The sequence below is a fragment of the Salvia splendens genome, chromosome 21, assembly GCF_004379255.2.
Source record: "Salvia splendens isolate huo1 chromosome 21, SspV2, whole genome shotgun sequence".
NCBI classification, from domain to species: Eukaryota; Viridiplantae; Streptophyta; class Magnoliopsida; order Lamiales; family Lamiaceae; genus Salvia; species Salvia splendens.
The window spans coordinates 16,601,654-16,745,832 of record NC_056052.1 but is presented as its reverse complement, the minus strand read 5'-3'; the positions used below and the strand labels follow the sequence as shown (position 1 = coordinate 16,745,832).

The following is a 144,179-nucleotide window of genomic DNA, read 5'->3' as shown; positions in this document are numbered from 1 at the left end:
ACAAAAATGTCCATCTAGGTATTATCTCAACTTTATTCTGTAAATAGTGAGGTTTAAAGTTCAAATCTGACTACTATTCCTCCCCAAACTTATAAAATAAATAATCATAATAATATATGCCTTTCATTCTATAAAAGACTAATTTAGAAAATATATGAATTTTAATATGTAATTGATAGAGTAAACTAGATTTTTTTCCTTAAAATAAAAATACAGTAATTTATTTTTATAGGATAAACCAAAATAACAAAACTAATTTATTTTTATTGGATGAAGAGATATGCTCAAAATAAATTTCGTACCGTCCTCTTTACATTATGAAAGAAGGAAATAAAAAATTTGAATATTTCATTAACATGTTCATGAGTATGAACAAATTCATTCAATATTTCAAGTTTATGACTGACACTGGTATATTTATTAGAGATTTACCAATTAGAGCAAACTCATTTATCAAATACTACGGAAAAAGCTGCTTCATGATACTAAATGACTAGAGTGATGCTAAATGGCCATAATGTGATCAGCCATAAAATTAAAATATTAATAAAAATTTGTACTTTAATGTTAATTTACTTGAAATCAGTTCACCTTAAAAGTACCAATTTTTTAAGACTAGTATACCCTTCTGCATAAATAGGGACTAGAGTATAATCAATACTAGTACTAAATAATCTTGAAAATATTGCATCGTGTATGTGTACGTTTCTTTTGTGTAATACGTATTTCTTTCCGGTTTTTCTTTTTTCTTTTTACTTTTGTTTATGTTTTATATATTATTATTATTTAATTTTCAGAACTACTTTTAAATTAGAATATATAAATATCTTCATGATATTAAAATTCATTATGTATTTAGATTCACCTACAAATGAAATAATTTAGGCTATATTTTATTTAACATTATATTTAAATAACTTATAGATAAAATAAATATAAACATTATACTATAAAATTATTTTATATAAAGTTAATTCAAGGTTTTTAAGAAAAGATTGTTCCAATATTAAGTATATATTGAAAATATATTATTATTAAATAATATACTAGTATACAATTGATGGTTGGAGATTAAATGAAATCTTTAAAATAAATTGGTGTAATTAAATTCGTATTTTAAGTGTAATAAGGGGACACTTAATAAAGAAATACTTAATTAATTTTTATTAAAATAAAAATAATGCAAGTAGTTCGGGACAAACCGAAAAAAAATGCTAGTAGCATTAGACGGATGTAGTAGTAATTAGTAAATTGTCATTTAAAGGTTTAAATGATACAATAAGCTCCTACAAAGCAACGAATCTTAATTGTTATAAACAAACTCATTAATATAATACTGAATCTATAATATAATACTAAATATTCACAATTACAAAAATTGAATGAAAGTTAAATGATATTTCCACATGAAAATTAATTCTCCCTCCGTCCCAACTCATGAGATTGATTTTTTTAGTCTTTATTTTAGAAAAATGATACTGACAAATAGTTAAAGTGAAAATAAGTCAATTACTTAAGCTGGGACTGAGGAAATATAATAATCAGCTGTCGAATATCATTAAATACCTAATTAAAGCTTATCACCGAACAAATCTACACCAACTAACTAACCGACTAATATCATTAAATTGGCATCATCTGCAATTTAATTCTAATTTATTTAGTAACCTTATGTAGTGCGTGAATTACACGCCCTTACTTTCGGCAATTTGGTCATTTGTATGATTGAACAAAAACTTATAATTAAAAAAGGTACTGATAAACGTATATAATTGTACGTGCATAACCGAACTTTTTTCAACATTTTACATTGAATATCGTTTTATAAATATTAATTGATTTAAAATAAATTTCATACTAATCATTTTGCAACACTTCAAAAAAAAGTAAATTTTTACTTAAATATTTGTATATTTAAGTAAAAATATATTTCTTACTAAATATTATATAATTAATTCAAATCAAGCTCAAAATTATGTTACGATTCGACATAAAATTTCTACATCATTTCTTTCTTATTGCTACATATAATACAATAAATAATAAAACTATTTTTAATTAAATTAACTTAAATTTATAATTTTAAGGATATTATGCACATGTACAATTTATGTACATTTATCTTTTCTCTTAATTTATGGTTGTTCCTAAACTAAGACTAATTCTTACTTATTAGATTAGGAGATTTAGGGGTTGTAATATTGACACGTGGATATTATTTTATATTTAAAAAATTATTAAATAAATTACAAAGGTGATAATGTCATTTCTTAGTAGTTAACTAATATCATTTTCTCTCAACGAAATCATTTCAAAACTTTAAATTAATATAACTCTCTTAATTTAAATTATTTTTCACAAAAAATATATCAAATTAAAGATAATTTTATAGGATTCTAACGAGATCTCAATTACATATGTTCATACGATGTTCTAATGAGGAAATTTGATCATTTTTATTTCAATTTTTCGTAAATGTTGATAAGAAGTTTTATATCAACACATGCATCAATTTTTTTCAATATAATGCATGTACAATATCAATAAAACTATGTTGATATTTTCGTGTATATGTGTTGAAATACTCATGTCATTGTGTTGATATTTGTAATACACTATGTTGATATAAAATAACCACAAAAATTATCATATGATAACACAATGGCGATCTTACCCCTTTGTTGATATTTTGTCTACTATTTATTTAAATTCGTGAACTTTAATCTCATTGATAAGGCTCGTTTCATGCATTGGTTTTAGATCAAAATTCTGTGTTTTCGGTGCACTAATGTATGTTTATAAGTTCAGGTGCGTGTAAAATCTGCCGGACCTAGGAAACGCATATAATTTACCAGGGACAGAGGAAAATGAGGGAAATGAAGTGAAAATGCCAACAATTTACTAGACCGAGGAGATGAAAATGAATGCTGGCAGAATACAAAAATGGACCGAGGAGCAAATATAAAGATGAAGGGCAAAAAAAGACAAATTATGAAGAGAGAGTGCCCTAGGGATTTCTGCCTATATAAAGGGACGACCCCCCTTTTAGAAAGGGAACTCTTCCTTCCTTTTTAGCATATTTTGATCTTTTACATTTAGTCTCCTTAGCTTCACTCTCCAATCATAATTCACTTCACTTCACACGCACTTGGCACTTATGAGGTGACTTCTGGCTACTGTGGTGGTTCTTAGCTAGTTTCTGTGGTGTAACATCGTCCTTACGAAGGCGAAGATACAATTTTCTTTTAATTTCCGTTGTTTATTCTCTCCGAGAACTTCCTTGCCGGAAGCTCGGTGACTATTTGTGATTTGGATATTATTCTCGTGGCTATGGCAGTTTCTACTTTCTATTTTATTATGGTTTCTGATGTTTGAAGTTGTTTTACTGATTTTGGATGTTTTTCGCATTTGATTGTTGAATCGGAGTTGAGGTTGGTTGAATCTAAGGTGGTTTGTTGAATGCTTGGAGTTGAGATCTGTTGGTTTGTTGTTGGAATTGTTGGATCTGATTGTGGAGACGTTGGATTTTGTGAATCGTAGTGGATCTGAAGTTGCTGTTTACATTCTGCATGATTATGGTTGTTTACTGTTTGTTCTCACATCAACTAAGTGCAGTAGCGTAGATCTGATAGTTTTCTGTTTAATCGTAATGTCTGAAATTTGATCTATGTTTACTCTGTTTCTGATGCTTTGTTTCGTTCATATTCCTGTTTATTTGCTGAAGAAGATGAAGATCGTTGGTAGTTAGACTCAGATCCGTTGTTTGTTTGCTTTTTGAAGCTTTTTCTGTCGCTAGCTAATTCGAGAAACCTGTTGTGTTGCTTTTCTTTGTGCTTTTTGTCTCACCGTTTTGGGAAACTTTTTACTTGATCCAGTAGTTTGATAAAGCCTCTGCAGTTAATTTCAAGTTTCGAATTATGAATGTGTTTATGTTTCTCTGTTCTTAGGTCTAGTACTTGATGCTTTTAATTCTCGTGACCCAGTAGATAGAATAGTTAGCTTTCATTTCCTAAGTCTAGTAGTTTAAAATTATCGACCCACTTGTTGCGTGGCAGCAGCCAAACCCTCCCCAAAACCCTCCAAATGCTTGCTAACTCATCCATCCTAGTGGGATCGATCCTTTACTTCCCTATACTAACCAATAGTGTAGTGTGTTGAGGTTTTTGAAGTGGAAAAGTGAGTGTCCAACGACCGAATTCTGAAGGTTCCACGATCTCCTAGACCCTGTGATCTAGCGAATCCTCTGGACCTAGGGGTTTGATATATATCAATAGCACACAGCACATCATTTTATCCTCTCATCACTCATCCATTCATCTCAAAATCTAAAAGTGTAGATTCAGGCTTAGTTTTGGATTATGATGCTATAAGCATGATAAGAGGACTCGTATATTGTATATATACTACCTGCGTTCCCTGAGTCATTTCTTTTTTACACTTGTTTTAAAAAAACATACTCCCTCCGTCTCACTCAAGATGGCACATTCTTGAGTGACACCAGATTTTAGGAAGTATTGTTAGGTGGAATAAAGTAGAAAGCAAAAAGGTAGTATAAGGATAGAGGAGAGATGATGTTATTTCCAAAATTGGAAAGTGACCATATTGATTGGGACAATGAAAAAAATGAAAGGTGGTCATCTTGAATGGCTTCGTCCCACTTAAGAAGACCACATTCTTGAGTGGCACAGAGTTTTAGGTGGAATAGTTATTTGTGATAAAGTAGAATAGAAAAAGTGATTGAATATTTTAATGAGGAGAGAAGAGAGATGGATTTAATTCCAAATATAGAAAGTGAACATCTTGAATGGAACAAACTAAAAAGGAAAGGTAGACATCTTGAATGGGACAGATGGAGTAATATATAAATTTAATTAAAAAGAAGAATTTAAATTAAAAAATATTTATACAAAATCCAGTTTAATTGTCCGAATTAAAAACTATAACTTTTAAAACATAAATATAATGATATAACCATAACACCCAATTTAGAACTATATATTTTTATAAATTTTCCAAATCATAAAATACAATACAAATAAAGCCCAAATAATACACTTCATAAACTAAAGAGTAAAGGTCAAAATTGGTCCTGAACGTATACCCATTATACGATTTTGGCCTACATATTATCTTTTGAATTTTTGCATCCCAAACATTTCAATTCGGATCACAGTTGGTCCTAAACTAACAATTCGTAGAATTTGTATAACTCAAGCACACCAAAACATCATTGATATTTTGTTCAGATTAATATTAGTGGATTATAAGAGCCACAAATCAGCATATATATTTTCCACCTTTAATTTCCCACGACACAATTATAAAACATACTCTTTAAGCAATACATATAACCAGGTGCAATAAATATCGTAAACAAATTAATATTCATATGCATATGTCTCTATGTTCAATTTATTATTTTGTGACAAATCAAGCCCGGTATCTTCCCGGGGTTTCCAATATGTCAATATGATTTGACTCGTAGGTCCCACTATGATTTGACCCGTAGGTCCCAATATGATTGACTCGAAGGTCCCAATATGATTGACCTAAAGGTCCCAATATGATTTCAGATCCAGAGCGAGACCGTCATAGATCCTCTTTAATTTAGTGATTCAAATAGTCCAAATGTCATATAAAAACATATCCATTATTGTCATACTCCAACCCCTTCGACGTATATATTGATAATAAACAAATACTCCCTTTAATTCCACACTACACAAATATCAAACATATTCTTTAACCAACACATATAATCAGAAATAATATCATAACAATTTCATATCTATATGCATATGCCTCTCTGTTTAGTTTATCATTCTGTGGTAGATCAAGTCTGGTATCTACCTGGGATTACTCTATGACCCGAAGGCCCCTCGTATTTGACCCGAAGGTCTCTCTATATTTGACCTGAAAGTCTCTCTGTAATTGGACTCATAGGTCCCTCTGTATTTGACCCGTAGGTCCCTCGGTAATTCGACCCGAATGTCCCTCTATAATTTCAGATCCAGGGAAAGATCGTCACAGATCCTCTTTAATCATATAATTCATGTACTTCAATGTCAAGTGCATCCATTGCATCAATCAATATTTACATTATATTCTATGAATAATTTCAACACTATATAAATATATCTCTTGCACCAATCATACATTCATATCATATTCCACCATATAGTCCAAATACTTACTCCAATTTAATATATAATAATCAACCAGGTTATATGTAAAATTAAAAGCATGATTTATACCCACATCTCGTATAAAGATAATCAATTTGAATCTTTTACTTCTTTCTTCTGTCTACGACCCTCAACCCTTCTTTCTTCTTCCTTCTCTCAACCTCTCTCTCCTAATGCATTATTCATGTTTTTCTTCGAACCTCTCCCTTTTCTTTCCTTAAAATGAAAAACTCTCCTCCATAACAAATGTGTGTCTGTATATTAGTAGGTAAATCGGTATATTTTTTCTCCTCCCCCATTGATAAAATGAACTCCTTACTTATATTTAGTTTTACCTTTATTTTTGCACAAAAGTTGTTTTATTGCCACGTATAAGTCATCACATCAAAACTTATCAAAATTATATAATATAATATTATAAAATGCATGACTCATATTTATTTTGTGCATGTAATTCTACACTTTCCACGTATCATATTACCTAATAACTCTATTTACACAACCTTATCCTTCCTCTTTTATTTTTCTATAGTAATAAGCTACAAATATGTATATTAGTAGCTTATATATATCTCATGCATAACTATAAAAATTGTCATGCATACACAACATTAGGCACACTTTAGTAAATTAGTTAATCTACTAACTAGCGCATACATTTTACATATAATAATTAAGCTATTAGCTAACTAATTATATATTTATGATTCCTTTTTTTTTCTTTTTTTATTAATTGAGTTGGGGAAGTCACATTCCGTTTTGTTGAAAGATGAGAGCGGAGCCGACGGTGCTAGGAGAGGATGGCGGCGTGAGCAACCGGAGACTCCGAAAGGCGCCGCTGCCTTCCCATTTTCGAACGAGGACGTGTAGAGATCTTGGAGATGAAGGGAGGAGTGATGAGGAAGAGAAATGAAGGAGATTTTAGAGGAGCAGTGAGCAAGCTCCGGCGACTCCGGGGAATGGCGAATTCGCCGGAGAAAAGTGACAAGGGTGAAAGGGGAACCGCTGCTGCTTGATCCTCCTTTAAATTAGGGATTTTGCAAGGTTTGAGTGGAAGAGGAGAAAGACCAATGGGTTGAGTATATTGGGGTTGAAAATAATTTGGGCTTAATAGCTTTAATTGGTTAAAATCGGGTTAAAAACGTTGATTGATGTTCGGGATGCAAAAATTCAAAAGATAATGCCTAGGACGAAAATCATATGTGCAGGATCATTTTAGCCTTTAATCTGAACTAAAATTCTGACACAAATAAAATCTAAACTAAAATTCTGACACAAATAAAATCCAAATAATACACTCCATGAACTAAAATTCCAACACAAATAAATCCAAATTATAGTACTCCACAAATTCGAATTCCCAACAAACCCTACATGAAAAAGCGGCGCCTCCCTCTCTTCCTCTCCCCCAAATCGGCGCTGCACTCTCCCTCTCCCAATCGGCGGAATTGACTCGTGCATCGCTGCCACGCCTTCCTCTCTGCCTCAGCGCTCCTCCATCTCCCTTTCTCTGCCAGACTCCTTGTCCGTGTAGTGCAGAATTGGGGTCACCGGGGATAGGAACGGCAACCGGAATCTCACCTATACACAATGAGCTATTGAGACAAGACGAGAGAGATAAGGAAGAAGGGAATTCCATTAATTCATCATTCATAGCCTAATACAATAGAATGACACATCTTATATAGTTGTACATATGAGCTAACAACACAGTGTAACCGTCTAACTAACTCCACTCCACGTTTACATTTATTGAGTTCCTTTTCATGCACCAAATCTCCCCTCCTTCAAATAACCTTGTCCTCAAGATTTGGTATTTGAATATTTCCTACAATAAAAAGTTGAAACATTCCTTTGAAAACCCGAAAGACGCGCTATGCAGAGCTTGTTCGACTCCCCCATTCATACGATTCCCGAATTCGAGCACGACCTCTGAGAGTTTGAAGAATGGTCTTCTGTGGAGCAGCTGTGAACAATCTGCCACCAATACCTCAAATGAATCTTGTAGCATTGGCGTCTCTTCATGAAGCTTGCCAACATAGAGTCTCGACTCTTCATCAAATGAACCATCAAACACATTATTCTCTTCCCAAGGCATGAAACATACTCAGGATCAGTACCTCCCCTTCCTTTAGCTCTTTTACCACCTTTTTTCGTGCATCACGTTTTGATTTGAACCGCCCATCCGTCCTAGCAAGATCCATGAGCTCTGGGGATACATTTTGATCAGCAGCAATCAAACTGTTAACTAGTTCACCAGCAAATCTTGCCTCCTTTTGCGTTATCAGGGTGTACGCAGTTCTATCTTTATCCCCTGCACGACCTGTCCTTCCGATGCGATGTACATGCATGTCCATGTCTTTAGCTATGTCAAAGTTGACTACAGAAGTAATGGATTTGATATCAAGACCTCGAGCAGCAACATTAGTTGCAACTAGGGGTGTGCATTCGGGTTTCGGTTCGGTTTTTTGCCAAAACCGAACCAAAACCAAAAAACCGAATTTAGTTCAAAATCCAAACCGAACCGAACCAGAAAAACCGTAACCGAAAAACCGAAAACCGAACTTAAAAAATAGAAAAACCCGAACAAAACCGAAAAACCCAAAAAAAAAAACCGAAAAACCTGAAAAAAATAAATATAATATAAATATATATTTATATATGTGTATTTTATTTTATATATACTAATAGAAAATTTATATATAATATAAAATTAATAATACATATAATATATATTATATAGTAGAATATATTAAAAGAATATATATATTATATATAATATAATATATTAAATTAATAGAATATATATACAATTCGGTTTTTCGGGTTTTCGGTTTTTTTCTTCGCCCGAACCGAACTGAACCGAAAAAGCTGAAATTTTTTTATTTTTAAAACTGAACCGAATCGAAAAATCAAAAAAACCGAATCGAATTTCAAAATTTCGGTTTGGTTCGGTTCGGATATTCGGTTTCCGGTTTTTTTGCTCACCTCTAGTTGCAACAAGTACATGGTATATTCCAGACTTGGATTTTTGTAATATCTCCATACGAGAAGACTGATCCTTATCACCATGAAATGCTGCTACCTTAAGACCTCTTTGAAGCAGTTGTGCTTCTACTTCATCATCTGCCGCCTTCTTTAAGGCAAAGACCAGAACACGACCTTCATCTATCATTACAGCAAGCTTCTCGAGAAGCCAGTGCAACTTTTCTGCATCTGATGGCATCACGTAGAAAATTTGGGTAATATCCTCATTGGCCATACCCACCTCTCCTACAGTTACTCTTACAGGATCAGGTAGAATCTCCCTAACAAGCTTTTCAACTTTTCGAGGCCTAGTTGCTGAAAAAAGTAATGTTTGACGGTCTGGTCTTATTTGACCCACTATTGACCTTATTTGAGGCTCAAAACCAAGATCAAACATTCTATCAGCTTCATCAAGTACTAAGTAGGTTGCCCTCAGCATAGTCAACGCCTTCATTTTAATCATGTCCATCAATCTCCCTGGAGTAGCTACAACTATCTCACACCCTGCCTTCAATTCCTTGAATTGATCAAGCTTCGACATCCCACCATAAACTGCAGCCACACGGATACCACAAGATTTGGAAAACTTCTTAGCTTCCAAATATATTTGATGAGCCACTTCCCTGGTAGGTGCACAAATCACTCCAATGAGGCCTTCTTCTTTAGCTAGCTCGGGTTGATCCATAGTATGGACTATCATAGGAAGCACAAATGAGGTAGTCTTTCCTGAGCCCGTTTTTTGCTATTCCAATTATGTCTCTTCCCGAAAGCACAATAGGTAAAGCTTGGCACTGTATTGGTGTAGGCTTTTCATATGCTTGTTTTGCTATTGCTTTCATTAGTTCCACAGAGAATCCACAATCTTCAAAAGTCTTAACAGGTCGTGGTACATCGAAACCCGAAACACAGATATCCAAGGTCTTCCTGTATTTCGCAGTAGTGAATGATGTGGCAGTACACATGGCATCACACATTTCAGCCACATCCACCATTACTGAATTTACCTTAGTAGTCAAGCCACTAATAACATTGATTGAGGTCAGAGGGTTATCATCATCCATAGCTTCATCCCCAATGTTTCCCTCTTCAGTAGCCTCCCCACACTCAGAATGTTTTCCTTCAGCAGCCTCCCCACACTCAGAACCTTCCCCTTCAGTAGCCTCCCCACACTCAGAGATTTTCCCTATCTCCCCTTCAACTACATCCTCCTCCGACTCCATCCGATACAGTTGCTTCAATTTCTCATCACGACCCATTCCCTCTGATGTGAAGAGTCTACGACTTTTAATAGTAGGCATAATATGTGTAGGAAGAGGGGTGAGTTGTTCACAATAGAACCACCTAGGTTCCCAACATCCTCATTCTCACAATAAATTCCTCTAAAATTCAAAAAGCTGACTCTTGTAGTCTAGCCAAAGCAAATGCGTGAACAAGTGATTTAGGCTTGAACATTTTAACTGATTTTTGTACATGATAATTCAATCCACTCACAAAAAGATGCACAACATACGATTCAGTTAACTCAACCTTTGCTAGCAATGTTTTGAATTGATTGAGATAGTCAGAGACCATACCTAATTGTTTTAGGCTTCTTAATTCAACCATAGGATTGGAGAAGTTACTTCCGATGAAGTTACTGATTTCTGCCGGAAAACGTGGGATACATTCCTCCACCGATTTATCCCTCGGTTGCAGATTTTTAGGGGTCGTTGATGCTGGAGATTGCAGCAATTTTGGAGCAGTAATACCAGTACCAGAACCGTTCAAATCATTGACAAAGACTATCGGAGAATCAACCTTAGATTGGCGTGTCGAGAAGCATTGAGCACGCGTGTTTGATCCGGTCAAAGCTGCCGAAGAATTGCCTCCATTATCGGCCATAAGCTTCACCATCCGCTCAGAGTTTTGGACTTTAAGAGCAACGAAACCATCCCGCAGCTCCTTCAAGGTTTGATCGTAAGTGTGATCAGCTTGATCACGCCTCTGATTGGACTCGTCGAGCCTCGAGAACAAATCGCCCATGACCTTGCGAATTGTCTCCTCCATCCGCAGCAGATCTCCCGATCGAGATTGGATCGACATCTTCATAGTCAGATCGCGAGCGCCATCAGATGTATCCCTCAATTTATCGATCTCCTCCTACCGAAGATCAGAATCGGCGATATTGGCGGAGAACTCAGCTATGGCAGTCGTGAAAAGCTCCACCAGTCGGCGCAGATCGCCGGAGCGAGTTTCCACCATCGCAGGACCCGGATCAGGTAGTCTGATACCACTTGGTGCAGAATTGGGGTCACCGGGGATAGGAAGGGCGACCGGAATCTCACCTATACACAATGAGCCATTGAGAGAAGACGAGAGAGATAAGAAAGAAGGGAATTCCATTAATTCATCATTCATAGCCTAATACAATAGAATGACACAGCTTATATAGCTGTACATATGAGCTAACAACACGGTGTAACCGTCTAACTAACTCCACTCCACGTGTACATTTATTGAGTTCCTTTTCATGCACCACCGTGTTGTCTCGGAGTTTGGTCCCCGCCGCGGCTGCTACTCGCCATCAGCAGACGATTCGTAGGCAGCGGCTGTATATATAGTTGGTATATATAGACATTTTGTGTATGTGTTGGTAGATTGAGTCTATGACTATAGCAAGACTGCAGTTATTTGTCTTGAAGATTGTAGTACACCTATTATTCAACTCAATTCCTCCATTCTCTCCTTTATAGTAAATTTTGGCATTAGATATGTATAGATTATATTGAGAAATGTGGGATGGAAGTCATGTTACTGCTACCAGGTTTTGATTGTTAATCCTTTATAATAACTGGGATGGGCTTGACACATTGTATGAAGCGTCCAGTTGAAATTCTATACAAAAGGCTGGTTAGGCCGGTCAGCCATGGCCATGCTTAGGAGTCTTATTTACAAGAAATGCAAATTATTCCAAATGTATCAATAGCTTTGGAATACTCTTCACTCGGAATTACTCATCCTCGTCTGAACAAGTTAACTGAGGGAAAGAACAAGTGCTCCGATGAAGGAAGTCAAATCTGCTCTTGTAGCTTCCGACTGGGACATTGGTGAGCCACAAATGTACTTCTCTCTCTTGTTTTCAATTAGTACTTATGTATGCATTATTTATGGTGGGTTACTCCAGAGGCTGCACAGAATGAGTTAAGGAAAAGAGGGGTTGCTCTTGCATCAAAGAAATCTTCTCGAACTGCTGCCGAGGGTTTTCTTGCTTTGGCTCAGGATGAAAAGAAGACGATTCTTGTTGAACTCAACTGTGAAACAGACTTTGTTGCCTGGAATCAAATATTTCAGCATTTGGTAAGTATGGGATTTCAACTACTCTATTTTATCATTAGCTTCATGACTTCATTATTAACCCATCACTACTATAATTTGGATAGTACTTTTTGATTAAGTAAAATACTGCTAAGCATAAAAAAAATCATACTCTTTGAGGATCTATTTTTCCAAGATTAAGTTTCATTTATAATTAGAGTTGTGTTCCGTTCGTTTTGCTAGATCTGTACACTAATATGTCTTTCATGCAAACTATGATTTTTTAAAGCCTTATGCTTGGCAAAATCTGCTTTAGTGATCGAAGGTTCTTCACAAGCATCTGCAGCTATTCCTATTCCAGTCAGTCCCGAGTCTCTGGAGGTGAGTTACTTTCTTAGGAATTAATAGAGAAGACCACACATTTTTTTACTAGTAATGATGCTACAATTTGTTTCCCCATTGTGCTTCGTTCTAATGTCAATATTTTTCTAAAATTCTTGCGGAGATCTCACAAAATGTCTTATTGTACTGATTTATTACACAGGCTTGATTAAAGTCCATGATTCATATTATATTTCTTTTACAGGATTTAAAGATAAACTTTGACCATCCTAAGCTAACCGGAGAGAAAACAGTACAAAATGCAATTAGAGCATCTCTAATGGCGGCGTCAGCGTAGGCACGCCGATTTTTCGCGGACGCCGGTGCTGACGCCTAACCATTGCAGCCGGCGTCAGCGAAACCGGCGTCAAAATCGGCGCGCCTACGCCGATTCTTGGACTCACGCCGATTCTGACGCCGACTCTCACGGCGCCATTGTAGGCCTCGAATCGGCGTCAGACCGGCGTCATAATTTTATTTTTTTTTTAAATTTTTCGAAACACTATATATACTCGCTTTGGACGTCATTTTCGTTTGCACCACTTGTATTAACGAGTACTCTCTCTATCTTAATTTCTGTACAAGATCAACAACGAGAATGGAGAACAACTACGAAGGTACTCCAGTGACAACCGGGTCTCAGACTCCCCCGGCTCTCGTGGGAGGTGGTTGGCCTCCGATGACCGGGTATTACAACATGTACCCGTGGCAGCAGATGATGCCACCGATGGTCGCCGGGGGAAGTTTGCCGGCTTGGCAGGGGTACCGCCGATGCAACCCCCTATGCAGATGATACCGGGGTGGGCACTCGGGATGCAGCCACCGGCGCAGCAGATGATGCCACCGCCGCAGGGGACGCCCGGGGGGAAAACGTCTATTGGCCGGCTTTTGATTTTTCCACCGGTTCTTTGCACACATCGACCCCAACGGATGTACAGTACACGCCGTTTGAGAGCTTTTCCTTAGAGGAGTTGGGCTTTGATATTAACGAGGTTCCGAAAACCCCCATTCCAAGCCGGGGAGTAGGGCGGGGTCCGAGCGCTCCTAAGAAGAAGGGCAAGGCCAAGAAGGTCGGCGAGTCGTCGCAGCCGGTTGAGGATAGCGGGGTCCGGAGGAAGTGGACGGACGCGGAGAACGTTGCGTTGGCCAAGGCGTGGGTGAGTGTCTGCGACGATGATCCTCTCGTTTCTAACAACCAGAGGATCGTCTACTTGTGGGCCAAGGTAGCCGCAGCCTACAGGGCATTTTGCCCTAAAGGGAGACTGCGCACAGGGGGAGGAGGGCCGGAAATGCTGGGACCGAATGAGGTCTGCCGTCTCTCGATTTTCGGGTTTGTACGCCAACGCCCTCCGCATGCGGACCAGTGGCCAAACAGAGGAGGACTGCAGGAGGATTGGGAGAGAGCCTACCCGGTTCCCGGGAAGTACTACGACTTCACCTACTGGACCTCCTACCTTGTGCTCCACGAGTCGGAGAAATTCCGGGCAGGTGTCGAGGTTGGCTGGCCGAAGAAGCAGAAACTAAACTATACCGGTGAGTATAGCGGCAGCAGCAGTGGTTCCCACGACCTCCCCGAGACGGCCCAGGAGCTCCCGACCCCTCGTTCGTTCGGTCGCTGACCTCGCCCGGTTGGCCAAAGGCGGGCGCAACGGGAAGCGAGGGGGGCACCCCGAGTTCCCAGGAGGTCCAGTCGGCATCCCCCCTCGGCAGGTCCATCGATGAGCTCAAATTCTTCGCGCGTCAACAAACGCGCGCTCAAATGGTGAAGACCTTAGCCGACTTCCGGACGGCAGTGGACCCCGAGGAGAAGACTTATCTTCGCGTATTGCTCCGGAGCATGCGTGAAGAATTGGAGGGGTTTCAGAGGGATACCGGCGGGAGTAGCGGCGGCGTTGGGGGCGACGGAGGCGGCGACGAAGGGTTGGGCGACGACGGCGGCGAGGAGTGATTTTTTATGTATTTTTTTTATACTTTTTAATTTTTGTATTTTTTTAAATTAATGTACTTTTTTATAAATTATTGTACTTTTTTATAAATTTTAATATTATTATTCAATTTTCCTATATTTGTCTCGTAAATTAAATTCCGTATGTTGCTACGATTGTAAATTAAATTATATAATTGTTATTAGTGATGTGGATAGGCTATGGGAGGGCTATTGCATGGCCAGTTGCATGTCCAGATGATGTGGCAGTGGGAAGGCTATGGGAGGGCTATTGCATGGCCAGAACCATTGGAGATGCTCTTACGGAGGTGGCTGTCATGACGGGTCAAACTTGGAGGAGGTTTTGCAATATCTGCACCTTCATATGGTGTCCTGTCTACATATCTTCATACAAGTCCCATGACAGGTAACTAGCTTTCTATTTTGTTATAAAGGTCTAATGGAGTTTCTATGTCAGTAGACTCACTACTAATATTACTTCAAAAGTTCAGGTATAGGACACATTGCTGGACTTTTATCTCTTGAGGTAGAGGATAAGGATGCTCCTTTGGATGTTGTCCAGCGTGTTGGATCACAAATAGCAATTGCTGCAAAACCATTGTTCCTGTCAAAAGAAGATGTTACTTCTGATGCACTTGGCAATGAGCGTGATACTCTTAGGTCTCAGGTACCTTTTTGGATATTTTCTTACCTTTTACCTTCTATATATGGTTAACGGCAAGTATTCATGATGTCCATAAGGATCTGAGTGTGTGTGTGGACTGGATGGTCTAGATTTGTCCATATTTCAGTATTGGAAGTAAATATATATCTCTATCTTGTGCAGGCAGAGAAAACCGGGAAGTCTCAGATGGCTATAGATAAAATGGTTGAAGGTCGCCTAAGAAAGTATTATGAGGAAGTAGTTCTCTTGGAGCATAAGTTTATCGTTGACGATTGAGTAAACATAACGGTGAGTTAGCATCTTTATATGCTAATTTTCTTTGGCTTGTAATATAGCCTCAATTCCCACATGCTTTAAGTAATTCAAAGTGATTCTTCTAAATCTAATGGAAGATGGAAGGGTTGCAAATAAGTAGTTTTGCCTTCATCTGTTTGAACCTAAACCTTCAAAATTAAGAAGCATTGATTTGCAAGTCAGATCAGCAACAACTTCTTGCAGAATCTCTCTTCGAATAACAAGAGTTGGCTTGGAAGCAATTATAATTACAACTTCTCACATAACACTTCTTTTAAGTTACATTACCAGTGGTTGTGTGGGGCGCAGATTGATTTTATGGGACTATGTTTGAAATGCTACGGATCATTGATATATGTGAAGAACGAACCTACGGTTGTGATGATCGAAATGCAAATTAATGAAATGACAACATGCAAGGAAGAACACAAGCGAATTACGTGGTTCGGCGTAAGCCTACATCCACGGGCAGAATCTGGTGTGTTTCTTTATTGATCACTCGAGAAATTACAAACATAAGAGCACTCAAAACTCTCAAGAATTTACAAGATGGAAAACCCTCAACTCGCCCGAAAACTTCTTGCTTCGAGAGCTAAAAACGCACAGCTGAAAGATAACACTTCCTCTCTTGAATTCTCTCTCTATCACTTTTGATTTCTGTTGTTGTTTTTTCTGGAATGAATCGCAACTCCCTTAAGAAGTATCGATCAAGAAAACCGCCGAACAGCTTCCTTTGCCGAACAGCTTCCTTTGCCGAACAGCTTCCTTTTGCCGAACAGCTTCCTTTTGCCGAACAGCTTCCTTTGCCGAAAAACGGTTATAACCGTTTCCAACGGCTAGTTCCTGTTTTGGTTCCCAACGGCTATTTCCTGACTTGATTCTTCCACCAGCTCAATCCGATCTTGATGAGCTCAAACACTAACAAATCCTCCACCTTTGAGCAATCTAAGATCCATCACTACCAGTTCCACCTTCCTTCCCATACTTACAAATTTCGGACCACCCCAACCAAATCCAAGCAATGTCGGAACTTGGATCTTGGTAGGGCTTTAGTAAGTGCATCAGCCGCATTGTGCTCGGTGCTGACCTTCTCAATCTTCACCGCACCCTTCTCAACCTCATCTCGAATGAAATGCAGCCTCACGTCTATATGTTTGCTGCGTTCATGATATGTCTGATGTTTCGAGAGACAAATCGCGCTATTGTTGTCGCACTTGATCACAACATTCTCTTGCTTCACCCCAAAATCACCAACTATACCCCTAAGCCAGAAGCTTTCCTTTACTGCCTCAGCAAGAGCTATATACTCTGCCTCCGTCGTCGATAGAGCCACCACGGATTGGAGATTAGACTTCCAGCTCACCGCGGAGCCGAACAAGGTAAATATGTACCCAGATTGTGAGCGCCTATTATCAAGGTTAGCTGCATAATCTGAATCGCAAAACCCAATAATGCTATCCTTATCTCCTTCATTCTCTGATTTGAACATTATTCCCAGATCACTACTTCCTTTGAGATACTTGAGAATCCCTTTCAAAGCCAACCAGTGCTCTCTTCCCGGACAGGACATGTATCTGCTCACCACGCTTACCGCATGAGAAATATCAGGCCTTGTGCATATCATCATATACATCACACTCCCAACTATGTTGGAATAAGGTATCTGGCTCATCTCTCTTTCTTCTTGCTGATTTCTGGGACATTGTGATTTGGACAGCTTAGTCTGTTGTGATAGTGGAACTGAGGTTGCTCTACTCTTGTCAATCTGATATTTGTGCAGTACTTTCTGAATGTAGCCTTCTTGGGACAACCACAACACCCTCTTATCTGCATTTCTGAATATATCCATTCCCAAAATCTTGCTAGCACTCCCCAGATCCTTGATTTCAAATCCCTTTTTCAATAAGGCTTTCACCCTATCTAGCTCCTGTCTATCTGGTCCAGCAAGCAAGATGTCGTCTACATATAATAGCAAATACACAGCAGGTCCCTCAGACTTTGATTTGAAGTAGACACAACTATCATATCTGGAATTTGTAAATCCCATACTCTGCATATGTTCATCAAACTTGATATGCCATTGTCTACTTGCTTGCTTCAAACCGTATAGACTTTTCTTTAGTAGACAAACCTTATCTTCACTCCCATGTATCACAAATCCCTCTGGCTGATTCATGTATATAGTTTCCTCAAGCTCTCCATGAAGAAAGGCTGTCTTCACATCAAGTTGGTCCAAAAACCAACTTCTTTGAGCAACTATAGCTAGCAAAATTCTGATTGAGGCATGCTTTACCACTGGAGAAAATACTTCATTATAGTCTATTCCCTCCTCTTGTGTGAACCCCCGAGCTACAAGCCTAGCCTTGAACCTAATCTTGTTCCCAACCTCCAACTTTTTCTTGTATATCCACTTACAACTCACTGGTTTTTGTGTGGAAGGTCTCTTCACAAGCACCCATGTCTTGTTCTTGATCAGGGACTGTATTTCATCTATCATAGCCTCCATCCACTGCTTGCTCTCCTTAGAACTCATAGCTTCCTTGAAGCTTGAAGGCTCTGCATACTCTATGTTTTCTGCAACACATAGTGCATATAGCAAGTATTCTTCTTCACTGTATCTTGTAGATGGTTTAGGGATTCTTCTGACCCTATCTCTGGCTAGAACATAGTCACCCAAATCCTGCTGCTCTTCTTCAGGGTTCAAGACATCAGCATCTGCTTCTTCTTGTTCACTATGATTTCCCATCTGCTGTTCAGGCTCAGCAATTCTATCTGCTCCAGAAACCTCCACCTGAACTGATTCCTCAGCCTCCTCAGGTTCTGGAACACCCATCTCCACCATCCTCTCAGGCTCTGGTTCTTTCTCAGAATGAGATGGCCTCTGGCTCTCTTGAGCCCTTTCCAGAAATGGCATCCTACTTTCTTCAAATTGCACATCTCTAGAGATAATAACTTTCTGATTTCCTGGCTCTATGCACCACAGTCTGTAGCCCTTCACTCCCTTTTGGTATCCAATCATCACACATCTCAAGGCCCTTGGCTCCAACTTACTTTGCCTGATGTGTGCATAAGCCATACAACCAAAAATCTTCATATTCGAATAATCCATGGCCTTTCCATACCATCTCTGATCAGGAGTGTCAAAAGCTATAGCTGAAGAAGGACTTCTATTGATGAGAACTGCTGCCATACTCACAGCCTCACCCCAGAATCTCTTAGCCATTCCAGAGCCAAAGAGCATACATCTAACTCGCTCTAGGATGGTTCTATTCATGCGCTCAGCAACTCCATTCTGTTGGGGATTAGATGGAGATGTCCTATGCCTCTTCATACCTTTCTGCTTGCAGAAAGAATCAAACTCCCCACTCAGAAATTCCAGCCCATTATCAGTTCTTAAACACTTCAAAGAACACCCTTTCTCCACCTCCACTTCCCTACACCACTCCTTGAATTTCATGAATGTCTCTGACTTTTCCTTCAAGATAAACACCCATAATTTTCTAGAAAAATCATCAATAATGGATAGAAAGTATCTACCTCCACCCAATGAAGCTGGTGTAGCTGGGCCCCACAAGTCACTGTGGGCATAGTCTAGTGGTGACTTTGAGCTGTGAATTCCTCTTCCATAGGGCAGTTTCTTACTCTTTCCGAGCACACATTGCTCACACAAACCCAACTGCTCATTGGGATTTTCCAGCTTAATCAGCTTCTTCTTGGCCAATTCTTTAATTCCAGTTTCTCCCAAGTGTCCGAGTCTGAGATGCCACATTCTTAAGTCTAATACCTGCACCAGATTCACAGATCCAGTAACCACACTTGCCTTTAGATAGTATAGGCTTCTCTTTCTCTCAGCCATCATAACAACATCACCATTCTTGACGATGTTCATAATCCCATCAGATAATATGCAATTATATCCTGCTGCATCCAACACTCCAATAGAGATCAAATTCCTCTTAATCTCTGGAATAAACCTCACACCAGTGAGTAACCTGATGGAGCCATCATGAAGTCTAAGCCTGATGGACCCAACTCCTCTGATTCTGCATATCTGGTCATTTCCTAACAAAACTGATCCAGCTGCATTCTTGATTTCCTCAAAATGACTTCTAGTTGGACACATGTGGAAGCTACATCCAGAATCCATGATCCATGGAAGTTCTTCCATGTCCTCAGTCACACACAGAGCCTCCGGGACCACCAACTCTTCTGCAATATCAGCATTGTTCTTGCCATTCTCTTCCTCGGCCTGCTTCTTCTTCCAAACCCAACAATTCTTCTTTATGTGGCCTGGTTTCTTGCAGTGATGGCATGATCTGGTCTCTTTCCAGTCAGCTGTCTTGTTTTTCCATGGCTTCTTCTGTGACTTTCTTTTCACATTCTTCTTGTGATCAGCAACACTCAGACTCTCAGACACCATTTCAGTGGACTTTGGATTAGATTTCTGGATTTCCTTGAGCTTTAGAGCAGAGTACACCTCTTCATATCCAATCTTGGACTCTCTACCAAGAAGTATAGCATCCTTGAAATGCTCATAACTTGGTGGCAAGGAATTCAACAACATCAGAGCCTTGTCCTCATCTTTAATCTCTTCATCAATGTTCTCAAGATCATCGATGCATTTCCCAAATTCTTCGAGCTGTTCCAACACACCTTTTCCATCAACAATCTTGAAAGTGAGAAGTTTCTGCTTCAGGTGCAGCCGATTTGCCAAGGATTTGGCCATGTATAATGACTCCAACTTGGACCAAACTCCAGCCGCTGTCTCCTCCTTTGAAACTTCTCTGAGGACTCTGTCATTGATGTTGAGTATCAAGGTACTATATGCCTTGTACTCTCTGTCTTGAGCCTTTGCCTTCTCCTTTTCATCAGGCTCGGGCTTCTCCTCCTCATTACTGCCTCCACCATTTAGGGTTTCCCATAAACCCTGTTGCATCAAGATTGCTTTCATCTTCAGCCTCCATAGGCCAAAATCATTTCGGCCTGTGAACTTTTCAACATCAAACCTTGCTGCAGCCATTATTCAAACAGGTTGAGCGCCTTCTTGAGGAAAAAAAAAACAAAGAAAGAACTCCCAAAACTTTATGCCTTCTCGATCAATTCAGTGGACGAATTTCCCACAGACGGCGCCACGTTGTGAAGAACGAACCTACGGTTGTGATGATCGAAATGCAAATTAATGAAATGACAACATGCAAGGAAGAACACAAGCGAATTACGTGGTTCGGCGTAAGCCTACATCCACGGGCAGAATCTGGTGTGTTTCTTTATTGATCACTCGAGAAATTACAAACATAAGAGCACTCAAAACTCTCAAGAATTTACAAGATGGAAAACCCTCAACTCGCCCGAAAACTTCTTGCTTCGAGAGCTAAAAACGCACAGCTGAAAGATAACACTTCCTCTCTTGAATTCTCTCTCTATCACTTTTGATTTCTGTTGTTGTTTTTTCTGGAATGAATCGCAACTCCCTTAAGAAGTATCGATCAAGAAAACCGCCGAACAGCTTCCTTTGCCGAACAGCTTCCTTTGCCGAACAGCTTCCTTTTGCCGAACAGCTTCCTTTTGCCGAACAGCTTCCTTTGCCGAAAAACGGTTATAACCGTTTCCAACGGCTAGTTCCTGTTTTGGTTCCCAACGGCTATTTCCTGACTTGATTCTTCCACCAGCTCAATCCGATCTTGATGAGCTCAAACACTAACAATATATATAAACTACCCTACTTTGCAGAAAGTGTTGGCAAATATGTCCCAGGAAGTAGGAACCACGATGAAAATCAGGAACTTTCTCAGAGTTGAAGTTGGTGAAGTGGCTAAAAGGTAACTTCTATCTACATTTATATTTTTTATTTTCTTATTAAATGAACATAAATTTCATGGCCACGTCACGGTGTACTCGAATTCAAGCCTTTTGGCTTCGAGTGTTAACCACTGTCTCTTACTTCATAAACATGGATAAAGTAGTAAATAAGCGTTTGATTCTTGGTCTGCTGTAAGGCATTGCATGTATTATCACAATCTTCATAAGCTAATTATTGATGCACTCCATTCTTTTATCATGTATCCTTCTAGTTCCCTTTGTTCATTGTCCTCTTAGTCTCCTTTCCTCACCACCTCTAAATGCAAGCACACTTCCTCCTCCATCATCTTCGTACTTGCAGCGAGAGTTGCCTGTAGCGTAGAGCAGCAAGGATCCGAGGGTGTCATATAAATGAAAGGCGTATTTGCACTGTTACACAATTCTTGTATCAGTATCCTATCCAAACAGAGGATTAACCGTTCACGCTTCTCCAACTTATATTTCAATGCATCTATAAAAGACAGGAAACATAGTCGAACTTCTTGGCTGCTTTTTTATTCCTGCAATTTTGATTGGCTTTCTTCGTGCAGGCTCGAAGCTGCCAGCGGAATAGAGCCTGTGTCTCAGACTGCTTAGAGACTAAGCAAACCCCTCCTCGATAACTTCACGTTTATCAGTGTGAAGAGGTTTCTATGCTGAGTCTTTGACATTGAGAATACAAGGACTTTTTTTTATGTATGAATTAATGCCTATGGGTTTCTAGGTGAGTCGTCTTTGACACTGAGATAGTTAGAAGTAGAATAATCACTGTTTTTCTATTTGCATTTTCATCTGGCAATATGATACGATCCCCGATCAACCACAACACAACGCGCCAGCTATGGCACGACCGGAGGCAGCGGAGGCAGCGATGACTAGGACAGAACGGCCTGAAGTTCCGGAGCAGGGATCGATCGCAACGACCAGGCCGAAGAGGACAGTGAAGCCGCCGGAGAGGCTCGGCGACTTCGTGAAGAAGTGATCGTGTGGGAGCAGAGTCGTCTACTATTTGCTGTTTTATTTCTTTTATTTCCTTTATTATTTCTTTAAGAATATTCGCATTTATTTATTATTTTATTTCCGTTGAGTCGAGCGTAATTATAAGCTCCGTTTCAGGTTTTCTTTGTTGATTCTTTCCCGAGATGGGTCTTCAACTACAGGGCAGTTCGGTACAGCAGCGGGTCGCTCCGGTCCGCGTTTCACTTGGGGAGAAGGCGGAGCGTTCACGCCTTGGGTTATGTTGGCATTGCCCGGAGAAGTGGGTGATGGGGCATGTGTGTAAGCAGCGGCTCTTGTGTTACGCAGATGAGGAGGATGTGTTGGAGGAGCCGGAGGTGGAAAACGGTGAGCCCGAGGAGATTGAGACACTTGATGTTGCGCATATTCACTCCTTGAGGGAGGGCCGCCGGTCCAGACCTTTGCGGGTGTGTGGCCTAATCCAGGGGCGCGAGGTCAGCATTCTCATCGACACGGGAAGTGATCGGAATTTGCTCCACCCTCGAGTCGCGGAGAAGTTACATCTACCGTTGTCCCCAATTCGGCCATTTAAGGTGTTTGTGGGAAATGGTGAGGCTCTCCACTGTACACATGTTGCGAAGCGTACGGAGTTAGCAATTCAGGGCTCGGTTTTTTGGGTGTATCTTCATATCCTACCCGTCCACGGTCCCGATGTGGTGCTTGGGATGGATTGGTTGGAGTCCTTGGGAAAGGTCACCACGGATTTCGCAGGCAAAACCTTGGAGTTTCGTCACGAGGGGAAGGTTGTATCGTTGCAAGGCATTCTACCTCCACCCCGCCAGATTAATCTCCATTCGTTGGCCTCGTGGCTGCCTTCACAGGACACATTGGAATTTTATGAGGTGCTGATAATGCAGCCGGAACAGGACCCCTCGGCTACCACCGTCTCGGATGAGTTTCCGGCAGACTTGCCGCCGGCTATTTCGAGTGTTTTGGAGAGATTCAGACCGGTTTTCGACACACCGGTGGGCATGCCCCCTACGCGGCCGTTTGATCATCGTATCCACTTGCTTCCGGATACGCGTTCGGTGAACGTGAGACCATACCGCTATCCATATTTTTAGAAAAACGAAATTGAGCGGCAGGTCAGCGACATGCTTGCGCAGGGCATCATTCAACGAAGCAGCAGTCCTTTTTCGTCCCCAGTGTTGCTTATTCGCAAAAAAGACAGCACGTTTCGCTTTTGCATCGACTACCGTGCTCTGAACAATGCAACGGTCCCCGACCATTTCCCAATTCCGACAGCGGATGAATTATTTGACGAGTTGGGAAAAGCGCGTTTTTTCACGAAGCTGGACTTGCGCTCGGGTTATCACCAGATTCGCATGCATGAAGGGGATGTTTTCAAAACGGCGTTCAGGACTCACGACGGACATTTCGAGTTTCTGGTCATGCCGTTCGGCCTGACGAATGCCCCATCTACGTTCCAGGCCGCAATGAACGCGATTTTTCAGCCTATGCTAAGGAAATTTGTCATCGTGTTCTTCGATGATATTCTGGTGTACAGTCCGACTGTCGAGGACAACATTTGTCTGACGTGCTGGCTGTATTGCAGCAGCACAGTTTCTTTGTGAAGCTGTCCAAGTGTTCGTTTTGTAACACATCGGTGGAGTATCTGGGTCATTTGATTAGTGAGGGCTTATTGAAGGCGGACCCTAATAAAATCGAGGCCATGACAGCTTGGCCCCAGCCAAAGAACATCAAACAGCTCAGGGGATTTTTGGGTCTAACGGGCTACTACCGTCGCTTCATTGTGGGGTACGCGATGATCGCGGCACCACTAACCGAGCGGCTTAAGAAGGACGCCTTTGTAAGGTCCGCAGAAGCAACCTCAAGTTTTGAGGATTTAAAAGCAGCCATGACGAAGGCCCCGGTTCTTCGACTCCCAGATTTTGACAGGCCGTTTTGCCTGAAACTGACGCGTCGGACTTGGGCATTGGGGCGGTTTTGCTTCAGGACAACCATCCGATAGCCTACTTTAGCAAGAAGCTCGGGCCACGTCGACGCGCCTCTACTTATCACAAGGAATTGTATGCGATAGTCGAAGCTATGCAAAAGTGGCGGCAATATTTGTTGGGGAGGGAGTTCACGATTAGAAGCGACCAGAAGAGCTTGAAGGAGCTGTTACAACAGGTAGTGCAGACGTCGGATCAGCAGTTGTACGTGAGGAAACTAATGGGGTATAAGTTCTCCATCGAATACAAAAAAGGAAGCTCGAACAAAGCGGTCGACGCTCTTTCGCGTCGCGAGGAGTCGACCCCTGCCCAGCAAGCCGACGATGACGCGGTGCAGCCAGTGAGCGCCGAGGCCCAGTGCGCCCTCCTGGTGGCGGGCTCTAGACCCGTCCCGCTCCTGATGGACCTTCTGCGGCGGGAGACGGCGTCTTTGCCAGAATTGAGAGAATTAACAGCGGATATACAGCAAGGGCGCGCGAAACCACATCTCACGTGGGTGGATGGGCTGATATATCACAAGCGCAGGATTTTTGTAGGCTCCCGGTCATCCGCGCGGACTCCTATTTTGTCCGAATACCATAGCTCGCAAGCGGCTGGGCATCTGGGTTTCGAGCGATCAAGTATTCCACGCAGAAGCCCGCAGGGCTATTGCAACCCCTACCCGTTCCATCTCAGGTGTGGGAGGACGTGTCGATAGATTTTATCGTGGGTCTCCCATCTTCGCGGGGGTACACGGCTATAATGGTCGTGGTGGATAGGTTGTCGAAGTACGCCCATTTCGCCCCGTTGCCTACGCGCTTTGATGCCTTGCGAGTGGCACACTTGTTCGTGAATATTGTGGTTCGCCACCATGGCTTTCCCAAAACCTTGGTGTCGGATCGTGATCCGGTTTTTCTAAATAAAATATGGGAGGATATCATGCACCTCAGCGGGACGAAGTTGAACTTCTCTACTGCTTATCATCCCCAATCAGATGGTCAGACGGAGGTGCGGAACAGAGGCCTCGAGCAGTACTTGAGAGCGTTTGCGGCGGATAGGCCATCCAAGTGGGCGAACTTCTTGCCTTGGGCTGAGCTCGCCCTCAATTGCTTCCACCACGCGGGTCTCGGGATGTCGCCATACAAGGCACTTTATGGGCGGGAACCGCCGAATTTGGTATTCGCGCCGCCGTCGGCATCAACGGCCCCTTCTGCGGCGGAGTTGATAACACAGCGAGGGAAGTTGTTGGTGGAGCTGCGTCATAATTTGGAACGCGCGCAGCAAAGAATGCGGGAGTCGGCGAATAGGCACCGACGCGACGAGGAGTTTGTGGTGGGCGACAAGGTTCTTTTGAAGTTACAACCCTACAGGCAACACTCGGTGGCACGGCCGTTATCGACTAAGCTAGCTCGTCGGTATTACGGTCCTTTCGAGATAGTGGAACGCATTGGGCAGGTGGCTTACAGGTTGCGCTTGCCCGTGGGGAGCAGAATTCATAACGTCTTTCATGTGGGGTTGTTGCGGCGGTTTGTGGAGGGAGGCGAGCCAGTGGTGGAAGTGGGGCTGCCGTCGGAGTTCTTGGGGGATAGGCCAATTGTGTACCCGGTTCGGATCTTGGAGAGGCGTACATTATGGCATGATGTGCAGCCACGGGATCATGTGCTCGTCCGCTGGTCAGATGGGTCGGACTCACCAACGTGGGAGCCGCTGAGTGTGATTCAGCACCCTTTTCCAAATATACTCCTTGAGGACAAGGATGTTGCTATGGAGGGGGGAGTTGACACGATCCCCGATCAACCACAACACAACGCGCCAGCTATGGCACGACCGGAGGCAGCGGAGGCAGCGGTGACTAGGACAGAACGGCCTGAAGTTCCGGAGCAGGGATCGATCGCAACGACCAGGCCGAAGAGGACAGTGAAGCCGCCGGAGAGGCTCGGCGACTTCGTGAAGAAGTGATCGTGTGGGAGCAGAGTCGTCTACTATTTGCTGTTTTATTTTATTTATTTCCTTTATTATTTCTTTAAGAATATTCACATTTATTTATTGTTTTATTTCCGTTGAGTCGAGCGTAATTATAAGCTCCGTTTCGGGTTTTCTTTGTTGATTCTTTCCCGAGATGATTAGGAGGTCGAATCAACCCTAGGGTCCTTAGATTATAAATAGGGTTTTCTTTCACTCAAATAATAACAATAAGATTATTGCTTTGCCCTAAATTGCGTTACTTTCTACTCAAGAAAACAAACTTCCGCGCTGCTCGACGAGAGACTCGCGCACAGCCGGAATTTGATTGCCGACGACCCTGTGTACGGGCGCCGGAGTGTGTTCGGAACGTGGTTAGGGGAGAAGGGCTCTAACACAATAGGTGAACGAGATGATTTGTGATCCAATAAACATTGTCTTTTGTCCAAAATATGTGGAAAAGAAAGAGATTCGGTTTCTCAGAGTTCTAGTGCATTTTCAAATAGTATTGTGACTTTTTTTCACCTAAAAAAAGGAGGGAAAGGAAAATAAATGGTTAAAAATTGGTTGTCGAACCTATATGAAATTCAGATTCTGGCCTATGAAATAATGATGCGTTGGTATGGAAATGATATTATGTAAAATATTCATAGTGTTTATATATACGTTATAGTACTCCTTTTATTAGTAGATTCATTTTCTTTTTATAGCAAAAGTCAATATATTTCTTCTCTTTCAGTATTTTACTCTATTCTTTCTTTATTATGCTACCTATTTTATTTTTTACTTTATTTTTCTTTTATTTAACTCAATTTACACAATTTTTCTTAAATAGTGTGTCGAAAAGAAATGTCTCCACTACTATGTAGTTGAGAGAGTAGTTTTTATAGAAAAATGATGAGCATTAAATCTAAATATACGTAGCCTCACAAAGAATCTAGATATATATAATTGGAAGAAACATTTAAAGTCAAGAGCACCGTTGCGGATGCTCTAAGGTTTCATTGATGGGTTAGTAAAAAAATGCTCTTTTAAAGATACATAGACTTATGTGAATTCCTTTTTTAAATAGAACATCTGATAATGCATTTATATGATCGACGGTGTTGTGTCGCTCGGATATTGCATACTCCAAATCTCTCTCTTTATATGTGCTCTATCTTTATTGTAGGGTTGCCGTGCTGCCGCACCACTGTCATGCTTTGTCTCCTCTCTCTAAGGTCAACACATCTTCTAATTAATTCTTGTTTATGTATCTTTTCTATTGTATACAAATTTCTATGATAATTAATTTTTATTTCTATAACTTTTTATTGGATAAGAGTTTCTCAATCACAATCAATCGATTACCTTATAATTAAATAATGATAATGTGTCGAATGGTTGATCTAGGTACAGTAAAGCATGATTTTTATGTTGACAATTTTGATTAGTTCTTTTTACATAAATGGACTCCTGGCTACTTTACTAATGAATACGTTAAATGCTTGTAGATTAGAGCACAACTAATATTGCATAAAAATGTTAATATATGTTTAGTACTTTATCTTATTATTCATTGTCTAATTTTCTTAGTTGTCTATATTTAATTTAATATCGATATAGATTGATAGGAATGTTAAGCTTTATGGTTGATCTAATTTTCGGTCTCTCTTCGGGTGCATGCTCTATCGACTAAAGGGTTGTGCAGCCATTATTGGTCTCTGTCTCATCTTTCTCAGGTAAGTATCTCATCCATATTTCTCTTGTAACTACTACTTTAATTGAATTTCTTAAGTGCTGGTTGATTTGAGCATGACTAATCTTAGAAAATAAAAATATTTACATATTTTTGTTTGAAAATTTTATTTAGAACCAATTTCTAATTTACTAAGTTGTCAATATTTAATTTATTAACTATATAGCTTTGATAGGAATGTTGAGGTTGATGCGTGTGCATATCCTTAATAAAAAAGTATCACTCTTAGTTTAGTCTTAGGTATTCTTGGAAGCTGCTATTTTTCACACCTCTCCATTTGAGTCCGTTGGATATCCAATCTCTTTCTGTGTGCAGGATCTCTTGACTGAAGGTTTGTGCAGCCATTAACATTCTTTGTCTCCTCTTTCTAAGGTCAGGTCAGTATCTCATCCATTTTTCTCTTGTAACTACTTTGCTATTGGGTTTCTTAAGTGCTTGTTGATTTGAGCAAGACTAATCTTTGAAAATAAAATAATTTACATATATATTTTTGTTGATATTTTATTACAATCCATCCATTTTATGATTTACTAAGTCATTATTTAATTTTATTATTTATGTAGCCTTAGTGGAATTTATTAAAACAATATGGACAGAAGTTGGATGACAAAGTCAAGAGTAACAACGGAATACCAAAACGGACTTCAATACTTTTTGGACTATGTTTTCGCAACGCAAGCATGTATAATAAGATATTATGTCCATGGAAACGTTGTGGCTTTGGTATATTGGAGAATAGAGATAATGCATTTGAACATTTGACGGTAGATGGATTTATTCGTGGGTACAACCAATGGATAGCTCATGGAGAACTTCCTAGTCGTCTTTCATCTAGGGGTGAAAATCAAAATAATAGTTTGGGCGATGATGATATAAAAGGTTTAGTTCATGATGCATTTGGAGTTCCAAATGAAGATGGATCTATAGAAGAAAATATAGGATAACCGATGGATGCAGAAATTGCTACTGGGCAAGCAAAAGAATTTTATAAGTTGATAGATAGTTCACAACAACCATTGTATGAAGTATGTGCTAAATTCTCAAAACTGTCATTAATAATCCGTTTGTTGCACTTAAAGTGTATTGGGAGCTTGAATACTAAAGTTTTTGATATGCTGTTAGACTTATTAAGAGAAGCTCCTCCAGATGCCATGGTTGGTTTACCAAAGTCATACTATGAAGCTGAGAAATTGATGAAAGAACTGAGACTTAGCTATGAAAAAATTGATGCTTGTCTAAATGATTGCACTTTGTATTGGGGGGAAAATGAAACACGAACTTCTTGTGGCACATGCCATCAACTAAGATGGCGTACTTCAAGTTGCAGCGCTTGTTCATGTCTACAAAGACATCATCCCACATGCGATGGCTTGCTGAAAATCGTACGAAGGATGGGTACATCAGACACCTTGTTGATTCCCCAGCATGGAACGCATTTGATAGCTTGCATCCTACCTTTGCTCAGGAATCTCGCAATGTTCGATTGGGATTGGCATCAGATGGAATCAATCCCTTCAAAAATATGAGTGTGTCACACAGCACATGGCATGTCATATTATTTCCCTATAATCTCTATTGATTCCTGGTCCATCAGCCCCTGAGAATAATATTGATATTTATTTACAACCCCTAATTGTCGATTTAAAGGATTTGTAGGAAGTAGGAATTGAAACGTATGATGCATCAAAAAAAGCAAAACTTCCAGTTACGTGCTTCATTATTATGGGCAATCAGTGATTTTCCAGGATATGCATATTTGTCTAGATGGAGTACTCAAGGTGAATTTGCATTGCCAGCTTGTAACAAAGAAACACTCTCTCTTAGATTGAAACACGAGAAGTATTGCTACATGGGCCATGGCAGATTTCTACCCTAAGAGCATGAGTTTCGGAAGAATAGAAGACACTTTGATGGCACGGTTAAGTATGGAGAAGCACCACAACAACTATCTGGTAATATGGTGATGGATGAGCTGAAAGACTTCACAATTAAATTTGGTAAGCAAGTTAAAGGTAATCCAAAGCTTTCCGGTAGGAAAAAAAGTGTATATTTTTTTAGTTGCCATACTTGAAAGATAATCTTGTCCGCCACAATCTTGATGTCATGCATACAGAGAAAAATGTTTGTGAGAGTATTTGCGGCACATTATTGGATTTAGACGGTAAGTCTAAAGATAATAAATCACGCCAAGACTTAGAACAAATGGGAATTAGGCCTGAACTTCATCCAATACAAAAAGGTTCTGCAAAATTTTATTTACCAGCGGTAGCTATTACAATGAGCAGGAAGGAGAAAACTACATTTTGTCAGGTTTTGAAAAATTTAAAAATCCCAGATGGTTATGCATCAAACATCTTAAGATGTGTTCAGCTAAAACCACCAAAATTGTTAGGTTTAAAAATTCATGACTATCATGTTATGCAACAATTGTTACCTATAGCCTTGCGAAACACACTCTCCAAGACAGTACGCACACCTTTAAATAAGCTCAGTAAGTACTTTAGAGAACTTTGTTCTAAAGTAATTTATCTCGCTGATGTCATTAGTTTAGAGAAAGATATTATTGTGATACTTTGTCAATTGGAGAAGTTGTTTCCACCATCATTCTTCGATGTAATGGTGCACTTGACTGTACATTTGGCTACAGAAGTGAGGTTACGTGGGCCCGTTCACTATCGTTGGATGTATCCTACAGAGAGGTATTTATGAAATTTTATAAACCAAGTTGACCCATTCTACTTTATTTCAATTACATTTTCAAGTCATCCGCCTATTTCCTTGCTAGTTGATCTCTAGCAGAAGTCGCATCAGACGAAGAGGAGCATCGACGATTGCTTGAAGACTCAAAGCATGCAATCGTCTATCGGTCTGTACACTTTCCGAGGAGAATTATAATATAATATAAATGTGTCGTCTTACTTAAAAGAGACTGTTAAAGAGTCTTTGAAAATTGTGCCATTTTGCATTGATGCCGCAAACACTGGCAGTCTCGTCAGGTTCATCAACCATAGCTGTCAGCCTCCAACTTTCAATAAATTTTCTTCACTGAAAACCTAAAATCTCAAATTTCACTATATCATAATAAAAACTAAGAAAAATTCGAAACACTCGAGAGGTACGTGACATTGTTTGACATCCTCACAATCGAGCAGATCATCAAGGATATGTTTCCCAAGGCGTCAAAGTGTTGTCCCTCTTCTCCGAGATTGATGGAGCAGGGGTGGTGCTCCACCGGCTTGACTCGAGATAGTTTGTCCTAAACCAAGTTGACCCGAATAGTTTGACCCATTCTACAGTTTGGCTCGAATAGTTTGACCTAAACCAAGTTGACCCATTCTACTTTATTTCGAGTACTTTTTCAAGTTGATCCGCCTATTTCCTTGCTAGTTGATTTCTAGGCAGAAGTCGTATCAGACGAAGAGGAGCATCGATGAACGCTTGAAGACTCGGAGCCTACAATCGTCTATCGGTCTGTACACTTTCTGAGGAGAGTTATAATACTATATAAGTGTGTCGTCTTACTTAAAAGAGATTTTTAAAGAGTCTTCGGAAATTATGCCATTTTGCATTGATGTCGCAAACACTGGCAACCTCGCTAGGTTCATCAACCATAGCTTTCAGCCTCCAACTTTCAATAAATTTTCTTCATATAAAACCTAAAATCTCAGATTTCACTATATCATAATAAACACTAAGAAAACTTCGAAACACACAAGAGGGACGTGACATTGTTTGACATCCTCACAATTGAGCAGATCATCAAGGATATCTTTCCCCAAGGCATCAAAGTGTTGTCCTTCTTCTCCGGGATAGATGGAGCATAGGTGGTGCTCCACCAGCTTGGCTCGGGATAGTTTGTCCTAAACCAAGTTGACCCGGATAGTTTGACCCATTCTACGGTTTGGCTCGGATAGATTGTCCTAAACCAAGTTGACCCATTCTACTTGATTTCAAATACTTTTTCAAGTTGGTACGGTTGAAGACATGTGGAAAAATGATAAGTCGTATTCTAGGCCTTGGTTACTGGTCAGTATAATGTGCATAATTGCAATATATCTGCAAAACAGTTGCTAAAGTGTGCAGGGAAAGTGTTCTAGCCAGTATGGGAATGTTCGGATAATTCAGGTGAAAAGGGCGTCAGTAGGGTGCAATACTGACCAGGATGCATGCCAAAAAGGCTCGAGATGGAGAAGAAGGATAGCTGGGAAGATCAGCCGCAAGCAAGGGGCAAAAGAGTCATTTCATGAAGAGAGTCTACCCTAAAAATCAAGGGAGGCCTCCCTATAAAAGGAAGCTACTTGGAGAGAGAATGATCATCAATTAGTTCAAAACCTTCACACTTAGTTAGAATTCTCTCTCGGTAGATCAGTTCCTACAGCCTCGTCCTTCATATTCCCGTTCCTCGCCACAGCCATGGTCACCTGAAGCTCATCAGTTCGCCGGAGTTCCACATCCTCTCGTTCCAGTTAGCGTGTTTCGTAGTGTTAACAGTTTCATCGCCCGGAGTGGCAAAACAATCTTTAATTGCTTTCTTAATTAATCGCACTTTGTTTTCTTACGTTGGATATGTAGCATTTTCAATATTTGCGTATTTTGAAGTCTTGGTTGTGATCCAAACGTTTATGATATGAAGTTGTTTTTATGCATCGGTTCCTGTTTGATTCTGTTTCTTTCTGCCTAGATAGCTTAGATCTAGTTGTTACGGTAATTTCCAAGTATTGCGAGCATGTTTTCATTTCCGAATTGATAGATCTGAGTTCATGAGTTTAGATAGCTGTTAGATTTTAGATCTGAAATGGTTAAGTGTGAAAACCTAGTTTACGTGATTTCTGCCACCTTGCATGTCACCTAGTAAGCGTAATTTCAGTTTCGTTAGTTTAATCTTTTGATTTGGAGTTTAGATTGTAGATCTGTTCTTGTGGAGTTTGTTAACCTGAAATTCTCGTTCATGGAATCTGAGTTGTTTGATTTGTGTTCATACTTGTTGGAGAAGACAATGTCCACATCCAAATTTGGGACCACTTTTACTTTTTAGTTACTTTTTGCTTTTGTCCTTTACTTTTCTCTACTTTTTCTGCTGGTACCCTACAGATCTGTCAGTCTAGTCACCTAACTACCACTTATTCTCTGATATGTCGTTTCGCCTTTTATAGTAACCCCGTACCTCCCACATAATTTCTGAAACATAATGTCCCCCACTCTCACGTACACAGCCGATTATCAATCATCATTAACCCCCCCTAGTCAGTAGAGTACCATCTTAAATTCTTGCCTAGTTAGAATCTCAACCCAAAGCGTGGTAGCTAACCAACCTTTCCAGAATATCACCACAATTACCAAAGAGCATTCATCTCTGTGGGATTCGACCCTTACATCCACTATACTAGTCAGTAGAAGTGGGTTGAGGAATTATTGATAGCCAGGTTCAGGATTAGCTGGGATTTTCTATCATGATCAGTAGGATACATCCCTTGCTTGACGCGACACCTGCACAAACCTGCTCTTTCAAATGGCGCCGTTGAGGGTGAGATTTCTCGCTGGATGGGTGGCAATTAGATGGCATTGGTAAGCAGTCCAAAAATCCAGATGTAACTTCCTTCCGCGCTTGGCGCACCAAAGAAGGTATAACTCTGTCATTGACGTTCGTACATCGGAGTTCGACTGCCCCAGCAAATTGAAGTCCAAGTGGAGTTGTACCAGGCATAGGATTGGGTTATTGAAATGGATGGAGCGAGAGAGAGTGGATGCAAACTTCCCAGCGGCAGGGTGAGTTAATTCCTCCCATGCCTCCTGGGGCTCGAAGTCTACGTGTCTACGGAGAATTCCCCGTTCCCTGCTCTGCCACTCCGATCATATCGCCTCCTCCAGACAACACATCCCCAAACGTACTGTCCATTCAATCAGATTCATGCTTATCTCCCCTCCAAACAACCGAAAGCTAATAGAAACCTCGTCCAAATCTGTGGTGACCCTAAATCTGAATGTAGTAAAGAATTCCTTTGCTAGCCTAACACTGATATTCGGGTTCCCATTCTCCAATAACTATTCGAATCCTAATGCATGCAAATAAGAGAGAAACTGCTCGCGGGCACCCAACTCATCTAAAGAAGGAATATGAAGTACCTTTCCGCTCTTCACTTGCTTACTCCCTTCATCTTTGCTATCGAAAACCTTTTGTAGCTTCTTAGAGTCGAATAACTTCATCTCCTCCACCAGATCATCAGTAAGGTCCACTGTCCAGCGCCGGAACCTCAGTCTCTCTACCGGGGGATGTACTAGCTCCCGATGATCGTGCGGGAGCTGTTGCTCACTGTACTCCTCATTCTCCAAGGAAATGTCGCTCTCCGATTCTGACTCTTCACTGACAGCATATTCGCTATCACTCTGTTCCCTCCGATGTTCCTGGGCTCTCTGAACTGACTCAGTAATGACTATGCCAGTGTTCACTGTACGTGGCTTCTTGTTGCTGGGCTTCTTCTTCATAGGGGCCTTCCCCTTCCTTTTTCTCTCTGCACGGTGTCTGTCCTCATCACTATCTCGCTCGTCTTCCGGTTCCTTCTCAGCGTGTGTTGAAGGCTGGTCTGGGGCAGAGGATCGGGTCTCAGTACTGATACGAGTACCTTCAGTTCTCGGCTCGACGTGACCGGCTGGTGCAGATGCGAGGTCCGGCCCCTCAGCCATCTGCGTCGTCTCTTCGCCGTGGTCACTCGGCGTTTGGGAGACCGCTTCGGTTGCCACCGCAGTATCCTTCAAATCAGTAGTGGGTAAGGATCCCTCCCCAGGTTGTTTGATACCCAATTTTTCGTCCGAACGAATGCTGTTTACATAAGGCAAGGAGTACTGCGTTTTTAAGCGATGGGTGAGGAAGCTATACCGACTGGGAGAACTACAGCAAGCCAGGGAACACAAGATCAAGAACAGAGGCAGGAGAGATTAGAGAAGGCAGTGGAAGAGTTGGCGGAAGAGAATCGGCAAGCTAGGACGGAGTTAGCTCGCCTGACAAATGTGATGGAAGGGATTCTAAAGGAATTAGCGGAAGGAAAGTTAGTACGAGGAGTTGGACCAAGTGGCCATGGAGGCCAGGATGAAGAACCCAGGGTGCCGGAGACAGAGGTAGCAGAACGAGAGGAAGAAGGTAAATGGGAACAAGCAGAATCTGAGGAACAACCATCCGGGAACGAGGAAGAGGATCTGGCAGAGCCACCTGCACCAAGCCCTGCTCCGCGGAGGAGTAGGAGGAACATGTGACCACCACCCCTTTGACAAGTTAGTTTTTCTTTTCCTTTTTAAGTTTTAGTTTTTCATATTTCATATTTTATGTGTTTTTTTAGGTAGTATAATCTGTGTAGTATGTGAGCAAACCCCTTTCATAACACTTAGCCTATACAATAGTCAAAGTGTGAGAAGTAAAGGGTTTGCTATTTTTGGCGCATGTGTTTCTGTTTATGTGTTTTTATTTTTGGGTGCATGTTAGCTCACACTTAGTCCACTGCGTAGCCTAAGTGTGATGAGTTTTTGTATATATGTGCGTGTGTTTGTTGGGTTCTGTTTAGGATTTAAATTCTCCCACTTAGCCTATTATATAGTCTAAGTGTGAGAAGTTTTTAGTAGAAGCATGTGTTGCTTGTTTGGTATGCCTGTGTGTCAGCCATACTGGCCATTACCTTTTTCCACTTCACAGCCTTATCTGAGGGCAGACACTTGTGAAGCGGGAGGGGGGATGCAATGTTTAGTATGACATGTATATATGTGTGGTCTGTGTTATTGTTTGTCTAGGTCTAGTTTTTTTTTTATATACGTGTTGATTGGGCTTAAAACTCAACTGCCTCGAACTGATGGTGAGGGGAATTGAGGGAGATAAGACATGCTGGACATGGAAACCACCCCCTTAGTATCTCCTAGTCACTGTAGATGATGCAAGTATGAGAGAAAAACCCATCCTTAGAGCCGAACACAAAAGCCCTCTTAAATGTGAGTTAAAAGCCTAAAGTGGAACCACTTTCCACTCATCCAGAAAAGAAAAGAGTGGCTGCCACAAGATGCCTGGGGTAAAGTGACCGCGTGTATCATACACTGAAGGCAGTAGGAAACCCCATCCCCAAAAAAAACCCTTAGAACCCCACTTTCGAGCCATATATACCCAGATATAACCTATCAGCCACTGGGACTGTGTGTGTGCAAGGCATAAGGCAAGGAGGCAACTGGTCAGAAGGACATGCAAGAAAGAAACCAACTGGAGTGAGAAATGGAGAAGCAAGGAGAAAATCGACCAGGAAGTCATTCCAGGTCCCCCAAAAAAAGAAAGAATAAGGGTGGACAAATCCACAAAAAGGAAAGAAGAAGAATGTGAAGAAAATGGTCGAAAATACTTGACCACAAAAAAATTGAGAAGGAACAAGGGTGGCGAAGCCACAAGACGCTACTGACCAGTTGGGAAGCAACATCAGAAAAGGTCCAGCCAAGCAGAGGTGACAGCCAAGAGCCTGAGCGCACACAGTTTCCCCACATCGAAATAAATTAGAGATTTTTAAGCCTAGAGCCTCAGGAACAACCAACCCAAACACTACAAGCCAATAGCCCCGTTACCAGCTTTAAAGACCTTCGGTAGCCGCACGTGAGATCTAAGTCCAAAACATCTGTGGTTCAGCGCTATGAGAGAATACAGTCCTAATATCCCCGTTGAGGAATGAGTAACTGAGCGAATCTGGTGTTTGGCCGAGAGTTTAGGTGATCTTGACGAGCGGATATACTGACTGGAAGGAAAAGGAGGGCGGCGGAAGTTCAAGGCTGTCTAAAGCTGGACTGCACCTGACCCAAAGGGGAATATTGGTTGAAAATATAGCCCGATTGACGTGTTTAAGTGTTTCTTTTGTCTTTTATGTGTGTTTGTCTTGTTTATGTGTTTTTCTTTGCGTCAAAGTTTAGAGTCTAGGTTAGGATAGAGTCGGTCAGGGGTGTAACCAGGCTAGAATTCGACTTATTGCTTTTTGTTTATTCTTCACGCTTAAGGACAAGCATGTGGTAAGTGTGAGCAGTTTGATAAGTCGAATTCTATGCCTTGGTTATAAAAGGAAGCTACTTGGAGAGAGAATGATCATCAATTAGTTCAAAACCTTCACACTTAGTTATAATTCTCTCTCGGTAGATCAGTTCCTACAGCCTCGTCCTTCATATTCCCGTTCCTCGCCACAGCCATGGTCACCTGAAGCTCATCAGTTCGCCGGAGTTCCACATCCTCTCGTTCCAGTTAGCGTGTTTCGTAGTGTTAACAGTTTCATCGCCCGGAGTGGCAAAACAATCTTTAATTGCTTTCTTAATTAATCGCACTTTGTTTTCTTACGTTGGATATGTAGCATTTTCAATATTTGCGTATTTTGAAGTCTTGGTTGTGATCCAAACGTTTATGATATGAAGTTGTTTTTATGCATCGGTTCCTGTTTGATTCTGTTTCTTTCTGCCTAGATAGCTTAGATCTAGTTGTTACGGTAATTTCCAAGTATTGCGAGCATGTTTTCATTTCCGAATTGATAGATCTGAGTTCATAGTTTAGATAGCTGTTAGATTTTAGATCTGAAATGGTTAAGTGTGAAAACCTAGTTTACGTGATTTCTGCCACCTTGCATGTCACCTAGTAAGCGTAATTTCAGTTTCGTTAGTTTAATCTTTTGATTTGGAGTTTAGATTGTAGATCTGTTCTTGTGGAGTTTGTTAACCTGAAATTCTCGTTCATGGAATCTGAGTTGTTTGATTTGTGTTCATACTTGTTGGAGAAGACAATGTCCACATCCAAATTTGGGACCACTTTTACTTTTTAGTTACTTTTTGCTTTTGTCATTTACTTTTCTCTACTTTTTCTGCTGGTACCCTACAGATCTGTCAGTCTAGTCACCTAACTACCACTTATTCTCTGATATGTCGTTTCGCCTTTTATAGTAACCCCGTACCTCCCACATAATTTCTGAAACATAATGTCCCTCACTCTCACGTACACAGTCGATTATCAATCATCATTAACCCCTCCTAGTCAGTAGAGTACCATCTTAAATTCTTGCCTAGTTAGAATCTCAACCCAAAGCGTGGTAGCTAACCAACCTTTCCAGAATATCACCACAATTACCAAAGCGCATTCATCTCTGTGGGATTCGACCCTTACATCCACTATACTAGTCAGTAGAAGTGGGTTGAGGAATTATTGATAGCCAGGTTCAGGATTAGCTGGGATTTTCTGTACTGATCGGTAGGATACATCCCTTGCTTGACGCGACACCAGCACAAACCTGCTCTTTAAAATAACATAGACGCATGCGGAAAATCATAGAGGTCAGAAAGACAAGTACTTTTTCCGCGTCCCGTTACACGCATGCGGAAAATCATACAGACATGCAGAAAAACATAAAGGTAAGAAAGACAAGTAAGACGCGTTATCCTAATCGCATATTATGTTAAAAGGAAGTCATGAATCGCGTGCAAACCATATTCCCATCTCCGTTCCGTTAGTGAGGATGTCAAAATTTCGTACTAAATCTTGAATATATGTTCTTCTAGGTAATCAGAAGAATGAAAAAAATGGATGGTTTGGATCCCTACATGTAAAAAGAAGTAAGACGCGTTATTTAAAACAAAGTCATGAATCGCTTGCAAATCATATTCCCATCTCCCTTCCGTTAGTGGGATGAGAGAATCTCGTACTAAATCTTGAATCTAAGTTCTTCTAGGATATCGGAAGAATGAAAAAAAATGAATCCAAAGTGGTGTCCAAGGCCGAACGTGAGAACGGATGAGGTTGATGTGTTTAAGTGTTAACACCATTGTCTCGGTGCACGCCATGGAGCAATGGTTCAAAATCATCGCGCTAGTAGTCCGTCTGTGTATCCAATGGTGTTGACTATGGATGGTTCAAAGCCAACAACTACCTACCCTTATGCTTACGTACCTCTTGAGGGTTGAGCTTGTGTCTGCATGCATATTGCATTTGGCTATTTCCACTCATGTGGGGGATTGTTGGAATCATAGTACGGTCAACGCAATTGGACCGGGTCGTACAAGTGAAGGATTATTTAATTTTGAAATAATTACATAATTTATAATCGATCTACGCCCCGAGTAGATGATTGTGGTATATTCACTTCCTCTAAACCGATTCTCGATGAGTGAGAAATAATATATTAAAGTATGTCATGATATATGGAGATATGAAATTAATTAATTAATCTCATTTTGGACACGTAGATAAAATAATATGTCAAATGAGCGTATGGAGAGAGCTTCGTAGAATGCATGCACATTGATCGGATCATCCAGATACATTTCTGGAATGAACAACTACGTGAGAGGTGTCAAGGTACATCCGTCTAGGTTTTTTTTTTTAAATTAACTCCTATATAAGGGAGGAAATTACAAATAAACTCCTATACTATAGATAGGAGGAAATTACAACTGATGTCAAGAGGGCTCGAACTCGGCACCTCATGCAATAATGTCTAAGCTCCTTGCCGCTAGGACAAAGGCTCTGGACAAAGTACATCCGTCTAGGTTCATGCTCTATGATTGACATTTGTAACGTCTATAACGTTTTTAACCACCGACCGTTACGTTTGTAATGTTTGTAACCGCCGACCGTTACAAATTAGCCTTAATGGCAGATTTGACTCCATATCCTCCACATGACCTATAAATAGTGATGCATAATACTCATGCATTCTACACACCAAGACATTTCAAAGATATACTTGAAATCTCTATACTCAAAGCATTATCTGCATTCATAAGCTACCTCTCCCTTTTTGTGCATTGTTCTTCTGTCGAAGCTCTACCCTCTCCTCCATCCAGTTCGATGGAGCTCTGCTGATAGCGGTGCTGCTTCATCAGAGACGCAGTCGTTTTATATTTAGGGACGACACGACAATCCGAGAGAACTACCGGGGCATATCTAATTTTGCGGAAAGAGGACTCCTCTACTTGACTAAACTATTGTTTATGGTTTATTGTTTCAGATTTTTCATTATAATTTCATTTCAGTTTATTTTTCTTTATTCCTTCTTTTGGATTGTATTACGTATAGCTAATGTTTATCTCTTGTAATCTAGAAACCAACAAATTCATACTTGTGCTCTTTGTAAATTCATCTCAAAATGTGAAACTTGATAGAAATATCTATGACGCAAATCAACCTATCATAAATTTCATTGGTTTACATCCTTTCAATCAAAAGTTTGTACATGTATTCTACCTGGAAGTAATTAAGTAGGTTGGAAATATCTATGCTCATGACTTAATTCTAACACCGCTATCCTTTTAAATTTGGCGTGTTAGTTGTGACTTATATATAAGTTGCGTCTTCTTCTTCGATTCAGAATAAAAGAACAGTCTGGCATAATTATCAATTATGTGCATATGCGATAATTAAATATAGCGTATTCATTATAAGATGTGCGCTAGATTTTAGTCATAAGAATATATTTCATCAGTCACAGCTAAGATGATACACTTTCCATTTTAATTTGTCACAACTAAAATAACATATTTCTATTTTTTTTTAATTTTCTCTTTTCAATTAATACACTCAATCATAGACGGACACACGTGGAAAAAGGATAGGGCTTAAGCCCTTAGCCAATTTTTTTCCTTTTACTCTATTGCAATTTTTTTAAACTTTTCAAAAATCAATATTGAGCCCTTAACATGAATGAAAGAAAAGGTATATATATACATATGCTTCAGCCCCAATCGCAATTTTTTTTGCGTCCGTCCGTGCACTCAACTATTTTTCTCTCCAATATAAATACTATTCAACTCTCTTTCACTCTTCATTTAATGCTTGTACGTACCCACTCTCTCTCCAATCAATCATATTAACTAATCACTTCTAAAATCCAATCAATCATATTAACTAATCACTTCTAAATCGTATACTAGCGATTAAGAAATATGTTATTTTAGTCGGGAGGAAAGGTGTAGAATTTTGTGGAGAGGAGAGCTAATGTATTAGTGATGAAATATGAAAAGTGCAAAGTAAAGCCGACACGGCTTGTAGCATCCACAGCCACAACACAAGAAAGAAGCCACGCCACGTCTTGCTTCAATATGGATCAGCAATTATTTTCTGAATTTTACAATCCTGCCAAATGTCATAAGCGTCAATCCCTTTTTTCCTTCTCTTTTTTTCTTGAAAGTTCATTTTGAACATAATTTCAGCTACACAGTGTCGATTGATTGATATTTGTTTTGTGATTGTTGTTTATCCGAAGACTACAATTTCAAAAATACTTTCTGGGTTGAACCGTAGTTAATGTGGACGAGAGAAAACTTGGTCCATGTTTATACTCCCTCCTTCCTTAATAATTTGTCACGACCGATTCAAATTTAAGAAATGTAAAAAAAGTGTGTTGAAAAAATTAGTGGCATATGAGTCCTTCTTTAATAGTATATTAATTTAATAAAATGTGAGTGAGAAATAGTTAGTGGAAAGTGTGGTCCATTACCAAAAATGATAAAAGTGAAAGATGACAAATACGAAAATAGAAATAAGTGACAAATTTTCACGGATAGAAAAAGTAATATACTACCTCTGTCCCATTAGAAATGACACATTTCTTTTTATTATATATTCTTGAAGCTAGTCATCGAGAGCTATGGAGTTTGTGGAGTAATTCATAGTATAGGAGAAGATAAGCTATAGGAGAAGAAGATTGCTTTTTTTTCTGTGTATGTATGTCACGGTTTTTACCTCCTTATGTAGGAGAGTATTACAAAGTATTTTAGGTAAACTATCAACATATTCTAGGACAATGTAATGAATATTAATTCTCAATCAATTACAAATCTTTCTCCTCTAATTGTGTATTTCAATTAAGGAATGTTTGACACTCCCCCTCAAGTTGAGCAATGGTATCTCCAATGCTTAACTTGGCCAATGTTTCCTTGAAGACCTTGGGCAGAACTGCTTTGGTGAGTATGTCCGCGAGTTGTTCTTCAGAACGGACAAATGGAAACTCAATGATACCGCCGTCTAGCTTTTCTTTGATGAAGTGCCGATCTACTTCCACGTGCTTTGTTCGGTCGTGTTGCACTGGGTTTTCTGATATGCTTATGGCAGCCTTGTTGTCACAAAACAACTGACTCTTTCGGGTAGGTGTGAACCCAATTTCTGTGAGCAGTCTTCTTAGCCAGAGAATTTCCATGAGTCCACTCTTCATTCCACGGAACTCAGCTTCGGCACTAGATAGTGCCACAACCTTTTGTTTCTTACTTCTCCATGTCACCAAGTTCCCCCCTATGAAGGTAAAGTAGCCTCCCGTAGATTTTCTGTCCACTGGGTTGCTTGCCCAGTCGGCATCGGTGTATCCATCAATCTCCAAGTCTTCTCTCTTTGCTAGGAACACCCCATATCCTATAGTTCATTTTAAATAACGTACAATCCTCAATGCAGCTTCCATGTGATTAGCTTGGGGTAGGTGCATGAACTGACTTACAATACCCACGGCGTAGGCAATGTCGGGTCTGGTGTGTGAGAGATAGATGAGTTTTCCGACAAGCCGTTGGTATCTTTCTCTGTCTGCAAGCTCCGCTCCTTCTTCTATCTTCAAACCTTGGTTAGGAACCATTGGAGTGTCAGTGGGTTTACAGTCTAGGAGACCTGTTTCAGCCAACAGATCTAGAACATACTTTTTTTGCCTTAGGAATATTCCGTGTTTGGACCGCAACACTTCTATCCCCAAGAAGTATTTCAGTGCTCCTAGATCTTTCATCGCGAATTCTTTGAACAAATTTTCCTTCAACCTCTGGATTTCCTCTACGTCATCTCCTGTGATAATCATATCGTCAACGTAGATAAGCAGACAAGTTACCTGGTTGCCTCTTCTTTTTGTGAAGAGAGTATGATCGGACTGGCTTTGTTGAAATCCGTGTTTGAGCATGGCTTGGCAGAACCTTCCAAACCAGACTCGTGGGGACTGCTTCAACCCATACAAAGTTTTCCGCAGTCGACATACTTCTCCATCTCCAAATTCTTCAGAATGAACTGGTGGGACCTCCATGTATAGTTCTTTGTTTTCTTCTAGCTCTCCATGGAGGAAGGCGTTAGTCACGTCGAACTGGTGTAGATTCCAGTCTTTGCATGCTGCAACAGATAGCAGTGTTCGCACAGTCTCCATTTTAGCCACAAGAGAGAATGTCTCTTCATAGTCTACCCCATAAACTTGGGTGTAACCTTTCGCCACGAGTCTTGCTTTATATCTCTCTATTGATCCATCAGCTCTTCGTTTTATGGTATAGATCCACCGACATCCAATTGGTTTTTTTCCTTTTGGCAACGAACATTTCTCCCATGTGCCATTCTTGACTAGGGCATCTATCTCTTTCTTCATGGCTTCTCTCCAGGGTTTATGTTTACTTGCCTCCTGAAATGTCTGTGGGATGTCTTCTTCCTCATACAGAGCAGCCTCGAAGGCCCGGGCCATTTTTGATAGGTGGCTTTGCGCAATATTGGATACCGCGTACTTTACCTTTCTACCCTTCCAGTCTGGAGAGTATCGTCGAGGGGGTACTCCTCTTGTCCTCCTCGGGGGCAACTCGTATGAGTCATCATTTCTTCCAGTCGGTTCACTTTCCCCATTGTTGTCCCTATCAATGTTAGTATCATCCAATTGTACGTTATTACTTGGAACTGAATTAGTTACCTCAGGGATCGAAGACGGGTCTGACGGTTGGTTCGTTTCACCTTGCTCGACATTCTGTATTACCGGATCTGATGGCCCGGCGGTGGTGCTAGCTTCCTCGGGTGGACCAACGTCTGTGACAAGGCTTGGCTGTGACTCTCCCCCTGTCTGTGGTTCCCCTTATGCTTCTCCCCCTAGGTGATGGTTTTGAATATCTGGTAGCCAATCTAGAAGGTCATATTGTGTACTACTGTCTGAAGGTTGTGTCTCCCCCTGACCGCTAGATTGGGCGTAGAAGTATTCTCCTTCCACAAAATCACAGTTCATGGTGGTGTGTATCCTTCGGGTCTTTGGATCATAACATCGGTAACCTTTTTGATTCTTTCCATAGCCCAGGAAAACACACTTGAGGGCGCATGGGTCAAATTTTGTACGTTCGTGTTTGGGAATGTGGACGAAGACTGAGCATCCAAAGATTCTAGGTTCAAGGGATAGAGAGGATGGGATTTCGAAATGCTGGGAGAAAGCATCTAAGGGTGTCTTGAAGTTAAGTATGCCGGTGGGTAGGCGATTTAGGAGATAGACAGCGGTGGCTATGGCTTCTGGCCAAAAAGATTTTGGTACTTTGGATTCAATCAAGAGGGCTCGAGTAACTTTGAGGATGTATCGGTTTTTTCGTTCGGCTACCCCATTTTGTTCTGGATTATAAGCACACGAGGTTTGGTGGACTAGGCCTTTAGTCCTAAAAAACTCTTGCATTCTATTATTGACAAACTCTCCTCCGTTGTCGGATCTAAGGGTCTGGATGGTGGTTTTGTATTGGGTTTGAATAAGGTTGTAAAAATCTACGAACTTATCAAGCACATCATTTTTATTTTTCAGAAAATAGATCCAAGTCATGCGGGAATAGTCACCAATAAAAAGTACAAAATAACGAAAACCCTGACCCCCAGTGATAGGAGCAGGACCCCAAACATCAGAGTGTACTAAAGCAAAAGGAGATTTTACTCTTGTATTGTTCAACTTAAAAGAATATCTATGGTTTTTAGCTAACGCACATGTATCACAATGGAAAGAGTTCAACGATCTAGCTAGGTTTGGAAAAATAAGACGAAAATATCCCAAGGATGGATGCCCTAACCGACGATGCCAAAGCCAAGCCTGTCTGTCTGTCGGTCTGGGAGTCAGCATCATCGCATCACTCTGTTGGGCAATCTCGTCCACATAATACAGTCCGCCTCGCTCAGTGCCACGCCCAACTATCGTCCCCGTCTTGATATCCTGTAACATGCAAAATCGGGGTTGCATTAGTAATTTGCAGTGCAGTTCCTTGGTCACATGACTAATGGATAACAACTTATGAGATAAAGATGGGACAAAAAGACAATTAGAGAGCCAGAGAGTTGGCGAAATATTGATTGTGCCTGCCCCCATTACTCTGGCTAGGTCCCCACTGGCGGTTTGGACATAGGATTTCGTTGGTGGGTTAATGGATACAAAGTCTGAAGCTTCGAAGGAAATAGTATCGGTAGCCCCACAGTCAAAAATCCAGTGAGGATCTTTTGGTCCGGAGGTGGATATAGAGGAACAGGCGGAGGCTAAGGCATCGAAGGAGTTTTGACAGGGTATTATGGGCTGATATGTGATGTTTTCGGAAGGTGTGGGTGTAATCTGAAAAGTTTTTGCAAGTTGGGGGTCATTTTTGTGAAGTGTAGGAGTTTGGGGTGGTGTTTTAGAATAGTTGGATCGGTGGGGGTCGAATTTCGGTTTTACAGAAGTTTGGGGGGTCAATGGGAGGAAATCTTTTGGGGCGGGGGTCAATCTGGGATTTTGGAAAGTTTGGGGGCTGAAAAAGGGTTTTTCGGTTGTGTGGGGGGTGTTCGAATTTAGGGACTTTTGGCTCATTTAGGGGTTTTCGAATGAACCCTAGCCACCTCCCCCTTCATCTGTGGGAACCCTAGCCGCCTCTTCTACCCTTGTTCCGCCACTTCCGCCGGCGAGGTCTCCATTTGGTGACTTATTACCTTCTGACCACGATCTTGCTATGGAGACGGAGGTGATTGGGGGCTTGTCCTCATTTTTTATTTCTCCGTCGCTTCCCGCGATACCGCTACCGCCGCTGCCACCCGTCGCGTTGTCGGCGTAGGAGGCGCGGTCGAGAGCGACAGCGGCTGAGGCTCTACCGCATCCCCTTCCGCCGCCGGTTCGTCCTGCGTTTCTGGCCTGCCTCGCCTTCTTCATCTCCTCCCACCATTCCGGGAACCCATGGATGTGGAAACACGTCTCTCTGGTGTGTTTCTTTCCTCCACAGTGATTGCAAATTAACTTGCTCTTATCTTCGTCTTTCTGATAATTAGGGTTTCTGGATGGGGGTGGTGTTGCGGCGTGGGTGCTCGGTTTCGATCATGTACTGCGAGACCCATTCCGATTCCAGGTTCCTTCATTGCTGGGTTGAGTAATTTTTCATTTACGGACTCTCTTCTGACTAAACCGTACGTCTTCCTTGCGGTTGGAATAGGATCCATGTTTAGGATCTCCCTCTTGATCTTGCTGTATTGGTTGTCGTCGAGTGCCCACATGAATTGATATAATCGGTGTCTTTGTATATGTTGATTATACTTGTCTATGCTTGACGGGGTATCCATCGGATTCGGGTCCCTGGTATCGATAGAAATCCAGAGATCTTGTAGTTTCTGCCATAGTTGTTCCAATGATAGATTTCCTTGCTTGATATTGTATGCTTGCCTGTGCAGGTCTGAAATCTGAAATTGATCGGCTCCACTTCCATACGTTGTAGCCAGACTGTCCCATAAGTCGTAGGCTGTTTCGTATTGAGAAACCTCATTAACGAGGCTGTTCTCAATGTTGTTTATGATCCAATTAAAGCAACAGTCGTCCCTTTGCTGCCATCGACTGTAGCTCGGATCTGTCGGAGGGGGAGGGTCTGGAACTCCAGTAATGTGAGATGCCAGGCCTTTCCCTCGTATCCCCCGACTCATCAGTTTCGCCCATAGTGGGTAGTTTTCCCCGTTGAGCTTTTCGGCCAGGCGGACTTCGCCTAGTGATTCAGTGGATGAAGGCTGTTGGTTTTGGCTTTTCTGAGACAAACTTAGTCTCATGAACTCAGCGAATTGTTCGGCTGAGAGTGTAATTGGTGGGTTGTTTTTTGGAGAATCTGACATGGTTGTTGGTTGTATGTTTCAGGGTCTGCCGGTTTTGGCTTCTTGGTTCGAGATTGGTCCGAGACAGTGATGAGACTACTCTGAGTCTCACCCCTGCTCTGATACCATCTTGAAGCTAGTCATCGAGAGCTATGGAGTTTGTGGAGTAATTCATAGTATAGGAGAAGATAAGCTATAGGAGAAGAAGATTGTTTTTTTTCTGTGTATGTATGTCACGGTTTTTACCTCCTTATGTAGGAGAGTATTACAAAGTATTTTAGGTAAACTATCAACCTATTCTAGGACAATGTAATGAATATTAATTCTCAATCAATTACAAATCTTTCTCCTCTAATTGTGTATTTCAATTAAGGAATGTTTGACATATATTCCCTCCGTCCCATTATAAAGATACATTTCTTTTTCGCACGTGTTTTGGAAAAATGATACCCCCGTCCCACAATAAGAGTCACATTTTGTAATTCCGGTCCGTCTCACAGTAAGTCCCACATTCCACTTTCTTCGTAAATGGTAAGTAGTCCCACATTCCACTAAATCAGTTCACTCACATTTTATTATAAATCCAATATAAAAAAAAGTGAACGTCATATTCCACTCACTTTTCCGACGTATTATTCTTTACATTTCTTATAACATGTGCTCACATTAAATGTGACTCCTATTTTAAGATGAATGTAGTAGTAATAAATAGTTAAGATAGAGAGAAAATAAAATAAGAGAGAGTCCCCTCTATATTATTAAATTTCTCTCTTAATTTATGTTTTCTCCGTTTAAATCTTCATTCTTTCGTCAATTAAATGCATAAAATATTTCAAAAGGTGCATAGAACCTTGGGAAATAATAATGCAACTGTGATTTACATCGATCACGAACGTACCATGGAAAACTTCATTAATTAGAGTTAAAATGTTGTTTTCAGTAAATTGCTACTCCCTCATTCCAGAATTAAATAACTCATTTTAATTCTTTGCATATTATTAAAAAATGTAAAAAAATGGTGGATAAATTTAATGGATCGCGAGTCACATTTTAATAATTTAATTTTATATTAAAACGTGCGTAAAATAAATTAATACTAATTACTAAAAATATTAAAGTAAGAGAAATGTTCAACTAAGCGACACTACATGGCACAAGGTGAGCGACTGGTGATGGGTTGAATGAATTTTCCTTAATATTCTCGCTATTTAATTGTGGCGGACCCAAGAGAATCTTACGAGTGAGTGATTTATCACCATGGGATCAATTGCTTCCCCAGGATTTAATGAATATTGGAAAATCCAATACTCCCTTCGTCCTACTTTAGAGTCTCATTTGAGTTGGGCATGAGTTTTAAGAAATATAAAAGTAAATGGGTGAAAAGAGATAGTGAAACGTGGATCATACTTTTATATATTAGTTTTATAATAAGATGTGAGTGGAAAAAGATTAGTGGAATGTGACGTTCATTACTCCCTCCGTCTCATAGTAGATGTCACACTTTCCTTTTTAGTTTGTCTCATTTCCTCTTTTGGAAAAAGTTCTTTCTCACATCAATTATAAAATTATATTTTCTCTCACCACGTAACACACAAAATAACATCTCCTAAAATCCCGTGCCATCTCCCAAGTGTGACATCTACTATGGGACGGAGAGAGTACCATTTCTGAAATATTCCAACCGAAACTCCTAAAGTGGGATACAAAAAATGATCAACCGGGACTCCTAAAATGGGACGGAGGGAGTAGTTTTTACATTAAAGGTTTCTACAAATTCTTCTTTAACTTTCTTGAAAACCAAATAGCTTTAGGAGTTTTTTTTTTTTTTTAATGGAGCTTTGTAGAGAAATATTCATGGTCATCACATTTAATCTCATCTCTTTCCCTTCGACAACTCGAATTATTTTTTTGCAATCTGTTAAGGACTCACTCCTCAACGATGATCGGCGGCTCGATGGCTCGGCGATCCCAGATTTTCCCGGCGTCCCGTGAAGAGGGATCGGCGAGGATGCTAGCGGCGGCTGTGCGCGGAGGCTCTCCGTCGGGCAGCGGCAAGCTAGGATTATAGGAAGAACTCGTTCTTTGTGGGCAAAATTATATGTAAATTTTTATTGATGATTGAATTAATGAACATAGCCCTATTTATAGACTAAGGACCCTAGGGTGGTTCGACTTCTAATCCTAACGCATCTCGGGAAAGAACCACAAAGAAAACCCGAAATAAATATTTAACAAAAATAACTAATTACCAAAAATAAAAGATAAAAAAAAGAAATTAATACTCCTAATTACTTCGGGACGTAATCCCCGAACAAATCGGGCGGACGTCGGTTCCTCTTCGCCTTGGTCGTCGCGATCGACGTGTGCATGTCTTTCTCCCCCGACGGCGCGGCGCTTGGCGTTGGTTCCACTGCTGTCGCCGGCGTCGCCGTCGGTGTTTGCCGTCCCGCGGCTGCCTCTGACGTGGGGTTCGTATCAACTCCCCCCTCCATAGCGACCTCCTTGTCCTCAAGGAGCACATTTGGAAATTTCCGCTGCACCAGTTCAAGAGGCTCCCACGTAGGCGAATCGGTGCCATCGGACCAGCGAACCAACACATGCTCCACGGGTCTATCGTCGTGCCATAAAACCTGTTTATCCAATACCCGAACCGGATAAACCACCGGCATGTCCCCACAGAACTCCGTCGGCAGTACTAACCCGGCGGTGCCGTCTGCCACGAATTCGCGAAGGAGGCTTACGTGGAAGACGTTGTGAATCCTACTCCCTTCCGGTAGCCGCAAGCGATACGCGACCGGTCCAACACGTTCCAAGACCTCAAATGGCCCGTAGTAACGTCGTGCTAGTTTGGCTGACTGAGGACGAGCCACCGAATGCTGCCTATAAGGTTGGAGTTTCAAAAGAACCAAGTCACCCACTTCGAATTCCACATGGCGACGGTGTTTGTTGGCTGACTCGCGCATACGCTGCTGGGCGCGCTCTAAATTCCGCCGTAACTCCACCAACAGCTCCCCTCGATGGCGGATCAACTCCGCCGCTTCTGGAGGCGTTGCCCGTGAAGGGGCCGCATAAACCAAGTTTGGCGGCTCCCGTCCATAGAGCGCTTTATAGGGAGACATCCCCAAGCCCGCATGATGAAAACAATTGAGAGCAAGCTCCGCCCACGGAAGGAAATTCGCCCATTTGGATGGTCGATCGGCCGTGAACGCGCGCAAGTACTGTTCCAATCCCCTATTTCGCACTTCCGTCTGACCGTCCGACTGGGGGTGGTAAGCCGTTGAGAAATTCAATTTCGTGCCACTAAGCCGCATTAATTCCTTCCAACACAGGTTTAAGAAAACTGAATCCCTGTCGGAGACCAAGGTCTTTGGAAAACCGTGGTGGCGCACGACTGTATTGATGAACAGTTGAGCCACGCGTAAAGCATCAAACCTCGTTGGCAACGGAGCAAAATGTGCGTATTTTGACAAGCGGTCTACAACCACCATTATTACCGTGTAGCCCCGCGAATGAGGTAAGCCTGTAATAAAGTCCATGGACACGTCTTCCCATACTTGGGACGGAATTGGCAGGGGCTGTAGCAACCCGGCCGGCTTTTGGGTCGAGTATTTCGTCGTCTGGCACACGATGCATGCTTCCACAAACCTCTTAACTTCTCTCTTCATGTTGGGCCAGTAAAATTCGGCAGTCACGCGGCGCAACGTACGCTCGAACCCTGGGTGACCCGCCGATTGCGAGCAATGATATTCCGTCAGAATCGGCATCCTTGCTGACGACCGTGAGCTCACAAATAAGCGCCGGTTGTAGTATACCAGGCCGTCTACTAAGGTCAAATGAGGTGGGGCCCGACCTTCCTTGATGTCGCCCACGATCTCTCGCATTTCTGGGGACGTCGCGGTTTCCCGCCGAAGTAACTCTAGCAGCTGCGGAATAGGGTGTGCCGCGGCTGCAAGGAGTTCGCCGTTGCGCGCTGCTCCTGGCTCGTTGTCGGCGTCCGGGGGCGCTACTGCGTGCGTGCCGTCGGAAGGCTCGTCTTCCTCGCGCCGTGACAGTGCGTCGGCTGCGCGGTTCGTGATTCCCTTCTTATACTCGATAACGAACTTATACCCCATGAGCTTACGCACATATAGTTGTTGCTCCGGCGTCTGCACTATCTGCTGGAGCAGTTCTTTTAAACTCTTTTGATCACTCCTAATAATGAACTCTCTTCCCAGGAGATACTGACGCCATTTATGTACCGCCTCGACAATCGCGTACAATTCTTTGTGATAAGTAGACGCGACTCGGCGGCGAGGCCCAAGTTTCTTGCTAAAGAAGGCAATCGGGTGAGTTTCCTGTAGTAATACTGCGCCAATGCCCGTATCCGAGGCGTCCGTCTCGATGCAGAAGGTCTTCTCAAAATCAGGCAGACGAAGTACCGGGGCTGTTGTCATGGCTCCCTTCAGATCCAAGAAACTAGAGTCCGCCTCCGGGGTCCATACAAATGCGTCTTTCTTCAACATATCGGTCAATGGTGACGCAATCAGTGCGTATCCTGCCACGAAACGGCGGTAATACCCGGTGAGCCCCAAGAACCCCCGGAGTTGCTTAACATTCTTTGGCTTCGGCCAGGCTGTCATCGCACTAATTTTATTGGGGTCGGCCATAAGAGAACCGTTACTGATCAAGTGTCCTAGATATTCAACGGTGGAACTGCAGAAGGAGCACTTGGGCAATTTGACGAAGAAACTATTTTGTTGTAAAACTCTCAATACGGCGGCCAAATGTTCCTCATGATCTTTCAGCGTCGGACTATAGACCAGTATGTCATCGAAGAAAACAATGACGAACCTTCTTAACATCGGCTGGAAAATTGCGTTCATTGCTGCCTGAAAGGTCGACGGGGCATTTGTTAATCCAAAAGGCATTACCAAGAACTCGAAATGGCCGTCATGTGTGCGAAAAGCCGTTTTGAATACATCGTCCTCTTGCATCCTGATCTGATGGTATCCTGACCGCAAATCTAGTTTCGTAAACACCCTGGCCTTTCCCAATTCATCAAACAGCTCATCCGCCGTGGGTATTGGAAAATGGTCCGGTACAGTGGCCGTGTTCAGCGCACGATAATCAATGCAGAAGCGAAAAGATCCATCTTTCTTACGGATCAGTAGCACTGGTGAAGAGAATGGACTGTTGCTTCTCTGAATAATCCCCTGATCCAACATATCCTTGACCTGGCGCTCTATCTCATTTTTTTGAAAATAGGGGTAGCGGTAAGGCCTGACATTGATCGGTTTTGTGCCCGGCAGCAGATGTATGCGGTGATCATAAGGGCGCGATGGTGGCATCCCGGCCGGCATGCTAAAAACCGGCCTGTAAGACTCTAGAACCGCAGCTATGGGTGGCGCCAGATCCGCCGGGAATTCCTCTCGGTTCTCGGACGGGGTAGTGGTTGGTTCTGGATCCAAGAGCATGATCTCATATACCTCCAAACCTCCTGAAGGGGACATCATAGCTGCCAGTGAGGCGCCATCTATCTTGCGGGCGGGTGGCGTAACCCCCGTCAACTTAATACGGCTCTCCCCGTGCATGAATTCCAATGTCTTTCCTGCAAAATCTGCGGTCACTTTCCCCAACGATTCCAGCCAGTCCATTCCTAGGATCACATCTGGCCCGTGAATAGGCAGAATATGGAGATCCACCATAAAAACCGTGCCCTGCACCTCCAATTTAGTCTGTCTGGAGACGTGTGTGCAAAGAAGGGCCGCCCCGTTACCCACAATCACCTTGAATGGTCGAATAGGCGACAGCGGCAAGTGCAATGATTCTGCAATCTTCGGGTGGAGAAAATCCCGGTCGCTCCCTGTGTCAATTAATACACACACCTCACGATCGTGTATAACCCCCACGACCTTAATCGGTCGAGATCGACGACCCCCATCCATTGCGTGAACATGTGACACGTCTGTTGGTACCGTCTCCTCTCCCGATAAGCCATCCGCCTCCTCATCCTCCTCTGCTTCGTCCTCGGCGTAGCATAGTAGTCTTTGTTTGCACACATGTCCGACGATCCACTTTTCGGGGCAATAGTAACACAAACCCAAACGGGCGCGCTCCGTCTTTTCGGCTTGGGATACCCGAATGGCGCCGGGTCGCAGCCTTTCCCCACCGCGGCTGACTGGGCCCGCCGTCTGGCCTGCCGTGGCCGAGCCCGCTCCTGACGTTGGGCCTACCGAGGTAATAGGTTGGCCTCGGCCCTCACGGTTCTGCCAAGGCCGACGTTGTGGCGCTGAAAGGGCCGGCTGAGGCCCGCGCTCATACGGAACATCTGTCCACTCCAAAACCAAGGCCATTGCGGCTGATAGGGACCCTGGTCTGTGCAGCCTCACGCGTTCCTGGACGTCTGGCTTGAGGCCCGCCACAAACAAAGTGAACAATTCTGATTCCGGGACCCCTTGGACCCGATTCAAGTATTTTTCGAACGTATTGTGATATTCCAACAGTGGTCCTGTTTGCGTGAGTTTTGCCAATAGACCAAAATAATTCTGAGAGCTTCTTCTATCGAAGCGATGGCGAACATCCTCCAGAAAGTCGTCCCACGTGACGAACTCATTGTTTGTACAATAATTAAATACCCATTCTGCCGCCGGCTGGTCAAATAACATCACGGCATAATGTAATCGTTGGGCTTCGGGCATCATAAGGTGATTGAAGTAATATTGGACTCTAGAAATCCAGTTTGTCGCATCCGACCCGTCGAATCGCGGGGGATCCATCCTTACCCCTTGCTGCCTGTCGAAACCTTGGCCACCCCCCTGATATCTCTGTGGAGGGTCCCAACATGTTGGCGGTCGATTAAAAGAATGATCGAACCCCCCAGATGATTGCCTCGGATTGCGGTTGCCTTGTGTTGTCCATTCGGGCCCATTACGACCGATTGCATCGCGTCGTGCCCTAGCGTCCTGCGGACCCTCGTAAAAACCCCAATTAGGGTTTCGTCCTCCAGCGGCCCGATCGCCCGATCTTATGCGACGCGTCTCGTCGTACCCCCAGTCACCTCCGACTCCAAAACCTGAAGGTTGGTCCGTCTCCCGTGACCAAGAATGGTCAAGATTGTCGACACGACGGGCTGGATCCTCTCTCTCCGTCTCGAATTTACCCAATCTCTCCAATCTCTCCAATCTTTCCAATACAAGATCTAGGGTTGCGGGGTTGGTTTCCTCCATTCTCGGCTCCTCTGGTTGGCGACCCTCGCCGTCACCGTCGTCCCCATGTGGACCCCGAAACCCGCCATTCTCGCGGCGGTTTGCTCGCGGCTGTCTCCCCCCGAATCGCGTCGCCGGATAGGTGTCGGGGCGGCCGGAGTTCCAAACGGCTTTGCCGTTGTTGTGATTATAGTTGTTGTTCTCAAAACGTGGCATGAGTACTGGATGAAAGCACCAGATGTTAAGGACTCACTCCTCAACGATGATCGGCGGCTCGATGGCTCGGCGATCCCAGATTTTCCCGGCGTCCCGTGAAGAGGGATCGGCGAGGATGCTAGCGGCGGCTGTGCGCGGAGGCTCTCCGTCGGGCAGCGGCAAGCTAGGATTATAGGAAGAACTCGTTCTTTGTGGGCAAAATTATATGTAAATTTTTATTGATGATTGAATTAATGAACATAGCCCTATTTATAGACTAAGGACCCTAGGGTGGTTCGACTTCTAATCCTAACGCATCTCGGGAAAGAACCACAAAGAAAACCCGAAATAAATATTTAACAAAAATAACTAATTACCAAAAATAAAAGATAAAAAAAAGAAATTAATACTCCTAATTACTTCGGGACGTAATCCCCGAACAAATCGGGCGGACGTCGGTTCCTCTTCGCCTTGGTCGTCGCGATCGACGTGTGCATGTCTTTCTCCCCCGACGGCGCGGCGCTTGGCGTTGGTTCCACTGCTGTCGCCGGCGTCGCCGTCGGTGTTTGCCGTCCCGCGGCTGCCTCTGACGTGGGGTTCGTATCACAATCATATCCATAATAATAACAGTCAATCATTTAATCTAAATAATTAGAGACAGATTAATCGTTTTCAATAAATTCTAAAAAGGGGGGGGGGTCATATGCAAGTGGGAAATGAGATATTTAATATAAGATGTTTAATGGGACGAAAGGAGTAGTAAATATATGAACCCTTAAATTTGAACTTTTGTCATGACAAAGAAGTGCCCAACCCATTTAAACATGAGTTTATCAATTTTATAGTTAATAGATCACTAAATTTATATTGGTGTCACTTTTTATATGGTTTCTATTGCATTCTAAGCGGATAGAATATAGAATAAGAATATGTGACGTGCCACAATATTGGACACCACATAAAGGAATCCTCATTTTAGGTATTTCAATCCACTCCTCGTATAAATAGGTGCTAGGAATATAGATCACCCAAACAAATAGGAAGAAGAAGATAATTTGTAGGTCAATCACTTCTTATCTTCAAAAAAAATGTTGGAAGGGAAAGCAATTGTAGGTGAGACCGATATGCTTGAAGCCATGCAGCATGATGCTCTTCAATTAGCAGCTAAGGCACTCGACTTCTTTGATGTCATTGACGCCACTGAAATTGCTCGATTCATTAAGAAGGTATATTCATTCATTTTTGCACCAAGCTTAGCTTATATGATGAGCATGCACTTGTTAAATTAATTATCTTATTCACCTATTTATTTAATTTAAATGAGACAAAACTCAGATCGCTTGAGTTTGTTCAAGTTAGCTCAAGATCTGGTGCACACGTGTGACATGGCGAAAATTAAGCTAGAATGGATTAAAAAGTATATCCACTATTGAAGTAATATCTATTTGTAGGGCTGCATATTCGATGTCATGTTTTGGGTATATCTGATACTCCATGGATACCCGAAATCACATGTTCGGATAATTGGTGTCAGGGATTTTAAGATTTCGGGTATCAAACTAGTGTGTCTTAAGTAGAGAGAATAAAGTAAGATAGATGAAATAAAGTGGAGATAAATGAGTTTTCATTTTTAGTAATGATTCATCTTCAGTGGAACGGAGGGAGTACAATCATACTAATGAAAAAAAAAATAAACCACTAAAATTGAAGCTTGAACCATAAATATTTTATTAATTTTTACAATTCCTATACTCATCACAATATAATTTATATAAACAGAAAAGAATAAAAACCATTTGGGTTTCCAGGTACCCGATTAATCGGATTCGGTAAGTATTAGGGTACCGGAATTCACATGAGGCGGGTCGAGTACCAGATTGGATATTTTAGTATGATGAATAATTCATTTAAACATTTGTAGGAGTTCGACCGAATATATGGAAATGGCTGGCAATGTATTGTGGGGACCGACTTTGGTTCTTTTGTGACGCATTGCTCAGGGTGTTTCATCCATTTCTGCGTAGGCAGCCTTGCAATTTTACTCTTCAAAGGCTCAACCGAATCCGAATCCGAACCTGAACCTGATGCTGATCACCAATTCTCAGCTTCGATCATTGTCTGATAATATATAACTATGTTGTGACCAATATGTCAAATTGAACCTATAGAGTTCAATTTTTTTGGTTCTTTTTGGAGATCCAAAATGTTAATACTATCAATTAGATTTTCTAATTTCAGCAGCGTTATTATGTACTTGTTGTATATGTGGGTTTTGTTAGTTCAATACAATATTGTACTTGTCTCTACATAAAGTTTTTAGTATATGTTCAAGTAATGAATTAGTTATCAGAGGCTTAGCTGAAATTTTTCAGTTCGTTTTGCATCTTTATATATAGCCAAACCCAATTTATAGCAACTGAAATTGTTGTGCATATGAACATCTTGTGACGTTGTATTCAAAATAGGGATATTAGTCCCTAATATTATGGAATTTTCAAAAAATTTATTTTTTTCCCACGAACTTTCAATTTGGCAAATATCACGAACTTTTACCCGAGTTTATTATTTTCCGCCGGCGAAAAAATTCTGACAAATAATATCATGATACGGATTTTTTTTTCGTAATTTCTCGACAACAATTTCGAGAGATTCAAGTTCTTTAATTTTTGGGGATAGTTTTTCTTGAAACACACCCTCCAAAATTGTTCTTCAATTCATGAATATAGTCGGAATTTTTTAGCTAGTGGGGAATAACATACTAGGATAAAAGTTCGTAATATTATTTGCAAAATTAAAAGTTCATGGGAAAAACCAACTTTTTGAAAGTTCTATCATATTAGGGGCCAATATTCCTTAAAAAGATTACATTAACACTATCGATCATAGACACGTATTAACTCTGTTGGATAACACACTTTTAAATCTCTAGTCTTCTACTTCGATTGTGAGATATGGGACCTTTTTGTAGATATTTTGAGAATTTGAAAGTTATAGGTACTTTTACCAATGAGCAAGAAAATAATGGACAAAATATAAACGAGAATATTGAAAATATCTCTTGTCAATAACAACCATTATTTCGTTTTCTACGCCAAAAGTTAAATAAAATGTATTCACGCGCTATCGGCACGGATTTTAAGAAGTGTTAAGAAAAAAAGTTAAAGAAAGTTAATAAAATATGTATCTCATTTGTATGTATTTAATTTTAAAAGATATGTGAGTGGAATGTGAAGTTTCTTTACTATTTATGAACTAATAATGAACCGGGACTAGTTACCAAAAATAATAATGAACCGAGACTCCTATTTGCAGACGGATCAAAATGAAAAAACCATGACTTTTATTGTTTTATTCACATATGGATTGAGTACACATCTTATTAATAAATTCCTGAATTAATGATGGACGGTCGAATATATGTCCGTATCTATATATATTCGAATATAATATTAATACGAACTCTTATCCAATACAAAATTATTAGACCATAAAAAGAGCGACACAATTCTTTAGATATTTAATGAATTATTTTATCAAAACGTATTGCAGGAATAGCTCAGTTGGGAGAGCGTCCACGTTTACCGCAATTGTTTTGTTTTATAGCCCATTTCATTTCTTTTCTCCTTTACCTGTATTGGGCTCATTTAGTAAACTTTTAGCCCATTTCAGATTTTTGGAATTTCAAGTGTTTGGCCCATTTCACTTTTTAATCAAACGCCCATTTGACTCTTGTTTATTTTCTCATTTGCTGAAATTTAAAAAAAAAGGTTATTAATTCTAATTATAATTCGTTCATTTTAAGTATGATATAATTAGAACGGATGCATCAGTCAATTTTCATATAAAACATGTTAACCATTCTTTTCTTTTTCTTTTGATAATTGCAGCACGGCATACACATACATGTTAATGAATAATTTTTTCGATAATTGAATCGGAATTGTGCACAATTATGAATTACTAAATTGTTTGACATGGCAATTCCATAATTATTTAAATATCGGATAGAGAGGATATGATATGGAGATACTCCAATCCTTATAACGCTTCTGATTGGCTGAGGTTTGCAAATTGCCAATTGCCTTCATCAGCAGCCACAATTTCCACACATGCAATCTTCTCCACTCATCTCTCCACTCTCCCCTCTTCAAATAAGTTACAACCTCAAGCTTAAAGTTGAGCTCCAAACACAGCCTTAACTAAAAAAAATCTCAAAGAAATGGCATCAATGGCTAGCTCCACAGCCCTTGTGAAAGCAACCCCATTCTTGGGCCAAAACAAGAATGCCAACCCTCTCAGAGAAGTTGTCTCAATGGGCAATGCCAAATACACCATGGTAATAATCCATTCACTACCACACACATTGTAATAACATGATCTATTTAGTTTCTCATGGTGATGATTTTGTGACTAGAGTAATGACTTGTGGTACGGACCCGACCGTGTTAAGTACTTGGGACCATTCTCGGCTCAGACTCCTTCCTACCTTAACGGAGAATTCCCCGGTGACTACGGCTGGGACACGGCCGGTTTGTCCGCGGATCCCGAGGCCTTTGCCAAGAACAGGGCTCTCGAGGTACATATTTTTGTTTTATTACTATTATTATAAATGTTCGTTCAGTTGTCATGCTTACTTGTTATTAAAGGTCACGTGTACTCTTATCTCTTGTTCAGTTGCCTTGTTTTTTTATCAATAATTCATCTGTGCCAATGTGTCTCGGCTCGTCTCCACAATGTCTATGACTAATATAATCCTAGACTAACAATCCCTATTTTGACTCATTTCACTGTTATCTTGTCTAAAGAACTGAACGCCACCTAATTTTTTGCTCAAATCTTTGTAGGTTATTCATGGAAGATGGGCCATGCTTGGTGCTCTAGGATGCATCACACCAGAGGTTCTTCAAAAATGGGTCAGTGTGAGCTTCAAGGAGCCCGTATGGTTCAAGGCCGGTGCACAGATCTTCTCCGAGGGCGGTCTAGACTATCTGGGTAACCCCAATCTGGTCCATGCTCAGAGCATTCTAGCAGTTCTTGGATTCCAAGTTGTGCTCATGGGACTCGTGGAGGGATTCAGAATCAACGGCCTTGATGGAGTCGGAGAGGGCAACGACCTCTACCCGGGCGGTCAGTACTTCGACCCACTTGGCCTGGCCGACGACCCCGTCACATTTGCTGAACTCAAGGTCAAGGAGATCAAGAACGGAAGACTTGCCATGTTCTCCATGTTCGGATTCTTCGTGCAGGCAATAGTCACCGGAAAAGGACCCCTCGAGAACCTCTTGGATCATCTCGACAACCCGGTTGCTAACAATGCCTGGGTCTACGCCACCAAGTTTGTCCCTGGATCATAATCAATCAAAATAAAAATATAACAATGTGTAGATTATTTATTGAATTGAGTGCATTACTATTTTCCTCAGCAAAATGTTGTTCATCTACAAAAGGAGAATGGAAAAACATAACCTCAAATTTGATCGTTTCCTAAACGTATTACATCCGAGCTTCGTTCCATACACTAATTACACGGTGGATAGATACTATACACGAACACGGGAGAACAATCGAGACTTAAAATGCAACAACAAAATTGATATATACATATTCCGAGCGCCATGCTATCCTCTTTTGCTTTTCTTCCCCCACCATTTCCGCCTGTGTTTCTCTGCATCGTTTCGCCCCAGCTTGTACACCTTCCCCTTTGCTTCCTTCAACCTCCCCTTGTAATCTCTCTTCCATGCTTCGAACCTCTGTCTCAGCCTCCGGAATTCCTCCACAGCATGTATAGGCGATTGGTCCGACTTGACCTCTACAACTGCTAGTGCTTCTTCATCGAAAGCTCGTCTTCTGTCCTCAAACTCCTTGGTCAGATGGCTCACCGGGTTCAAACTTCCATTTGTGTCATCGATTCCATTGTTAGGATATCTCATTGGGGTGCTACCACCCGGAGTCTGAGTTCCCATAGACATGTCCTCGGATTCATAAAATGGAGGGGATTGTGCGCCATCGAGCCTTCTAGCAGGGTTTATAGCATTTTCAGCAATAAGGCTCTTCTTGGCTGCAGCCAAGCTCATCTGCCCAGAAAGACGAGGATCCAAATTAGCATACTAAAGGCCTTAATGATAGTTAGATAGATACAAGTAACATAGGCTATTCTACTACAGTGTTTAGCTTGTTTGACATACTCAAAATCATATACTATTGCTAATCTAATTTCTCTACCAAAATAAACACAGCCCTTAAAAGCCAAAGTTACTGTAAAAGACATTAGTATTAGTACATAAGAAAGTAGACGACGACTTCAATTTTGTAGCTTCATTGCTATATGTGCGAAATTACCACAAGTTCATGATAAAACACAATAAACAAACTCACTTGTAGAGATGTTATCTGCTTTTGCCACATCTCCTCCATGGATTTCACCTTGGCTTCATATTCAGACCATCGGACTTCATACTGTACCAACTGCTCTCTCAAACCCATATTTTCTGTTTCCTTTTGTCCAAGTGTTGCTTCCGCCATTGACACACGCTTCTGTAGTTCTTCAACAACCAACGACAGCGTTTCTTGTTGCGGATCCTGTTCACCAAAATAATGGATCAGTTCAGGAAGAGTGAAGAGATGACTCTTGTACTCTTAAATTTACTCATTCATTCAACCCAACTCTGAGGTGATAAATAATTATCCGATAAAAGGAGTTCGCACGATAAAAAGTGGTTTATTTGAACACATGGCTTTTGCAGCTAAGTACCTTGACTTCAGAAATTCTCCTGCCTTGCTTCGGATTACTAACATTCAACTGTTTAGAGTTCCGGAGGTGATTAAACTGTTTGCGGGCCAACCATCCACGAATTACTGCAAAAGCCATTTAATTCTATTAGGACAGCACAAGATGCTAATATATCAGCTATTCCTAAAACAGAAGTTTACCTGACTGTATTTGCACAATTGCCATAAACAACTTGTCTGGCCTCGTACGGATAACCTGCTTTTTCAACCCAAGTAAGGCACCATACTCCTTTCTAGCAATTTCACCACGAATATCTGCATTTGTTTAATAATCAACAAAAGTAAAAGTCATGTGACAATTTTAGGAAAACATTAATGATTTGGTTCCTTAAAAACATTTTTTTGAAAAAAAAATCATTTGAGGGAAGTAATACTCTATAGTATGATATGAAATCAAGCTGTAGAAGCTGGCCTTACATGATTGCAATGTCAGTACTTCTTCCTTGAGTTTACAGAAGTCTTGGCATGCATGACGGCCATTGAAACACTTCTGCAACTCAAGAGTACCTTGTTTTCTAACATCTTCCAAAACATCAATCTGTTGTTCCACAACAGCAGAATATCAGGAAATTTAGTACTACAAAAAAAAAGTTGTTCAGTTTCCAGAAACAACACATGCAAATGTTATCTTGTCGATGTAATACAGAAGATAAACAGCCAATGAATTGCTCTAGGAAGTCAACAGATGTAAAAAGGCACAAAATCACCTGTCCTTTTCGAAAGTATAACTTTGTATAGCCAACTTGGTACATCTCTGGCAAGATACCGAACTTCTGCAGAATGGCAATTGACAGACTTAACGGATCCTGACTGTCCTTAGTTTCCCCGAGTAGGGACACATACCTGAAATTCACTCCGGCACGTCTTCAGAAAACTAGACACTAATCATACAGCGTGAATGGAAATTAAGATTCGATGCTTTACCTTTTTGTAAACTCTTGATGAGTCATCTGCATCGGATACCCAGACTTCGAAATCCTGACAACTTGCAGAATCCCACAGCAACGAAGCTGCCTCAGGGCAATATCTTTTTCAAATGCACCAGGAATCTGCTTATTATTTGGTCTTATGCAGCAAATAAAATGTTGTTTTGTGCTTTCCAGATGTTGTATCAATTTGAACAGCTGCCCCTGCAATAGTGAGCAGAAGTAAAAACAAATTAGATAAAGATATATAGTGAGAAGTTCTTATTCCTAACAAATATAGTATATAAGAAAACATATTTAATTAAAAATCATTACTTTAACAAAGGGGAAAACATCATGCTTAAATAGAATCAGATCATTTTATCCAGCTTTGTTCTTTTGTTTTCATAGTGTATCCCACAAGCAAGATGAGATTGCTAAAAGAGTGAAAGAACAAGCTTTATCACCTTGAATGTTGTGGCAACACTTTGTTTCTTACAAACTGACATCTCTGACTGCACCGATGCACTGTCTAGATTCTGGGATTGCTTAAGTAGAGGGGCAAAAGATTGAGGAAGTCGACCAGTGCAGGATGCGTATAGCTCGATAATTTCAGAATGTACTTGATCCCGATTTTTTTCCAAGAATTTTTCCGTCTCATAAAGAACCTACAGTACAAAGCTCATGTCAATATAAATTAATCTAAAATAAACTTCAGTACCTAAAACTAAAATACTCCCTCCGTCCCTCTGTAGCTGAGTCGTATTCCTTTTTGGGTTGTCCCACTGTAGCTGAGTCATTTCCTTTTTTGGCAAAACGTACTTTACTCTCTCTTCATCTCTCTACCTTTTTCCTTTCTACTTTATTCTCCTTTTACTTAACTCGTTTAAAACAATTTTTCTTAAATCCCGTGCCGAAAAGAAATGCCTCTACTACAGAGGGATGAAGGGAGTATAACATAAAGGTAAACAATTTCTATATCCAGAATTAAGTGGCGTGTATGGATCAAACCTTCATTATTGCAATTAAAGTAACAAATTTAGGTTCCAATAATACAATAAATACGATAGTTTTCTTATAAGCATGCTGTTTGTGTAGCTCCAACTTCACTTAGCTGATCAACAGTCAACAGATACATACCATGAGAACCACCATAAAAACTTATTACCAGCATATTATGGTCCAAGATATAAACAAGTACTACAGCAGAGCAACAAAAGTTTCAATCTGCAATCTACTTGAGGTACACTTGCTCTGGATAAATTTTAAGCTGTGTATAGAGATTCCACAAAAGTACAACGACAAGTAAACTTGCCTCCCCAGCATGATGACGAATGCGGAATGTTCCACCTCTTTCTCCTTGAAAGCAACGGTTATTACTTAAGTGATGCTTAAGTTTAGCAGAAAATGTTAAATCTGTAGCTTTGGGAAGATTGGATAATTCATCCAGTATCGGCATCAGCCCAATAGGTTTCTGTTCAAGCATACCATTGTGAAGATAAGAGTAAGGCGACATAATTTGTTTAGTAAGAAAAGCATGTAAAAGTCAGATATAATACTAACAATTAGCAGATACGAAAAAACTGGGTGCATTTTTTTAAGGTTCAGAAAATAGCCCACTTTACAACAATAATAACACCACTATGAGAGACTTCTCTGTATAGGAGTACCTTCTCAAAAAGATCTATACATTCTTGGTTATCTTCAAACTCTACTTTATTCCAGTCAATTCCATCCAACTCATACTCCTGCAATGAAGAGTATTCCACCATACCAATAATAAAAATACCAATATCAGAAGCGTTATGCTAAAATATTTAATGCACAATTTTCAAACAAAACAGTCTGCATTAAGTTAATTGCTCATTCAGATATTTTATGCAGAAGTGTTTACTTATGATGCACAATATATATAATCGTTAGAGGCTATATCTTGTGAAGTAATGACAGAAAACGAAATAAATATGTGAAGTATGTATCCCCAGCAATGCTTTTTTTAAAACCTAAAGATTGGAAGACATGTTAGATGCTTACTTCTTGCTCATGTTTGATGAGATGTTGATTCAAATGTTGCTGGAGCCGCTCATTAGCATAATTGGTGCAAAACTGTTCGAAGTTATTCTTCTGGTGCAAAAAAGCAGTCAAAGAATCCCAGTAAGATTGTTTAAAATGGGACACAACTGCACACAACTGCACCATAATATGTGTAAAGGAAAATATCAATCATTGTATACCTTAAGTGATTCAAATCCACACATATCAAGAATGCTTACTGAGCACCCCATATTATCTTTCCCCATGGAAAGTGATAAGTTAATCTTCTCCACAAGCCAGTCGAACAAGCTCACATAAATAAAACTTGCTAATGCATCTCTTGTGGCAATTGCCTAAACATGAGAAAAAACCGACATGGCATAAGTGTGATGGTTTTGCAAACAAACCATTCGGGAGCATATGAAAGTAACCATAAAGAACTAGCATGAAGTATTTGAATTGTTGGAATAGTTTGCACGTGTTTATGAAATTATCGATCTCTGAAACTATGAACCTGTTCAAGTGTCAGAGATTTGGTGACCTCATCCTTTCCAGCTCGTACCCTCCGGGTTGACAGAGTAAGTATCAGGTCTTGCTCGAAACAGCCCATCAAGCCAGCAGCATTTGTAACAGCTATAGATAAGGAAATTAATTTAGATATTGAAGTCAGAAGATAAGCATAAACCTAATCTTGAAACTGAACAATGTTCTGTATCTATGATGATCACAAAGGTTATTGCCGGGGGGAAGAGACTCTTAACCATTTAATTTAAGGGAAACTATAAATGCATACAATTTCTTTATTGAGTTTCCCATAATAAACCCCCAACGAGAATTCCCTTCAATGTAACTACTATTTATTTCCCAAAAATAAAATAGGGAAGTTTTAAAAGGATGATAATTGATGACTAGTGAAAGAGGATTGGGAAAATGAATCAGAACATGCAGATACCTTCATCAGAAACAACCTCAATATGCTTTTGATTGTCAGTTACAACAAACGATATGTTCCCCAGCCACAAAACTGCAGCAAGCATCTCGAAGGCGTACTCTTGATCTTCTTTACAGATTCTGATAGAATCTAAGGCTTCCTAGGAGTAGAACATATTCCGGAATTAATAACTTTTTCTTAGATAAGGAAAATGCTGAAAACACTCGAAAGTTCAATAGAAACTATGGTTTTTTATTTCGCCCACCGATGGTGCAGCAGTTTCCTCACTAAAGTTTCAAACCTCTTTATATACAAAACAGGTTGAGTGGTTGTGTAACGAAGTACCAAGGCCAAAACAAATGGGAGTAACTAACCAAAATAAAGCACATGTGCAAGACGTGTCATTTACCATAAGATCATGAAACTTCTGAGCATCATCAATGTTGGGGATCTCCAAACATTCACTCTGATTGAGATATTTGTATTCAGAAGCACCTCTTAACCTTAGCCTACCTGAAAAATAAAAAAGATTATGTGCCACATCTTCCGGTCATAATACTTCCAGAAAAGCTATAAACGTGTTATAGACAATAGATGATTTTAAAAAAAGAGTTTAAAGAATTGTGCATCATCAACAGTATATCTTATAAGCTACATTCATGCTTTTGTAAGTATCAAGGTAAATTAAGTTCTCACTTCTCAACCACGAAACTCCAACTAGCATGTAACACTGACACCAGCTGATAACAAAGATTTTTCGTTTGTCACACCAAGTCCAAAAATATTTGAACTATTCTCATAATTTTCATTTGCATACAAGGAAAGAACAAGATACGTGAGGAAAACCGAAGATTTGGGCAAATCTGCGAACAAACCTCGGAGACCAGAAGGAGCACCAGAGCAGAGCTGATAGAAAATGTGATATGACCGCTCTCCTTGGGCTAACTGAACAACTCTTGACTGATAAAACATGGAATTATATCAATTCCAGTCCATTATAAATATGCAGACTAGAGAACAAACTCACTGATGTTGATACACATACTGACCTTATCAAGGAGGACTGTTCATGATTGAGGAATTTGACATTGGACATGGACAAAATAGAAAAGCCATGTCACAAAAAAATATGACTAAGAATGGACTAACTGAATAGCTTTTCATAATTCAACTTGACCATAGAAGCATGCTTACAGGTTTGTATTTTAGCACCACACATTTTTCCAGCAGCACCGAAGTGGATTTCAATTAATTTTCCCTGCACGGATCCTGAGTGTTACCAAACAAGGCTTCCCTATGTTGATTTCCAAAAACAAACATAGGCTACCTCTTGAAGTAGTAGGAAAGAATTTAATTCAGAGTGAACTCACAAATCGGCTAGAGTTGTTGTTCATGGCTGTTTTGGCATTTCCAAAAGCCTCCAGTATGCAGCTTGTTTGCAAGACTTTCGATTCTATTACATCGCCACCTCCACCACGAGCTGCCAAATATTGCATTGCAATCTTAGCTGTCTCAGTCTTGCCAGCGCCACTTTCTCCACTAAAGATCACACAACAGGAAATTATTTCTTCCTATAAAAACTACAGCATGGCCATGGAACAAGAACAGCATAAGGAAAGCTTTATCAAAACTGCAGCTAACCTGATAATGATAGACTGGTTTACTTCATCTGCAAATTTAAAAAAGTAGCAAAATGAAAGGGAAATTAGCATCTCAGCCAGAGCAATACGTCAACAAGGCAAGCCTTTCACCGAGTATTTAAGGTGTTATATAGCACCTGCTATCATTGCTTTATATGCTGCATCAGCAGTAGCATAAACGTGAGGACTGTCCAAAAGGTTCTTTCTGTAAGCAGTAACTATATCATCCCCATATATCGGGACACTTTTAAAAGGATTGATGGCTAGTAATACAGGGCCTGCCTTACTCTATGTAGAGAACACACAACAAATTGTTTAGGTTAGAGACAATTGCTAACTTATAAATAAGAAAAAAAAAGATTTTAATAGAGGATTACATATATATTATCTTTTGTATATCTATACTGGAGATTGTGAAGAACTGAAGGCTCATTCAAATAACTCAGTTGTGCAAGATCATCAACTTCATCAAGTATATGCGGATTGGCTGGTAGGAGGTCTTGTGTCGGAACTGTCACAACCTACAGTGATACTGCAGTGAGTACACAATTCTTGTAAAATGCAAGAAAACAGTGAACAGATGACAAATGAAATGAACTAACAGTTCCATCCGGTAGCAGAACCAAAGCTTTCTCCCCTGAGTTTGATCTTATTTGCCCAGATTCCCATAGGTAATCATGTCGTCGACACCAAACCCGAAGTTTCTAAAATTACACATCAACACTTACAATGAGAAACCGAGATTATAAAATCCTAAATGGAAACAGAAAAATCCCCAACATCTGGGCAAGATAAAAGTACGACATTCTCGACATTGTTACAAAGAATCATGAGCCCAACTCTTTTTCATGTTCCTCCACTATTCTACCTGATAAACTATCCGGAGCTTCAACTTCCCCAGCCTAATGATTTAGTGTCCAGCACAACAAAATGCAAGTAAACCAGGCACAATATAACAAACAATGACACAGGAAAAGTTGCATTTTAGCATAATCTAGGTAAACTCGCAGGCAAGAGAATAGAATTTCTGCAAACTTATCTTAGAGAAGAACCATCTAATCTCAGGCAATGCAACCAGCGCCATAAGACATACACATAAAGATTCAAACCTTGTCATTGAAGTTATAAAAATACACCATGACGCATCGAGCTAGAACTCAAGCATGTCAATAAATTTGTGAAACAAAGAAGTCTAATTATAGAAGAAAAGAAACAAATATCACAAAACTTGATTGACCATAAAAACAATAATACTCCCATAAACCCTTTTGTTTTCTTTTTCTACTTTTATGTACAAATATTCTCAAGTAGAGATCAAAGGATATTAGCAAACCAGAAAACAAAATCGTCTACCTTCCGATTGCCCTCATCCTCATCCCCATCTTCCAATTCCTCAACTTTCTCGGCCCCAAAACAATTCTCTCTCTCTCCTACGCTTCCTTCCTTATTCACAGCACAACTCGACGCGCCCACAGGCAAAGACGGCCTCCTCTTGGGGGAAGGAAGGCGAGCACGAGATGTGGCCTTAGGCCTCGGAGGCAGAGCCGGCGGCAAGTCCCCCGGCGTCTGGGTCTCCTCCTCTCGCCGCAGAGACTCCAGCATTTCCTCCAAAGAGCTCCGAGCTGTCGATAAAGACAGCATTTTTATCTTTCCTTGTACCACAAAATCCCACAAATCTCGACTCAATCCGCCACTTCAACACAGTCATCCCCGAGATTGCAGTGCTCTATCCGATCCCATCTTCGGGGGAAACGAAATTAACTGATAGTAATGATTAAATCCGCCACCAAAAAAAGAAACACCAAAGCAAAAGCAAAGCCACGAGCTTGTTTCCGTGAAAGCGAAGTGTAATGACGATGCCGGCCTTCAAGTCGTTAATGACGAAACTGCAAATTATCTGGAAATTAGCAGTTAGGAGTTGTAATGAATTTGGGTGGATTAGATTCAATAAATTTAGGATTTCTGAGTAAATATTTTCCGTTTACCAAAAAAAGTTAAATTACGACAGGTATTTGGTGTTTTTAAAATTTGAATTTGGAAATAATTTGTTAGAAAATAAAAAAAAAATTGGGAGTTATGAAGCGTTAGTGGGTGGGGGCCGTGGGGCCCGCACAGGGATAGGATTGTTTTTTGACGATTTTAGACATCTTGGTTTCTATCCATTTCTTGGGGTCTATCTAAATAATTTTATGCAATAGGCCAACAGAAAGTCTATCATTAATTTTTCAGTAAGTTACAAAATATAATTCAATAATGGACTTTTTGTGTTTCATATTTTAGTTTTGGAGGGATTTCATATTTTTTCAAAATTTAAATGATATTTGGGTGATGGGCCAAGAGAAAAGTCTATCATATAGAGTATTTTCACTAAGTTCCAAAAAATAATTTAATAATTGACTTTTTGTGTTTCACATATTTGCTTTGGAACTACTACTATATCTGTACTCAAAATTATTAAAATACTATTATTTGGGTAAAAGTGTTGAGGAATGATTACACACACTGGTGTCTCAATGTTGAGCTTATGTAGGTGTCTAAAATGTTGAAGACAAGCTTCGAGTTGTTTTCCAAATGAATCTAGACCCATTGAAATTGATTTTTGGAATAAAAATGGAAGAAGAAATAAAAATGTGGTGAATTCTTAGAGAGGTTGGGTATATTTATAGGAAAAAAACACTTTGTTTAAAGAGGCTGAGAATGTGTAGAGTGTAGTGCATTGATTTACAATGGCATAATGACTTTCGCAATCATGTGGCAAGTAATAGTTAATTTTACGTGATTGGTACCATAGAAATTTGTGGACTTCATCATGAATTTGTCAATTAATATTCAGTAATTTATTATGATAATGGGGTTAAATTATGAAACATTGTTAAAAGCGGCATTTTATGTGCAGAAGGATATGCGTTAAGGGGTCCACCAACCAATGACATTGCTCCGGGAAATATTATTCCTACAAACCTTATTTATATCTAGTGGAGACATTTCTTTTCGCCACAAATATTAAGAAAAATGTATGCAATATATTAAATAAATACTAAAGTAGGAAAGATAAAAAGGTAGAGAGAGCAAAAGTAAGTGAAAAGAAATGTATTTACTTTTATTAAAAAGTAAAATGACTCTACAACGTACCAAAATTACTTTACTGTTATGGAATGGAAGGAGTAGATATTAGTAATAATTTGGTGCATAGTTTTTTGAATTAGAGTGGAGAATGAGGAAATAGTGTGAAATGGGTCGAAGCCACAACCTTTCTTGATCCCATATTTGAGATAATTAGAGCTAGGGGCGGAGAATTCAGAAGGACAAAAATATTTATGCAGAGAAATATGTTAGACTAATGTTCATACATATGGATCTTTCAATTTCAATTTCGAACAGATATAATCTGGAAGATATGATGTAGTAAATTAAGAGTGTTATCTTTTATTAATTAGTTATTTTACTAAAAGAAATGAAAAATAACTAATTAAGTAACATTTAAACTAACACTCCTAATTTACTGCATCATATCTTCGCCAAACTGAAAGATCCATTTGTATCAAATGTATTGTACTAATTTTAAAAATTACTAAATATATTAATAGTGATTTTTTGTATAATTTATTATTCTCTATATACACCTATTCGACTATACAAAAATAGATTCAATAAAATTTCTATCACTAATTTTTTTTGGGTCCACTACTGTTTACGGATATATACGATTTTGAGCATTTTCCTAAAACAAAACTTTGTCGACAACTTTCCGATCCATTACTATCACTTAGTTTACTCCTCTTTTATTGACAATCATTCTTATGTTCATAGAAAGACTGGGATAATATATGCTATTTCTAATATGGATAAATTCAAACTTTACCTTTGAGATTTATTGTAACGCCCCGTTTTTCTAAACCTAATTTGTGAACCCTAAAGTACTTGAATGCAATGCTATTAATATTGCGAAGTCCGTGAATTATTTGTTGGTAAATTAATTGTTGAGTGGAATTGTTGGACTAGAGATTTGTGAAATAAATTACTGTGCGAATCTAAAATAATTCCTTTCCGTGAGGAATAAATATATTGGACTCAATCCGCGTGTTGGATCGGATAAATTGAACAAATAATATAAAAATACAGTCCGTGATAAATAAATTGTGGACTGCATAATTTAAAATAAGATACAAAGGACCATGAGTAAACCAATTTAATTAATCTTCCCGATTTATTTGGTCATCAATCGGCTTTAATTAATTTTTAATTAAAGATTCTGTAAAGATTATCCTCCTCCGTGAAAATATATTCCTCCTCCGTGATCTGCAAACATATGCCAAATAAATTAAATCAAAAATAAGGAAGAAAATTTATTAGAATTTGAAAACTCTCCCCTCAACCCACGTAAAAGAAAAACCGTTCCCCAAATCTCTCCAACCTCTCAACCAAATCTTCTTCCTTTAAAATTTCTGCTCCTCTATAATAGTTGTTGCACCATTCATTCCTCCCATCTCTGCAGCAAAACAAGGATTTCTCTTCAAATTCCTACTCAAGGTAATCTTGCAAACTCCATCTCTGTTACACGTTTTTGCTTTCTGAACCAACTCGTCAAACTCATTGAAATTTTTGAATAGGACCGAGACAAAGATTCAAGAACCACTCTTTTCAAATCCTTGCTGATTTTGATTTCTCATCCACGGAGGTAACTACAAAAAAAAAAATCTATCATCCTCTTCCTCAAGAAGAATTCACATTGACACAGAAAGCATATATTTTTATAGAAACCAAGAATCCAAATTCAGGGAGGAGAAACCAACAGCCTTGATCTTTTGCCTGAGCCGACCTGTTCAGTGAAGGTATAAACCTTCCCCTTTATCTCAAATCTCCAGACATCAAGCATATCACTTTGTTGTTCAATCGAAACTCTAAATCGAAGTAAAATAAACCAAAGAGCAACCTTTTAAAGAATCAAACTAAAATTCACGAAAACCAAACTAAGAACCTTACTTGCGGGGCGAATCAGGTTGGTATCGGAGGCGTCGGGTCTGTTTTGGGGTAAATCGGGGCAACGGGTGGCGGAGACTGACCGACGGACGCTGTTGACAGCAGCGGCGTCGCGTCTCCCGGCAGCGACGGCGGTGGATTCCGGCGACGAGCAGCAGCGGCAGCGGTTCAGGGGAGCAGAGCGTCTGACGGCGGCGGTGACTGCGCAGCAGTAGCGGCGTCGCGATTTCTGTACAGCAGCGCTGAGCGACGGCTCTGAGCAGCGGCGACAGCAGCCTCTTCCCTACGAGCAGTAGCAGCAGCGGCGTCCGACGTCGTGAGGCGAACTGAAGAAGCCGACGGGAGATTGGAAAATTTCAGTCGACGAAGGATAGAGAAGAGAGAAGAAGAACATAGAGATAGGCGTGAAGGAGAATGGGGGGAGTATACATAATTTTTGGCCTTTTGTTTTTAAATGGAATTGGGCTTCATTAATTGACATAGGTTGAATTATTAAAAGTATGGGCTCCATTTAATTGTTTTGGGCTTTAAAATTTTAATTGGAGATATAAGGTGGGGAAATAATTAAGCTTTGGGCTTTTAAATAAATCTTTGGGCTGATAATTAATAGTGACGAATTATTTATTTAATTCCGGAATATTTCAACGAATGAATAATTTTATCTTAAGTCCGAAATAAAAATAGTTCGAGGGGAAATGGTTGCGACAATTTAATTATACACTTTTATAATTTTGGGAATTTTATTTCGATATCGTTGAGAAAAATACGAGGAGCTAACGGAGGAATTAGGGGCGTAAGCGGCCGCCGAATAATCGAAAACCGAGATAAATAACTTCGCTTAGGATGCATGCATTTTTTTACCTATTTATTTGAAAAGCGTGTTGATTTATGTATTATCTAAATGTTAAAGGTGAATCATCGCAAGTGAATCGTGAGACCAAAGGGAAGAGAGTACTTGAGATTTTAAGCAATCGAGGTGGGCTTTCTTTTAAATAAGGACAACGTCCTAAATATTTTATAGATGGAAATGAAACTGTATTTATCATGCCGTGATTTGATTTTTTTTACGTGCCTATCTGAGGTGGCTTTATGCCATTATTATATAAATCGAATTCGGGTCCTTGTAGGGCCGCACACCCTACTTGGGCTAGTGTACACCTATGGTAGATCGTGTGCTAGCGTACGGGCTGGCCGGTCTAGTGGCTTGGTTGGTTTGTGGCCACATTCCAAGTCATGTATTGGCAGATATGGCTAACGTCTATGGGAAAATGACTGATCAGTCGACTTTTACAATGGGAAATGTTTTTTAGTGTCTCGGGTCTTTCTAAAGCTAAACCTCGATGGTTACTTAAGTACGGCATGATAAATAAGATTTTTGTTGAAAATGTTTTTGGCATGAGCCCATTGAGTATTTTTATAGTACTCAGCCCTGCATGTGTTTTCCTTATGTGCAGGTTGAGCGGCGACGAGAGTACGGTGGTGTTGAGCAAGTAATTGGTGAATGAAATTTGTTTATCTTTGAATTATGGGTGTCGTTGTGTCTTCACACATGACGTCACTCTTTCTCTTGGTCGTTTCTGCTGTGACATTGCTTTCACTTATTTTTATGGGCTTGCGACTTAAATTATTTGGATATTGAATACTTGGGATTTTACTAGTTTATGTCACACTCTTGGTCGTTTTCTTTGAATATTAATTGTTGGTCAAGCTCGTTATTGAAACCCTAGTTTCTTTTCAATGGTTTATTAAATTCTCTTAATCACGATCGCCCATATTTATTGACCCCAAAAAGGACAGTCGTGACATTTATGTTACTGCATTAACCATGAAAATTACTCAACTTAATCTTGAAATTAGTACTCCTTCCGTTCCACTCAAGATATTCACATTTTTTAGTGACACGAGATTTTAGGTGGAGTTGTTAGGTGGAATAAGTAAGGATAAAAAAAGAATAGTTTAATATTTTAATGAAGAGGGATGGGACATAGATTTATTACCAAATATAGAAAGAGTGATGCTAAATGGCCATAATGTGGCCGGCCATAAAGAGTTAATTTAGGTCATTTACATGTATAAAAAAATTAGAATTACCGATATAAACTTATATGTGTGTGAATGGACTTGTAAATTGATACTTATCTTTGAATTCCATTACGTAAAACACATTAATATCACGAATTACTGTATACGTTGAGCAACAATCAAGAAATGACAGTAGTAATAAGTTGAGCAAAAACTACGAAAGAGAAACACTAACATGTTGAGCAACATATAATGAAGATGATATAAAAGTAAAATCAAGTAGTATTAAACTAAAAATTTGAAAAAAAATCAATTTTTTTGTTATTTAATTAATTTATGGCTGGCCATAATGTAGCCGAATAGCTTTATTCATATAGAAAATGGACATTTTGAGTTTTACATACTAAAAGGAAAAATGGAAGGAGTATCATTTTGATGTTTGATTGAGTCGTGCTGATAAGTTTTATGTTGTGATAAAGTAATTCGGTTAATTTACTGCATTTTAGTGATGTGTAAGTGAAATACAGACATCATCGAGAATTATAATATTCCATATAACTTCAAATATCTGTAATTCCGTGAATTGAGGAGAGATAGCAAAATTAGAATTTGATTGCGGCCACATGCTCTTCCATTTGATGTTTCATGTTTGTATGCTTGCCACTTCTACCCAATTGACAAATATCAATTCATTATTAATTTAACTTTTCTTCTTTATGCTTGTCTTTTCCTCTTGACTTTGATCATGTCCATTCTCATCCCTCACCTAATCTAATTAAAGGTCTAGCCTTTTCTATAAAACATTTTCATTCTTTATATAACATTACATAGAGTCACATTTGGTAGTTTTGATATCAAACTAAATATACCAACTGCATAATTTTGTGCGTTTTACTATAAACATAACTCAAAATCATTTTTCTCCTATATATAAATCATCAAAGTAAGACGAGGCATGGTGAGAGACAAGGTCCAAAAAATGAGTGAGCCAACGTTAAAACATATGGGGCTCAACAATATTAATTATTAAATAAAGAAAAGGTAAACTATGCAGATAAATAATTTTAAAAATTATATTATACCCTTAAGAATATAGTTGTACATAGTATGGACCCAAATTATGGGTCAACATTAATTATTTGATTCGAAGGTTCCAAGTTGCAAACATGCACTACCTAGAAACATGTGAAGCACGTCTACCAAGTGACGTCGATGTATATTAATAATGTTAGGGATTCATACTATTTTATTTTGTTAATTGGACATGTAATATTACTAATATTTATTTCTAATTAGATCAGTTGCTGATAATGCATATTACTAATATTTATTTCTTTCGTGTATAATTCGAGAGCGATCTTAATCGAAATGGGTGGGATATTTAGAAAATGAGTTTCATTTGTTTATCAACCAATGAAATTCAAATTTAATTTATCAAAAATGTTCAATATAATTAGTAACTTATAAATAGAGGGGCAATATGCATTAATTAATATTTATTTATTACGTGTACAATTTGAGAGCAATCTTAATTAATTTGATTGGAGCATTTACAAAATGTATATATTTCACTTATCTATCAACCAATCAAATTCAAACTTAATCTATTAAATATGTTCAATTTAATTAGTGGTGACTCATAAGTCATAAATAGAGGGGCGGAACTTTTAAGAGCAGAGAATGTTTTTTCTTCATATACGTATATTGAACATATTGCCAAATTATAAAATTTAGTCAAATGACTCAAATCAGATTGTTTGGTTAAGAATCGAAAACGTGGCATGAAATTCGAAAATAACTAATGAAATGTTACACTATGATGCAACTCTGCTGCATAACTAACTACTGAAGTGTTTATCACCTTTAAAAAAATTGATCTTCGTTGTCTTGGCCAAAAATATGTATGTTAAACATGTTTAATAGTGGTATTGGGCTATATTGTGTAATTGGCAAGTTAAAGAGGCTATAATGCAGAGAAACCCCCTAGCTACTTAAATTTTTGGAATTGAAGATTTTGCATTATGTGAAAGATGTCGTCTTTCTCGTAAATAGAAAACCAAACAAGTAGTAGAAAATAAGCACCAAAAAGTTATAAAAAAAAAGATTAAATTGGGTGTGTTGGTTAGCCTATTGATAAAATGATAATATATGAGACTAAAGATATTGGGTACAAATTCACTTTAACATAATCTTTGCTTTTTTGTCTATATAAAAATTAAGTTGGACCATTGAATATATTAATAAATAGTACTTCGTCCGTGAATAGATGTTCATTTTTTTCATTTTAGTCTGTCTGTGAATAGAAGTTCCGTTTAATTTTTACTATAAATGGTAATAAGGTCTCACACTCCACTGACACGTTCCACCCACATTTTATTTAAAACTAATATACATAAGTGAGACTCATATTCCACTAACTTTTTTTCACACACTTTTCTTAACATTTCTTAAAACTCGTGACGCAAGAAATAAAACTCCTAATGATGGACGAGGGGAGTAGTAAGAACGTGAAAATCATAGACTGATAGAAAAAGGATATGCCTAGAAGAGACTTTAGATGGTGTGTGATGTGTTATTTAAAGAATTTATGCAAGTTGTGCCAAATAAACTATGAAATATGATCAAATTCTAGTATGTTTTGCAACATTAAAAATCAATTCGAAAATTCACAAAGTTTAATCTATATGATTTTTTGTTGAACAAACTAGAATTTGATAAACCTTCGTAACTTTTTCAACAATTTGCCCAATAAAGTGAAAATGATTTGTCAAACCTAACACCATCGGTGTCTGACCGATTCAATTCACTCATTAGCTTTTTCGGTTCTGATTCTATTAATATATGTGAAATTCACCAAAAAAATTCTACAACTTGATTTCCAATGAAATATTTTTAGTTGAAGCCCAAGCAACCAATATTTCATACGTAATTTCTTTTTGGTGCCAAAAATTAAACACGGTCATTTTGAGTCCCTTGACAACTTATCATCAAACATCAACAAAAAGTTGTCTTCGCCATTTTTAAATATCATTTGTTTTGAAGCCATATTTACATAATTTCGTAAGAAAGTTGTTTTTAGTTTTGAGCCGTAGAAATTAAAACTCGCATTGCTCAAAGCCCTAATCCTTTGTGCGAAGTCTTGAAATTAACATGACCTTATATTTTGAATTAAACTAGGATAAATATTAAAGTTATTGATTTACTTGGTTATTAAAGTGATTCAAACCCCTGACTCATTCAGCTATACAATCAAATTATTTCTTTCATTTTACCTAGTCGAAATTGAATATATTCTACCCATTGTATTCAAATTATAGTAATATATGTTTCTCAAATTACTTGAGCGCCCTTATTAATAATCACATTTTATATACTGTCATAAATACTGACAGATTGACAAGAACATAGAACAAGAAACGGGGCAGGGTCAAGTTGATCAAGAATAGCCTTTGGGATCAAGATATGTTTATGAGACGATATCGATCTTGCCCATGATTCCGTGATCTCTTGCGTTTCTTTCCCCACCATTTCTTTGGATGACCATCAGCCTCACCATGCCCCATTGAGTGTATCTTTGTCTTTGAATCTCTCATCAACACAACCTTCTTCTCCTTCACCCATGCCTTGATCACGTGTTTCAACTTTTGCAGTTTCCCAACATGAGTCCGTACGGTAGCATGGTTTCCATCCTCAAAACTTATCTTCCTTTTCACCAGCTCATTGATGCCATGTTTTAAACCTTCACTAGTCTTTCTGTAAGGACAAGGTGGCTGGCCTCCATCTCGTTGTCCTTCTCGAACGACACTCTTTTCTGCTGCGGCCAAATCCATCTGCACAAGGGTTTTTATGCAATGGCCAGAAAGTTTCTATTATTTCAAAATTAATGGAGCAAACAAACTTACTTGCTGCCACATCATGGATTTCATCTTTGCCAAACGCGCCTCGTACTGTTGCAATTGCTCTCTAAAGGTTGCATTTTCTTTTTCTTTCTGTTCAAGAGTTTCTTCTGCCATTAATACCCTCTTTTGGAGTTCTCCAACAACCAGTTGCAACATCTCCGGAGGCAGTTTCTGAACAACCAACAATAACCTCTTTTTTAACTCATTACTATGATATATATACATTTAAATCAAGGTTTTTCCAACACATTACCTCCACTTCAGAAATGCTCATGTCTGATTCTACTTTACCACGAGTTGACTCTATCCATTTCTGGAGACGACAAAAATGCCTTCTCACCAACCATCCCCGAATTACTGCACAACCAAATTTGTTGGATTGGGATAACTGCTCGTGATTCATCAGCTACACCTCAAGAAGAAGTTTTCTATTTTTTTTAGCTTTACCTGACTGTAATTGCACAATCACCATCTCATCTAGCTTCACCTGATTTTTCATCGTGAGTAAGGCACTATACTCCTTTCTTGCAATTGCACCACGAACATCTGTTGATAGACAGTAAATTACTAGCACAAAGAGTATATTTTGTCTTCTACGGGGGTGTTCGGTTGACAAGATTAAATCTCATGATTAAATATGTATCATGTTTGGTTCATAAGATTGAATCATTCAACTTAATCCTATATGGATAGTCTCATGATAATTAGTCATAGCCTCCCCCTCCAACTAAAATAATCCCACAACTTAATCCTAGATGGATAGTCTTATGATATTAGTCATGACAACCGAACGCCACCTACATGGAGCTGCAAGGACCTTACATGATTGCAATGTGCCTGCTATTTCATTGAGTTCGTGGAGGTGTTGGTGATTATCCAAATTCTTCTGCACCTCAGGAGTAAGGATTTGTTGTGTAAAACCCTTTAAGAAACCAACCTGTTCCACCACATACCAAAACAGTTATCTATATTCAATCTTATCAATTTACAAAAGAAATGAACACGAATTTCTAATGTTTTTTGTAGTCAAATACATAAATACAACGCACTATCGTACTTTCTTTTATGTGTAAATGTATTTAAATTTAAAGACCGCGCCATAGAGGAACCTGAGACCCTTGGCCTCAAACATTAACTTTATGGAAAAATACTAGATTGCAAATAACAATTGACGGAGCAACATTTTATGCATAGAGTGCTTCTTATTTGCAAGATTATATCTCGGGATTAAACATGTATTGTGTTTGGTTCATGAGATTGAATCTCACAACTCAATCCTAGATAGATAATCATGTGAAATTAGTCATAGTCACCTCTCCAACTAAAATAATCTCACAACTCAATCCTAGACTTACATCTCATGATTATTTTGTCTAACAAACCGAACAGTTAAAGATCGTGTACTTATTTCATATTGACATTATAGCATCGACCTTGGCAACCAAACACCATAACAAAGCGATGAGAGATGAGAGAAAAACAGGAATCGACATGAAAAAAACCTAACCTTATGAGGAGCAGAATTCTCAATCCTCTTATCATCTGCATAACACCATCTGCCTAATTCCACTTTTGCATCACGAAATCCATTTCCTCTCATCTTCCCATTCTTCATACAAAATCCCGATCTCACCCCAGTTGTATCGCTCATGGACACAGATAGCCGCCTCTTAGCCGACGGGGGGCGAGAGGGAGGGATGGCGCGTCGCGGCAGAGCAGGAGGGACATCCGGCGTGCCGCTCTCGTCTCTTCGCTGGAGAGCCTCCAGCATTTTCTCCAACGAGCTACGCGTGATACAATTTGGCGCTACAGCCAACATATTTTTGAATTATTGAGCTCTTATCGACGGAATTCTAGCAATTCAGATACAACGAAGACACATACGCCACCAAATTCGGCAGAATTAAAGCGATATTTGGAGATTTTTGATAGAAATAGCAATTGGATGATGAGATTTGGGCAGAATTTTAGAAGAGATTTTGAAGGATTGTGAGAGCAACTGGTGGTAGAAGGCGGCGAAGGAGACAGCGCTGGAATTGGGGAAAATTATGTGGACCTTCCTCGCGATGGAGCAAAGGCCACCGGAAAAGCGGCGGCGGCACCCGCCGGACTCCAATTTTCTCCAAAACCACAGAAAAGGATGGTAGAAGGTGGCGGAGGAGTCTGGTTTGGAAGAACAATTCGAAACGGTGGAAAACGTCAAAAGTTGCATGTCTAAACTAAAGGATAACTTGCAGTGTAGTCCTCCAAACTTTGAAGAATTTCGGATTAGGCCCCAATCTTCTAGTTATTTACGATCTAGTGCAACTACTATAAGAAATTTGAGTTTGGTCCATCAACCATTGAGAAATTCCATTCAGCCCCTTCAGGTTCTGAATAAATTCAGTTTCGCTTCCACATTTCAAAAAAGTTTGATTCTGGCCCTATATTATGTAAGAATTGTTTCGAAGTCCAAGACAAAATGTCTACTGCATGCAATGCCCATGTGGTGAAGATACAGATTATAACTGGATTTTTGAATGTAATGCAATACAATGACATTTAATGCCTCGGATATTCTTTAATCTCATGTGATGGGGTACGAACTAAACCCTAATGGCAAGCCCAATAACAGTGACGGCCCATCAGCCCAGAGCCCAAGAAAGAGTATCTGTTCGGCACCAAAGAGTTCGGCACGACCAAAGAGTTCGGACTCAGTCTACAGCTCGGTAAAAGCACAGCTCGGTAAAAGCCGACCAGTCAAGCTCTCCTCTCAGGTCGGCAAGAGCTGATCGGTAAAGTCCAGCAGTTCGGTCTCAGCATTCGACCGAACTAGGAGTTAGTGGACTCATGAAAGGCCTCCACGACCTCCGCTATACCCACGATCTATTTAGTGGTACGAAGCAGTTATTGAGCAGTTATTGCTCACCCACGATCTTGTTAGTGGGGCTGCAAACCACGACCTTAGTTCAATGTATAAATAGAACTTAGATCAGATAGAAAAGGGTTAAGCTCTCTAGAGATAAAATACCATATAGCAAGTCTGTGTTGTAAGCTGTAATCCCAGATCAAGCAATACAATCTTGCCCTCCCTTCTTCCCGTGGACGTAGATTTACCTCAGTAAATCGAACCACGTAAATTCTTTGTGTCGTAATTTTCATTCTCTACCAGCACTTACTAACATCAGAAATTCGCGGATCCATCACTGGCGCCGTCTGTGGGAACCAGAGAACAAAATTTGTGATAAAGCGAATTTTTGATCCATTTTTTCCGCCCAAAAAATGCATACCAGATCGCAGAGTACCCGTATTCCTGCCCGTGAGAACCAGGAGGAAGCCAATCCATCCCATAGGTCTGGAAAACAGCCTAGGGATAAATCCACCACCAGTTCTCATGGCGAAGGAACAAGCCGCTCCAAAAATCGTCCCACTGAGTCTTCCCAGCAGCCCGATTTGAATGAGGCTGTCAAGCAGTTTTTGGAGGCGAAGCAGGAGGAATTCTTAACCTTCCTGCGAAAAAGCCAAAAGCAGCCGGAGACGAAAACGGCGGATTCTCCTTCTCCCTCCGCACAAGAAAGTCACTACCCGCAGTAGTGTCGCATCTCCCAAGAGAAAGAATCCCCGTCCCCCACATGTTCCAGTTCTTCCTCGGTACCGGAATCACAGGAGAACTCAATCTCCTCCATACCGACGAGATATCGGATTCGCCGTGTACGGAGCACTGAAGACTCCGTTCTCGGACGACATCACCCGAACTCCCCTACCACAGAACTACCGAACTCCGTCGATGACTTACGACGGGCTCGTGGACCCTCACGATTTCTTGGGGCGCTATCAATATAACATGGCGAACCAGGGTCTCAACGAGGTCCACATGTGCAAGCTGTTTCCCGAGCTGCTCATCGGGAACGCGAGAAGGTGGTTCGATAGCCTCCCCCAGGGCAGCATCAGATCTTACCGAGATCTAATGGATGCCTTCCACAGGAGGTTTTTTCAGAAAGCGGAAGCCCGAATCACTTCGGCTCAGCTGCTTTCCATTCGTCAAGGTCGCGACGAAAAAATCAGCGACTTTATGACAAGATTCCACAAGGAATGCCTGCAAGTAGACGATCTCAACGATCTGCTTGTCATCTCGGCATTCCAAAATGGAATCCTGCCCGGAGCTCTCTACAGGAAGCTCGTTGAGTGCGGTCCGCAGACAGCTCAGGAAATGTGGGACATTGCGGACCAGTACTCCCGGGCCGATGAGGCAGACCGTCGCAAACGGTCGTTAGACAGCTCATCGACCCGAGGAGACAGAAGGAAGCCCGATCATAGCGATCAGGGGCATCCTCGCCGGACTCCATTTGAAAGAATTCAAAGGGCTCCGGTGCAAGACAGATTGGGACCTCGTCTCAATCCCGAGAAGTCGCCCGCTCAGTTCGTACCGCTGAACAAGCCGAGAGCGGAAATTTTCGAACTGCACTCTGACCTATTCGAAAGGCCAAAGCGGATGACGAAATCAGCCGCGCGCCGACCACAGGATAGCTACTGCTCCTACCATCAAGACCACGGTCACGATACTGAGGAGTGCAGAAACTTGGCTGCAGGTATCGATGTTCTTGTGAAAGCAGGGACATTGAAAAAATACCGAAGCAAGCAGCCAAAGAAGAATAAAAAGCAGAGTGGTGCGAACTGCGCTCCTCAGGATCCGAAAAGGCAGCCGGATCCCGAAGACGATGACGAGCCGCAATATGATGGAGTAATCCAGACTATTGACGCGCTCCCTGCCGGGAAGACCAAGTCGTCCCTAAAGTCAGAACGCAGAGGCTCCAATCGAGAGGAGCCAACGCATAAAAGGCTGAAGCAGGACGAAGTGATTACGTTCTCGGCTGCTGATCCCGTCCCGGCCATCTCTCCTCACCAAGACGCCATTGTCATCCAAGCCGGAGTGGCAAACAAACTGATCCACAGGGTGTTTGTGGATACAGGAGCGTCGGTTAGCATTCTTTTTAAAGAGTGCTTCGACAAACTAGAAGTGGACCCAGCTCGGCTCAGTCCGGCTCCGCTTCCCCTGAAGAGCTTCACCCAAGAGGACACCCGCCCTGAAGGTATTATCAGCCTTCCGATCACGGTGGGGAAAGCGCCTACTAGCTCCAGTACGATGATTGAGTTTTTCGTGGTGAAAGCTCGGTCCCCGTACAACGTCATCCTGGGAAGAGACTGGCTCAACACAGTTCGGGCCGTTTGCTCCACCTATCACCTCACCATCAAGATCCCTACTAAAGGAGGGATAGCGGTCATCCGAGGTGACCAAAAGAGAGCAAAGGAATGTCTGCAAATTGCGCTTAGAAGTGCCGAGCAGTCAGATCGGCACCACCAAGCATAGCAATCACAGCAGCCGGAGTCAGAGGCGATGACCGAAGTCATACCGGAGCCGAACTCGATGACAGTTCAGCTGTACGAAGACGATCCATCCAGAACGGTTAAGATCGGCTTCGCGGGAACGCCCCTACTTCGGGAAAAAACCATCCAGCTCCTCAAGGAGTATAAAGACGTCTTTGCATGGTCTCCGTTGGACATGACCGGAGTGCCCCCCGAGGTAATCACTCATCGGTTAAATATTGATCCTTCAGTCCGGCCGATAAAACAGAAGCAAAGACTCTTTGCGGCAGAACGAAGTCAAGTCATCCATGACGAAGTCCGTCAATTATTGAAGGCGGATGTGTTATTCGAAGTGAAGTATCCTTCGTGGGTGGCCAATCCTGTCATGATCAAGAAAAAGGAAGGAGGATGGCGGATGTGCATAGATTTCACCGATCTAAATAAGCACTGTCCCAAAGATTGCTATCCCCTTCCGAACATAGATAAAAAAGTAGAAGCTTTGATAGGCTTTGAAATTTTTTGTTTTCTTGATCTGTACAAAGGATACCATCAAGTTTTAATGGATGAGATTGACGCTTCAAAAACGGCCTTCACTACTGATTTCGGCATTTTCGCTTATAAAAAGATGCCATTCGGTTTAAAGAATGCCGGAGCCACTTATCAAAGGATGGTAGACAAGCTTTTTCGGCACCTGATTGGAAAGGAGGTCGAAGTGTATGTTGACGATATAGTCGTCAAAAGCAAAAGCACTTCGGAGTACGAGCACAACCTCAAGTCCACTCTCGACGTGCTCAAGAAAGCCAACCTCAAACTTAATCCCCAAAAGTGTACCTTTTTGGTAGATTCGGGAAAGTTTCTGGGTTGTTGGGTTTCAAAGGACGGACTCAAGGCAAACCCCTCAAAAGTTCAAGTCGTTCAGAACATGGCAATGCCGAAGTCCATACATGACGTGCAAAGGCTAACCGGATGTCTAGCCGCACTGAATCGATTCCTTTCCCAAGCAGCCGAAAAGCAACTGCCGTTCTTCAAGGTGTTGAAAAAGGCACCAAAGTTCAAGTGGGGAGCCGAGCAGAAAAAGGCCTTTGACGAGCTCAAAAGTTATCTAGCCGAGCTTCCTACTCTCTCTGCTCCAACCGAAGCCGAAGTAATATTCTTATACTTAGCGGCATCGGATCAAACCATCAGCGCGGTGCTTGTACGAGAAGAAGGCCTAAAGCAGCTTCCCATCTACTTTACAAGCCGAGCATTAAGAGGTCCAGAAACCAGGTATCAACCTCTGGAAAAGATTGCTCTGGCATTAGTAAATGCAGCAAGGAGACTGCGGCCATACTTCTATGCTCACAAGGTATGCGTCTTAACTGATCTGCCACTTCGGCAAGTGTTGACCAAACCAGAAGCATCAGGCAGAATCGCTAAGTGGGCTATAGAGTTGGGAGAGCACACAATTGAATATCTACCTCGGAAAGCCATCAAGGGACAAGCCTTGGCAGATTTTCTTGCAGAGGCAAAGTTCGATCAAGCAATTCCTGTTATTGCCGAACAGAAGGATTCTGCCAATGCCGAACTAGCACAGCCCTTGGAATCCGAAGTAGAGCCGCCGGACTGCTGGAGCGGATTCGTAGATGGAGCTTCAAACAAGATGGGAAGTGGAGCTGGTATTTTACTTGTCGCTCCCGACGGACACGAGGTAACCTACTCACTTCGGTTCCTATTCCCCACTACTAATAATGAAGCCGAGTACGAAGCCCTCCTGGCCGGACTCCAGCTAGCGCAAAGTCTGCTCGTCAAATCTCTCAAAGTCCATTGTGATTCACAAGTCATAGTAAATCACATGTTGGGTACAAGTGAAGCTCGTGACGAGAGAATGAAGAAGTATTTGGGCAAAGCGCAAAGCATCAGCCGAAGTTTCTCCTATTTTCGGATAATCCGCATTCCCAGAGCGGAAAATAGCCGAGCAGATACCTTAAGTAAGTTGGCCTCAGATCCGAGCTCAAAGGCGGAAGAATTAATGCATCGAAGCATTGATGAAGCCGAGGTACATTCAGTATCCAGCTCGCCGAACTGGATGACGCCGATCTTGCAGTATCTGGATCAAGGACAATTGCCCGAGGATAAGAGAGAAGCTCGGAAGATCACGTGCCGAGCACTTCGGTACGAACTTCATGAAGGAGTCCTCTTTAGAAAGTCTTACCTCCAGCCGTTATTGCGGTGCGTAGGACCAGAAGAGACGGACTACATCCTCAGAGAAGTTCATGAAGGATCGTGCGGTAGCCACATCGGAGCCAGAGCTTTAGCTAAAAAAGTTCTGAGATGGGGATATTATTGGCCAACCATGGTACAAGAGGCAGTGCACCTCGTCAAGAAGTGTACGAAGTGCCAAATTCATGCAAATGTCCCAAGGATGCCGCAGACCGATCTATACACTATGCAAAGCCCTTGGCCTTTCATGCAATGGGGCATAGACATAGTGGGACCACTTCCTCAAGCTCCTCGGCAAATGAAATTCCTTATCGTTGCCGTGGACTACTTCACGAAGTGGGTGGAGGCTGAACCATTAGCTACGATAACGAGCTCAAAGGCATTGGACTTCGTCTGGAAGAACATAGTGTGCCGATTTGGCATACCTCACATCCTCATCTCGGATAATGGGACTCAGTTCACCGACAAGACGTTCAAGAATTGGTGCCAAGAGCTGAACATTCAACAGCGGTTCACTTCGGTCTCCCATCCCCAAGCAAACGGACAAACGGAAGTAACGAACCGGATTCTGGTGAAAGGGTTAAAAGCTCGGTTAGAACAAGCCAAAGGACAATGGGTAGAAAATCTCCCTCAAGTCCTATGGTCCTATCGAACTACACCCAAAACCTCCAACGGTGAAACTCCGTATAGTCTGGTGTACGGCACTGAAGCCGTAATTCCGGTGGAGATCGGCGTACCCAGTCCCCGAACTCTAAATTTCTCCTCAGAAATGAATGACGACGGACTGAGAGCAGAACTAGATCTCGCCGAAGAAAGAAGAGAATTGGCGTGCATAAAAGCAGCCAAGTATAAGGAGCAAGTAGCCCGGTATTATAACCAAAGGGTGAAAAAGCTTCAATTTCAAGTGGGAGATCTCGTCTTGAGAAACACGAAGTAAGCCGAGCAGAAAAGCTGGGCAAACTCGAGCCCACATGGGAGGGTCCGTATCGGGTGTCAGAAGTCCTCGGCAAAGGGTCTTATAAATTGACTCACATGTCAGGAGAACAAGTACCCCCGAACATGGCACGTCTCCAACCTCAAGAAGTTCCACTTGTAAGAGACAAAGTCCGGTCAGTCTGTCTTGTGTCTAGTTCGGTCATAGGGGTACATGTTTTTATTTGTTTGTTTTTACTTGTACTTTTTACTTGTCGTTTTATAAAAAGTTTAAAGTTTTTTTTCTTTCGTCTTTTTCATTTTTTCCCTATGTGTTTTGTCTCTATGTGCTTGTCGTCTCTTACAAATGGTACCAAGGTATATCGTTCTTTAAAGACTGATCCCCTTTTTAGATCGATTATTAAAGACTATTGTGAGTCCAAGCTTCTAAGGAGGATATAAGACCACAAGTCAGCTTAACAAGCAGTCCGTCTGAAACGAACTGCAATAAGCCAACGATTGTGAGTCCAAGCTTCCAAGGAGGATACAAGACCGCAATTCAGCTTAACAAGCACTTCGTCTGAAACGAACTGCAATAAGGGAAAGTCCGATCCACGCGATAAACCTCGCCGAATTAGGACGACCAAGTTCGGTCAAAGAAGTTTACCTCATAAGACCGGGGACGACCATGTCTGGTCAAAGAGGTTTACTGCAAAAGACCACTTCGGTTAACTGGGAAAGTCCGATCCACGCGATAAAACTCGCCGAATTAGGACAAGGGAAAGTTCGATCCCGGCGACAAAAATCGCCAAATTAGAACACAAACCAAGTCTGGTCAAAGATGTTTATTTCATCAGACCAAAGACGAGTCCGGTCAAAGATGTTTATTTCATCAGACCAAAGACGAGTCCGGTCAAAGATGTTTATTTCATCAGACCAAAGACGAGTCCGGTCAAAGATGTTTATTTCATCAGACCAAAGACGAGTCCGGTCAAAGATGTTTATTTCATCAGACCAAAGACGAGTCCGGTCAAAGATGTTTATTTCATCAGACTAAAGACGAGTCCGGTCAAAGATGTTTATTTCATCAGACCAAAGACGAGTCCGGTCAAAGAAGTTTACTTCATAAGACCAAGGACCAAGTCCGGTCAAAGAAGTTTGCTTCATAAGACCGAGGACAAGTACGATGAAATTTTTTCGCTAAGCTGTAAATACAGTGTTAGAAGCGAAAACAAAATTTCATTTTTCAAATCTTGTTCGGCATACAACTCAGCTACCCTACAAAATGGCGTTACGCTATTACAAAGGACTATTCTACTGTCCAGGGTTGCTGAAGTTAAGCCACCTATCTGCAAAATCCTCTGGAAGCCGAGTTCGGTTGTTCCGAGCAGATGAAGAATAAGCAGGTCGACGAGATGCTATCCTCGACCCAACGCCTCTTCCCCGAGCCCGAGAAGTCCTAACACCTCGGCGATGAAGAGTCTCTGCAATAATCATCTGCTGATCTTGCTCGCTCATAGTCACAACTCCTCGGCGAATTTCAGTCCGTCCCTGTCTTGACGATTCCGGTTGCTCCTGAGCCCGTTCTCGTCTTGACGTTTCCGGCTGTTCCGGAGTTCGTTGTTGACTGGAAGTAGGATTTTGAACAAGGGAACCAGAGGCTTGATCTGGAGTGCGAGCATCTGTTGGCACGATATGCCGAAGGAATCTTTCTATGGAGGGGCGCCGAGAAAGAACAATGTCGTACCGAGAAGCCCAGCGCCGTAATGATTTCACAACTTGTTGGCAAGCCGAGCTCTCCAGCGCATTGTTCCTCCGGAGTACATGATATTCCTCCCACAGTTCGTCAACTCGACTCTGAACATCTGATATGGTCAATCCCCCGCGCACACGGATGTAATCCTCGTACGCAGTCCTCTCAGCAACGGTCGTATTCAGCTCGGCCTCCAGATCCTTCTTATCGGACTCTAAGTCCTTATTATCGGCCTCCAGCTTCACTAAACGAGCCAGAAGCTCGTCATTCTTCGTCTGATCGGCTATAGCTCTTTTCTCAGCTTCGTCTAAAGCCGAAGAGTACAGCCGTTTCCAGTGAAGTATCTCCATCTCCTTGAGTACAAAGCAGCTATATTAGTTCGGCAGCTGTACCGAGCAGATAGTAAAATACAACAGGAATAAAGGCGAGTACGAAAAGCTATACGAAGACAAGTGTAGAGAATTTTTCATTCACAAGGAAAATTTTTACACTAGGAGGGCTTCAAGGCCATTTTACAAGGAAGAAACTAGACTAAGAGAAGGGAGACGAAATCATACTCCACCAGCTTCGTCTCCGGCTCCTTGGTCTGGTTCAGCTTCTTTCTCCTGAGCTACCTCAGCCTCGGCCTCGCCTCCTGCCGGCCTCGCCTCCGCCTCCTGATCGGCTTCCTTCTCCGGATGCCCGGCCCGCTCGACTTCGGCCTCCAGCTCCAGCGGCTCGGCCTCACCCTCTCCGTTGTAAGTCGAAGCGGGTGAAACGGGTCCCACGGAGGCAAAGATAGCCTCCAGGTTCTCGTCCCGATCAGCTCGACAACTCCGGACTCGGTCTGCTGAAAGCAGGACCGAGGATGAAGCGAGCTCCTCAAGGAGCGGCAGATTCTGAAGCCGAGCTGCTATCTCTCGGCTGTACAGAGGCAGCACGACGTCGGCCCCCTGCTCGCCCTTATCGGCAATTAGCCTTACCAGACTACCGACAAAGGCCGAGAACTGGCTGCTCAAAAAGAGTTTCTCCGTGTAAACACGGAGAGCCTCCCCCTGGGCAGCCACGGCGGCAGCATCCCTCCGTTTCGTCTGCTCTCGCTGGATGACGAGCTGGTTTTTGGCAAACTGAGCTTCATCCTGGGCCGAAATCCTAGCAGCTCTGGCTTTCTCAAAGTTAGCCTCAGCCTGTTCGGCCCGATGACAAGCAGCCGCCAACTTCCTCTGCATCTCAGCATAGTCATTGGACGCTTTGGAGAGTTCGACGGCGACGAGCTTGGAGAGCATATCGTTCCTCTGAAAATGGATAAAGAAAAAAGTCAACAAAGGGGCCACAAAAAATACAGGAAAAAAACAAGGCCAGAAAATCAAGAAGAGAATTCACCTCGGCGAAGTCCGTGGGCCATAAAAACGGCTCGCAGATATGTTCCGAAGGAGGCGCCAAGACCACGTCTTTCTCTGGCGCTCTCGGGGGCTTCTGGGCCTTCCCCTTCCCCTTTGCCGAAGTCGACTCCGGCTTCTTCGGATCCGAAGAGGTTTTTTGCCTTTTCGGAGTCCTCTCGGCATCAGACGCCGAGCTGGTGGTTTTCGGCCTCTCCGGCTCCTTGGACTCCGAAGATTTGCGGCTAGCCTTACTCAGCATGTACACTGCCAAAAAGCAAGAAAGCAAAGTCATATTTTCTTCGTTAAAGCAGTAGAGCATAAAGATAAAGAGAAATCCTCACCCTCGGCCTCTTCGTCCGTAGACGAGATGTCGAACACGACGTCGCCCTTGACGAGCTCAGACTCCGTGTATTGTTTCCTAACTATGGGAATCTTGTTGAGCTCGCCATCGAGCTCGTCCAACGGTTCAGGCCGAGGATGACGGATAACGGACTCCGGCCCTCTCCAGGGAAAACTAGGAGCCGCGGTCCTATCATAGTAGAAGAAGCGATTTTGCCACTTCGGCCACTTCGTTTTACAAAAGGCCCTAAAGGGCTGTAAAGGGATCAAGTAAAACCAAGACCCCTTCCTCTTAAATTGAAAGAATTTAAGGATCGCCTTCAAAGACAAATCCCTTCCTAACCTACGGAGTTCGGCAGCGAAGGCCGACAAGTGCCTCCAAGAGTTCGGAGTCACTTGGCCTAAAGGAAGCTGAAAAAAATCTAGTAAATCTATAAAGGCAGAAGGGAGGGGGAAACGAAGCCCGCATTCTAAGCAGGCCTCGTACACGGTGGCGTACCCCTCCGGCGGGGAGTCAGCCCTATGATCACCGTCAGGTACCACCGCCTTCCCCCCAGGAAAAAAGTATTTTTCGGGTAGGGATATCACAGTATCCTTACTCAAAATACTATGGAAATACTCTACGGTCTTCTCCCCGGACTCTTTCCGGCCAGAAGACCCCTTACCCCCTTTCCTACCGCTACCCGACTCCGAAGAAGAAGAAGACATTTTTCTTACTTTTTGAAGGTGAAGAAAGTCTGAAGAAGCTCTTGAAAGCGGAAGAAAATTTCTCGAGAAAGAGAGAGTATAGAAGACGCAACAGCAAAGGTGTTCGAATGAGGAAGAAAGAGCATATTTATCAGATTCGGGAAAGATTTCGAGATCGTTGCGCCGTTTCGAATCCCACCTTTTCAGGATTCAACGGCCGGATTTTACTGTCGCATTTAATGCAGGCACGCGCAAGGCACGTCCCCTGACGTCAGCCTCCCCCTTACCATTATCCAGAATGCCGAAGTGACTCACCTCGCCGAAGTGATTCACTTCGCTTTTCGGGGGGGGTAGTGATGGGGTACGAACTAAACCCTAATGGCAAGCCCAATAACAGTGACGGCCCATCAGCCCAGAGCCCAAGAAAGAGTATCTGTTCGGCACCAAAGAGTTCGGCACGACCAAAGAGTTCGGACTCAGTCTACAGCTCGGTAAAAGCACAGCTCGGTAAAAGCCGACCAGTCAAGCTCTCCTCTCAGGTCGGCAAGAGCTGATCGGTAAAGTCCAGCAGTTCGGTCTCAGCATTCGACCGAACTAGGAGTTAGTGGACTCATGAAAGGCCTCCACGACCTCCGCTATACCCACGATCTATTTAGTGGTACGAAGCAGTTATTGAGCAGTTATTGCTCACCCACGATCTTGTTAGTGGGGCTGCAAACCACGACCTTAGTTCAATGTATAAATAGAACTTAGATCAGATAGAAAAGGGTTAAGCTCTCTAGAGATAAAATACCATATAGCAAGTCTGTGTTGTAAGCTGTAATCCCAGATCAAGCAATACAATCTTGCCCTCCCTTCTTCCCGTGGACGTAGATTTACCTCAGTAAATCGAACCACGTAAATTCTTTGTGTCGTAATTTTCATTCTCTACCAGCACTTACTAACATCAGAAATTCGCGGATCCATCATCATGCTCCTTGTAAAACTCATGTTCAAACTAGTGGAGAATTTATCTGTGTTGAGTCACGTGATGATACGACCATGAAAGCTGTGTGTCAAAGTTTACAACAGCAGCCGGTTTCAATCAGTTCTAGGCCTATCGAGATGATGTTCAAACGCTTTGGGAAGGCCACCAATGTCTTCGTCTTCGAGATAGCTTCACGTGAGTATCTTACACGCCTCAATCGGAGTCCGGTGGAGGGAGTTATGACCGCTATACGGAAGACGCACAGTGCAGAAATGTTCCACTCGACCGGGTGAATTTCAAAGAGGATAAGTCACCCAGTCGGGTGTCATTTCCGGACCCCATTCTGCCTCAGCGGGTCACCCAAGCTATAAATAGTATTTTTCCTCATTTTTCCAAGTTAGTTGATGATTAAATTAGAAGCTTGAGAGATTTGTTTCCCTTTTTTGAGGGTTTGTATCCAATTCCTAGTTTTCTAGGTTGCTTTTCCCATCAATTGCTAGTTCAAGTATGGAATTTCTCTCAATTTCTAGTTCAAGCATGGATCAAGTTAATGTATACTTCGAGGCTTGTGGATTCCTTGAAGGTTTAGCCATGGATGCTTATTAGCATAGTATCATGAGTGCCTTTTGCTTATTCCATCAATGACATTCATCTTCCTTTCTATATTCTCCATTCCTTGATCTTCCATCATTTTAGCTTAGATTCAATATTTATTGTTCGGTCTATTTTTATCTTTTGTTTGGGTTGAGAAATTGAAAATTACATAAAAAAAATAGTATGATCAAACATCAATTTGAGTTTTCCTTGAGAAATGGATCTCACACTTGGATCATTATCACATAAATTATTATTATCTATCAGTTATGTCTTAAAGGTATTGAGCTGTACTATTCTAATGCATCCTTATTATTTTTCTATTACATGATATCTATCCATGAGAGATTATTGGGCATAACAACGAGAAACATGGATTTTACTACCGAAGAGATTTCTCAACAAGGATCAGTGAAGCTAACTCATGGAACTACTGATCGGAAAGCTTGGCTATGACATCGATGTCTAGGTCATCCTTCCTCAAGTTATTTGAGACTTATTTTTCCTCTTTTAGTTAAATCCTCAAGTTTGCATTGTGAGTCTTACATTTTAGCTAAAAATTGTACAGTCTTTCAAACCAAATAACAATTAAAATAGATCCATTTTTTAGTATACTCCGATGTGTGGGGTCTATCACCAGTTTTAGGGGGAAATACTTTTTGGTATTTTTTGCTTTTTGTGGATGATTGCATACATAAGTTTGTTAGTATGTTTTACAACATGGTCCAAAAGTACAAAACCAAAATAAAAACCCTTAGATATTATAATAGAAAAACTTCTTATTAGATATGTCACTAAAATTAATCGTTCTCTTTATGTTTTCTTTTCAGATTCTAAGGATGAGCTGGTCGATCTTAAATTATGATTGGGCATACTGGCACTGCAAATAGAAAGTGACGACAACGAATGAGTGTGTTTTAAGTTGGTTTGAGGACCGTTGGTGATATGAATCCGGGAAGCGCCAAACTAAGAGATGGAGAAGTGAAGACATACCATGAGTCAAATCAGAGCCGTGGTCTGTTTCAAACGTCAATTTGCCTATCAAGTTGAAGTCCAAACGATCTTCTAAAACCACCATTGTCTTTATCGTCAAAAGAGCTTCGTGTGAGTACCTTGCACGCCTCAATCGGAACCCGGATGAGGAAGTTATGGTCGTTTTACGAAAGTCGTGCAGTCAAGTAACGAAGACTCCAAAAAGTTTGCGCGGGTAGGCGTTTTGATGCATGAAAGAGCCCAACCAGGGCATTTTGTGTCCGAGAAGACTTCAAAAGGCGGGATTTTGAATTATTTTGAGTGCATTTTCATATTCCAACCCTAGTGAGTGACCTTTCATCTCTCAATCCTCCACATCTATAAATAGGGTCTTTTGTATCATTTGTTAGATAGAAGTGAGTTAAAAGATTGTCTGCATTGAGGGAGTCCATCCCCATGTTCGGTTAGATGAATGTTTGGAAAAATCCATGGCGGGGCTATGGTTACTTGGTTGTTAGCCCGGGGTTAGCCACTTGATAAATTCACAACTAGCGCCATGTAACTAGTGGCAGAGCTTGAGTGAGAGTATGCCCTATGGGCGGAGCTCGAAAGAGTATACTTGTAGTGGCAGAGCTCTAACGAAAGTATACTCTAGTGTCATGTAGCTGGCGAGAGAGTCGATATAAATGTTTGCTTGGATGAAAGTTGCCAAGGGTTGTCATCATATTTTTGGTGGAGATTCTAATTAGGTCTCCAAGAGGTCATTTCATTTGTTCACTCCTCAATTTCTTCCATTTCGATCCCCATCCATTCTATTTTGTTCTATCTTTTTGTGATATGGAACACCTATCCTTTTTAGTGTAATGTTTATTTAAGTTTTTATATTATTGTTGTAATATTTTAGTCTTTAACTTTAAGGGTGTGTTTGAATTGTATTTTATCTTTCATTTAAATAAGAACACATCATCCACTTTGTAACAATGCTTTTCTTGGTTTTCCATTTCTATTTGTGGTGTTTAAATTGATGATATGTTATCGATAGTCTTAATATTATATGTTTGGTTTGTTATTTAAAGTCATAATATAGTAGGAAATTCCAAAACTATCCTCTGACTTTTTCTATATTTTCAAGACTTAGGGCTATATTAGTAAATTGTAGGTAATTTAAGATTGAAATAGTATTGCACATATTATTATCTCTGACTTTTTATGATAATATGTGCATTAATTGGACCAGTAAATTGTAGGTAATTTAATGAACTTTTCAGCATTAATTCAATGGGACATTGGCCATTAAACGAGTCACACAGAAAATTTGACCAACAAATCAAAACACTAAATTGGACCATTTAATGCACTCTAAATTTCCCTATTTACCAATTCAAACACACCATAAATTGTATTATAATTTGTGTTTCTACAAGAACGAATCTAGGGCTAATTTTGGAGATTCTTGGTCAAAGAAAAAGGAATGTCGTGATGTTGGGACGAAGCCGTATGACGCAAGAGATGAGCGGTCCACGGAGCTTGCTCCATGCACATCACGGAGGTTAGCAGCCTAAGAGCATCCACAATGGGGACGGATGTCCCGGCGAACATCAAAAAATACCTCCTGCCACGTCATAAGGGCATCCCACTACACAATAGCGGACATCACCAAGGACATCCCGGCGGACATCCACAATAATAAAAATTCACAAATATGCAATTTACGGAATTAAAATTTCGACACGAATACATGGAAAGTGCAACGATTTTATTTAAATAGTAAAAAACATACATAATTATTTTTTAAAAAAAATACATAGTTAAAGAAAAATACAACCCAAAGCTTTGACAAACGCGGCCCCCGTCTTACTCCTCGTCGTCCCCGTGGCCAGTCCCGACGTTACTCCCTGGCAGGGGTGGCATCCCCAAATCGCGCCTTATACTGTCGATGACATCCTTCAGCATCAACTTGAATAAGGGGTCAGTAGCTGCCTGCCACTTAGCCATGGTATCTAGCAGGCTCTGTTGCTGCTGCATGCGGGCGAGTTGGGTGAGCTCGGGATTGAGCTGGGTAGAAGCTGCCGATTGGACCTCGTGGGACCCGTTGGCGCTTCCCCTAGCCATCAGCATCACGGTATTTTGTCCAACTGGGCGACGGCAGTAGGAAGACGATTGAGGGGTCGGGATCTCTGCTGCTGGGAGGTCGTGGGAACCGACATTGCTGCTGTACTCACCGGAAAAGTTGAGCTTCGTCCGCTTCGGCCAGCCAGCTTTAACACCCACACAAACCTTGGCGGAATTCTGTACCACAAGATAGACCTCCCAATAATTGAAGACGCCGAACTTCTTCAACTTGTCGGGGTACTGTTGCATGGACAAAGTCTTCACATCCTCCATGGACATGCCGCTGGTTGCCGTGCAGAGGTTGTTTTGGTAGATGCCGGCAAATAGGCTGAGGGCACTCCTCAGCCGCTCCCACTGTTTTCGGCATTGTTCTCCATCGTGAGGCTTCCCACCTGGCCATTTGAATTTGAGGTAGCTCTGGCTAATGCGCCACCACATTCTGTCGATATGCTGGTTAGCCCCGATGCAGGGATCCTCGACTATACCGACCCAGGCCTTTGCCAGCGCGACACACTCCGCCTTGCTCCAGACAGTTCTCTTTCCCTCTCCGGCCTCCTCCTCCCCCCTCCTCCCCCCCTCCCCCACACGCAAGGATAAGGTAGTGCCCCCTTGCCCTTCCCTTTGCCCTTCTTCTTCGACCTCCCTACCGCCGGTGGTATCTCAGTGGGAGACTCACTGACCGGAGATATCCCTAACTCCTCAAAAGAGAACGTCTCAATGCCGGTGAACTGAGTCTCCAGAAGAGTACTTTGGGAATCGCTAGACAATAAATCCATGTAGGGGCGATAGACATTGTCCCCAGGTGATTGGGGGACCCCAAGCCTGCTACCCCCCGCAGCGGCAGGCATGCCTTGTATCATACCGGGCATCATCATCCCGCTCATCCCCGCCGCCGCCATTCCGGGCATCATTCCCCCCATTATCCCGGGCGCCATCCCCGTCATTGCGACACTCACCACTGGCATTTGGGGCACCATCCCACCCATCCCTGCACACCAAGGGTACATATTGTAGTACCCGGGCATCATCCCCGCCATCTGGGGTTGGGACATCATCGGTGCCATTCCGGGCATCATCCCAGACATCCCTGCAGTTCCGCCGGCGTTTCCCCCCACCTCCAATGGGAAACGTATGCGTTTGTGACTCGCTCGTGGTGGGAGAATCACTATCGTGCTCCATTTATCTTCAAAAGAAACGAAAGTAGAGAGAGAAACTCGTTAATACAAGTGATGCGAATGAAATGAAGTTCAACGAGCCATATATATAGAGTTTAAAAAAATCGAAAATCAGGACGTCCGTCGTGGCACCGCAATGGCGGACGTCACGACGGACGTCAGCGTCTGCCTCTCTCGACCTAATGGCGGACATCCCGCGCAGATGCCCGGCACACCGGTCTGACGTCCGATGGGAAGTCCGCCATTGCTGATGCTCTAACCTAGATTGTCCCATTTCCAAGAATATCGTGCGCATTTTGTTGAGAATGTGATTATTCAATAGCCACGTCAATGCGAAAGCGTTGTTGCGTCATAAATTAACGAAAACGCTTTATAGTCCTGTGTTAACAAGCAAATAAATATCCAACGAGAAATCAACCTATTTCTCTTTCTCTCTCTCTTAATTAGACACCACTGCAAATAAAGTTGGGTTTACTAAGAGCACCCACAACCGTGCTCTTGCCAACGAGCACTGTTGTGGGCACGACGCCACTATTTCTGCCTGCTCTTAGGCAAGAGCATAACACCCACACCTGTGCTCTTCCGCAAGGACGAGCACAAGGGTCCCACCATTCTATTATTCAATTTAAATAAAAATATTTCCATAATATTAAAATTCATTAAAAAAACCGAAATAATATTACAAATTACAAATAAAAAAAAGACATAATTAAAATCCTAAAAAAATAAAAATTACATAATTAAAATCTGGCGGGGCTTGGAAAGAGGTGAATACGCGATTAGAATGCGGATCAAGTTATATGGAATGATAACCGAACCGGTCGGATCAGTTAGCAAATTGTCGTTGCTACTTAATCACTGCAGTCTTGCTCTCGCTCTTTCTTTCTTGCCAAAGTAATTTATAAACTCCCAATTTTGCACAACTTTAACAGTAAAGCGGCAAGTTCAGGGTCGATCCCACAGAGAAGTTGGTGTGTCGAGTGTGTGAGTAGTGAACAGGGGGGTTGGCTGCTGCCACGCTTTAACTTGGGAGTTTTTAACTATTGTCTTTACTCTAGGCAGAATTTAAATAGCTAGCTTGATCAATGGAACTTCAACTACTGGGTCAAGTGAATTGCAGTTAACAACAGAAAAGTAAATGCGAGAATGTAAACGAAAATAACTTTGATTAAACTAAAAACTAAGTACAGCGTGAAATTTAAACTAAGCTAACACTTCGGAAGCTAAGAAAGCGGTAAGAACTGAGAAAAATCTCAGTGGGAAACTTAAGTTAACGCTAACAGAAATGAGTATTCTGCAGCGCTCCCTTCTGTCGCCCTTTTAACTAAGCTATCTAAGCTAAGCTAGAGAACTGAACTAAACTAAGCTAGAGATCTGAACTACGCTAGATAACTAAGCTAAACTAAACTAGACGGAAAGTAAAGTGTCCGATCCCTTTGTGATGGCACACCCTCTATTTATAAGCTCGATTCGGCCTCCAGCTGGATAACGATCTTGACAGGGAATATTCGCTCATGCTGAGAATGAGCGACTCATTGATTGCTACGTGCCCTTCCTTCTAGAATGACGACGCTTTTAAGTAACAGATTCCTGACTCAGCTCTGTCCTTGCGTCTCATAAGCTAGCACGTGTCCCCTTCTAGAACGTCATCCTTGATAACAGAATGGTGCGCCATATCCAGCTCATTTCCTCACATGTTCTTCTTCTAGAAGCCAGCGGTCTCCGCCTAACTGCTTGATCACTCCCCCTTAATCAACTCCCCCGATTCTTGGCCTTTTATCGTCTTTTGTACTTTCTTGATCAGTTCGGCCTTGCTGCCTTGGTCAAGTGGCATTTCTGCACATTTAACACTTGTTTTGCGTGATAAACCGATCAAGTAGCATACATTTTACCCTTAAACCGATGCATGAAATGAGCCTTATCAAAATCCTAAAAATTAAAAATTACATAATTAAAATACTAAAAATTAAAAATTTCATAATTAAAGCTAAAAATATCCCCGTGGAAGACTATTCATCCGGCGACACTACCCCTAATTGTTTTTGGAGGCCCAATATCATGGCCTCGTGCGATCGAAGTTGCGAGGGGGTCATAGTTGACCTATCGGCCATATTGAGTTGGGCCAAAATCGCCCACAACGAGTTGGTGGGGGGTGGAGGTGGCGCATAGGGCACGGGAACGGGAGCTGGTTCGGGAGCATCGCCGGATGGAGTCGTGGTGCGACGGCGGTTGCTGCCGCCTTCTTCCTTCCTTGCGGTCGGCGTTGGGAACCGCTCGGGCCGGCGTCGGGGCCAAGTTAGCTCCGGCGAGTTGGCTAACCACGTCTTTGGAGCTGGCGTCGGATAGGGATATCGACCTTGACCGTTTGGAGGAGCCGCTAGAGGAGGATGTTACGCCTCCCCTATACTTCGGATGCGACCGCGTCTCCTGCCAAATGTTGAGGTACTTGAACGCCTTGTAGTTCATGGATTGGTAGGTCGACATGGCGGAACTGATGATGTCAACCTCGCTCCGGTCGCTCCCCACCGACCGCTCTTCCTGGAGGTAATACCCTAGAACTTTTGGATTTCTTCGTTGGCTCTGTAGATGGAGTTGCGCACCATACTCTCGTTGCGCTCGATTATTCCCTCCGGCCGGTTTCACTGTACCGGCGACAAATGCGCCACCAAAAGTGATCGCCGGATTGGTTTGTACCAACCTCCGGATCTTCGCAGATTGACAAGAACGCCTTGAACAATTGTTCCATCTTCGCCGGAGTGTACGATGTGCGGACACCGCGAGTATGAGTAGTCGGAGTTTGAGAGGGAGCGGTCGACCTCGCTCTAGGTTCGGGTGTCCACCCGTGTAGCCCTTCGGGGGCATCTTGGTCATTGATCGGGTAAGGCCGGTAGCCACCTAGAACGCCCGAACTTTGGGTTTGAGGAGGGGCTGAATATTCCGTTTCCGGACTAGAAAACGGTTGTGAACCGAACCAATCGGTGGGAGCCCGGAGGGTGATCACCTTGGCCGGACATTGTTATGTTGTATGAGTGGAAGAAAGATTGAGAATGGAGATGAGAGAATGTAGATGAGAATGTAAATGAGCGAATGTAGATGAGAATTGTGTAGTGTGGTGTGAATTTTTTGGTGTGAAAGTGGAGGTATTTATAGATGGAAATGTGTATTTTTGGGGAAAAAAATTTAAAAAAAATTAAAAGTGGGTAGAAAATGGTAGAAAACAGATATATTTTTTTGGCAAGTTGTCATGACACGTGTCACATCTTTGCACAATTGTGGCCAAAAAGACCTTTCTTGTACTGCATGTATGGTTTTATCTCTTCCAAAATGAGCAGCTAATCCTCCAGAGTGCAGGTCATAAATTACTTTGTCACGCAAGGAGGTGCGCGGTAAACAAAGTTGGTTCCCTTTCATTAAATAGCCATCACAGATGTAGAAATCTTGAGTGGAGCGACCGTGTTGACAGTTAGCCCATGTAGTACCAAAGTCAGCATCTTCTTCATAGCAGTCACGCTAGCATGAGAATCCCACTACTTCCTGTCCCAATTGTAGTAGCAGTGTATGTCGTCTGCTCAAAGCGTCTGCGACAATAGTTTGAGACCCCGATTTATGAATAAGGCGGAATGGGAATTTTTGTAGAAACTGACACCATCTCGCATGTTTGTCGACGTTAATTCGGCGCTGGCTGTTAATAAACTTGAGGGCATCATGATATGAATGAAGGATGAATTCTTTCCCTACTAAATAATGTTCCCAAATCTTGAGTGCGCGTACAATAGCATAAAATTCTTTGTCGTAGGTACTTCGTCTTGCGCGTACTTCATTAAATTTTTTGCTAAAATAGCATATCGGACGTTTCTCTTGGGACAATACTGCACTGATGCCTACCCCACTAGCATCACAATCGACCTCAAACACTTTCTAAAAATCAGGGAATGCAAGGACAGGGGTAGAACAAAGTTTCTCTTTGAGCATTTCAAAGCTGGAGTTAGCTGCATCTGTCCATATAAATTTCCCTTGCTTTAAACAGTTCGTCAGTGGCGCTGCAATGGTGCCAAAGTGCTGGATAAATATTCTATAAAAAGTGGCAAGTCCATGGAAGCTTCGGACTTCAGATGTCGTCTTCGGCACAGACCAATTCTGAATGGCTTGAATTTTTGTTTCATCAACTTGTACTCCCGACGAATTGATCACAAATCCCAGGAACAATAATTTGGAAGCTAGAAATTCACATTTCTTGAGGTTGAGAAAAAGTTGGCTGGCACGTAAGGCTTCAAACACTTGCCTTAGGTGGAATAAGTGTGAAACCTCCGTGGGGCTATAAATAAGGATATCATCGAAATAGACGACCACACATACTCCTAAAAATGGTTTTAACACCTGATTCATAAGCCTCATGAATGTACTCGGCGCATTTGACAATCCAAATGGCATAACCATCCATTCGTACAAGCCTTCTCTTGTTTTAAATGCAGTCTTCCACTCATCCTCGGGTCTAATTCTGATTTGATGGTAGCCATTCTTAAGATCTAAACGTGAAAACCACTTCGACCCATGCAGTTGGTCTAACATATCATCAAGGCGAGGGATTAGAAATTTGTAGCCTATAGTGATTTTGTTGATTGCTCGACTATCAACACACATTCTCCATGATCCATCTTTCTTTGGGGTTAGTAATGCAGGAACAGCGCAAGGACTCATGCTTTCACGGATTTGTCCTTTCTGTATCAATTATTCCACCTTCCCTTTCAAAATTTCACCTTCTTGTGGGCTCAGCCAATAGTGTGGTAAATTTGGTAGGTTGGCCCCTGGGATAAGATCGATATGGTGTTGAATGTCACGTAACGGTGGCAAGCTTGAAGGGGTATCATCTGGGCCAATATTGTTAGGAGTAAAGGCTACCCACACAGAATTAGCACGAGGTGTGCTAAATCAAACACTGAATTAGAGAGAAAGGAACTGGGACTTTTATTGCTGGAAATAAATGGAAGGAAAACAATCCTCACAAGGAGGCCCTACGACGGAGTCGTCCTAAATATGATCACTTTCAGAGATGAATTTCTCTCATTCGGTTCTCTCTATTTATAGACTACTATATCAGCTGCTTGAAATTCAAATTACATGAAATTAGGAAATTGACTAACAACCTGAACAACTAGAGATATTCTTGCTAACAAACTAATTCAAAATTCCCTCTACTGCTGTTGATTGTTGCTCGGCCAGACCACTCCTCTCTCTCCCCTCTTGTAAATCTTCCACTCCTTAACTGTATCAACTGCCCCATCCGTCAAAACAGCCTTGTCCTCTAGGCTGAAAAAAGGAAACTGCCCACAAACATCAGCCTCATCCATCCAAGTTGCCTATTCAATGTCTAGCCCATCCCATTTTTGCAGGACCTGCTTGACCTGCTGCCCCTCCTGGTCCACCACCCGTCTGTCCAATACCCGTTCTGGTAAGAATGGGGGCTCGTAATCTGTCAGTCCCTCCGGAAAAGTTGGTTCAGCCCTCTCCTCCCCAATGACTCGTTTCAACAAGGAGGCATGGAAAACCGTGTGAATTCGAGCTGAGGCGGGAAGCTCCAAGCGATACGCAGAGCCGTCAATGCGCGCGCTGACCCGAAATGGGCCGAAGTAGCGAGGGGCAAGCTTCCTATTTCGCACCGTAAAGAGTGTGGACTGACGGTGCGGGCGAAACCTCAAATAGACCATGTCACTGATGTTGAAGTGGATATCGCGACGTCGCTTGTTAGCGGCGACCGTCATCTGATTTTGAGTGCGTTGAAGGTGGTGGCGCAGAAGCACCGGGGCGTCGTTGCGAGACTGGAGCGTGTCGACAATTGCTTGGGCTCTGATCTCACCTGGTAGGAAATCATGGATGGCCGGGGGCGGTCAGCCTTAAACTACCTCGAATGGCGTCGTCCCAGCGGATGAATGGGCACTCGTGTTATAGCAGTACTCAGCCCAAGACAACCACTTGTGCCACTGCTTCGGTCTGTCGGACGAAAAACAACGGAGGTAAGTCTGTAGGCACCGATTTAGTACCTCTGTTTGGCCATCTGTTTCGGGGTGGTACGCCGAGCTCATTTTTAGCTTAGTTCCCATAGCGCAGAAGAGCTCTCTTCAGAAGGAGCTTAGGAATAGCGGGTCTCGATCTGACATGATGGAACAAGGGATGCCATGGAGGCGTATAATCTCACTTGTGAACGTATCGGCCACTTGTCGAGCCGAAAATGGGTGCCACAAGCCCATGAAGTGTGCATATTTGGATAAGCGGTCGACGACGACGAAGATGCAGTCGAACCCCCCCTCCCCCGCCTTAGGTAACCCGGAGACGAAATCCATGCTGACATCCTCCCAAACTCGTTCTGGTATTGGCAAGGGTTGCAAGAGACCTGCCGGAGCCTTGGTATCGGACTTGTGTTGCTGGCAGATTGCACAAGCCGTGATAAAGGAAGTGACCTGCCGCATCATTCCAGGCCAATACACGTTCAAGGCAAGTTGGCGGTAAGTGTGATAGGCCCCGGAGTGGCCCCCGGTTGGCGTGATGTGAAACTCGACAATCAATTTCTGAATCCACGGTGATTGTGGAGCCACCACGATTCGACCCTTGTAGAAAAGAGTCCCATGAATCAGCTCATAGTGGAGAGATGAAGGACGCCCTGCCTCCAAGTCAGTTTTGATTTTAGCCAAAGCTGGGTCGGCGGAAATGGTGGACTGGACGGTGGACCATTCCGGTCAGGTTGGTCGTGACACAGCCGAGAGCTCCAGTGTTGTTTCATCGCGAAGCGAGAGGGCGTCAGCAGCTTTATTGAGGCGACCTTCCTTGTAGACGATCGTAAAATCATAGCCTAAGAGTTTCGCAGCCCAGCTCTGCTGAGCCGGAGTAGCCAAGGGATGGGCCAAAAGTTGACGCAGGCTCCGCTGATCCGTGTGGACCACAAAGCGGCGGCCGAGTAAGTAAGGGCGCCAATGATTGATTGATAAAACTAAAGCCATCAACTCTTTCTCGTAGGAGCTGACTTAGCGAGCCATCGGGAAGACAGTGTTTTGCTGTAGTAGGCAACTGGTTGGCGCTCCTGCATTAGAACCTCGCCCAGCCTCCGACCCGAGGCATCACATTCAATGATGAATTCTTTGGTAAAATCCGGCGTTCAGAGAAGAGGTGCCGACGTCAGTGTCTCTTTAAGGGCTTCGAACGCGGCTGCTGTGTCGGTTGGCCATGCCCATGCTCGTTTGACGGATGGAGCTAGAGGCTTCTTTAGAAGGGCGGTGAGGGGGGCTGTGATCTTGCCATAATTACGAATGAATCGTCGGTAGTATCCGGTTAAACCGAGGAAACCTCTGACACTCTTCAAGTTCGAGGGAGTCGGCCACCGTAAAACGACTGAGATCTTCACCGGGTCCATCTTCACCCCCTCATAGGACACGATATGACCAAGATACTCCACGCTATGGTGTCCCAGCAAACATTTCTTGGGATTGACCACGAGGGAGTGGGCGTGGAGGGTCTGAAAAACGTGTTGTAGATGCTACAGATGTGCCTCCCATGAGGTGCTATAAATGAGGATGTCGTCAAAGAAAACCAGGACGAACTTTCGCAAGGTTGGCCGGAAGATGTCATTCATCAACCCTTGAAACGTGGCCGGGGCGTTGGTGAGGCCGAACGGCATTACCAAAAACTCATAATGACCGGAGTGCATGCGAAATGCGGTCTTGTGAACGTCCCTGGCAGCCACCCGAATTTGGTGGTATCCTGCCTTCAAATCAATCTTGCTGAACCATCTAGCGCCATGTAATTCGTCGAGAAGCTCCTGAATGACCAGAATGGGGTATTTATCACGGACCGTCCGCTTGTTCAATTCCCTGTAATCGACACAGAAATGCCACGAGCCGTCTTTCTTCCGGACGAGTAGGATCGGGCTGGAGTAGGGGCTGGTACTTGGCCGAATCACCCTGGAAGCCAGCATTTTTGCTACTAGCTTATCCATCTCGTCCTTCTGCAAGTGGTTATAGCGGTAAGGGCGAACCGAGACAGGTTCTGTACTTGGCAGGAGTGGAATTTGATAGTCAACGCTGCGACTCGGAGGAAGACCCCCGACTGATTTTATAACAGATGGGAAAGCGGTCAAAAGTTGCAGCAGCAGTCCCCTTCTTCTCCAGCAGCAGTCCCCTTCTTCCAGGGAGCTAACTCCTTTTCCACTGATCGAAGGAACCAGCAGCAGTCCCCTTCTTCCAGGGAGCGCTGGTCTTGCGTTGAGCACTCGCACGCCTCATAAGGGTCGGGTCCCTTTGATTGACACAGGCCGTCCATCGACCGTGAAATCCATAGAGGAATGCTGCCAATTGGCCAAGACATACCCGAGGGTCTCGAGCCATGATACCCCCAGTATGACGTTAATGTTGCGGAAAGGAAATACATAACATGACACCGCAAAGCTCTCCTTCTCCAAAGCCAAAGGCACCTTCTGGTAGAGCCCCGCTACCCGACGTGACGTTCCATCGCCCAATATTATAGAATAAGTCTTAGTGGGCGTGATCGGTAACTGGAGTTGTTGTGCCAATTGCTCCGAAACAAAGCAGTGGCTAGCGCCACTATCCACCATGACTTTGATCCTATGCGAACCAATATCTCCAAATAGCTTCATAGTTTTTGATGTGTCCAGACCATTCAACGATAATTCAGAGAGCTGCAGCTCAACTTCCTGAACAGGCCCCTCGAACTCTTCGTCCTCAAGAGCCTCATCGTCATCCTCGCAGACCAGAACATTGAGAGTTTTGGGAGGACACCTATGAGTCGGTCCAAATTTCAGCCCACATTTGAAACATGTACCAGCCGCGATATGCTTCCTATACTCCTGTTGTGACATGCTCCGAAAGCGTTTGTTGCCTGGCCGAGAAGAGCCTGTTGAGGATAAGTGGGAGGCCGCAGGGGAGGGACCTCTGGAAGACGATCGGTTTGATTGGCAGGCCAGCATGGCCGCCTGCGTGAATGACTGACCAGCTGCCGGTCTAAGGGAGTGGGCCATAGCCAACAGGTCGATGTCGAGGGCTAGTTCAACCCCGTCCTTGTAAGTAGTGATCTTTGCTGCCTTCATCTGGAGGCGTACCTCAGGGTGAAGGGTCGCCGTAAAGAAACCCAGATACTGATGGCAAGCGATATCTGGAACCTGTGCGAGGTGTGCCTCGAACGCCTCAACGTAGTCAGCGAGAGAGCCGATGTGATGAACCACAACAAACGCTTCATATTCATCCAACGCCCCGTTTCTGCCGAATCGTTTCATCAACTCCCGTGCGAACCGAGTCCAAGAGAGGTTTGGAACTCGTTGACGCAATAACTGGTACCACGGCAGGGCCGGGCCTGCCAAAGCTACCATTGCGACGCCCACTCGGTTCTCGATTAAAAAGTACTGCTCCGCCCTGGCCAGCCACTCGAGGGCATCTGTCCCGTCGAAGGACGACATGGGTGACTGTGATTTGCACCCCACAACCACCGAATTGGATTCTTGATTCTCAGAAGATCTGGCGTCCTCAGGCCATTCTTGGGACTTACGTTGGAGGGCCGCGAAACTCGCACGCATCTCCGTAACCATGGCGTCGAGTTTGGACCCTAAAACCGTCACCTGCTCGTCAGTTTGCCAGAATTGGGCATTGAGTTCCTCGACTGCTGCTGATAATTTGACCCTGCTCTGCTCAAGGTCCTCGGTAGTCTTCTCCAAACCGTCCAGGCGCAAATCCGCCCGCGAGTTAATCATCGTTCACCGCACCAATTGTTAGGAGTAAAGGCTACCCACACAGAATTAGCACGAGGTGTGCTAAATCAAACACTGAATTAGAGAGAAAGGAACTGAGACTTTTATAGCTGGAAATAAATGGAAGGAAAACAATCCTCACAAGGAGGCCCTACGACGGAGTTGTCCTAAATATGATCACTTTCAGAGATGATTTATCTCCTTCGGTTCTCTCTATTTATAGACTACTATATCAGATGCTTGAAATTCAAATTACATGAAATTAGGAAATTGACTAACAACCTAACAACCTCTAAACCCTAAACAACCAGAGATATTCTTGCTAACAAACTAATTCAAAATTCCCTCTACTGCTGTTGATTGTTGCTCGGCCAGACCACTCCTCTCTCTTCCCTCTTGTAAATCTTCCACTCCTTAACTGTATCAAATATCTGCAAATTCTGCCAGTAGTAGCTGAATGTTTTCGGGTAATTTGGTGATTGATGGACGTTCTTGGCTAACTTCTTGCTTTATAACTAATGCAATGTTGTGCCTGTTCTCCAAAATTCCACAACGGGCTCCCGTTTCCTATAATGTAAGGGTAACAATACAAATCTCTTACCTCCCTTCTCAAATGAGTATGTATTAGTCATGGCAAGAACTTACATCGAACTGCCAAGGTCGGCCTAATATTATGTTGCAGATATCTAATCCTTCCACTACGTCACAAATAATTTCATCTGAATAGTTACCTATGGAAAACGGAACCTTACAACGTTGAGCCACGAGAATACCTCCAGAGGTGGCTGCAATCCAACCTAAGGTGTACGGGTTAGGGTGTGGTTCCATCTGTAACTCGAGCGTACGTGCCACCTTGCCCCCAATGATATTTTCCATACTTCCGCCATCTATCAAAATGGTGAATATTTTCCCTTTAATATTGCAACGTGTACGAAATAGCTGATGTTGTTGCGTCTGACTTTCTTCTACCTTGGGTGCTGTAAGAACCCGTCGAAAAACTCCGGCTAAGAGTTCATTATCGGAATCACCGTCATTCATGTCACCATCACCGTCAGGGTCACAAAATTCAGTCTCTTCGTCAACAATTTCTTTTCCAGCCAAGTTCGCTGTTCACCTCTCTGGGTATGTGTTTGAAGTGTGACCGGGACCCCCGCAACGGTAGCACTTCCCCATGAATGGTCGAGAATAAGGGTTTGTATTGGGATGTCCTCCCTGCTGCTGTTGTGCAGGGGTATTCTTAAAGCCCTCGACAACTCCTTTCTTTTCGCTGATCTGCTATGTCGGCGTGTCTCCTGCTGTCTGCCCCGTAGGTCTGGTTCGGTCACTATTTTGTTGGTTGCGGAAAGGGTTTTGCTGAATCATTTGTTCTGCCTTTAATGCAAAACTCTTAGCATCTCGTAATGTCTTAATATGTTCGATGCCAATTCTGTTGCGAATTTGCGGCTTCAACCCCTCCATATATCGAGCCACTTGCTGGGATGTAGACTCGGATAGTTTGGTTCTGGTGGTCAATCGATTGAATTCACACGTGTAGTAATGAATTGAGCGGTTGTTCTGCTGGCAACGTTGGTACTATTGAAATAATACCTGGTCATAATCAGGAAGGTATTCATCAATGATTATGCCTCTCATCTTTCGCCAAGTACAAACCCGAGCCTTTCCTTGAAGTTCTCTGTCACGAAGTTGCTTGTCCCACCAAGCAGCCGCGCCGGATTTTAGACGACACGCAACCGTAGCAGCTCGTTTTTCGCTGGGTACCTCAACATGTTCAAAGAACCTATCTACATCTGTAACCCAATCGAGGAAATCTTCAATATTGAGGGTTCCATCGAAAGAGGGAATGTCAATCTTCAGTCTGAACTCTGATGCCCCCTTTCTCCCAGTTCCCGTTTCATGATTGTGTGTGATGTCGCCATGCGGACGACGATTGGCCTGCATCCGGATGTTTCTCCTTCGAGAGGCAGATTTATCAATGCTTTCCTCTGGATTGTCTGATGAATCAGATGTTGAATGTTGCAACCTCTTTGATTTCGATGTAGCCCTAGACCAATTAGAGCGATGAGAACGCTCAGAATCAGTTGACTCGACCTCAGATGGTTGTTCCTTGCGTCCCACCCTACGGTGGTGGCGCTGGTCCTCCCTCCTGATCCTGTTAACCCTAGATGACGAACCTACATCCATCTCTAGAATCTCCAGCCTTTGAGTTATTCCTTCAATCTGCGTTTGAACGGAATCAAAACGCCGCTCGAGGTGTTGCTCCAAGCGGCGCAACAACTCCCTCGGTCATAGATCCGTCTTTGGGACCATGGCCGCTGAGATTGGAAGCTCCAGAATCGCCAACCATAACTGATACCACCTGACACAGAGTGGCGCAGGGCAAAGGATCGAAGGATCCAAGAATAAACTTTATAAAATCTGATCTGTCCCTTTTACAGCATATTGATGTCCTTATATAGACATATAAGAACCCTAACAGCTAAAGGAAACAAATAAGGTAATTATTCCTAACAGCAAAAGGAAACAAATAAAAGAAATACTAACAAAAGAAAACTTCTGGAAATAAGATATCGATTAAGAATGTGGAGTCCCCGTTTGTTCTGCGGCAGATAACCCCCACCCCCCACATACTGGGTGTCAGCAGTGCTTACTTTGAGTTCTAGCCTACTATTTCTTGTACATAACAAGTTATCCGTTGGTGGGTGGTGCAGATATTTGAGTTACAGATTCCTTCCTTTTTCAACAACATCGATCTAGTTTTCCTTCAAGTAATAATCTCTTTATTCCTATAACCAATTTATCCACAAGATATGTAATTGGCTGGCCACAGGTGTCCAGGTGTACTTGGCCGGACTTACATTTGCATTAGCTGCATCACCATGCAGCACTCGACCAGGGTACTTATCTCCTCTCTTACAGTCAATAGTTGTTCTTTTTGAAATTGTTATGCTTGCTTAATCCTACTGTCTCCCATGTGTGGATGGTGATATCAATCAAGGGATGGATGAAATGAATGTTTTCTGCTATATATTATTCTTTCCTTCTTTCTTGTAGTTGCTAGCCAATGCAGTTGAGGGATGTGATTAGCAATTTTCCCCTGAAAAAGGTGTGTAACAGAATGAGAAATGTCCACAATATTAATATGCAGTTGCTAGCCAATGCTAATTCATGTGTACCTGCAGAGCCTGCTTTCATTCATGAGGTACTTATTATTATACTATTACAGTTGAAAAGGAACTCTTACTCCTCCTTGGTGATGTGAGTAAACAATAAGCAGAAGCCAGAACATCTATTCTGGATTCACCTGCTCTTACCCACCATTACTAAATGAAGCATCTCGGTTTTCTTGGACTTGGACGCCATATGCGGTGAGCTGTTAAAAGTGGGATGATAATTATATGGAACTAAGAATGGTAGATTCATACTGGGGCCATTTTATGTCTGGTATGAACCCTGCAATACCCAAAAAATAATAGTGTATTTTGATGCTTTATATTCTCTTATTCCAGCTTCCCAACGCTTTTACATTGCTGAATCTCAAAATACCAAAGGATTTAATGCTTATGCTCGTTTGGTGTTAATACGACCTCAAATTTTCTGTGGCTCTGTTTTAATGGATTATAATCAATTCCTAACTAATTACCAATCTCAAACAATACCAAATTTTAACCATTAGATTAGAAAATTCTATGCTTAAAATAATGTCAAACTGATTATATTTTAAATTTAAATAATTAATAATGTCAATTTAAAAGGTATTAATGTCAATTTTTATATATGGTAGTTAAAGCTAACTAATTTCTCTCTCTTCTAAATCATTTTAAAACTTTAAATTTACGTAACTCTCTCGATTCAAATTATTTTTCGCAAAAATATATCAAATTAAAGGTAATTTAATAAGGATTCTAACAAAATCTCAATTGCATATATTCTAACGATGTTTGGATGATGAACTTTGATAATTTTTTATTTCAGTTTTCGTAGATAAGTAGATTTTTTTATCAACAAATGCATAAAAATTTCAATATAATGCATGCAAAATTTCAATAAAACTGTGTTGATATTTTCGTACTTATGTTAAAATTCTCATGTCATTGTGTCGATATTTGTAATACACTATGTTGATAAAAAAAAACCACGAAAATTATAATATGATAATAGAATAACGATCTTACCCATTTGTAGATATTTTATCTACTATTTATTGAAATTCGTGAGGTTTAATCTCATCCACTCATTTCAAAATCTAAGGGTGTAGATTTGGTTTTAATTTTGGATTATCTATAAGCAATATAAGAGGACCCATGTTTTAATTTCTTAACTTTATTTGGATGTGTGATAAATTGCTAACTGCAACTAATTTACGACCATAAGATTTTTAGAGATCTAGTGGCCTATAAATTGCCATATATAATTTTGTTTGATTATTATTTAAATTTAAAAAGATAAGAAAACTACCAAAATTAGGATTTTGAATCAAATTGTCAAGTAGTGTACTAAATATATCAATACGATTCCTTGAATATGTCAAAATAATTTAACATTGACAATGTATATGCATTATATTGACGCATTATGATAGTTATGTTGACATTCAATTGCTTCTTGAAAAATACGAAAATTCAAGATTTTTTTTCAATTTTTGACATCGGAACATATGCAAGTGAGATCTTATTAGAACCTTAATAAAATTATCTTTAATTTGATATATGTTGCGTAAAAAATCATTTAAATTGAGATATTTATAATCATTTAAAGAATAAAAGTTTTGAAATATTTTTAAAAATTTAATTATAACTAACTTTTTGTCAATTAACATTAATACTCCAATTTTTTTACACGAACAATCTTGTAACTTAATTTATTGATTCAATGTCTATCATTTAATTAATTGTAGTTAACAATTTAAGGATAAATTAGCAATACAACGGCACCCACTTAATTTGTTTATTTGTGGGTCCAATTGATTTGTATTATGGATATCTTAAAAGTTTTAGTTTGTTTAATTTTCTGTACGTTATATTTTCTTTCATTAATACATGATTGTAAAACATGTTTCGGTACAATGTGACAAACATAATTTACAGATTAGCCTAGTCAAATATACCTGGACTAGTGATGCGAGCATAATAGAAATTATTTGTAAAATTCAGGGATATTCAAAATATAAAGGAAAAGTTTAAACTGTAAATATAAATTGCACTACCTTTGTCCTAAATAAAGATTCATGCACTTTTGATGGTAGAGGGAGTGCATGATGAGTTTGAGATCATAAAGTCCTATCAAATCCTCTATGAGGCATTTGGTATGATAAGGTATGATTGAATTATTTCGATTATTTAGATTTGTATTTATCGTATAGTATGTCTGTGTCTCTGTGATGCATTATAGAGTGATGAAAAATGAAGAAAATACAAAAAATGGAAAAAAAAGTAGGATTCTATTAGTTATGCAAGAATACAAGTTACATATTCGAAATTTTGCATTCGAGGGAACTTGAACATCCTACCAACTACGTTGTTAACATCATAAGAGAAAACAAGGTTTGTAGTTCTTGACACCAAATAACCCATGCCATAATCTCAGATGTAATCAGAGGAGTCATCCCTCCCATCTATGGCAAAAGCAATTAGAGAACAACGTAGAATGAACATTTTCTACATATACTACACTAATCGCTTTCGTCTTTTTCTTCATGATCAATAGATCAAATAGTGTACAAAACATGCTAGCAAAGAATATCACACATATTACTACTCCGATACACACCTTCAAGCTCCCCTACTATAGTTTACAACCCCCCCAAAAACTCAGATAGCTAGAATTTCTTTGAATAACTTGTGTAGTGTGTGCTATGGAAGGTACAAAAAGCCGTTTCCATGTTCAATGTTTTGTGAAGAACCCTTGCGTCAAAGAGGAAAAATCGTACTCTTTTCCTGATTGTGAAGAACCTGAAGAAAGTGAGGATGAATTCTGTTGGCCAGCTACGGGCATACTGCCATTAACATGAGCTGCATATGAGCTGCAACACAAGAATGGAGTTAATGGCATGATTAATTGCCTAGTTTTAATAGAACACTGAGAACAGCCATAAATACAAAAGTAACATGTTTCTATTTCCATGGCCCAGAAGGAACATGAGCTTGAAAACAAAATAGAGAAGAAACTTCATGTCTCTAGTACAAGTCAAAATTTTCGTTTGGTCTGGCAAATGATGTATTATAACATGTCAATAGACTTATCATTTACAACTTTACATATTCAACTTAACAGAATTTATTGAACCTAATCAATTACATCATTGCAGACAACGGAAGTTTTTTATATCCTACAGTGGTATATATTATAGTTTCGATTATATATCACCCAGTAGAGTAAGAGAACAGTGGATCATTTTGGGTTAAACACATTGCATATGGCTATATCATTCTCCACCATAGTGACATATATTACACAAAAACCATGAAAACATATTAAAGCACTAGAACTCCTGATGCGTTCTTCCCTAAAACACACTTATGTAGAAAGTATAAGATAAGTAGTTGAATTTAATCAAAAGTAAGTAAAGTTGATCGATCACTACATCATCTTAACTAGTACGCAGAAGTATATGAAAATACATATTCCCAAGATGGATCTTCCAGCATAATTAAGTACTCCCTCTCTTTGTCCCAGCTAAGATGACACATTTCTTTACCGACATGAGATTCTAAGAGTTATTGGTTATTAAGTTTAATTGGAGAGAGAAACGTTGGTGTAAGTATTGAATGGAGAGAGAAGAGAGATGAATATTTTAATTGGGGAGAGAAAAAGTGGTAGGGTGTATTAATTGAAGAGAGAAACTTTCCAAAAATAGAAATGTGTCGGGACAGACTAAAAAGGAAAACGTGTCATCTTAGCTGGTCCAGAGGAGTAGTAAGTTAACTCTATCCAAACCAAGTTCCCAAAGAATTAAGTCGACTTAATATTTCACAGAAGTTTCATGTGCATACCTAGACGTTGGGAGAGCAAAAGAATTTCCAATTGGTTGAGGTGGTCCCATGTTTCCCATCTGTCATAAGAGCATAAAAATAAGAATGCAGGTAAACCATACACCCATGTATACAGCTTACAAAGATACATCACCACAAATCACTTATTTTCTACCTGCATATACTTCACTACTTCAGCTTTTTGAGCTTCTGTCATAATCATTCCAGGGAACTGGTAACCAACATTTGGCCAACTTTGGTTGGGCAAGTTGGTGCTATTAAGCCCTATATCCGTGTTGTTAGAAGCTTTTCGCATTGCCCCAGATGCATTAGATGCAGCAGCCATTAACAGCGACTGTTGTTGAGCTAGCATAGCAAGTTGTTGTTGGTGAGCAGCGAATGGAGAAACAATATTGGTCTGCAACATGACAAACCAAAAAAGGATATATAATGGACAACAATAATAGCAATATGAAAGTCTAGTTGTCTCTTAGATCCTCATAAAATTCTAGTAATTCTTATATTTTTGAATATCTGGGATGAAGTTTTTTATCTAAGAAGTTCACAATTATTTTATTTATTTCCTATTTTTGGGAGTGTGACTGGAAGAAGGGGGAGAGTCATATGCATCGCAAGAGTCAGGCACAAGACATACCTTCTCAAAAAGAGACATAATATCATTTTTAACATTTTTTTGGGAATTCACTGGCGTTGAACTAGGTGCAATTGATGGTGAATCCTTGAAAAGGTCTTCCATTTTAGAAGCTGCCTGCGATTTGCTTTCATCAAGTTTTGCTGGAATGGTCTTTTCTGTTGAAGATGAATCAGCAGCTGCAGTTCCAAAGAAAACATGAACATCCACAAAATTGCAAAATCCAAAGATGCTATATATTTCTTCAAGGTTTGAAGCCACCCCTCCCCCTCTAACCCACAAAAGATAGGAAAGAAGCAAAACATATCTATAATCCAACAGCAAAAAATGCAAGATAGTTGACATACATTGAAATCCTGCCCACATATTATCATCCCCTGAAGCTCCATTAGTATTTTCACCAGAACCATCCATAGAAAGCATGTTGAAAAGATCAGTTGCATAATCAACTTTGGGAGAAGAGATTTTCTCTTCTATCTGCTTTGAAGGTTCAGCAGGTGGAGCCGTCTCTACTTTCTGAACCACTTGCTCAGTAACTGTAGCTGGAACTGGAGCTACCTATTGTCAGAAAGACAAATAAGGACCCTTATTATGATATCATACATATTAAAGGGTGTAAATAAAAGATACTCCCTCCGCCCGCGAATAGGAGTCCCATTTTTCCATTTTAGCCCGTCCGCTAATAGGAGTCCCGGTTCACTTTTATCATAAATGGTAATAGGGTCCCACTAACTCATTTCACTCATATTTCATTTAAAACTAATATATACAATTGGGACCCATATTCCACTAACTTTTTCCCACCCACTTTTCTTAACATTTCTTAAAACCCGTGCCGCCAAGAAATGAGACTCCTAATGTCAGACGGAGGGAGTATACTTTATGCACAAGCACAATAAAAAATATTAACGGAGTCGATGAAAATAGTAGCATCAGCTTGAAAGACATAATTTGTGGGGGATCAAAATTTCATTGCTTGTCCCAATATTGGACATAGCTAGAAACAAGATGACTAGTTGTTTTCTTCGATACCAGGAAGGTCAGAAACCTTATCCGTTCTATCATCACATATAAGCGTAGGAAGCTACATTGCTCAATCAGGAATTTATTTGCTAGAATAATCATATTGGCGAACTTCATTACAGAAACAATGAAAAACATTCCTAGAGAACTCTTCAACCCATTAGAAAGAAACTATATATAAAAATAAAACAACGCCAGAAGACATACTTGTTCTGCAGCTTTAGGAGGCACAGGCACACTCATCCTGGCAGCAGGAATGTTTTGTCTTGTACTAGGTGCTGGAACATTCTTCCTCTCAGAAGAATTCCCGGAACTGCTGGAACGTCCGTTCCCACTTCTATCACTAGGTCGTTGCCACTGTACAGAAACTTTTTCTTCAGTTTTCCTAGGAGGTGACTTTGGATTCCCATCCTTGGGTACCCATCTCTTCTCTTCATACCTTAATCGATTATAGCAGAAAAGACACATAATCAGCTTGTGGACCCAGATATATGCAATACTGTGCATAATGAAATATCTTCAGAATAAGAAGCCCATACTTTGCACGGATGAAATTCTCAATCCCAACCCTATCGTAATTCGGGGGAAGCTCTGCCTCCCAGTAACTGTTTGCCTTTTCATTTCCCATGGCTACATTCACGATGGAAGAACAATTTTAGACATTGCTTACAAAATATAAAAAAACCACCAAAGAGATACAGGTGTTGAATTCTTACAGTGGATAAATGCAACTTGTTCAGGAAGCCATGTGTCAAGTGTAGCCGATCTCACCTACAGAAAGGCCAACACAAACAATTAAACCACAAGTAGCAATCGATATCCATTACAACTCAAAAAGAAGAGAAAGTATATTGGTCATAATAAAGAAATTTTTGTTATTACTTCCATGAATTGAAGAAAAAGATCCAAAAACATCAACCAGAAAAGTCAGGACTGCTAGGTAACCAAAACCTAGAAAATTTTGTTTTGTAGAAACATGCATGTGAAAGGGCTAATCATTAATGCAACTGTAAGGAAAACATTATATTAAATTAATGAGCCTGCAAAATATAATAAAAAATAATTACAAAATTCAAGTAAATAAAAACAAAGAATAAAAGTCCACTTTATCTTATATATGAAACAATTAACACGTCTTCTAACTACAAAATACAAGTCTAAAACAATAAGTCGGTCTTTGCCAACGGAAAATATTCAAAAATCCCAAGTCCTTGCATATTCCACAATTGCATAATGCAGTAATTTTTTCTATTCAGCCTTTAATTCCATTCTTGGGTATGTGCAAATTTATCAGTCCACAGACCACTAGAACTACGACAATGCAAATGATCTTATTCCTATGCACATAAACCTCTGGTGTTTAACAATACATAAAAATAAGAGAACCAGTTGAGTGAAAAGCACTCTAAAATACATGGCATTAACTATCACAGATATCCAAATATTTTTGGTTATTTTACCTAAAAACCATTGTATAGATATGTTTAGAAAATATGACATTTTGCTTTAATCTATTCATGATTGTGAAGTGCAACTTTAAATAAACGCAAAATTCAAATAATCTCATGGAGTGCTTAAAATCGTGTACTGATAACAAAAAAGAGCAATCTATAGCTGAAATCATCAAGAAATGAAATAAATATTGCAATTATTGATGGGTAAACTACGAAGGGGAAAACCATGTATGTCACCTTTGATATGTGGACCCCAAGACTTCTGTGGATTCCAGAGCATTGCATGCATATAAATATGCCTAAGTTCACACTAGCCCATCGAGGACCTCTGCATTAAAAAAAACGAAAAAAAAATTAACTAACTAAGAACAAAAGAACAATAGAAACCAATGATATGACATTTTTATTATTTATGAAAAAATAAACTTTCCTATCCACAAAATGGAATAAGATGCACAATATCTCTAAACAACCTGTTTCCTTTTATTTCCAATAGTTAGTTGATAAAAAAAATTAGAAAAAGTACATGCATATTCTTACTTGCATTTGCAATCAGCACACTCCCTATTTTCGGGTAACTTAAGAAGTCCTTCCAAAATCTGATAGCACAGAGATAATTGATGTCAGCCCACAGGAGGACAACAATAGAAGTGGCAAGGAAATATAGAATCCATCAGCTTTGGGGGACAGACTTCTAATGAAGTCAAATATAGTTAATAAACGATTTGAGCATGGCAAAAATAATACAAGGCGACCCAGAAACCCAAAAAATAAATCCCTTTTGAAGCAAAGGTAATGAAAAGCCCTTGTAAAAGGTTTATATGACAAAGCTGCAATGCATTACTGCATAATTTGTGAGAATTCTGTATCTCTTGCAACATCCGGATCTAAATTGTTGTCAATATAATAATTTTAGTTTTCATAATTCCATCTGACTGTTTATATCATACAAAAACTTTATTAGAAAAAATCTCAGGAAATAACTTTCAGAAACAATAGAATTTGTAACCAAATTGACTTAAAACCATTACAAATATTGTTCGCTCAAAACTAAAATAATATAGATTACGTAACTAGTTAAAGCAATGAATCGCATGATTCAGGTAAACAAGGTAGAAGACAAGCACAATCTTAGTCATCAGCAACCAGCCTCCAAGCTGCATACGTCGCAAAGCTAAAACAATCCAAATACACATAAAAGCTAGACCGAGATGAAAAGAAATGCATCTCTAAACTAAAATCTACAAAAATAAACCGAACCAAACACAAACAGTATTTAATCGGGTAAATACATCTGAAACAAAAAAAAACCAACGACAGCACCATAGCAACGCGTATATCTAATCAATCATAGCATAAAAACGCCGATTCAATCATCTCCAAACGCTAAATGGCGCAAATAACAGTAGGACAAATCCAGATTAGCAGAAATTTAAGATCGAAACAAAAACAGGAAATATTAAAATATAAAATCGAGAAACAAAATCGAACCTTCCTATGCTTGGCATTAAGCTCCTTGGAAACGCCGGCCTTCTCATTCATGGTGAAAATTGTCAATCCGCGCTGAGGAGAAGGAGAAGGGTGGAGAGGCTAAAAGTGAAGGGCGGCGATGTGTTTCCTCTCCCTCTTCGACCGTCGGATTAGATGAGCGGAATACTGAATTATTGAATGAGAATCGGAGAAAATTGGCACCGGCGATTAGGTGCGTTCGTTTCTCAATTTATTTATTTTCCTTTTTTTTTATGTGTAAATCATTTATGACTGTAACGCGTTCCGGTAATGGAAGACCCAACTAATCCCTTCCATCATATGCTAAATTGCATTCATTTTTACTACGAATCCATCAATCTACATCTCTAACTTTATTTTATTAGGTTTGATTTACTTTTAATTATCTGATAAATTCATTGTAAGGTTACTTCATATCTTCAAAGAATATATACTTTGAATTCAGCATGAATTTTAATGTAAAATTAATAAAATAATATAGAGGTAAAAGAGAAAAAATAAATAAATTATTGTTAGTGGAGAATGAGTCCGACCTCATTAAAGAAAATAGTACCACAATCACAATGTGCGTATTCTTATGGAACGGACTAAGAGTGCATATTCATTCTTATAGGACGAGAAGAGTAGTTTACAATGTGAGGCCTCTCCCAAACTAGGACTCTCGTCACGTCATCATCCTTCTCCATTTCAATTCTAGACCACAACTACGCCCTCTCTCCATGCCCAGGACGAGAAGAGTAGTTTACAATGTGAGGCCTCTCCCAAACTAGGACTCTCGTCACGTCATCATCCTTCTCCATTTCAATTCTAGACCACAACTACGCCCTCTCTCCACGCCCTCCCAAGGCCATAACATTCAAAGGTCACTCGATTCCTCGTACCAATTTAAAGGTTTTTTATATTAAACTAATCATCTTTATATTTTGAAGAGTCGGGAATTTAGAAAGATTAAAATTTTCACACCAAGTGCAAGAAACACAAAATTGAAGTGATTGACCATCATAATTATCCACTGAAAAATTTATCTATGATAATTAAAAGGTTATTATGGTAGTACATCTTTAACTTGGATTTTATGAGCAATACATAGATTGAAAATCATAAGGCTAAAAATGGTCAGGGACAATCTAGGGGTGGACCATTACTAGTGTTTACTAGTGTCATACCCGTGCATTACACGACTTAGTTTATTTCTATCATTGTAATTCTATGCCGTGAATTAATTTATTGATCAAAATGACAAAAAAATCGCAAACACATATTTATTAGAAAATTAAAAGTATATACATTTTGAATTAAATCAAATTTGATTAAATACTTTTACATTTCTACTATAAATAACCACACACACAGTAACACATTATTAAAAGTTAAAACCATATACAATAAAATACTAAAATACTACTATTAATGTTAAAACCATACACAATAACACATTTACTTTTGAATTAATTCAAATTTTGAGTCTCTTTATTCGTAGACTTATAGCATATGAATACGATGTAACAAAGTCTTTGTCAACAATCTTCAGTAAAAATGTGAAAACCATAGCCATTACATAATAATTCTTGTACTATAGAAAAAATAAGATTGTGAAAAATCATTATCAGATCCAAAAAAAACACTACTGTGTCAACAATCTTTAATCTTGAATATTTGGTAGTACATAGAAAATAGCAATATTCGGCTGAAAAGAAAATATTACATACATTTAATTTTAATTTCCAAAATACTACTATTATATGTTAGCCTAGCTAAAAAATTGCTCCGTCTCATCTTCTTCTCCAAATATTTATGTATCTTATTTTTACCAGATGACAAACTTATTCCTACCCAAGCTTTGCTCGTCGACCAATTCAATCAGGTACATCTCTCTCTTCCTTTATTTGATAATAGACAAAGAAACATGAATGTAAATGAAATTAAAAAAAATATATACTATTTGGGATCAATATAGTTCAACACTATAAATAATAGATATTGAGCAAAATTGCAAAAAGACTAAGAATGAGATGCCTTTTGGTTAATGATTGGAGCTATTTCAATTCAACAATGAGTTGCATTATTGTTGAAGTTGCCCCTATCAAAAACGAATTTCTATACATTCTTTGAGGTTTCTCACGGAACTAAATTCTCTTCTGGAACATAGTCAAATCTAATTTCGTGTTTCCATAAATGTAAATCATCGCTGTACAAACAAATCTATACTAATATAAAGTGACAGTTTAATGAAAAGACGTATTTACCCTTTTTGGCGGGAAAACATTATAGTATGTGAGAGGGCATTTTGGTAAATCCAGTTGGCTAAATTTGGAGTTTATTTTCTAATTTTTTTTTGTATTCTGCATCCTATATTACCTTTCTTTTTTTCAGAGATTTACCGATTTGAAATTGGAGAGAAAGCCGAGAGACGGCTGGCACTGGCGGAGCTCCAGTGATCTGGTTAGACGGCGCTTTCGCCGAGGAAGGGGAAGAAGCTGCTGTTCTTCTCCATTTGGGGAAGGAACAAATGGTGAAATTGAGATAGGAGGCGAAGCCGGCAGCACACTGGCGACGCAAGGGGGAGACGATTTCGCCGAAAGGAGCGGAGTGAGAAGGAACCACCGCTACTGTGTTCTCCAAATTGGGAATTTACGTTGAGAAGGTTTTGTTTAAGAAGAAGACATATAATTGAGAGAAAAGGAAAAGGAGCTGACGGAGCTTAGTATAAATTGTGGCTGCCCAATTCTAACTTAATTTGGGCCATTTCTTTAATTGGGCTCTAAGTGTAAATGGTAGAGATAAGGTGGGTAATTTTAATTAGTTGATGGGCCACTACTAATTTTAGTTGGGCCAGTAATCAAATTAATAATTGGGCCGAGAATTATTTATGTTTGATTGGAAAAAAATATATTGACTTGGAGCTCAATTAAATAATTTTTTTCTCGAATAATTTATCAAGTTCCCGGTGATTGGAAGTATTAAAGTTGGAGACGCGAAGGGCCAACCGGCGTCGCCCCGCGACGCCACAGGCGGCCTTAAGAAATCTTAAGAAAAATTCAAAGAAAAGGATTTAAGAAGAGATTTTAAGAATCCATATATCATTATTTAAATTTTAAGAGAAAATAGAATTTCTCCAAAATTAGTAAAGGGGATATTACAGTTCTGCAAGAGCAGTGAAGCCCGATTTAGGATTTAAGAAAATTCTATAAGCCGAGACTAAGAGATAGGTGTTATCCTATAGGGTGCATGCATTCTTTTCTTAGAAAAATAGTTCAAGTATTAATTAGCGTGTCACGCTATTTTCTAAAGGAAATTATTCAAGGGACAGGTGAGGCCAAACGAGGATTTGTTAATTGGAGATAAGCATACCAGATGGGCTTTCTTTTAATATCCAGCACATTAGTGTGGATATAAATTAAATATTTGTGAACTTATGGAATGTCATATTTTCTCAAATGGAGCTATGGTTTTTGTTAAATTGTTGTCATGCCATAAAATGTTTGTTTTCGAGGACTATCTGTTGGACTTTTGTGTTGGTATTTTAGTTTATGAAGTGTATTATTTGGGCTTTATTTGTGATGAATTTTATGATTAAAAATTTATAAAAATTTAGAGTTCCAAATTGGGTGTTATGGTTATATTATCATTATATTTATGTTTTAAATATTAGGTTTTAATTCGGAATATTAATTTATAAGACTTTGTATAAATCTTTTAATTTAAATTCTCTTTTGTAATTAAATTTGTATATTATTATTTTGCCTTTTATTAGACTTTTAATTTAAAAATGTAGGTATAATTATTGGAAATTGTTATATATAGTAAAATAAATCTTTAACTTGATGAATTCGATAATAAAGTTGTAGGTTTTCTATCTAAATATAAATAAAAATTGGAGGATGTTGTAGTCGAGTAGTTTTATAGAAAAGTGGTCCTTCTAAATTTTATTGAAAGATGCATATATAATTGAAACTTAATTGTAAATAAATTATCTAATGTAAATTCAAAGTAATTAATAACTAGAAGTAAAATTATTTCGTTATTAATACATACTCAATTGTTTGCAAATTGTGTTTATATTTTCATATATTAACTTATGAAAATTCTTTAAAGACACCAAATCTCTTGAATTACTAAAATTCTATAAAAAAAATACTACTGTCCATATTCCTGAAAATTTGTCTTATTCTCATTTTGTCCGTCCCTAAAAATTTGTCACCTCTTACTTTTACTATCTCTTGTAGTGGATCTCACACTCAACGAACTCATTAACACTCATATTTTATTGACTATAAAACTATTTCATTCATTTCATAGTAGTTAAGTCATTTTATCATTTTGGTACATTACATAGTAGTGAAGTCATTTACATTTTTAATAGATTTTCAGTGGGATGCCCCAAAAACATGTTAATCGCTTAGAGTGGACGGAGGGAATACTATGTTATCATGATCAAATTTATACAATATTTTTTTACTTTTGTGTTTTCCAAATATATAATGTAAGGATATAAATACATCTAATAAAGTGTTATATACCATATGCTTCATTTATTCAACTATAACACATATTTTTCTAATGTCTTATTACATTTTCTGAAATGGAAGCATATTTCCAATTTATCCTCTGTCCAGGCCAGTCCCTTGGCCCGTGCGGCATGTGCGACCGCACAGGGCCCCAATTTTCAGGGGTCTCTGAAATATTTCAGCCCATATACATGTATTCCTATTTTTTCAGCCCAACAAAGCTATTTCTCTTGTATAGCAACGCCCAGGCCTTTTTCTAGCACCGTGACTCCAATTCTGATCGAGGTTCGAAATGGTATATTTCTTTAATTATCATATAGCTTTAAAATGCATTGTCTTTTTTTCTATAGTGGTAGGCCTCATTTTAGATTTTTGCACAGGGCCTCTGATTTTGTCGGGACGGCCCTGCGGCCCTGCCTCTGTCTTATTATATTCATATTCTCCACTCTAACTTTTTATTTAAATAAATTTAGCCGTTAATATATCTTTATTATTTGAAAATCATTTGTCCCGTGCATAGCACGGGTGATAACACTAGTTCATAGTAAATTGGTAGTTGTTCGCATTCTTAATAACTTTTTGAATCCAATGCCATTTATTATAAAATTAAACTAATAATAACTGACTTTTGATTTTTTGACATTTCAAATCATAATAATTAATAGAAATCAATTTTATTACTAATAGATTTTGTCTTGCTACCCTAATATCATTTGAATAAGAACGTTTAGTCATGTGCGCATTTAATGCATTAAACTAATCAAAATTATTTTTTTTACTGAATGTTCTAAACGCATGGAAAATTAATACTACTACATAATAACCCTAAAAATTTCTAAGAGCATCCACAATAGGGGACGTCCCGGCGGACATCCGACCGGCGAGCGGATCGTCCGCGGCTATGAGCGGTCGTCCGTCGGGTCGTCCGCTATTGTGGTGACTCGACGGATGAGAGTATTTTTTGATTTTTTTTCAAAACTCTATATATACGGCTCATTGCACTTCATTTCATTTGCAACACTTGTATTAACGAATTTCTCTTCTTTCTCTCTACGTTTCTCATTTGATCGGTCAACTCAATTTTTTGGGGTTCATGAAGTCCGATCAGAGCGTTCCATATGTCATTCTCTTTGTCTTCGAAAGAGCTTCGCGGTGGTACCTTGATCATCCCCATCGGAGTTCTGTGGAGAAAGTTATGGATGTTCTACCAAACTCGCGCAAAGCTGTCAAGTGCAAAATTGAAGGCAAAAATTCAAAGAAGGAAAGAAGACATTACCTTGTGAAGCCAAACTTTTCCTTAACCTATGGAGCACGAAAATTTCATATTTACTATTGCTTGGAGGAAACTTTTTACCAAATTTAAATTATTTTCGAGCCTATATATACCCCATAACCTAATTCATACTATTCACCAATTTATAGCCCCCAAAAGGGGAACCTTCATGGCTCCCCCCTCCATTCTCCAACCCTAATTCCTCCATCCATCATTCCATCACCATTCTTGGAGATTGGAGCAAGGCAAGAGAAGACTAAAGATTGCACAACAATTCATCATTTGGTTTTGTTTGCTTTTTCTTTATGTTTTGTACTTTAATTTGTAGTTTTTGCTATTTGTGTATAAGTAGCTAAACTATGAGATTTGTTTGGATGTGTTAGTAACTATTATTGGTTTATACAATTCCGTTTTGCTATTTAATAACCGTTTTGTTCTTACTTCGTTTCTTCCCTAAGTTGTTCTATAATACTTCGCGTTTGAGTGACACATTCGGTGATAATTTAATATAACTTGCTACATAATTGTGAGAGGAGGTTGACGAGTTAGATCCACTTAGTAGACACTACAATTAGCTTATCTTAAAACGACACTGTTAATTGAGAGTGAGGACTTTATAACACCCCTAGTGTTAGTAATCTACGCTTGTGCCGAATGGGCAAAACATATGTGACTCATTCTATCGAAGTATGAACTGTGCTAGGGTGTTGTAGTTGGAATTTGTATAATCATAATTGTGAAATCACTATTCTTCGAATTCCCCTATTTGCCTAATTTACTTGCTTTATTTTATTTATCTTTGCTTAGTTAAACTAAATACCTTGTTTCTCTAAATAGTATATGAAGTTTAGTACATGATAGCCAGTTGCAATTACATTCCCCGTGTTCGATATCCCGGTACTGACCTTTAGCTATACTAGACCAACCTTGTATACTTGTAGGTATTTATAGTGCTAATAAAAAGTGCATCACTGCTGCTTTGGCCTTATCCTCCTCCATCTTTTGTTGGACTTGGTCCATTTGATTTTTGATGTTCGCGACGGCGGAAGCAATGGTGTTTATCCCTGCCTCGAGATTGTTAAACCTTGCTTCAACGACTCCAATCTTGGTGTCATTTATCTTCCTATCTTGCACTAGCACTTCCAAAATATTCATGATCCCTTGATCGTATTTCTTCTCCTTTTTGATCGGCTCAACTACTCCACCTTTGCTCACATTGAACCCAACAGGGGGTTGCAAAAAATTATTGTTAGAGTACGAAAGATTAGGATGTGGACGGTTTCTATTATAATTATTGAAATTACCGCCCCTTGACTAGGGCGATAATTGTTGTTATATAGCCTATTGGGACCGCCCCCTTGTTGGACATAGTTGACGTCTTCAATCGGAGTAGGAGGAGTGTCGGGTTTGGTGACCGCAATGACGGAGGTTGGTGGAACCGGATCCTCTCTTCTTGACGTGTCCATTTGGTCCACCGTGACTCTTAGCTCGGCCAATTCCTTAGCAAAGGAACTCTCCTCGGCCTCTTTAATGGTTGCTACCCTTCTCGGGTTATGCCTCTCCTTTGACCACCCCCTACTATTGGTGGCGAATTCCTCTATGACTGCCATGGCCTCCGGTCCACTCTATCGTAAAAATCCTCCATTCCTCCTGAATCCAACATAGCACAAATTTTTTCAGTAAAACCGTTGTAAAGGATGCCTACCTGATGGTCCACGGAGAAGCCGTGGTTGGGGCATTTGCGGATGATGCCTTTGAATCGAGCAACATCCTCGTAGAGGGGCTCGTCATGGCCTTGAATGAATTGGAAGATTTCACTCTTGAGCTTTAGGATGGTTCCCGGAGGGTAGTATTTGTCGAGGAAGACCGCCACTATATCTTTCCATGTGGAGACTTGCTTAACAGGCAAACACTCAAACCACTCTTTTGAAGAACCAATCAAAGAGAATGGGAAGAGTCTTACCCTAATGGCGTCGTCGTCGAGACCATTCAACTTCAGAGTGTTCGCAATCTCCACGAACTTGGTGAGGTGGCGGATGGCATCTTCAGTGGCACTGCTTGCAAAAGGAAATTGCTCAACCTTTTGTTTTTCAGTTTGAAATTGTTAGCATCAATACGATGGCCTTCAGGAATAGTAATTGTGTTCCTATGATTAAACATATGCATCACGGGTACTATTTCTTTGTTTTTCTTTTCCTTCTCCTCGCGGGCAGCCTTCTCTGCTTCCTTCTCCTCTATCAACTACTTTATTATAGCATGCAGTTTCTCTAACTCTATTTTAGTGTTGTCCCCCATCGTGCTTTGGTCACTTCTTATTCTCCTACGTGTCTTTACAAGTTCGAGATCGAGCGGCTCTAAGATGTCCCTCCCATAACGCGTTCGCATGCACAACCTGTAAAAGACAGAAACAAAAATTAAAAACTAAAAGCAATTAAAATCCAAAGTAGTAAAATAGTCCTTTGAAGATATCAATCATGTAGTGAATGTTATTCCCGGCAACGGTGCCAAAAACTTGATGCACTTTTTATTAGCACTAAAAATACCTACAAGTATACAGGGTATAAATAGTATAGCTAATGGTCAGTATCAGATATCGAACACAGGGAAAACAATCACAAATGGTCTACCTTCTACTAAGCTTCTTTTACTATTTGGAAAACCGAAAGATTTTGTGATTTTGAAAATAAAAACAGAATTAAACAACTTTAATCAGATAAAACACAGAGAATAACAGATAAGATAAGGGAATTCCAGGGATGTGCTTTCACAGTTATGTTTATACAAATTCTAACTACAACACCCTAGCACGGTTGTTACTTCAGTAGGACGAGTCACCTAAGTTTGTCCATGCGATACAAACGTGGATTACTAACACTGGGAGAGTCAATCCTAGATCCGTAACTCCTTAAAGCTCCTAAGACTCTTGAAAATTCCTCACTCTCAATTAACAGTGCCGTTTTAAGGGAAGCTAATTGTACTGTCAACTAGCCGATCTAACTCTCCAACCTCCTCTCACGATTATGTAGCAAGTCTATTAAATCATCACAGAATGTGTCACTCAAACGTGAAGCAATTATCCAGAACTTAGAATAGAAACGAAGTAAGAACAAAAGGTATATTAAGTAAAAAGGAATTGTATAACCAAAGTCGTTACTAACACATCCCTAAAATTCTATGAATTTAGTTACAAATAGTATAATAATCTAAAGACATAGTTTTTAGGAAAATCATAAAGAACATAAGAAAAAAGCAAATAAAACCCAAATTATGAATCATTGTAGCATTGATCTTCTCTTGAATCCTTCTTCAAAACTCTTGCACTTTGATGAACAAAGATGAACTCTCAAATATTATGCTCCCGAATTATGTAGCAAAAAGAAGATTCTTGTTGAAGAGGTTTGAGGGGGTATTTATAGCCATAAATCCGTGCATCCTCAACTAAGGCAAAAGTAGTCATGTATGGTAATTCTTGGAGAAAAAGTAGGTCAAATCTATGCGTCGCGTTTTCCCAGCTTCTACCACTTGAACAACGGTCGTTGCACATTGTTTCAGCGGTCGCTGACAATCATCCCGTAGCTTCTGGATCACTTGGAGTGGTCGTGTTACTTGGGCGTGTTACTCTTTTCAGCACAACTTTCCCGGAGCGGACCACTACTGGTTCAGCGGTCATTGGCTGTGTTGCAGCGGACCGCTGGACGTCTCGAAAGCTCCAGATTTCCAACTTCGACTTCTAGCTATCTTTTTAGGCTCAAATATGCACGTCAAAATACTAAAATAGATAAAATATGCAATTAATGGACGTGTAGTGAAACTATGACACTCAAAATGAACCAAATAAAGGCCTTAAAACATTGCATAATCCGAGCATATCACTGACATGTTCGACGAGTACCTCCACATTGGCGAGACGACTGCCCGAGAATGTCTCAAGTATTTTTGTCAGGGCGTCATTGAAATATTCGGGGAGAGGTATCATCGGAAGCCTACCCTCGAAGACTGCCAGGCTCTGATGGATATGCACGGGAATGTGCATGAGTTTCTGGGGATGTTGGGCAGCATAGATTGTAGGTATTGGGAATGGAAGAACTGCCCCACCGCCTAGAAAGGGATGTACACGACCGCCTTCAAAGGAAAGAATCCAACGATTATCCTCGAAGCCATAGCTGATTACCAGCTATGGATTTGGCATGCGTATTTTTGGGTAGCCGGGTCGAACAACGACATCAACGTCCTCCAGTCATCGCCCATTTTCAACAACCAGTGCATGGGCGTTGGTCTGGCCATTAGTTTCGTCACCAACGGCAACCAGCGGATGGGATATACCATAGGTGGCCCGTCTTTGTGAAGACGATCAGATGCCCAACAGATCCAAGGAAGATCTACTTTGCGCAACGTCAGGAGTCAGTGCGCAAGTATGTGGAGCGGGCATTTGGTGTGCTCCAGACTCGATGGACGGCAGTGAATGGTCCAACACGGCTATGGTATACTAACTGCATTGCTGATGTCATGTACACATTTATTATCATGCACAATATGATTGTCGAAAATGAAGGTCTAGAACTGACTGATTGGGCCAATGAAGATGCTGATGTTGCCGGTCCAAGCTACCACATGACTACCGCCAATGTACGAATGGGGATACCTCATGGAGACGCCGATCGGGTTCGTGCATTTGCCGATTTTCGACAACAAGAAGCCCATATTCGACTCCAGAAAGATACACGTTGATATTTATAATGTAATTTGTTTAAATCAATAATTAATAAAATATCAAATAATAATGATAAAAAAGCAAAACTAAATTAATATCAATATCAACCAAGAACAGTATTGCATCACACTTAACATTTTTTATTAATACGAACGCATACTATACGTTATTTTCTTTATATTAGATCGTAAATTTGGTGTTACTTCAACTCAAGAGGCATATAATATGCTATGGTAATTAAGATAAAATTTATGAAGTATGAGAGGAGGGGAAGAGTAGTTGAAGTAATGTTTTAATGGTGGTATAAGTTATAAATAACTTGGTGTATATGGTTAATAAATTATGATAACTTTCCATAAATGAAAATGACCATATTTATGCGACGAACGAAAATGAAAGTAAATATATTTTTTTGGGATGGATGGAGTATTAAAGTTTGATAAAAAAATCTTAAACTTATCAATGTTGCTCACGATTCTCATCGTTGCAATATTGGAAACTTTTTTTTCAAAAAGTTTGAAAAAAACTACTACTATCTCATACTATCAACTAAGCCATTCAATATTTTCAGTTTAAATTAAAAAAACTATTACTATGTGCATTTGGTCAATTTAGATACTTTATGCTATGATTCTAAATTCTTTTAAAAATCAAACTCTACAACCATTCAATAAGAAGAAATACCTTCTCTAATTTGTTTTCATTTTTTTTTATTTCTATTAAGCTCTACAAGTTTAAAATTCTACCATCCTACTGCTTTTCATATGATAGTGGTTACGTTTAACCATAACAACCCCCGCTATGTTATAGTATAACACAGCAGAGGATCCTCCCCATCTTACACGTGTTTTTATTGAATGTGTCTTTGTTATATATCTCTCATAAAACAAATCGTCTATTAAATTTAGATTTTTGTGTAGTGTTTTTTGTCATTTGTCACTTTGTGTGTATTTGTGCATTTTGCATATGCATTTTATTTTTGTGCGTACTAATGTAATAGTTAGGTGAAAGATATAGTCATACATGGTTTATGGTTTTATATATTCATTTATTTTGTATTTATAATTTGAAACTTTTATGTCCCGTGTATAGCACGAGTGTTAATACTAGTGGTTCTTATTTCATTTACATTATTTTGAAGAAGGAAATGCGAGGAATCTTCGTCATAAAACTTTTTAACGAAAAGAAGAACAATTGCCTCTTTATTGTAACGAAGAACAAATGCTACGCGGTTTGTAACTTTCTCAGTTAACTTTCTCACTCAAAAAATGCGAATATCGGAATTGACAGAGGATCGTTCCGAGCCAGATGCGATGCCGGAGAAGAGTGGTGGCTCCGCCAAAATCGATCACACCGTCAGCACCATGCCTGGTAAGTCAATTTTTAAATTTATTCCGATTTCTGGATCAAAACCCCCAATTTTATCAGACTTGTAATTGCATCCTAAACTGCACTCATCTACATTAACAGCAGCTGAGGAGGTGAACGTGAAAAACGGCCGCACTGCTGCTGCTTTTGCCAAAATTGGCAAGGCGGTTGCGACGCCGCTGAAGAGCTCATGCTCATATGGCTTTGTCACCTTGGCCAAGATCGGTTACGTCGTTAGGGTTAGAGTTGTGTACAGGATCGTGCCGTCGATGTCAGCTGATGTTGAAACCCTAATTAGCGTCTATCCTGCCAATTTTCCCCTAAATTCTGCCCTTCGTCAATCCGATGATGCACAAAAATTCATCTCTGGTCCGTTGATTTCCCTTCCTATTTTCATATTTATTTATTGGACAATTTCTCATCAATTTTCTTTGATGTGATGAATTTGAAGTTTTCATCTAATTAAATCTATCGTTCATGATTCTATATTTGCAGTAGAATTATGTTTAACTGACATCAACTAAGGGGTAGAACCGTAGAATGAAAATGCTAGATGTATGAAGAATTCCATTGCAATCTTTTTCATTTACGAAACTGTTGTTTTCACAAAAACAGGCCAGGATGCCGGGACGCCACTGAAAAATGAGTGTGGGGACTCCGACACCTACAAGTTTCGCTTTTTAACCTTTGCCAGAATGGGTTACACGGCCACTGTCGAAGTTTTCGACAGGATTGGTCACTGGATGGCAAGTCCTGAGGCGAAATCCACAATGATAATGTACACCACCATACTTGCTAAAAATGCTCGATATTATGCACTCCAGCATGGCTACAAATTCGCCAATGGTTAGTTGATTTATCTGCCTATTCATGTAGTTTTGATTGCTCGACTTGGCTCTTGATTAATTACAGTTCTGCAGTTTCTGGTCCGTCATGCGTTCTTTGCTGTCACAATTTTATAGTGTATGATATATTGAAATATATTTCTTCATATGTATAAACGAGACTACATATATGTGTCCAAGACTACTCTTTTTCTGCTGAAAAAAGCAGGCTGGATGTTGGTATAATGACTGAGGCTGTTTATGTGCAGGCAAAGCTGCATTTCTGATCATTCTTTCCAACACCTTAATCGAGATTTTAAATGAGCATATCACACGGGCAAAAGAGAAGGCGGGTGCTCAAGAGGAATATGTGAGTGGTAGCCAAGAGCTCATGAAATCTGCCTCTGTAGATGGACATAACTGGTTTTCAGCTGCATATAAAATCCTGAAAGATATTCTTGGAGTCATTCCATTGAATGAAATTTTGGTCTTTATGGTTAAAGAGTTTAGGGCATTTTTATGGAAAGCACCTTCTATATTCAGCAAAGGGTTCCTAACAATGGAGTCTTTGGGCTTCATGATGAGAGTGTTTTTTGTGTCTATGATGAAACAGTTTTTTGGTGATCTGTTTTTCAGCAATATAGATGAGCTAGTAGTGCTTGTGCTGAGAGAACTTTTTGGTATCGACCTTGTTAATGAGTCGGGTTTCAGTGGATCTGCAACGAAAGGGAGGAAGAAGAACAAGAAACAGATGAATAAGTATTAGTAGTAAGTTTGTAGTGTGCGAGTGCTTGCTCTATTGAGGATTTCTGTAGTTAATGCTTTTATCCATGCTTTCATATGATTGGGTATCTACTACTGAACTATTTAAGTTGCCATCTCTAATTGTTGTATGAAGATGGTCGTTCCGACCATTTACAACCCATCCATCCCTTTACTACCTTATTCATGGCCCCACGTCAATTTTTACACCATTTACTTTTTATCCCATTTCTTAGTCAAGAAGTAGCACCTACAATTCACCATTCTCACTTAGACCATATCTTGAATAGTACTCTAAAGCCTAAAAGAAGTACGCAATTAGCTCCAATGGTATCAATCCAATTTGGTTTTTGGATAAAATATACCTATCTTTGAATTTCCACTAAAATAAATATAAATCACTTTATTGAATTTTGAGTAAAACTAGATAGTGGATAGAGAATTTTTTTTTAAGTTTTAGCATAAATGATTGGAGTAAAATTATTATTTGATGTGATATTTTTTAGTTCAATGTAATGGTTGGAGATGCCCTTAACTATTCATTGGTCCCACTATTTTAATTCTTTAATTTAAAATTACAATTAATTAAATATTACTCCTTCCGTCCCACAATATGAGTCACATTTAGTGTGAGCACGAGTTTTAAAAAATGTAAAGAATAGTGAGTTGGAAAAGTTAGTGGAATATATGATCCACTTTTTTATATTGTTTTTATAATAGAATGCGAGTGAAGTGAGTTAGTGAAATGTGAAACCTATTTACCATTTATGGTAAAAGTAAAATGTGATTCTTATTATGTGACGGACTGAAATGACAAAATGAGACTCTTATTGTGGGACGTGGGGAGTATTATTAAAATTATTAAATTTAAAATAGTGAAAAATTACATAATTAAAATTCCTAAATATTACTCCATTCGTTGAGAATAGGAACCCTATTTCTTTTTGGCATCGGTTTTAAGAAATATTAAGAAAAGTGAATGGAAGAAAGTTAGTAGAATATGAGTCTACTTGTATATACTCCCTCCGTCCCAAGATAAACGAGTGGTATTCCTTTTTGGGATGTTCCACTATAAGTGGGTCATTTCCCTTTTTAGCAAAAAATCATCTAACTTACTTTATCTCCACCTACTTTATTCTCTCTTCACTCCTCTACTTTTCTCTCTCTCATACTTTACTCTCTACACTTTAACTTAAATATCAATTCTTTAAATCTCGTGCCCAAAAGAAGTGCTTCGTTTATCTTGGGACGAAGGGAGTATTAGTTTTAAATGATACTATGTGAGTGGAATGAGTTAGTGGAATGTGAGACCTCTTTACCATTTATAGTAATTATGAATCGTGACTCCTATTTGCGGCCGGACCAAAATAGAAAAACGGAACTCCTATTCGCAAATGAATGGAGTAAAGTTTATATAATTAAAATCCTAAAAATAAAATTACATAAATTAAAAGCTATTACTTCCATATGCCCAACTCCATCTCTAGGGACCGAACAAGGAGGGCATGTGATTCCAATTGTTCTGGCATGAAGTTGGATTTTTAGGTATTCACGACTTTTAGCAAATAGCCATATAAAACATTCATATCGACGCCAATTTAGAGAGAAAATTGAGTGAGTTTTTTTTTGTGTGAAAAAATTAAAGGATGAATGAGGTATTTATAGGTGATTATAGAATGAATTGAAAGATAAAAATATGAAAAAACATAAAAGGGGGAAAACGATAATATAACGGTTATATTTAGGGGTGAGGAAAAATACCTAAATATCGATATTATCCTATCGAAAATAACAAATTTTTGGTATACCGTGATTTTCAATAAAGTATGATACCTTATCGAAAGATTGTGGTAAGATAACAATATAAAATTTAATATTAGCTCTCTTTTATTTTACTACTAAAGCAATCCCACAAATGTACGTGGCTAATGCAGTAATGGCAGGTGAAGTGATCCGTTCTCTTATGTGCACGAGTATGTGAGGAGTTGTTGTTCGCGCACACACTGAAATCTAAACAGATAGCAAGCAAACAGGTCTAGGGAATTTACTAAACCGCAGGGTCTAGCAGATAGTAAACCTATCTGGAATGTCGTTGGGTGCACTCTCAAGCCACTTCAAAACCTTAACCCATTATACTATTGGCTAGTATATGCAAGTAAGGATCGATCCCACAGAGATGAAGGAGTTTAGAATGTATTCGGAGGATTTGGACAAGGGTTGGCTACTGCCACGCAACTCATGGGTTACGTTTAAACTACTAGACTCAACGGAATTGAAAGTAGCTATCCAGTCTCCTAGACCTAAGGAACTGGGAACGTACTTATGCATTCATGTGAAGGGTTTGGTAGCGGAAGCGTGCATGAAAACCGATCACATGAATTTGATCTATTTAGCAGATTATTTAGACAAATTCTATTCGTGTAATTTTCTCACGTATCATGCTCATGACTTGAATTATAATCATGCTTTAGATCAAACAATCCCTAAAACATGCTTACTACGGAGTTAGCCAATTTACCTCGTTGATTCACTTAAGAATCGAAGATGGCTTGCGTCTTCTCCATGTGAAGATCTTCAGAACTCGACCTCGGATCTTCTGACTGGTGTCCCAGACTGTAGACTGATATTTGTGTGGGCAAATCTCACCAGTGTACTAGGACTTAAATAACGAAGACAGAAATCTGCTCACGGAAGGAGAAGAATTTCGATCCTCTCTCAAATCTGAGGTGGACGAAATTTTGTTATGGAAAAAGTTTGTTTTCTGTCTCCTTTATTTTCCTATTTATATTAAGTCACATATAGGGCCCAGTCAGGGATCTAATGAAGAATTTGGACATGGCCTCACCTAATTAGCTTTTTACTAATTAAATTGAACCCACAATTTAATACAAGCTTATATTGGAATATTACAAGCAGCCACTATAGAAGTAATATTGCACTGTCTTTCCAAATCCGAAATTACAAGTATTCCGGGTTTCCTTTTATTTGTTCAATTCATTTCCCGCGCTTAAGATAGAAACATCCATTAATTAATTAACATATTTTAATTTCCAAGAATAGACTTAGCAAGAAACGCTTATTTAATATTCATAGAGTAATCAAACTCCAACTAGCTAGGTTTCGAATAATAAAACCTTGTTTCGAGCTCCTCTTGTGGATGTTATCAAATGAGACTCTCCTCGCGCACGATTCAATATAATAGCAATCCTAGCACCGCCAGATAATGATCACCACTACCCAATATACCTGGATCGTTGGGTGACGAAAAACCCACACCTTTGGTAAGTCAAAGTAGTAGATACTCAATATCGTATGCTCAATGCTAACGTACATTGATTAAGAAATTAATTATCAAGACCTCGTCTTTCAGTAGATAGCTGATGACTCAACAGGATTGCAGGTGTCGTGTTAAGCAAGGATGTATCCCACTGATCAGGATAGAAACCTCGGCTATGCCTGAACCTGGCATCAAAGAAATTCCTCAACCCACTTCTACTGGCTAGTATAGCGGAGGTAAGGGTCGAATCCCACAGAGATGGATGCACTTTGGGTAATTGTGGTGATAATCTGGAGGGGTGTTTGGTTAGCTACCACGCTTGGGTTGCGATTCTACCTAGACAGGAATTAAAGGTGGTACTCTACTGACTGGGTGGTATGAAAGTAATCTACATGCAGCTGTGTACGTGAGAGTGTGGGACAAGGTGTTTTAGGGATATGTGGAAAGTAGATGATTACTATAAAAGGCTAAACGGAATATCAGAGAATAAGAGGTAGTTAGGTGCCTGCACTGTCAGATCTGTAGGGTACCAGCATGAAAAAGCAAAGGACAAAAGCAAAAAGTAACTAAAAAGTAGAAGTGGTCCCAAACTTGGATGTGGATGTTGTCTTCTTCAACAAGAATGCAGAAAATCAAACAAACTCAGATTTCATGGTTAACATTTGCAGATCAACAACTTCACAATTCAGATCCACAATTAACTCACTAAAATTCAAAGATTAAACAAGCAAAATCGAGAACTACACATACTGGACGACATGCAAGGTGGCAGAATCACGTAAAATCAGATTTCACACTTAATCACTTCAGAAATTATATCTAGACAGCAACTTAACTAACAATCACAGATCATGCAACTCCAAATGAAATCATGCCTTTAACACTTAAAAATTACCGCAAAAACTAGATCTAAGCTACCCAGGCAGAATAAAACAGATTCAAACAGAAAGAGATGCATAAAAACAACTTCATTGCATAAAACGTTTGGATCTCAACAAAACGCTTCATAAGATGATAAGTACTGAAAATTCAGCAGATCCAACGAAAGAAATCAAGTAAAGGTTAACTAAGAAAGCGAATAAAGATTGTTTTGCTACTCCGGGCGATGAAACTGCTACGACTACGAAATAAACTGGCTGGAACGATGGAAGGCGAATCTCCGGTGGAACTTCTGGTGACCATGGCTGTGGCGAGAAATGAGAAGATCTTGGATTATGCTGAAGGAACTGATCTACCGAGAGAGAATACTCTAACTAAGTGTGAATGTAGATGTGTTTTTTTTCCTCTCTCCAAGTGGCTTCCTTTTATAGGGAGGCCTGCCCTTGATTTTTAGGGTAGACTCTCTTCGTGAAATGACTCTTTTGCCCTCGTTTGTGGTTGATCCTTCCCAGCAATCCTTCTTCTCCATCTCGAGCCTTTTTTGGCATGCATCCTGATCAGTATTGCACCCTTCCTACTGACTGAAACCCTTTCCCTACACACTTTAGCAACTGTTTTACAGATATAATATAATTATGCACGTATACTGACCAGTAACCAAGGCCTAGAATGAGACTTATCAATAGCATAAAGACTTGTCTTTCTGTTAGATCCATTCAGTGCTATACCACACCAATGTCATCCTATTTCAATTAGGCTTAGAAATAATCGGACTGACATTGCAACCTTTCACGATAGGTAGTCTAGGACTATCTAGGTTGTGAAATTCTTATTTTTCTTTGTTCAGGACTGACGCGTACCTTAAATTGAGCGCAGCCCACAACCGGTCTACTAAAACAAACACTTAGACTTTGTTATGTTCACTTATACATTTAAATATGCAATAAACATCCGTTAAATGTAAAACCTAACAACATTACGACAAAAATAATATGTTGCATTTATTGGAAAATAATAATTAGAGTTTTACAGTATTCAATCACTCGAAAGGTGGTTTCTAGTACACAAACCCTAACAGCATGACCGTAGAAACTTAAATTTAACTAGAGAAACTAAAGCAACTACAACTATTGGGTCATGTTGAGAATTTCCTAAAATAGCTTAACAAACATGCAAAAACCAGTGGGGACCAATTTCCCTAACTACCTACGGTCACAGAAAAAGCTGCAAAAAGTAAACAAACAACTCAATAGTGCAGATCTGATCCCTAACTACCAACTGACTTCATCTTCTTCAGGAAACCAATGCATATAAACGAAAAGAGCATTGAACACCATTAAAACAAAGCAAAACTCGGATCAAAACATAAACGTGACGATTAAGCAGAAAACTTCTAGATCTAATCTACTAGGTCGAGCATAATCGAAAACAAACAATAAAGAGCCATAATCATGCAGAATGGAGACAGAGAAATTTAGATCCACAAATTTCAACTCAAATTAAACACAATGCAACCAGATTCCAACATCACCACCGTCAGATTCATCCTTCTTTCTTCAGATCCACAAAATCCACTGGAATTCAACCGATTCGAAACCCAAACTCCAATCAATTGCTAAACGCATCCAAATTAGTAAAACCAAACATCAACACCTCAAGATTGAAACAAAAACCAATAGTAACATTCATAACATCGAAATTGAGTTCAGAACAAACATAATCAACGCCGAGCTTTTAAAACAACGAAGTCACGATGGAAAATAAGCAAAACAACAGAAATTAAACGAGATTGTATCTTTGCCCCCATGAGACGGTGTTACACGGCTAAAACTAGACAGAAACCACCACGACCACCAGAATTTCAACCCATTTACCAAGTGCGCAGAATGTAAAATTGAAGTGAGCTTTGGAGAAAAGTGAGCTAAGAACAAAGACTGAATGGAGGTCATTCTTCTCAACATGGTTGTCCCTTTTTATAGTTGAGGCTCGGATCCCTAGGGCGCTTTTCTTTGCTGATTTGACACTTGTGCCCCTCTAAAAAGATCCTTCAAAAGATGCTCTTCGCTTCACATCTGCTCTTGCCAACGCTCCTGTGATCCTCCTAGGTCAGTTTGGCGAATCGGCGTACTTCACTTCAAATTTTCTTTGATTACATCTGCCCAGTCGATTTGTATCTATTTCCTGGGTCCGACAGATTTTCTACGCACCTGAACTTATCAACACATGTTAATTCATTGAAATCACATAAATTCACCCCATAACCAATGCATGAAATGAGCCTTATCAAACTGCTCACACTTAAAACATACTTGTCCTCAAGTATAAGAGACAAAATAAACGAATTAAGGCAAATTTCGGTGCATTGTTATCAATTGACCGACTCTAAAGAAAAGAAATAAAAGACTTCTAGACTTATACGTAAACCATGCTAAGCTACTCTTTAAAACCATACAAAATCCAACCATATTGTCACACCCCACCCATTTGACATATATTCTTTTACTAGACAAATAAAAATTAAAGTAAAGAAATCACATATTAATTTCATCATCATCTAAAATACTAATCTTAAAAATCCATCATTTTAATGGATTATCCATACATATTCTAAATCATCACATATAACCATAAACAATTTAATATTCATATATATATGCCTCTCTATTCAATTTATTATTATGTGACAAAGCAAGCCTGATATCTGCCCGGAATTTCAAATATGCCAATATGATTTGACCCGAAGGTCCCACTATGATTTGACCCGTAGGTCCTACTGTGATTTGACCCGTAGGTCCCAATACGATTTGACTTGTAGGTCCCATTACGATTGACTCAAAGGTCTGAATATGATTGACCCGAAGGTCCTAATATGTCCATTGTGATTTTAAATCCAGGCAAGACTATCACAGATCCTCTTTAATCAAATGATTTAGTTAATTCCAATACCATATGCAAAAATATATATATATATATATATATATATTGCACTAATCATATATCCGATTCTTATTCCACTAAATAATTCCAATACAAGATATAAATATATTCGTTGCACCAGGCATATATTCATACCATCACAATCAAACACATATCATGCCGGAATCGCGTCATGTAATCTAATTATTCACTTTACTTAAACACATAGTAAGTAATCACATAACATAACGTATGTAAAATAAAAGTTAAACTTATACACATATGATGAGTATTTTAGTCGAGCACATCTCTTCACGTTCTACAATCATTAATCCTTTTTATAGATGGAGGTGTCAGAACTTACCATATTTCTTCTATCCACTTCTTCTTCTTCCGTTTTCTTTTTTTTTTTTGTTTTAATTTGTGATTATTCTCCCCAACTTGTGTATCTCTGTAATCCTCCTTATTTCTTTTTCCTCCTCCTTGTAATAAACCACATAATTACATATATATAAACTGGTGTGATATTTTTAACATTCATTAAAACAAAATAGCCGACTTATTTTATTTTTATTAATGAAAAGTGATGACTTAGAAATTTGGCCTCGCATATATAGTACTATTGTAAAGTCAAAATGATACTTTACACTTATGATATGTACGTCGCTTATAAAATGATACGGTGGTGCTAGTGCTTTTTGGTTCAAGCTTTAATAGTCAAATGATAGTTTCAAAGGTCAAAATATACTTTACACCTATAAAAATGATATTTGACGTTTATAAAATGATATGATGTTACTCTCCACGGTTTCATTTACTTCCCCGCAAAATAAACAAACATAAAATTATATAGAGTTTATACAAATAAAATTATATAGAATTAATTATAATTTACATATGTTTATAGATTACAAATTAGCTGGCGCTTAATTGATCAAGCCTTGGTGAATAATAGTTTGAGAGGTTAAAATGATACATACTACTTTTGATGCGTAAAAATTACATTCAATGTTTGTAAAATGGGTATGTGTTGATGATGTTTGTAAAATGATGCTTTAATGGTGAAATGATAGTTTGAGAAGTTAGAATGATACTCTTTATTCAAACAAATGATATTCATCGTTTATAAAATGATATGGTGTTGCATCACTGATGTAGTGCGGCTCATGATATAATAGTTAAATGATCGTTTTGCGAGGTTAAAATGCTACTCTACATTCATAAAAATGATGTTGGTCGCTTATAAAATGCGACGGTGGTGCTAGTTCTTTTTGGTTCAAGCTTTATTAGTCAAATGATAGTTTGAAAGGTCCAAATCAGGCCCGTCCCTTGGCCCGTGCGGCCTGTGCGACTGCACAGGGCCCCCAATTTTCAGGGGCCTCTGAAATATTTCAGCCCATATACATGTATTCCTATTTTTTCAGCCCAACAAAGCTATTTCTCTTGTATAGCAACGCCCAGGCCTTTTTCTAGCACCGTGACTCCAATTCTGATCGGTTTCTTTTCCCGATCGTAGACCTGGGAGCCGCCTGTTCGTGTTCGGTGTTCCACATCGACAAACGCCGTAACAGGGACCAGCTCACCAGAGCCATCGTTGATCGCTTCTGCAGCGCCTGCCATCGTCGGCCATTGCGATTGGGAGCAGCGCAAACGCATCAATTTGTCTTTTTTTCTATAGTATATTTCTTTAAAATGCATTGTCTTTTTTTCTTTAATTATCACATAGCTTTAAAATGCATTGTCTTTTTTTCTATAGTGGTAGGCCTCATTTTAGATTTTTGCACAAGGCCTCTGATTTTGTCGGGACGGCCATGGTCCAAATGATACCTTACACACATAAAAATGATATGTACGTCACTTATAAAATGATATGGTGTTACTCTGCACGGTTTCATTTACTTCACCGCAAAATAAATAAATTTATATTGACTTAATTATAATTTACATATGTTTATAGATTACAAACTAGCTGATGCTTAACTGATCAAGATTTGGTGAATAATAATATACTTTAGATGCGTAAAACTTATATCCAACGTTTGTAAAATGAGTATGTGTTGATGATGTTTGTAAAACGATGATTTAATGGTGAAATGATAGTTTGAGAGTTTATGATCAAGATTTGGTAAATAATATACTGTTACGGACGTGCTCCGTAGCGAGTAGTTATCTTCCTTCTCGCGAGAACTTGCAATCGACCTTTCGACAATTTCGAAGGGATGATCACGAATTTGTTGAGCAGTGGACGTCTTCCACTTAGCAACAAAGAGATGGTAGTTGTTGTTTCTTGATTCACAAGATAGGTTTAGGGAAAATATTTCATTCATAAAAATAATGGTTTGAAGAAATACCCTATTTTATACTAAGGACCCTAGGGCGGTTCGACGTATCCTAATGCATTCGGGAAAGAACCACAAAGAAAACCCGAACGGGGCCTTATAACTCGGCCCGACTCGACAGTAATTAAAATAAGGTCCAAAAAGAATAAAACATAAAAGGAAAGAATTGTAAAAGACTAATTCTAAACTCACGGCTACTGCTTCTACTTCCCGAACTTGCTTGGGGCCTTGAGCTTGTCTCGGGGCCTCAAGGTCCTCTTCGTCACCGACTTCTCTTCCTCTCGGACCCTCGCCCTCGGTGGCGCCGCGTCGACGTCAAGCTCCCGTTCTGCCGGCTGCTCTGCGGCCTGCTCTGTCGCCGGAGATATAGACGGGAGTGGCATGGTCGGGAGCCTCGTATCAACCCCCCCTCCGTTAGAATTTGCCTTGTCCGCAAGGCAAACCTCCGGGAACTGCCTACCAATTGCCTCAACTGGCTCCCACGTAGGCGTGGAAGCATCATCTTCCCACTGCACCAGGCCTTGTCGCTCTGGTCGGCCATCGCGCCAGCTGACTCGCTCCTCCAAAACTGCCACGGGTCGGACCACCGGCCTATCCCCTACAAAGTCCGGAGGCAATTTCACGCCATCAACATCTCCGTCACCCGCTACAAACTCACGCAACAGGCTCACGTGAAACACATTGTGGATTCTACTCCCTTCCGGGAGACGCAATTTGTAAGCCACCGGGCCCACCCTCTCCAACACTTCGAAGGGCCCGTAGAACCTTGGAGCTAACTTCGCCGATAGAGGCTTCGCCACCGAATGTTGGCGATACGGTTGCAACTTTAGCCAGACTATATCGCCTACGTCAAACTCCACGTGCCTGCGGTGTCGGTTTGCCACTTCCGCCATGCGCTGCTGGGCTCGCAAGAGGTTTCGGCGTAGAGTGACCAGTAGCTCCCCCCGCTGCCTGATAATTTCCGCCACATTAGGCGGTGTCTTAGCCGAAGGAGGGGACGCCACCAAGGCCGGCGACTCTCGTCCATATAAGGCTTTATAAGGCGACGTGCCCAACGCGGCGTGATGGAAACAATTTAGCGCTAGCTCCGCCCACGGTAAAAAATTCGTCCACTTCGATGGTCTATCGGCAGCAAACGCTCGCAAATACTGCTCCAAACCCCGATTCCGGACCTCCGTCTGGCCGTCCGACTGCGGATGGTAAGCGGTCGAAAAGTGAAGTTTGGTGCCGCTTAGACGCAACATTTCCTCCCACGTTGCGTTAAGGAAAACCGAATCTCGATCCGACACCAAGGTTTTAGGGAAACCGTGGTGCCGGACCACCGTATTCACAAATAGCTGCGCTACCCGAGAGGCGTCAAACTTGGTGGGAAGGGGAGCAAAGTGAGCATACTTTGAAAGCCTATCTACCACCACCATAATGGTCGTATACCCGCGGGATTGGGGCAGCCCAGTGATGAAGTCCATCGACACATCCTCCCACACCTGCGACGGCACGGGCAATGGTTGCAATAACCCTGCTGGCTTGCGCGTTGAGTACTTCGTGGACTGACACACCACACATTCATTCACAAACGCCACCACATCCTTGCGCATCCTCGGCCAATAAAAATCTGCCGCCAATAGACGGAATGTTCGTTCATGCCCCGGATGACCTGCAATGGGCGAGCAGTGATGTTCTTGCAGTAACGTCCGCTTCGCTTTGGACTCCGCGCTCACTAACACCCTGCGATGGAAGTATATCAGGCCCTCGGCCCATGATAAGTGCGAGGGTGCCTCGCCTGCCCTGACCTTGGCCGACAGCTCCACCAAGTCGGGCAGCGTTGCGGTCTCTTCCTGCAGAACCCGCAGTATATCGGGCATGGGTCTAGAGACGGCTACAAGTAGCTGGGTCTCGGACGGCCCTGCTGCATCCGGGACAGGGGCACTGTGTTCGGCGAGCTCGTCAGAGAGCGGTCCCGGCACATCGTGTTGCCGGGACAAGGCGTCTGCCGCTTTGTTTGTGCTGCCACGCTTGTACTCAATCACGAATTTGTACCCCATCAATTTCCTGACGTAAAGCTGTTGGTCCGGTGTCTGAACCACTTGTTGGAACAACTCCTTCAAGCTCTTCTGATCCGTTCTAATAATGAACTCACGCCCCAATAAGTACTGTCGCCACTTTTGTACGGCCTCCACAATAGCATACAGTTCCTTATGATATGTCGATGCGACTCGTCTGCGAGGTCCCAACTTCTTACTGAAAAACGCAATGGGATGGTCTCGCTGCATTAGTACCGCGCCAATTCCCACCTCGCAAGCGTCTGTTTCCACGCAAAAGGGGACGGTGAAATTCGGCAATTGAAGGACCGGTGCTGATGTCATTGCATGTTTCAGCTTTGCGAACGCGGTCTCGGCCTCAGCGGACCATCGAAACGCCTCCTTCTTAAGTAAATCCGTCAAGGGCGCTGCGATCATCGCGTAGTGAGCGACGAAACGGCGGTAATAGCCCGTCAAACCTAAGAAGCCCCGCAGTTGCCGCACTGTCCCCGGCGTAGGCCACGCCGTCATCGCCTGTAGTTTCGCCGGGTCGGCTTTGAGGTGTCCGTCGTCAATAATGTGCCCCAAATACTCCACCGACATACTACAAAATGAACACTTCGACAGCTTGACGAAGAAATTATTCTCGTGGAGCAGCTCAAGAACTGCCTCCAAATGCCGACTATGCAGCTCAAGCGTCGGACTGTAAACCAATATGTCATCGAAGAAGACAATAACACATTGTCTGAGAAGCGGCCGGAAAATCGCATTCATCGCAGCCTGAAAGGTGGACGGGGCGTTAGTCAACCCAAAAGGCATTACGAGGAACTCGAAATGGCCGTCATGAGTCCGAAACGCGGTCTTGAAGATATCGTCCTCGCTCATCCGAAGCTGGTGATATCCTGAGCGAAGGTCTAACTTTGTAAAGTACTTGGCACTGCCCAACTCATCAAAAAGTTCCTCTGCCGTCGGAATGGGGAAATGGTCCGGGACAGTTGCCTTATTGAGGGCCCGGTAATCAATGCAAAACCGAAACGTGCCATCCTTTTTACGGATCAGCAATACCGGGGATGAGAACGGGCTGTGACTGTGCCGAATAATACCCTGCTCCAACATATCACGCACCTGCCTTTCGATTTCCGTCTTCTGGAAGTAGGGATATCTGTATGGTCTAACATTAATTGGTCGTGTACCCGGCAGAAGATGGATATGATGATCGAATGGGCGCGGTGGGGGCATCCCGCGGGGCTGCTCAAACACCGCTCGATGCGTAGTCAAAACCTCCAAAATTTCCGTCGGTAGATCAGGAGGGAAAACCTCATTGCCGGCCCCTTCCAAGGCGTCGGACGCGCTGTCGATCGGCACAATCTCATAAAATTCGTGGTCCCTCCGTTGGGCCGTCAATGTGTATAACGAGTGAAGGGATATCTGTTTCGGTCCCGGTATCACGCCCTGCAAGAATACTGTTCGGTCCTCGTGCGTGAACTCCAGCGTTTTTTGAACAAAATCCGCCGAGACCTTCCCCAGCGACTCTAACCAGTGCATTCCCAAAATCACATCCGGTCCATGGTGAGCGAGAATGTGGAGATCGACCAAAAATACATGTCCCTGCAGACTCAGCTTCGTGCCCCGCGAGATGTGAGTGCAGAGCAGGGATGCACCGTTACCCACTAACACTCGGAACGGTCTGATGGGTGTAAGCTCCAACTGGAGTAACTCCGCGATTCGCGGCTGGAGGAAGTCCAACGTTGCACCTGTGTCGATCAAAACTCGGACGTTTGTATCGCCCAATGTTCCTTGTACCACGAAGGGTTTCGAGCTTCCCCGGCCATCCAAGGCGTGAAGGTGAGATAAGTCCGCGGTA

At 40.8% G+C, this 144,179-nt stretch overlaps 6 protein-coding genes, 2 long non-coding RNA genes and 2 pseudogenes across 12 annotated transcripts; 5 read left to right on the top strand and 5 right to left on the bottom strand.

Annotated features, from left to right (window-relative positions):
* Positions 1-8,087: 8,087 nt before the first annotated feature.
* On the bottom strand, positions 8,088-10,468 carry LOC121784290 (annotated as a pseudogene).
* Positions 10,469-12,047: 1,579 nt separating this feature from the next.
* LOC121783782 lies at positions 12,048-22,225 on the top strand (annotated as a pseudogene).
* A 33,264-nt stretch (positions 22,226-55,489) lies between these two features.
* Positions 55,490-56,781, top strand: LOC121783506 (dynein light chain 2, cytoplasmic). Its single transcript, XM_042181600.1, has 2 exons — positions 55,490-55,701; positions 56,397-56,781. The coding sequence occupies exons 1-2, from the start codon at positions 55,564-55,566 to the stop codon at positions 56,595-56,597; spliced, it is 339 nt and encodes a 112-aa protein (XP_042037534.1). The 5' UTR covers positions 55,490-55,563; the 3' UTR covers positions 56,598-56,781.
* A 1,863-nt stretch (positions 56,782-58,644) lies between these two features.
* On the top strand, positions 58,645-59,947 carry LOC121785185 (chlorophyll a-b binding protein 13, chloroplastic-like). The gene is made up of 3 exons (XM_042183566.1): positions 58,645-58,811; positions 58,890-59,051; positions 59,320-59,947. The coding sequence occupies exons 1-3, from the start codon at positions 58,695-58,697 to the stop codon at positions 59,827-59,829; spliced, it is 789 nt and encodes a 262-aa protein (XP_042039500.1). The 5' UTR covers positions 58,645-58,694; the 3' UTR covers positions 59,830-59,947.
* LOC121785184 (myosin-2-like) lies at positions 59,928-68,757 on the bottom strand. 2 transcript variants are annotated; one of them, XM_042183564.1, is made up of 24 exons: positions 68,128-68,757; positions 67,377-67,478; positions 67,152-67,295; positions 66,912-67,062; positions 66,776-66,803; positions 66,505-66,673; positions 66,329-66,392; positions 66,184-66,197; positions 66,010-66,094; positions 65,544-65,647; positions 65,156-65,294; positions 64,718-64,836; positions 64,443-64,556; positions 64,204-64,359; positions 63,840-63,917; positions 63,485-63,643; positions 62,637-62,837; positions 62,189-62,394; positions 61,972-62,107; positions 61,682-61,802; positions 61,406-61,519; positions 61,227-61,330; positions 60,851-61,054; positions 59,928-60,549 (listed from the first exon to the last, which is right to left on the bottom strand). In XM_042183564.1, exons 1-24 carry the CDS (start codon positions 68,413-68,415, stop codon positions 60,094-60,096), a joined length of 3,456 nt encoding a protein of 1,151 aa, XP_042039498.1. In that variant the 5' UTR covers positions 68,416-68,757; the 3' UTR covers positions 59,928-60,093. The 2 variants fall into 2 exon arrangements, with proteins under 2 accessions (XP_042039498.1, XP_042039499.1); XM_042183565.1 differs by having other exon boundaries at positions 64,204-64,293; positions 64,404-64,556; positions 68,128-68,756.
* A 2,146-nt stretch (positions 68,758-70,903) lies between these two features.
* On the bottom strand, positions 70,904-71,899 carry LOC121785187. Of its 2 annotated transcripts, XR_006046936.1 has the most exons (3): positions 71,758-71,899; positions 71,189-71,456; positions 70,904-71,073 (listed from the first exon to the last, which is right to left on the bottom strand). It is a non-coding gene; the product is annotated as an uncharacterized LOC121785187 (long non-coding RNA). The 2 variants fall into 2 exon arrangements; XR_006046935.1 differs by having other exon boundaries at positions 71,070-71,456.
* LOC121785188 lies at positions 71,383-73,475 on the top strand. 2 transcript variants are annotated; one of them, XR_006046937.1, is made up of 4 exons: positions 71,383-71,452; positions 71,532-71,606; positions 72,665-72,730; positions 73,209-73,475. It is a non-coding gene; the product is annotated as an uncharacterized LOC121785188 (long non-coding RNA). The 2 variants fall into 2 exon arrangements; XR_006046938.1 differs by lacking the exons at positions 72,665-72,730; positions 73,209-73,475 and adding an exon at positions 71,774-72,252 and having other exon boundaries at positions 71,389-71,452.
* A 3,593-nt stretch (positions 73,476-77,068) lies between these two features.
* LOC121783825 (myosin-2-like) lies at positions 77,069-79,843 on the bottom strand. The gene is made up of 6 exons (XM_042182001.1): positions 79,183-79,843; positions 78,498-78,612; positions 78,123-78,221; positions 77,929-78,032; positions 77,679-77,846; positions 77,069-77,606 (listed from the first exon to the last, which is right to left on the bottom strand). Exons 1-6 carry the CDS (start codon positions 79,492-79,494, stop codon positions 77,232-77,234), a joined length of 1,173 nt encoding a protein of 390 aa, XP_042037935.1. The 5' UTR covers positions 79,495-79,843; the 3' UTR covers positions 77,069-77,231.
* Positions 79,844-111,252: 31,409 nt separating this feature from the next.
* LOC121785051 (ADP-ribosylation factor GTPase-activating protein AGD5-like) lies at positions 111,253-117,713 on the bottom strand. Its single transcript, XM_042183391.1, has 11 exons — positions 117,423-117,713; positions 116,472-116,530; positions 116,169-116,259; positions 115,194-115,248; positions 115,017-115,107; positions 114,685-114,916; positions 113,802-114,012; positions 113,458-113,633; positions 112,978-113,220; positions 112,824-112,882; positions 111,253-111,853 (listed from the first exon to the last, which is right to left on the bottom strand). Exons 1-11 carry the CDS (start codon positions 117,471-117,473, stop codon positions 111,715-111,717), a joined length of 1,407 nt encoding a protein of 468 aa, XP_042039325.1. The 5' UTR covers positions 117,474-117,713; the 3' UTR covers positions 111,253-111,714.
* An 11,392-nt stretch (positions 117,714-129,105) lies between these two features.
* LOC121785480 lies at positions 129,106-131,002 on the top strand. Of its 2 annotated transcripts, none has more exons than XM_042183925.1 (4): positions 129,106-129,303; positions 129,406-129,669; positions 129,916-130,146; positions 130,394-131,002. In XM_042183925.1, exons 1-4 carry the CDS (start codon positions 129,201-129,203, stop codon positions 130,888-130,890), a joined length of 1,095 nt encoding a protein of 364 aa, XP_042039859.1. In that variant the 5' UTR covers positions 129,106-129,200; the 3' UTR covers positions 130,891-131,002. The 2 variants fall into 2 exon arrangements, with proteins under 2 accessions (XP_042039859.1, XP_042039858.1); XM_042183924.1 differs by having other exon boundaries at positions 129,108-129,303; positions 129,403-129,669.
* The last annotated feature ends 13,177 nt before the right edge of the window (positions 131,003-144,179 follow it).

Bases quoted from the DNA above. Each gene is read 5' to 3' on its own strand.
- LOC121783506 (XM_042181600.1), top strand. From the start codon at position 55,564: ATGTTGGAAGGGAAAGCAATTGTAGGTGAGACCGATATGCTTGAAGCC. The intron at 55,702-56,396 runs GTATATTCATTC...AAACATTTGTAG, and splicing joins TTGCTCGATTCATTAAGAAG to GAGTTCGACCGAATATATGG.
- LOC121785185 (XM_042183566.1), top strand. From the start codon at position 58,695: ATGGCATCAATGGCTAGCTCCACAGCCCTTGTGAAAGCAACCCCATTC. The intron at 58,812-58,889 runs GTAATAATCCAT...TTTTGTGACTAG, and splicing joins GCAATGCCAAATACACCATG to AGTAATGACTTGTGGTACGG. The intron at 59,052-59,319 runs GTACATATTTTT...AAATCTTTGTAG, and splicing joins CCAAGAACAGGGCTCTCGAG to GTTATTCATGGAAGATGGGC.
- LOC121785184 (XM_042183564.1), bottom strand. From the start codon at position 68,415: ATGCTGTCTTTATCGACAGCTCGGAGCTCTTTGGAGGAAATGCTGGAG. The intron at 62,395-62,636 runs GTGATAAAGCTT...TCACTATTGCAG, and splicing joins GTGTTGCCACAACATTCAAG to GGGCAGCTGTTCAAATTGAT. The intron at 60,550-60,850 runs GTGAGTTTGTTT...CTTTCTGGGCAG, and splicing joins AGCAGATAACATCTCTACAA to ATGAGCTTGGCTGCAGCCAA.
- LOC121783825 (XM_042182001.1), bottom strand. From the start codon at position 79,494: ATGTTGGCTGTAGCGCCAAATTGTATCACGCGTAGCTCGTTGGAGAAA. The intron at 77,847-77,928 runs GTAATGTGTTGG...TTGGTTGTTCAG, and splicing joins TGAGCATTTCTGAAGTGGAG to AAACTGCCTCCGGAGATGTT. The intron at 77,607-77,678 runs GTAAGTTTGTTT...ACCCTTGTGCAG, and splicing joins AATCCATGATGTGGCAGCAA to ATGGATTTGGCCGCAGCAGA.
- LOC121785051 (XM_042183391.1), bottom strand. From the start codon at position 117,473: ATGAATGAGAAGGCCGGCGTTTCCAAGGAGCTTAATGCCAAGCATAGG. The intron at 114,013-114,684 runs GTATGTCTTCTG...TTCTGACAATAG, and splicing joins CTCCTAAAGCTGCAGAACAA to GTAGCTCCAGTTCCAGCTAC. The intron at 113,634-113,801 runs GTATGTCAACTA...TTGGAACTGCAG, and splicing joins TATGTGGGCAGGATTTCAAT to CTGCTGATTCATCTTCAACA.
- LOC121785480 (XM_042183924.1), top strand. From the start codon at position 129,201: ATGCGAATATCGGAATTGACAGAGGATCGTTCCGAGCCAGATGCGATG. The intron at 129,304-129,402 runs GTAAGTCAATTT...CTACATTAACAG, and splicing joins CACCGTCAGCACCATGCCTG to CAGCTGAGGAGGTGAACGTG. The intron at 130,147-130,393 runs GTTAGTTGATTT...GTTTATGTGCAG, and splicing joins TGGCTACAAATTCGCCAATG to GCAAAGCTGCATTTCTGATC.